Source organism: Lagopus muta, chromosome 4, assembly GCF_023343835.1.
Source record: "Lagopus muta isolate bLagMut1 chromosome 4, bLagMut1 primary, whole genome shotgun sequence".
Lineage (NCBI taxonomy): Eukaryota > Metazoa > Chordata > Aves > Galliformes > Phasianidae > Lagopus > Lagopus muta.
The window spans coordinates 68,214,576-68,341,337 of NC_064436.1; the positions used below are offsets into that span (position 1 = coordinate 68,214,576).

Sequence of the window (126,762 nt, forward strand, 5' to 3'; positions counted from 1 at the left end):
CACAAGAGGGTTGAGAGTTGCTCAGCCCCCCGTTACACTGCTTGTCCAATAGGATCCATAGGGATTAAGTCCGCATCTCTAAGATGCTGAACTTCTTAGATCCTCCCTCCCTCACTTATCAGTCTTTCCAGAAGTGGCTGGAAAAGATCTGACAAGAAGTGATAGTTTGATTGCTGAATAGTCCCTTCAAATGATCCCATTCCTTGGCAAATCCAGGAGGTGGTGTAGAGAAACCTATGGTAGAGCCAGCTTTCTTCTGACTTCTGATGAAGTGACCAAGTTCTTGCCTGCCTTTTCTCTTCTACAGGATTATTATATTGAACAGGGCCCTTTCTCAGACCAAACTGCATTTGTATTCTTGGAAATTTGACAAAAATATCTCCTGAGAACTGGCCCGCTTCCTCTCTTTCCAAGCTGACCTTTTAACGAGGCTTCATTTTGCTTCCATAAGCTGGGAACAAAGTGTACCAGACCAGCACAAGAGTTGTGTTGTCTTTCTAGGATTTCTCATCTGGTTCATTCTCCTGCATATTTCTGCTTTCCAGGGGCCAAATCCTAGAACAGTTGCCTTTATACTTCAATGAGAAATTACCTTTGAGCAACTAACAGGATAGGTCTTTTAAAATCTTTTAATCTGATTCATAACAAAGTAATATCACATTTTATATTTCTAGGGGGAAATACAAGACCTAATCTTGTATTACTCTAAGGATGCATCTGCTGATGTTAGGTGGAAAGATTAATCAAATTCTATGGGCATTTAGGGCCACAGTAGGAGTGGAGAAGAGAACTTATATTCTGAAATGAAGTCTTAGTGTTGGGCTCACAATCTGCTTTGTCCCAGTTATTATAGATAAAGCAAAAATAGGGTAGAAAAGTCCCTGGACCAAAAACTTGACGTCAGATTTGGAGGAGATTGATTACATGAGTGGAAAGTCAGCCACACTCTTAGGTGGAAGCATTTCTGAGACTCACACCTTTCTTTAATTATGGCAGGAGCTTAGGAAGAGTAGTAATGTCACACTTCGTTGCTAGAATTCTTAATATTTTAAACGCTTCCTTAAAATTGAGGCAGTCTAGATAAGCTGGAGATTGATGCAAGATTTACTGGGTTACACCACAACCTGCTTTACATAGGATGGCTATGGCCTTGAAAATGATAGCGTGGCCACAAAGATTTTGTTCAGTAAATAAAACCAGGCTGTAGAACCACATAGCAAACATTTAACATAGGGCCACAACTGATTGCTGCTCTTTACTGTGCTGCAGCTATAAATTCAAGCCTTATGTTTAATCAGAAAATTCAGAGCCAACATGTATGTATTTTCTATCAATTCCTTGCAGCTTAGCCCCAAAAGATAAGCAATAGAAAATAGCTGCTTGATGAGAGTCAAGAACTCGTGCTCCTGCTCTTCCCGATAAGCAACAGAGAGAAAAGTGTTCCTACATCTGCTAATCATGATAAAGCAGAGCTCGGAGATTTTAAGGTTCTGAAATATGAAAGAGATAATATTTCATAAATGTGCTCACACACCAATAATTCTTGTTACAGGACCACTGCTTAAATAGCATTTCGGTCTGCGGATCTCAGCAACAACCTCATCTGAACAAAGTACATTCACATACAGAAGAAAAGAAACAGCTGGGTATAGCATGCCTGTGGGCCTGGAATATTCCAGGCTGAGACAGAAGACAATTTAGGATGTCTTCCTATAACTTCCCACAATCTATTGGGAAAAAGACTTGGATTCAGCCTGGCAGGTCAAAAGAAATCGGAAAAACCAACAAATGCATTTGCCTAATGTGTACCTAGGTATGAAAGAGACTTTTTTCTATAGCTGTCACATTTGTAAAAGCAATCCAGCAAATGTTCAGTGACTGTCTTCAGAGAGAATGGGAAGGACAGTTGGAGGTGACGAGGCAGATGCTGACGGCAGGATTTGCAGGGCTGTTCAGACCAGAGACTGGATTGCTTGAGGCTTTCCAAATACAGCTGGCACATCTTGCTAGCTGGAAGAGAACACAGTCCCCAAGAGCTCAGTTCTGGGCAAATACAACTCCTGGGGCACTTTGAAAGCTGGATTCTAATGTAGTCTCATGTCAACAGCTAATTACTGCTCTGTATAACATCCCTGAGATGGTAAAATATGAGGGACTTGGAATATCCATTTTCTAGTTGTGAATCACAGGCTTCACAGAGTTGGGACAGAGTTGTTATATTTAGAGATGTAAAAGTTTACCCATGGAAGATCTTCCTTGTGCTTATATATATATGTATATATATATAAATACTTCCATTATGCATTTAAAAGAGAAATTTTTGATCAGTGCTTTTCTGTGGAAGGGGGAACCAAGTTGCATTTGGAATGACTTTCCTCCTCATTCAATGACCATATTACGTATTATTTGCTGCAAGAGAAACTCCTTAGATTTTGTATAGTGTGTTCCTATAGACTTTAGTTTTGCTATTTCCTTCTCTTCATTTGGATTAACACTCCTGGCAATTTACGTACATGAAAATATTACCTCTTCAGTCTCTCCTTCCTTTCCTCAGCTGAAGCTCATTGATTTTCTTTAGACAGCTCCACTGGGAATTGCAGAGCAATCAGTATTTTAAGAAAATGCAGTGCAGCTGCTAACATCACCAACTCTATTCAAAAGAAATAATTCAGTATTAGCTCAGACAATTTTTGCACATACTTGACAAACTGGATATTTAAAAAGAGATTTTAAAAGAACAATTAGTGTTTTCATATATAGGGTAAAAATAAGAGCTAAACACGCAGAAGTACACCATGTTAGCAAAGTGTGCTCCATTTAAAATGAATTAAAGCGATCAGATGACCTTTAAAGGTCCCTTCCATCACAAATGATTCTCTGATTCTCTGATTCAGTGGCTACTGGGCCAGACCTGTATCTGTGTGAAAGGGAAACACCATTAAATTAAATGCTCAGAAGTTCCATTCTGATTAATTCCTTTTTAATTAAGAGCATTTCTGAGGAAGTTTGTTTCTACAGCCATGGAAACCAACTTGCCTTTATTTTGGATGCTTTGTCAGCTTAGAATGCTGAATTCTCTGGGGTTCAACTGTAAAAAAAGAAATACTGCATTTTATCATTGTTGCAGTCAGGAGATGAAAGAGGGAGAAGCAAAAATCTGACACTTGCTGGATATCTCAATTTATTCTTCTGTCCGTTTGCTGAGGTTTCATAGTAGCATGAGGATGTTCCTACTGAACCAAGGACTCTTGCACATGACATTGACTTTAGAGAGTGTAATGGAAAGGACTGGAGAAACCAAAGAATGATAAATCCTGAGACATGATCCATCTCCTAAAGACCTGTTTTCCACTTCTGTTACATACTTAGAAATTGGTAATAAATATTTAGGACTTTAACCAGACACATTCAGATTTATATTAATCACTGTCAGATAGAAATAGATATACTGAGTGAATCGTCATCACAAGGTCTCTAATGATTCCATTTGTATCCCACATTGATGCTGAACTGCCTAACATTTAGACATGCTGCCTTAATGGTTTAAAAGGTTTTGCATTGATGGATATGAGTTTATGGCCTGTTTTCTGAAGCCACTCTCCCACTGTGAATTTACATTTGTAATTTTAGAATATATTTACTGTCAAGGCAGTTTGACAGAAAAATAGCTGGCACAAGCTGTCTGGTATGCTGATAATCACAGGGAATAGGAAATATTTTTGTAGCAAATTAGTAACAAAAGAAACTGCTGATTTTTGCATGTCTGACACTCAAGGCAGCAGATAGTAAATGCTATTTTATTGAGCCACTAGGACCACAATTCCCCCATCCCCAATACTGAGTCACTGATCTCTAACTGACAGCACTAAAGACATTAGGAGAAATTTCCTGTGAGTTGGTTAGCAAAAAACCCACAAAATTTCCAAACGTGATGAGTCAGAGATTTATGGAGGAGTTTCCTCCTTATTCAGTATGGGAGAGAAAAATTCACCACAGAGATGAAGGGGATCCTGAGAGTTTGTCAGACATCACTTTCCTGCCAGGGAATGGGGTCACTTCTACAAGCCCTTAAGCATACCTCAGCCAACTTATGCTTAATGACCTCTAATCATAAAGACTGTCCAAAGCCAAATAGACTTAACTTTGAAGATAAGGATTTGGCTTCTAGAACTCGTTTTCTGGTACACCATGTTTTCTACTGGTGTCTTATAATCTTTTCCTCCTTCTAACGTCAAGTATTGAATATGTTGACTTCAAAAAGTTATTTAAGCTGCTTAAACCTCTTTCATCTAATTAGTGACATTTCATTACACTGCAATATTTATCCAAGATCACAAATTTATAGTGGGGAGGGGATAAGAAATAGTTTAAAGCAGCAGAATATAAATACCAAGTAAGAAAAAGGTAACAATATCAATCATCTAAAAGATAATATCCAATCTGAAGAAGAATCATAGAATGGCTTGGATTGGAAGTTCCAAACCCCCTGCCACAGCTTCAGCATTTGGCTGACATTGATCTGCACCCCAAAAGAGCTCACAGCTATGGGTTTTTAATGTAAAAGGCTTTGCCAAAAGGGTATTTTCTGATAATTTTCATTTCAGTGAATGAATAAGTTTCCTTTTTTTCCTATTGACCTCTCTGACATACTGCTATTATCACAGAATCACGGAATGGCTAGGGTTGGAAGGGACCTCAAGGATCATGTAAGGAAGAAGTATCTGAAAGTCCTATGCTGACAAATGCTCAGGTGGATGTATGCCTGGCCATTAAAATCCTAGTTTATTTGTTTTCTGAATCGTGCAAAGGAACAATATCTAGTTTAGCCATTGAACTCTTGCACTGAAACATAAGGGTTTTCTCACTACTTCCCACCTTTATGCTGTGTCTGTTTCAACAAAATTAACATTTCCCAACAGTATACTGGGGCAAAAATCTCCTCTATAGGTGGTCTGCTCACATTACAGCTAAATTATTCAGTCATTTGCCCAGAAGAAGATACAAAAGAATAAATTATTAGCACCACCTATTGGCAAAAATAGCAAATTATACAGCATTCTTAGGTTAGCTTAAATATTTTGAATAAATATGGCTTCAAACATTCCTCCAATTAAGATTTATTTTAACTACACAGTCTAGTTAGGGCAGTCAAGATTTGCATTTCCTTGTGCCAAACACAACTTCATATTTATATCTCACTGGCAGCACCTGGGTGCTTTCCTCTAAGACACAAGCATGGCTGTATGCTTTGTTTTCCACTCCATCACCACAAGTCAAACACAACCACAGTCGATGACTCATGGTTTAGAATGACCTGAGCTGCCTTCAGATCTTGTGGACATGAGAGAAACCAGGCGATGGAGGACTTGTTGGAGTGGGCAAAAACCTGGGGGAGTTTCATGAGCATAATGGCCCAGTGTCTTCCCAAAAGAGGATGGTAAAGGTAACAACCAACAGTGTAGCTGGTGGCAGAGGTACCTACGTTTTTAATTTTTTCCTCATCTTGATCATGCGTTTCTGATTACTTGATCGAGTTGTAGTTAAATATCTGCAGATGTGTTGGTTGAGGTCCTTTGTTTGTTTGTTATGTTGTTTTGGGGGTTTGTTTGTTCTTTGTTGGGGTTTTTGTTTTTGGACTATGCAACACAGCTGATTCAAGCTGTTCGTGTTGACCCCCAGAGTTTACTTTCAACCATTTCCTGTAAAAATGTCCTGGCTTGAATTACCCATATTAAATTAGAAGAAAAAGAGAAAAAAAAAACTCTTGTCCATGAGACTTGTTGGTTCTTTGTGGTTATTGTCATCTGTACTTGCCTGAATGTTTTATATTTTCACTGTATATAAGTGAAGGGGAAAGAGAGAAGGACATTTTGCTTCAGGCTACATTTTCTCAAATCCCAAAGAGCTGTTTTATGATGGTACTAGCTCTAAGTTATCTAGTGACAGAAATCCTGTTTTTAACTCTTAGCATTCAGGCAACAGTGATGGATTTTGGCCCAGCACGGGCTAATTAAAATGTAGAAGGGTTTTGTGAGATGCATTAGTGCTACAGCAACTTATGCTTTAAAGATTCTTTGGATTTTGTTTCCTTTCATCTTAATAGAACTTCCTAGACCAGGAAAAACACTTATATGGGTAAACTCATAGAATCATGCAATGTCTTAGATTGGAATGCATCTTAAAGATCATCTACTTCCAGCTGCAGTGGGTAGGACTGCCAGCCACCAGTTCAGGCTGCCCAGAGCCACATCCAACCTGGCCTTGAACACCTTCAGAGATGGGACATCCATTCCTCTACTGTTTCCTTCTGTCTAAAATCTTCTGTCTGGAGGATATCTACCTCAGCATCCTGGTGTTGCACGTGAGTTGATCACCTCATATTAACAACAGCAAAAGATGTCCTTCCCTGTTATTCGCATGCTGGGCACGATGGGCTCCAGTTCTCTGAAACAGCAGGAAGAAGTGAGGACACTGGATGGATACAGAAAGATTTCTGGAACAGAAAGCACAGCTTGAATTATCTAAAGGTGCATCTAAGCACAACCATGACCTAACCTTTATGGTATCTGAGAGCTTATACTCTATGGAAAAGGACTGACTATGATGCATAGCAAAAAGCAATGCTCATATTTTTAAAGAGAGTACTGTTCTACTCATTCTGAGTTGAAATGAGATTGCAGTGAATTTTAGCAAAACTGTCCCATGCATGAGGCAGAACAATTTTCATTTGATCTTTGATTGTACTTACCTGACAGAAAGAACATTAGCAAAGATATCCTATCATATCTAATGTTCTGCCCTGAGTAAGTAACAGGGCAACTTCAGTTGCTGGAAGGTCAGTTGTCACTAGAATATATACATTTCTCTGTAATCTCTTGCTGCAAAACACAACCTTTTTATTCATAGTGAGTGTCTATTATCTTTAGATAAGTTGAAAATTAACCATAAAAGACTGGGGGACTAAATTTAGGAAGTGTCATTTTCTTCATTTCTATTCTTTATATTTAAAAACCAGCCAGTAAAATACAAATTACCATCACTCTGTGAATCTTGCTTCAATAATCTGAGAAGAAGAAACCAGGAATTTAGCATTTCCTAGATCCAGCAGGTAGTAGAATGCCACACATTTTCCTGCTATCTACTATGTTTAAGAGAACCTGAGGCATTCTACAGTTTGCATCCATGACATGCAGCAATGAGCTGAAACTCTATTGAACCATGAGTGAGCTGAGTAGTGCATCATGGGGTTAAAGTTATGTACAAAAAAAAAGAAAAAAAAAAGAAAAAAAAAAAAAGACAGAGAAATGAATGACTTTGTAGAGGTAAAAAGTCAACCAAATCTAACCAACAATACAGACATTTAGGAATATGATATCTGTATGGCCTGGTGTCCTTCAAGAGGACGGAATGGACCCATCATAAAGAAAGCAACAATTTTAAAGAGATGTGACTTAGCTGGTTGGGACTGCCAACATCCATCTTAATTTGATATTGGCTGTGGGCAGCCAGCTCCAAGTATTTATGGTCAGATGGTGGCAGATGAGCTGTATGGATGGCCTTTCTCAGGAGTCTGCAGCTGTTTAAATAGCCACTCTGCGGGAGCCACAGCTCCACTGCTATGTTTGACATTACTCAACCTCAGCAGGGACAGAGAGAGCCATGGGGACAAGGAGCCCTCCCTGCTTCCTGGCTTCCATAGATGACTTTAATTGGTAAAACTATGCTTCTGCCACTGGGGAGGGCATGCCATAAAACAAAACAGGAACAAAATCTCGAGCCTAAGAATTCATTTGCCCCGCGGCTCAGCAGAACATTTCTGGGTAAAGCCATGTCTACAATCAGAGCACCAGCAGTGAGAGGAATCCCTTGGAAAGGGGACAGGGCTGTCACACTTCCCATAGGGAGGCAAAGTAAACAATCTCCATGGCTTCCTGCCAGCCTTTTTTTTTTTTCCCCAGTGATTTTTGCCTTCCCCACCAGCGTAAGTACGTGCATCCTCAGTGTAGAGTGATTGTCTTTGTAGGGTGGGAGAAAAGGAAACGTTCCTCCGTGTGTGAGTACACAAAGACACATGAAAGTAAGGCATGTTGTTTGAGTAATGTGCCTTTTTGCTGCTTTCACATAACATGCAGTTATAAACAGCCTGAATACTGAAACTGGTACTTGGAAGCTCTCATACTTTCAAACAGATCTTTTTATTTTCAATGTTAATTGATAAAATTTTTACAGGAGTGATGAACATTAACTATGATTTGTGACTCATCCTGATATTAAACAGGTTCCTTTAATCTTAATCTACTTAAGCAAACCTGCTTTATTTGTGCTAGGGATGAACATGGTACATGTTAAGAACAGTGAATATTAGGATTTGGAGATAAACTCCACTCTATATGTAATATGCTGACAGTCCCCTCGGTACCATGTTTTGTATACTCAATATTAATTCCATAACAGATGTGAGATAAAAATAATCTTTAGATGCTTAAAAGATAAACTTATCGTAATTGTAATCCTTGTATTGCCTACAGTTGTCCTAGAAATATATTTTAATCTCACTCCTCAGCATCCTCAGTTATTCTGTATAAAATCAGTAAAGAAATTCAGATTTTTTTTGTCTCTAAAGTTGCTGCCAAGTGATAACCACTGTTCTCTTGAACCTACCAGCTTACCAGCTAGTTTAGCTTTCCAGTTGCTCCATGTGGAATTGGGATTCTTTCCCAGTCTTCCTCAGGTTTCTAAGCAGGCAGAAAAAAAGTAGAGTAGACCAGCCCTCTTCATTCAAACAATGCTGATTATGTGCTAAGGACATTGGACAAGACATTGCAAGCTGAAACAAGAAGGAGATCAGTAATTCATATGTTTTAAACATGTTTTTGAGTTTAGCAGGAAAGCATATATGATCATGTGTTGTAAATATTTTGTATCTGTTAAATGAAGATGTTTTCTTTCGTTCTTTTCTTATGAGCACTGTCCAAGAGATGAAGCAGTGCCATTTTTATTTCATTCCTGTTGTACGAGGCAATGCAACACATTCATGCACAAATTTTACCTCAACATTTTGTAAAAATTATAGTTATCTGCAAGGTGGGTTCTTTAATGAAAGAAAGGTTTGATCACTGGTTCCTTTTGTGTGTGTGTGTGTGTGTGTGTGTCTGACAAGCTTCGTTGATGGGTTTCTAACTTTCTCTCATTTGTATGATAAATGAAGAGTGAAACAGAATGGCCTTTAAAATAAAGAAAAAAAAGTATTTCTGACTGCCTCTAAACTGCACATCTGTATCACAAAGGCATGAGAGATGTCATCTCAACATCTCCATGTCTCCCATTCTATAAGAGTTGATTCTATAAGACGTTCCCATGACAGGAAACTCAAGTGTCATTCCATAAGAGTTTACTTTGGAAAGAAACTTGTTCCTGCAGCTTGTGGCCTTGTGATCTCTTCCAGCCTCTAAGTGCAACTTGGTTTTATTCCAGCAAATGTTGCTAGATTAAAAATCCAAGAGTGAGAGATTTCCTGCCCCTCTATCACACAATTATAGTCAAATGGAGACAGAAGATCTAGATCTTTAGACTGGCTCCAACTTCTGCCTCTCTGACATGAACAAGATGGTATCTGAATTACAGACCATTCAACCTATTTGTGGAACATGGGAAGGATACCACGTAATCATAATCAATCCTTGAAAAACTGCTAGACAAAAAGGCACAGATAGCCTTTGGAACAGGAACTGGAAACCAGCCTTCCCATTTCATGCAACAACACTAATACTTTGTCTACCAAATGACCTTCCCGCTACCTGTCTTTGATCCAGAGGAGATTTTATCCCAGATCTGTTGCATAAAGGCTTGGTTTCCGTACAGCAGGCAAAGAATGCTCTCCTCAATCCTTCCAACACGTAGACCGTCTGCTGACAAAGCCATTAGTGGAGCCTCATGGGAGAGGAGAGTATAAACCTCCACAGATGGTGGGGACCAGCAAATGCTTGAAAGCAGCAATCATCTTCTCTTTCTGAAGCATATGAAGAGTGAACAGAACCAGTTCAATAGTCAGAAAACTCTAATTTAGAAATTGTGACTCTTAGACATTCATTTAGCCTATTTTAGCTCCTTTTAAAGTAGACCCTCTGACAACATCTGATACTAACATTAGTGCAGAAGAATGCATTTTCAGAGTGTGACCAGTCATATCCTAAATTAGATAAAGAATCTGCTACAAACTAGTGGTTCCCCTCTCCCTTGTCTCCCCTCAGCCTGCCAAAGACACAGTATCTTCATGAAATTTCGCCTAATGATATAATCTTATCTGGATCAAACCTTTTAGCTTGTTTGACTGAGATTGTTATAAAAATGTAACAATTGAGCTCACCTGGATTTCTGTCTGTTTTGTCTATGTAGATTGCAATTTTCCCATAGTAGTTCTCTTTTAGTAAGCGTGTCTCCTGCTGGCATAGCAATACCTGAATCTTAGAGGTGCAACCAGCTGGAGGTGTGCATTTGTCACTTAAATATTTTGTTTTTAAGGGAGATTTTTCCTGAAATGTATACATTCACACTCTTTTGCAATAGGCACTTTGATATCACAAACGATATCACAAATGAATCACATTATCCATTGGATGATTATTATGGCTGTTCCCAAAACTCCTCTTTCTCCACTATAGTTCTTGAACCAGCTGAAAAAGAGTTCCTCTGCATGAATTTTAGATGGGTGTAACAGAAGGAAAATACTGTTTTCCATTCACTTTCTATGTTTAAAAAACAAACGCATTTTACAGCAGAGAAATTCACACAGGACACAGGAAATAGAGAAAAATGTTTCCTTCCCACTTCAGTACAGGAGTTACACAGAGTGTTCCAAGGCAGAGAACACGCAAACAATGTTCAGTCTTCAGGCAAGGGCAGCAAAGCAGATGTAACTTTAAGTTTACCGCTCATGTAGCGTGAGAACAATCCCCGGATAACGACAAGACCTTATGGGGAAACCATGGAGTTTGCTAAGCGCCTTGGCTGAAGGCACCCTGTGATTCAGGGTGCACCATTTCCACATTGCTCAATGCTCTTGGGGCCTCTGAAGCAGCAGTGACCAAAAAAAAAAAATATCATTTTGAGATAAATATCTCTAAAGATTGCAGGGGGAGGGGAGAAGGAAACAAAACTCTGTGGCTACTGTTGGAGTTCTCCACCTCCTGTTGAGCGTAGATTGCTTTGAGGGATGCCTTGCTCTCCAGGAGCTGGTTGCATTGCTAAAGGAATGTGCAGATGTTCTAGGGTAAGATTGGTTGTATTAGCTGCCTCCTTGATTTTTAGACACGCTCTTGCTTGGGTCTTCCTAGCAGAAAAACTAAATGTACACATGGCCTTTGTGTTTGCTGGAGAGATTGCAGGTTCAACATTTAGTTTACTGGGGTCTTGAGAAATATCTACAGATACTTCTATATTGTATTTCAATGAGGATAAGGAGATGAAAGCATGAATTAATGTCAGAGAGAAGAATCAGTGTGGTCTCCTGCAGACGTTTCAAAAACTTAAACCTTTCCAAATAAATATTCAGTTCACTGACAGCTAAAGATTGTCCATTTGTAGTTCATTCGTGTTTTATCATAGTAAAAACAATAAGGAGATGTTATTCCTTTTGAAGTATTTTGGGGAGAGAAGAGCAATAATATTGTCAACTGATGTGTCCAACAGAGTAGGTAAACCTTAGTAACTCTGATCAAGGTTAGGTGACTAAGGCTAGAAAACAAGTTTGAATTCCCTTCTGCGTCATATGGGTGCTCTGGATCTCACAAAAAGAGACATGAATGAAGCTCTGTTTTTCTGCTAATCTCCCTTTCTTTCATGTGGTCATGCATTGTAAAAGCAGCAAAACTCTAATGCCATATCAGGTAGTATTATTCTGTGTGTCCAAGCATACTTAATTAACTACAAAAACATTTACCAAATACAATTAAATTCTCCCTCGTGCAGCAGTTTCTGAACTGGTAGTCTGTGTTTTCCTAAAAAAAATATATTGTAATTGAATTGGATCACTGGCTATTACTTGTGATCTATATTTCACTGGCAATTAGCCTAACTGGTTGAGCAGTTTTTTACGCAGGTACTCAGGAAATTAATGGATTTGAAAGCATTTTCAAAGTTACACTCCCTCAGCGAAACTCATGGCTTTGCAAAACAGTATAGAAATTTAATTAGTGATGACCCTTGTCCAGGATATATGTCGTACTCCGAAAATAATTTTGCTGTAGTGCAAGTTCTGGAGCACAGATATCCACCTTATTAAAAGAAATAACCATGGAAAAAACTAAGGGAAAAAAACTTGCTGATAGCTCACCTGTTTTTATTGCACAATCTTCTGCTGTGCTTTCCAATCTTAGCTGGAAGCTGGATATCTCAAAATTGGATGCTGAAGCCAGTTGGCAAGAAAATGTGTAAAATTTGCCAGTTTGTGCATTGTAATCAACTGTTCTATTGAAAAACAGATAAATTAAGTTTTACAGGACTAAAAATGTTTCCAGTCATTTTCATTTCTTGCTCAACAAATTTAATCAGAGACTGATGTTAGTTGCTTTGTTCCAGGAGGTGTTAAAGTGTGAGAATTCCCAATGCATACTTTCCAGTGCTTTCAGTGACTCCTTCAGTGACTCTTCTTGAACATCTTTAAAAGTTTTGAAGTCAGAAGTCTGATCTGTGTGATTAACTCATGGTCTTTCAGATGATGTTATCAAAAAGCTTCACTGAAAAATAAAAATCTTTATTTTACCTTCATTCCACGCTAGAAAAGAGACAAACACACATCTGGAGTTGTTAGCTTTTGGCATTTATTTCACTTTCACGCAGCATTATGAAATTTCATCAGTAGGGAATGAGGTTCACTTCGACCTCAAGTACATCAGCTCCTTCAAAGTCAAACTCCTCATCTTCTATTCCAGAGAGATCATAACTTCGGATAAGGCATAATATTGGAATTGTGCTGTCTTGAAAGCAGTCAGATGAGTTCAGAATTAGCTTTCCCAGTATCCTTTCAGCCAAAAAAGAAGCTGTTTTTCTTGATGCTATGCTGCTATTTTGAAGGAGGAGGGACATGACATTTAGCAATCATTTGTATAGCACTAATATTAAAAAGTCTGATTGGATGACTATTTTCAGTGTGGATTGACAGATTGATCTTTGCCCTAAGCACAAACACAGCTATACCAGTTCTTCATGGCAACTCTCTCCTCCATGGCCTTAGGTCAGTTGCAGCTGAAGATGTTGCTGAAAACTGACTTCTTTGCAAAGCAGATGAGAACATTATACCACTAAATATGGTAGAGTATGTAAAGGTACGTATGGAGGATAACACAGAGGACGCGCTGTTGATCTCTGGGCACCCAGTAGGCAGAGTTTTAATGTTCTGTACATTAAAGGCAGAGAGGAGATCATATCTCAGTGCAGGGACTGAGAAATAAGGTTTATATGTTTTTCTTGAGTTTCCAGTTCTTTATCATAGCTCTACTGCATAGCAGACTTGATAGGATTCTATGCAGAAGGTCTCTTTGTGTCTAACTGCAAAGTATTTTAATGTCAGAATAGCAGATATGATCTCTATACCTACACTACTACTGACAGCACTGAAGATACAGTGACTTATCACTCTCTGATGTTTAGGATGCTGGGGGAAGGCAAGAAAGAACAGTTATGGAAAACTAGTGATGGTCATAGCCACAGTCAGTAAGGCTTTAGTGAGATGCAATAGCTGTTCTTATACATTTAAATGTTCAACTGATGTTCAGGTTCATGTATGTGAGGGAATATAGATGTTCATTTTAATGTTTCCAGCAGAAAGTTAGAAGTCTTCATGATGCCAGACCAAGTGAGTAAAATTTCTGACATTGAGTGCACATGTTTTCTTGCCTTCCAAAATAACTAAGCTCTGTCAGTTTACCACAGGACATACCAAAGTCACTTTTTCTCACATCTTTAAATCAAGTCTGGACAATTGTCTGAAACAATGTGATGCAGTTCAACAATTAAGTCCTCTTAAAACCCAATGGAATTCTTCCTTCTTTCATCTGCAGCAGGTCAGTGGATCCAGGTGATGCCTGGCACTGAACATAAAAGACTTTAAATGTCAAAGAGAATAAATGTGAATGAGACAGAAACTTGACATTCAAAACATATACATGGATTTGCTGAGAACATGTATTCAGTAGTCATTTGGATGACTGCTGCTTTGCACATCATTCCATTCCCAGATGAAGTGATCTTTCAACCTTGTTTATAAAGAAAGAAATGCAGTGCATGTAAAGTTTGTTTTGTTAGAAAAATCCAGCAAGACATGATCTTTAGGCAGTACTATAAAGCTTCTTGCCCTTTTCTCCTGAAAAGAATGTGTTCTTATGGTTCAGTGTCATGCTATTGTCCATCAGGATGACTTTATCACAATATTCTTCCCAGAAAAGAGGAAGCACCAAGTCTCGATTTTCAGATTATTAAAGAATACAAGAACAGATATAAAGAGTCTTGTGTTCTCATTGACATATGCTTTGTTTTCCACTGTGTGCCCTATCAAATCATCAAGTATTTATTTCAAATATACAGTGTTAACAGGCCCTGCAGAGAGGGAGACATTGGGAGTGGAGGCAATGGACTCACATTCAGTGTCTGCGTGTGGGCACCACATGGCCAAGATACTCAGTGTCACCAGGTAAAAGTACCTGGCAGAAACTGTGAATGAAGTACTGAAGGTCGTCACAGGAATGGACTTCACTTTGCCAAAAGGAAGACTTTCCTTTGGTTAGGGACTGGAAGTGCCTGGGGTGCTCAGGCAGTACAAATAAGTCTCAGGGAAGGGTTTTCTTCCGTGGACCCAGGTGGTGTGAGGCACAGAAGTAAATGCAGGAGTGCTGAGGCTCACAAGAAATACCATTCCTCATACATTCCTATCTAGGGAATGTTTCAGAGCAGGGGGTGTTGAGTGGTACAGATGAGATCTTCCTCTCCAGCTCTTATGGAGATGCAAAGAAAGAATAGCATATAGTAACAAGGTAAAGGAAAGCTGGAAAGACAAAGGCAGCATAGGCAAAAGTTCAGCAGAACCCACCCTAACTTCTACCCAAATCTTTTCTTTCCTGAATCTTCCACTCAACTCCTATCCCTTTCAGTACCTCGGTATCCACATCATTCCCAAACTATCCCTATACTTTGACACCTTTATCGTCCCTTGGCACCAATATTCTTGGAAAAAGTGAGGAAAATTTATGTCTGCAGTTCCACTGATGGCTCTTCATTTACAGTCAAAAGTTTTTCTTTACGGAGGTTTCTCTATTTGCACATGAATAGATTTGTATGCACACCCCCTTCCTTGCTTAAAATTCCCTTTGAGTCTGTAATTATATAGAATTTCAGGGGCTCTTCCTCCTGCTATGCTTCATAGTGAACACCTATTGGTTTTAATCTTTTTATTTCTTCAGCAGATTGGTGGTACATTTTTTGCTTTTTTTTTTCTTCATTTACACAGGAATAATGACATTCTGATACTATTTCTTTGGATGATGCTCTACCCCGAGAATTTTGCACCACAATGGATTTTTCACAATGGTAGTTAGAGTACGAGAGATGTTGTTGTACACAAACCCAATTCTGTCCTTGCACAGGTGTGGGCAGGACTCCCCAGATCATGGAAACCATGCTCTGAAAACAAAAAACAAAAATTAAAGAGCATATGGGGCTCAGGAAGACAGCACATCAGGGCTAGAGTCTAAACCCAAAATGATAGAGGTCTGACGTGGCCTAGTGATGTTTTTGAATAGTCATGGTTTAAATAAAGCAGTCCTGGAATTAGACCAGGGGACTCAGCTTGTGGCAGGTGTAATGCTAAGGGTGCCAGGCATGTAATTTTCTCTAATTAAAATAATTACATAATTGGTGATCAGTTACTGCACTTCTGAAAACTAACTGGAAATCCCTCATCCATGGGTATGACTGTTTCAGGCTTTCTGTCAAAGAGATATGATAATCACTGCTCTCTACGGAGTGTCACATCCACAAACTCTCTCGTGCCCAGCCGTCTTTTAGCAGGTTCTTTCTAGCTGTATTACCCTGAAAATATCCTCACAAAGGTGAATAAATTTCCTTCTCATAGGTTGCTCTGACTACTTCCAGAAAGCTGGTTAGTTCATCAGATTCCTAAGATGTAGCACTGAGGGACATGGTTAGTGGGCATGGATGGGTTGATGGTTGGACTTGATGGCCTTAGAAATGCTTTCCAGTCCTTATGAATCTATGTGGGAATGGTACAATGAGATAAAGCCTTCCCTCCCTATCTGTATGTTATTGAATGTTTGATCTTCAATCTTGATGTCAAGTACCAAAAAGTAATCTGATCTTTTTTTTGTATGCAAAGTTTTCATCAAACTTCATCTCTGTCACTGTTCAGTGGTGTCTGAAAATTTGCCTGATAAATCTTAAAAGGAAGAAATCGCATAAGGAACCTCATCCTGTCAGAAAGGTGGAGAAACTTGCATGGGTCAGGGAAGCAAAAACTGATTGTTCCTGTTCCAGGATCCAATGCACAGCCAAAGCAAAACTGCATGCAAGGGTAACCAGTGATGGTGCAAAAACCCAATCGCTGTTGTTAAGGGGAAGAAGAGATCTTTAGGAAACTGTAGAGCTGTTCACTGAGTAATTATCTTGATTGTAACCAGTGCTGCAAATGAGTCCACAGTTCATGGATCCCTAAAATGAGATCTGTTATAAAAATCATATAAAAATGGCTTCTCCAGCAGAATAACCTTTCTGAACATGAGACGATGAGACCTTCAGGAGGGAGCAATCTGGCAAAAAGAGAAGCAGCTCCTAAATGAAATGAAGTCCCTTCATCTCCAAATCCAACAAGCAACATTAGCAGGCAGAGAAGGAAAGGCAACCAAATAGACACCAGGATACTGCAGAAGAGGAGGAAAGTCAGTCAAGTGTTGCCAGAGTTAGGAACATTTAAAGCATGGCTTTTTATACAGCACATAAACCATTCCAGAGAAATGCAGAATCCCTGGAGATTTCTAGGGCTTTCTGGTGGAACAAGCATGATAGATATGTCAGTATGGAAGCATGGAACTTGGGTCATTGACCACAGACATTGAGCCCATGTGTGAATCTAGATTTTTATAGAGTATGGTTTCAAGAACAATAGAGCAAACAAGGTCAAATCTGGTCACTTCCTGGTTTACCTCCAGCTTGAGACCTGGTCTGAGACATCTGACTGCCATGTTTAACTCAGTCATGTATAGCTTAAAGTTGGGGCTAGCTGGTTTTCAAAAGCTTCCAGTAAGAAGGGAATCTCAAGGGTTAAATGCTTTGTTTATGACATCCTGCCAAGATTCTGCAGTGTTTCAAATATCCAGAGATATTTTTAGGCAGACTTACAAAAATAACCATTCAGCCTTCCTAAAAATATACTGCCACACTTCAATAGCTCCCATTGATGAAACATGAATAAAAAATGCATTTTAATTTCCTAAACAGAATAGATAACAAGGAAAATGTTTTTCCCTCTAAACAGAGAGAGAAAGAAGCACTGTCTTGCAGTGACAAGTCTCGTATTTCAGCCCTGCTCTTGAAGACTTGCTTAGTGAATTATCAATTTACTATCAAAGGAGAAACCACCTTGAAAATCTCTGTGCTGGAGATTTCAAATGGAAGACATATCTTACTTGAAAACAGCACCTCACAATCAGTAAAATGGGAGATAGCTGATTTCATAAAGTGTTTGCTACAGGTTTTTTGTGATCAAATCAGTGTGTTAGAGATGAAATCTTTTCCCTGTGAAAATCAGAATTTCCTTAGGATTTCTAGCCTTTCAGAATTTCTTCTATCATCTTTTCCTTTCTGTTCCTTCTCCAACCTTTATTTAAAGCATACTGTGTAATAACAAAGCCCTCAGGAAAAAAAAAAAAGAAAAAAAAAACAGTGCTTGAGACATCTTATTTAAGATGCTCAGCTGGGTTAATGGGGTTAAAAAATTAAACCTGGGTTAAAAATTAAACCTTCAATGCTGGTAGAACTACTATTATCCCTTTGTCTTCCTATGATATATTCAGAGCAGGATACCAACAGTGAGCACAGTCCAAGCTCAGGCACTGGGAATATTGCTGTGCATGCTGGAGTTGTAAAAAGCCATTTGGTTTTGAAAGACTGCTCAACTAATTCCAATTATGGAGCATCTTCAGATCACACTGCAAATCTCCATAAATACTTTAGGATACAGAGCCTTGAGGATACTAGGACTATCCTCAAGCATTTGTACCCAACAGCTAAATTCCCTGGTATTGGTTTCAAAATCCAGTCTTCCTATGTAAAAAAGTATTCCACCTAAGTTTTTTGGAAATCTAAAGGATTGAACTGGCTATGCAAATGTGTTGCAGAAAACAACTTATTTGTTCTTTTTAAAAATATCCATCATTTCAGCCAAATGCTCTCTGCGGTGGGGGATCAACCCCACATCTCCTAATTACGTTATATATTCAAAGCAGTTTTGCCTGAGGTTAAAATCTTTCTCAATAAATAACGTCTAGGTGACATTTGGTAGCTCACATGGGTTTCTGAGAAGTTCCAGCAAGAGCAGGTATAGAACTATTTTTACAATCTGGTAAAGCATGTTTAAAATGGAAGCATATTGACTTTTAAATCTTCATCCCAGGGATGTCTTCTGGGACTCTCACTTGTTTGTGCATGCACTATCCTACGCACTGGCTGATGAGTGAGTCATCACCCTGCTACTTTATCTGAACAATACCATGCAATCTGGAGAGCCTGGTCGCATTGGAAAGTGCTTTTACTACTCCTGGCTGCCTAGGCTAAAGGCTTAATCAGAAAATAAAGAGAGCTGTTCGATTTGTGTTGGTTGTAAAAGCCCAATAAAGTTTCTTTTTCTTTAAATTCCTCATTTGATTTGCAATTAGAAACTGCCAGGAAATAAACCTTCCTCATTGCTGTGGCACTTTTGCTTTTTCCTTCTAGAGCTGCATCTCTAATTTCTTTTGTTAATCAGTGTTTCCTCCCTCCAAAATGAAAGCTATATTTACATGTCTGAAAAACAAGGCATATGTGGCATTGCACTCTTTACTAAGCAAATAAAATCAATGCCTGGTCGCATACACACTCAAGAACGGTTACTGAGCAAAGTTCTTCTAAGTGTAGCATCAAACAAATCTAATAACATCATCCTGTGATCTTCTGGAGCAGCCAGTGCAACTTCTGACTGTGCAATCCTTTCCTTTAGAAAAGGAAAATGACTCTCCACTGATGTAGAGTCCATGACTCAAGCAGAATCATTTTGTTCCTTATCTCAGACTTCTTACCACCTCACATTCTCAGGCCTGACATTTCATAATGACCTCAAAGAAAGCTGACCTGAATTGCCATTCCAGATCACCCTCTGTGACGTATTTGTGACTTCTTTGTTTAACTAGAATATAGAATCACACAGCAGTTAAGGTTGGAAAAGACCACTAAGATCAAGTCCAACTGTTGAACCATCAACGTGCAGAATTTATGCACTTGCTTTGGAGTTTTGTTATAAACAAAGTCTTCATGAAAACCCAAATTAAACAGTGGAGGATTGTATTGTGTTGTTTGTTAGTGGGGTTTTTTTCTGCATTCAAGATAATACAACCTGTTCTTCTGTGAGCATGCTGAAGGACAGTATTCACCACGTATCCGACAGCTTCACCTGTTCATCTGCTTTTCCACCATAACCTCTTTGTCACCCTCAGTAAATGTTGTTGCCCTCTTTTGCACTTTAAAATCCCATAAGGATGCTACAAAAAGTGCAGCATAAAAGCACAGCCTCCATGTCATGATGTCTGTCACAAAGACTTGAGCAGAGGAGCAAACTTAGCAGACCATTCCCTTTTACTTTTGCTATTGCACTAATTCTTTGGGGGCCCCTTCATTTTGGGTTTCATCTCAAGACTGTACTAATCCAAGGAGTGGAATCCTAAATGACAAAAGCATGATGAACCATTTCCATTTTCTTTTCTTGACAACATAGTTCAGTCTGGAAATGCCTCTGGGTCAACCCACTGAAGTCAGAAGCATGGTACAGTTAAAACCTTTGTCTCGCTTCTCTATTACAGTGTCTGTCTAGACAGAATCTATTTATACTTGGCTGTAGAACCGAATTTAGACAAATTAAGCTCATTTTGGTAGAAATCAAGTCATAAATGGCACAGACGTTGCTTTTTCTGATATTTAAACCTGAGCCATTTTGCTATGCACCTATCAAGGCTGCTGCAAATGAGGAGTTTCCAAGCAAAGACAGATGGTGCACTAACAGAGGGAATTTACAGTCACACAGCATCCTCACTGCATGCAATATCACAAAGAAAATCTGCTCTCAGCATAATCGATCTATGGAGGCTCTTAGAACCCCCATTTTTTTCTTACACCCAGATTCCTACTGTTGTAATTAGATTCCAATCTCTGATCAGTGCTACTTGCCACAAAGGAAAATAAAGACCTGTAGTGAGTCACACCTACTTGCAATTTCCTGTATCATGGGATGAATTCATTTTCACACCCATACAATAGATTAGTAGAAGTCCAGGTTACATATGCCTTAGTAAACTGCTAATACTCTTCATCCCTATGAAAGGCCAGTTAGCTCGCCAAGGGAAGATGTTAAAGTTATTTCAATTTCCAATGCTCTAGGATAGCAGCACCTCTCACCCATTTGTGTCAGCACCTCCAAAATACTGACCAGTCCTAAAGGATCCAGGAAGAGAAAATGTTCAGCTATTTCACGGTGGCACAGGATACTTGTGGGAAATTTTGTGATGTATCTTTGCATAGTAATTAAGGAAGGACATATAAACACCTCTAAGATGGGCTTACTGATGTTTTCCACATTGCACTGTTGAGCTGGATCGCTCCACTTGGGCCAGAAGCTATTTCCCTTTAATTGCTCAGAACCTGATTGCAAAGGGTCTCTTCCCATCCCAAGTGTTCTTCAACACCATATACTTTGGCAGAGGTAATTTGGAGAGCTACTCCTCGTGCTACTGTAAGAAACTTCCCAAAAGAATATGGACTTGATGAGAAGTTAAAATTGTGCTGGGCCATAGGAGAAAGCTGCTGAAAGCAAGTTTGCTATCTCATAAGTAGGAATGAACAATACTATGAATATGAATGAATAATACTACTTTGCAGTCTTTGTTCATAAATCCTTTCTTAACAAGCTTTTATTTCCTTTGATTCTAAGGAAAACTGTCTTTTTCTTTCCTAATATTCTCCTATCACCAGAACCAGCTATTGAACTGGATCTATAAGAATGTGTAGTGTTCCATGAAGTGATGAAAATTTACATTAATTTTTTTGGCGCTGTATCTGCAAAAATGCTCAGGGTGTGCTGGTCAGCCAGATAGTGATCTTGTTCCTACAGCTTCTATCTCTCTCTTCTTTGGTTTCCTTAGTAGGCAATCTACTCTAATGGACAAAGAGTACTTTGGATAAAAGTATAATGGTCAGCTACATTCCAGCCAACCACTACCCTACCAAGCATCATTTACATCTCTTTTGGAGGTAGAGATTAAAATCTTCAGGTTAAGGAGAACATTCCCAGCAATTTCTGCATGGGAGCTCCAATACCCAAACCATTGCTCACGAAAGGTAGCCACTGCCTTTTCTCTTGGATATGGCCTGGAGGAAAGGACATGTGGCTACTGCTCTTTGTTCCAGTCAGTGGTCACAAATAGATCTCTATTTGTGGTCACGCCCACAGGGCTGCAGGGAAAACATGCCTGCTTGTGAACCTCAGGCTTTGTTCTTTGGAATGCCTTAACCACTTCTCCAGTTAGACTGAGAAGCAGAATTTGAATTGCATTCGTGCAGGGCCTTTTCACAGAATCACAGAATGATTTGAGTTGGAAGGGACCTTTAAAAAGCCATCTGGTCCAACTCCCCAGCAATGAATGGGGACACCCACAGCTCAGAGCCCCATCCAGCCTGACCTTGAATGTCTCCAGGGATGGGGCATCCACCACTTCATCATCTTTTCTGCACTGTGTGCTGGTATGGTTTCTTAGTGCTATCACAGCAAACATTATCAATAATCACGTGTTCCCCTGCAGCTTGTGCAGCATCATGCAATGGTTTGGAGTCCCTCCAAGAGGACTTCCTCTGGGAGTCAACTCAGCAGCCAAATAGATTTCACTGCTATGAAACATTTCCCTGTATGTTTGTCCTCTGGGAGAAAAACTCACCATTTCCTTTCCCTTTGGTAACTGTCCCTTCACATGCTTTGAACAAATCCCTAGGCACCTTCAGGCCTGGCCTCACCATTTAGTGACATGCTTATACTGTTTGCAGTTTTGAAAGGGTGGGGCTCAATTTCATATTTAGACCATTAAATGAAAAACCATTCACTTAGTGCTGGAGCTGTGATGAAGGTTCCTGATGATGAATGCAACCACTACTACTAAAATCTGCATTTCTGAGCTGTGTACTTCTCTCCTTACAGAGTCCCATTGCTGCATTATTCCTTCTGATAAATCCCAGAGAAGGGAGGATAAGTCAGCCTGTAGATTATCAAAAAGGTATTAGGGATTATCAGACAAAGTTCTGCATACCCTGGAAGCCTGGTCTAGTAGTTGGCGACCCTGAACATAGCAGGGGAGTTGAAATTAGATGATCCTTTTCAACCCAGGCCATTCTATGATTCTGTGATACATGACCTGCAATGCTGTGCATTTTGCAATGTTGCTGAAGAGCACAGTTTATTTTCAATAAAAAATAAGGGATGAAATATGAAAGCATGTTATCATGGAATTTATATTAGCATGATAAACCAATGTACCTGCAGTGACTGAGGATATTAAATCCCAAATTCTGGCAATAACAGTAAGCCTTTCATTTAGCATTGTCTTTTCCATATAATTAAGCAAAACACTGGGTTAAAGCCCACTTATGCTAAAGAAAAACCTTCCAGTGTCTGCAGAGAGATCCATCAGAACCTGAAGCAGAAGTGGAGCAGCCAGTTCTCCAAGTCCTCAAACTAGATCTACAGGTTCTTCCTCCTCTGTTGGATGAAACACCATTAATAGGAGCTGTCAGTGGTAACAGCCAAGGTCCCCTGATCCATCTGTGGGATTGCAGTGGAAATACCACACTCAATTACTTCAGAGTGAAAATCAGCTAAGTATTTCCCCTGCTTTTCATTGGCTGTAAATCAGTGTCAGATAAAACAAATCCCAGTTCATTGCACAGTGTATTACGTTGGCTCTGTACTTGGAGTTCAGTGAGCTATTCCCATGATGTGGCACCGTTTTTTCTAAGCGGTTTTCATTAATTATCTTAATTCCCTTAAAAAGAAGCCTCTCTCAGATAAGCTGGCTCTTGAAGAATATGATATTTCAAGAAATAACCAAACCAAAACAAAAAGTGTGAGAAAGACCTGTCGTCATGGTAACAGTGTGTATCAAACTGATGTCAAACATTCTGTGAAATAATCTCACCAAGTCGTAAGAAAAGATGAAGAAGCAGGCTACAAAAGGAGTCTGAAAGTGTTTTATTTACACTATTTTTATGTATCTATTTGCCTGTGTGGTATGCATATATCGCACCCACGCTACCACTCACAGCCCAGAGCTGTGTCTCTGAAGTGTCTTCATTCTACTCCAGAAATTCAAGGAACGACGAGGGAAGGACAATAGGAGTAAAGAAAGGAAAACAGAATTCAGATTTGATAAGAAAAAGTAGCATCCTTTCAGTAAAAGTGGGCATTAGTTAAAGGGGCAGATTTGGTTCTCACATAGGTTGTGTGATGGACAGGCTTCAGTAGCGCAATTCCAAACTTACACCAGTGAAATTAAGATCAGAACAAACCTAACACTGCATTCTAACATCTTATTATTTCACTCTGTCCTAGAATAGACATTCTCCCAAAACCTATGCCACCCTCCACCCCAGAAACTATTTCCTGGCTGCCAGAATACATCCTAGTTTACCCCAAATCACAACCTACAGCGAGGCCTCTGCAAAGGGCAGGCACCCAATTACACCAACGAAGAGACGTTAAGAAAAAAAGCAGATAAATAATTTGGTAAATGCATAAACTGAAGAGCAAAAGTTTATAGTTGATGTAAGTCCCAGTAGCTTCCATATTCCAGGTGACATGTTGGGTTGTTATGTCTGTAGGGGAAGCACTGTGCTCATTCTAAATGTGTAACACACCGTTTCTTTGAACCAACCACCAATTTCAGGGGATGAGATGAACAAGAGATGAAAGAAATCATACAGATTGGTTGTTTATTTTTCAGGTAGGATTTTTTTTTCTAAACAAAATGAAGTACCTTTTCTATTTATTTTTTTTTAAATCCTTTTTCTATATTTCACATAATGAAGATTTACCAAGGACAAAAGTAAGACAAAGATAAAAATAAGATTTGCTGGGATTTCTTTCATGAGAAATAGACAAATCTGCACAAATGAAACTATTTTTAGTATGTGCCTGACTTCAATGAATCTCTTGCTGTATTTTTTTTTTAACAGAAACTGTTTGGAAACAAGAGAAAAACTGTGTGATAGCAATCATTCTATCTTTACACTTCTACAAGAAAAAATTGATGTTTTCTCATGTGGAACAACCTTTCATGGTAAAAACGAATGTTACTTTACACTTGTATGTACTTTTAAAGGTTGAAACAAGGATAAGCATATCCATCTTTACTTCAGTTTTAAGCTGGCCTGTGATTTGCAAAGTGAGTTTAATGCTCTATCCTGTGTACATAGAGTTGCATTGGTAGACCCTTAGCAGATCCACTCAATACCCACCTTTTCTAGCAACCTTAATCTGAAATGAAAATGCAGCTCACAGTACAATGTGATATTTTCACCTTCCTTCCTAGATCTCAGGATTTACTTCAATTGTTTTTTGCATTTTATTCCCTGGAATTCCTAGCCCTGGCACAGGTGCATTTCTGCACTGTTTATACACTGCAGAATACTTCAGGGTCCTTTAGGGTCATTTCCACTTCCTCAGTTCCTCTGCCAGCTCTGTCTCCTGAAGTTCTCCATGTCATACTCACAGTATAAAATGGTCATGAAAAGGCAGTGCTAATCCAGTGGTGAACACGCAATTCTTTCCCATTTTGTTTGTTTGTTTATTTCTTTATTTATTTCTCCCCCTTTGGAATCATCATAGAATCACAGAAACATAGAATGGCCTGGGTTAAAAAGGACCACAATGCCCATCCAGTTTCAACCCCCTGCTATGTGCAGGGTCACCAACCAGCAGCCCAGGCTGCCCAGAGCCACATCCAGCCTGGCCTTGAATGCCTCCAGGGATGGGGCATCCACAGCCTCCTTGGGCAACCTGTTCCAGTGCCTCACCACCCTCTGAGTGAAAAACTGCCTCCTAATATCCAACCTAAACCTCCCTTGTCTCAGTTTAAAGCCATTCCCTCTTGTCCTATCAATCATGCTAAAGAGAGGAGTTACTATTTAGAGCTGGCCCTTTGCCAATCAGCAGGTTCAAAACTCAAAATAGATTGGAGGACCAGCTCAGGAGGGAGTAAATCTTGTTCTATCAAATGGACATTAATGCTGTTGCTTGGGAGTATTCAATCTGTGTTGCCCTACACTTGCAGTGGAGTAATAAAGATTGTGTTTACGTGACTACATTTCTTCCCTCCCCTCATGGCCATGGCTCACATCCCACTGTTTCAGATGCAGCTCAGTATCCACAAGCAAGATGAATCCTCATGATTCAGAGCTTTAAAAACTAATTTTGAGGTGGTTACTAAAGGAAAAAAAAACACTTTTAATACTCAGATAATGTTGTGGGCTATTTTTGGATGTTAAAGCCCTGGAGTGGTTCAGTGAAGCAGACCATGAATGACCATTAGATAGTCTAGATGGAATTTAAACCCTGTGAATACAGTCCTCTCATCTGTCCAGTATCCTTCTCCTTAAGATTAGCAACAGTAGTGGCAACAACATATGGGCAAATCTACTAAATAACAGAGGTGTTATTTGCCCTCATTCCTGGGCCTTGATGAAGGCATATCATGAGTGAAACTCTCTCTGTTTCTGACGTGTAGCACTTAATATGTCCAATCCAGTGAGTCTGAAAGCAGGTATGAGTTAAATAAATTGTGTGGATGTGGAAACATCAATTGGAACAAGAGGGAGTTGCAAGCTCTACCACAGCTATCATCGATGGTGGTGGTCATGTCGCATATTGTCTGCCCTTCATCTCCTTTTAAACATATACATGTAGACTCTCTGCAGAAGGTTGAGCATGAGGGACATGATGAAATATAATCTCCTCTCTCCCCTACATATCTTCACTTCCTCAAACCAGTAGGAGCCTGAAAAATAGGTTTTACTCTAAAGGGTTAATACCCTCTTCAGCACTGCAGGTCTGATTGCATTCAAATGGACTTGTATGACCAACCTGAGGGAGGCTGGCTGTGTGTAAGGAGAACTCTCATTATTCTGGACTACCCATGGTTCAGAGCACCTTTTTCTAGTTGAACAGACTTGTACAACCACCCTTAAGGGGGTTTGACCACAACCAATGGCTGCTCTTACATCTAGTCTTCTTTATTGGACCAACAGACTACAGATTCTGTTGAGGTGCTAGATATAAATACACTGTCAGCAGAGCTTGTGCAAGTACAAATAATATGAATAATACAGCTGACCACAAGCACAGTAAACTGTAGAATAACTCGAAATTGCTAAGTTTCCAAGGGAAAGCACTCTCTATAACAGTGTGTGAGCCTTACCCAACAGTTGTCCCTAAGAGGAGGGAGAGAGGCTCAGCCCATCAACTAGTCACAAAAAAGGTGTTGTCCTGACTTGTCTGTATTGGTATCTTCCCCAAAATTCCTTCTCTTTTAGGCCAGTTTGATGCTATTTCTTACTTTTATGTGGAACTTGAGTTACTCTAATCATACCTATCTTTGCTGTGATTGGTGCAACAGAAAATTGAAAAGCTGCTAACTCAGGTTAACTACTGCACAGGTTATCAGTCCCATAGTACCACCAAGTTCCCATCCCTCAGATTTTATCACAGGACCCAGCTGCAGAGTTTTACACCTTGCTCACCCTCTGTGCTGTTTCTTTTAGGGTCAGCACATCAAGCTCCCATATGCTCTTAGCATCTAAGGTTTGCAGGTCTTACGTTGCTCAGGGAACTACCACGGAACAGACTCCTTGCAAATTGGCTGCATTCCATTCTGGAAGTTTCTTCAATGTTTTCCTTCATTTAAGTTATTCCCAATAGTTACTCCACATGATTTTCCCACTGAAAAGCACCAAATGATACAATAAGCACTTCTGGAATCATAAGGCATCCTGAAAACGTAGCAATTTTTTATTGAGCAGATGTTGTGGCTCCTCCTGCTTCTCCTGTGCTACAGTGGCCGTTAACATGAAAAGCTTTAGTTCCAGAAGTGATAGACATGTGGCAATTTTTTATTAATTACATTAGTTATTTCATGTATTACCTTGTTGGCTCTGCCAGTGTAATAGAACCATGCCTAGACTCTCAGAGCAGTGTGTAAAATTGGCATTGCAAAGAAGTGACTTGCTGGATAGAGTGCATAACACCTAAGAAAACTTCCTTAAGGCCTTCACTTTGAGGAATTCTTTTAATAAACATTTAGGATAGGAGGACTAAAAATGCCCAGTGAACAAAGAGCCACAGAAAGGTGTGGGATTTTGTATCTCCCTTTGTTTGCTCCGTGGCGGATTGGAAGTCTTCCATTTGCTTGGGTTAATTTTAGTGCCAATGAAAGTACAGAACCACTGCTTTTTGGTAGTTTCCAGCTGCAGTCCATGGATGTCTCTGTTGGGTGTGGGAAAGATCCTTACCTATTGTCATTCTGCTGAAATTCATTACACAGATGCCTGCACCTTTACTAATATAATTTTACAGCTGTGCACGCTGGGGAAGATTGGAAATCACAAAGTCCAGACATTCAGCTGGTGCAAGCTGATAGTGATGCATCTCAACGTCAGCACACTTGGCTGTCTCTCCTGGGCTGTATCAGGAAAGATCATTTGCCTTTATGCAGGACTTTGTACTCGTGGCTATTGAACACAGCAAGTTTAATCAAGAAGACACATCTGCCAAGCAGACAAGACTGCTGCAGAGCTATGGTTCATCTAGGGTCAACGTTACCCCAGCAGTGGTCAACATCTCAGGCAATGAACTCTGCAGATCTGGTTTTCACAGAAGCAGTGACGTCCGTCTCTTAGTGTGCATTTCTTTATTATTTATTTATTTTGGACAAAAATTGTTTGTGAGAGTGAAGCTGGAGTGTGTTTGAGGATTTCTTCCCTCAGTTGCCCTGTAGCGCAGAATGAGCAAATGAAAAGCTCTGTTCTGAATCAGCCAGACTGCACACAGTGCCTGTGAGACACTGGAGAAGTACTTCTGCTATTAAGGTTTCTACAATGGAAAAATGTTTTCAGTGGATTAACTTTTTACAGAGTTTTGTTTTTCTCCAGAAAATTTATTTCAGGTGAAGGAACCCCCTTCAAAGGGATATTCTGTGGAACAAACTCAAGTGTTCACTGGGCTTTAAATTATTGCTAATCAAGACTCTATGAACCAAGTCTACCTTGCCAGATCCTTGTGTAAGAGGAGGGTTTGCATGCCCTGACATACCCCAGATGTTTTCTGCAGTGCATGAAAGGGAAAAAAAAACACTTCTCCATCTACTGGAAGCACACATTTTGAACACATCTGTAGAAAAGATTAATGAACCCTCTTAAGCTTGGTTTTCTGCAACTCAGATTTGTAAATTACAAACATTCCTTTTTTTTTCCCAAATATGTAATGAATAATTTAAAAAAACTGCTGTTGAGAAGTTGGATTGAACACCTTAAATAGAAAACCTTGCTGAAATTTAGATCTGATCTTAACAGAGGTATTCAAAACAGTGGAAAGTTTTATTCCTAGGCTCTCCAGGTTTATTTGTATTTTGATGTTTTCATCATTGCCACTTGTAAAATAGGATAGTAGAGCAGTCTTATAGAATCCTATTCAGCTGGGAAAATAGTGGGAAAAAATATATATATCAGTTAGCTTTCCTAATCACTCTGCTCAGCCAGGCAGGCAGGGTGTCAGTCACCCATATTTGGATTTCTGCTCTGCTCTCAGTTCAGCTCTTTGTCACTGAGTTCTTTCCAGCAAATAAAAAGTGTTTCTGCTGAACTTGCTGATGTCCCAAACCTGATTTAACCCCCATTGGTTAAAAGACTTATGCTTTTAAACTGTTCTCAAATTCTTCTTTACAAAGAATATTCTCTTCATAGATAGACTCAGGTTAGATGTAGATGGAGCAAGTGGGAAATATTAAGGAGGAGCAGATGTTGCTTAGATAAATTTTCAGGTGATTTGTTGTCTTAGGACCATCCAAGCATTGCCCATTTAGCTGTGTGGTCTCTATGTGTCTTCATACACTCTCTATTCTCTTAGAATCATAGAATATTCCAAGTTGGAAAGGACCCACAAGGATCATCAAGTCTGACTCCTCTGCTGAACTGCATCGACTCTAACTGTTGAGTTGTTCTAACTGGGAGGAAGGTAGAAGATGCCTACATCGATGGCTAGATTGTCTCTTCAGTGTCATATGATCCAGAGCAAAGGGACAAGGCAGGGAGCAAAGAGGCATAGCATATGGACACATGCCTTCCCCATGTAGGGATGCAGAGGGAAATAAAGTCCTCTGGTATGAAGTCCCAGTGAGTGGAGGATAAGGATGTGGTGAACATCAACTTCAAGGGGAAGGGAGATCACCAGCTGGAGGAAGGCTGTAAAATGTGAGGCTTTTTAGGAACTGGCTGTAGTTTTATGACCAAATCATACAAATCTGGTTTCATCAGATCATCATTTTGTCTATCTGGCTGGGTCTTCTGCAAGGAGTTCTTCATGCTCTGGGCTAATATCTTACAAGAAGGCACTTCTAAGGTCACAGGAATGACTTAGCCTTTCAGGGAACTCCAACATGGGCATGGATACACCTTATACTGGTTTGGGAAGAAGAGAAAGAACCTCCATGTCAGCATCTGTCAGGCAAACGCATCCCACCAATCAGAAAACAGAAAGCATTAAAAGGGAGACATGTTTCCCATTTTTCTTCTCATAATAAGTAGATCCATGCTTCTCTGGAGTGAGCCAAGTGAGGATTTTCTGTAAGCCAACAGTTACTCAATTTGGATTTAGGTACCCAGAGAATCTAATGTGAAAGACAATGTCAGATATCAAAATGAACCTAAGCACAGGAAAGCATTTTCATCTATGAGCAGAGTAACCCCAACATAGCCCCATAGCAGAGAATATTGCACTGACAGAGAACATAGCTGCTCAGCCATGTCATAGCAGGTGCTTTCTTTTGAAATAGATGCTGTTTGCAGCAGGTTGACATAACATTTGAAACCGCACAATTCCTTATTCTCCAGATTTGCATTCAATTTAGTTTCTGCTAACAAAATAAAAGACAGACATCAACTTCAATCAGCTGACAATAAATCCTACATGACCATCTCTGCATAAATCCCCGAGCACAAAGCTACGTGCTGAGGTTAATATGAATAGCAAAGAAAAATAAGGGTGAAGATTTGGGGACATGTAGGTCTGTTCTAGACTCAGCAGATGAGTCTAGGTGAGAATCATTGCATTAAAGAAGCTAGTCCCCCTCAGGTCTCTTTAGTGTCCATAAAAAACTATAGAGATGTGGTAAAAGGTGATGCATGGCCCCCTAAACTGAGCAAACAAAGATCTGACAGATGAATTTTCCCTTGGAGGCACTAGCTTCTTTTCTTTCACTCTAATTAATGGGAGGTCACAGTGAGCGGTGCAGAGCAGAACATCTCATTTTAGATTTCTAAAGAGTTAAGGGAGATGAATACCATTATGTAGCCTCACCTTGGCACAGGATTTATGAAATGAGAAAAGTGACCCTGTGCAATTCAGGGAAGCTTCAACAATGAATGGTTGAAGGCACTTAAAACACCTTATGGTAGACTGTGAAATTCTTGATGATGGTGTATGTCACTCCAACTTGCATAAAGCCAGATAAATCTTTTGTTCACAAGATTTGATATCATCAGTAGATGATACCAAGGACTGCAGTGAGCAGAATTTGTTGGCCAGGAAAGCAGGATTGCTGAGCAGCTGAGTGGTGAGACAAGTCCAGAGTCATCCAGAAAGGTCGCAAACTTACTGCCAGGACAGCAGGAGATGGTAGGGAGCTTGCAAAGCTCTTATCCAACCAGTCCCTACCTCAGCTCCTATGTGAAAACTATCTGGATGGGGTCTCCAAGTCCTCTTTTAGTTATGACTGTCAAATTTGTTTGCCTTCTGCCCATAGTAACCTGCAAGGTGGCTTCTCTAACATGTTCACTTGGAGGATACAGCTGCAAGTTTTCTCATTTTAGAACCATTTTTGTTTACATCATTGTCAATGCAGAGAGGCAGAGATGGTGCAGATGAAGCCCAAGGGAAACACTATGTTAATATCCTACCCTGAAATTATGGGAAGGTCAGAGCTAGTTTCCCTGCATCTGCCAGAGTCACCTCCCTTTCCCATCCCTCCCCCTGCCCTGGGGACAGAAAACCCACCCATGCCAGAGGCATGCTAAACCCAGGGTTCATCAAAATGTTTCCTTCAGAAACAGATTTTGTGCTGCAAGAAGTCAGATTGCACAAACAGGCAGATGTTCACAAGCAAATGTCCCATGGAAGATTAAAATCCCAAGACACATTTTTGTTTGTAGCTCACATCTCATCTGCTGTCAGGATGCTTGGGCTGCTCACTGCAGACAAAACACATTGGAATGACTGACAAAGAAAATACAAGATGCAAGCTTCCAAATGATGTCTTCTACTTTTGTATAGAGAAATAAGGTTTGTTCACAGGGGACAAGAGAAGACCCTTCAGTCCCAGTAGAGACTGGAGCCTTAATATCCATGATCTGCTCTTAGTCTGAGAGCAGGTAGAAAACAGAAGAAACATAAGTCTTTGGTGCACTCCTACATCTGATTTGTGTCAGACAGCATGGACAAGCCACATGGGTACAGTTACTTGTGTCCCTTTTTGATAATCCACTTTTCCATTTGCCATACATCCTTATCCAAGACTTCATCCCATTTTATTGCTCTAACAAATGCTTTAAAGCATTTGTTCTTTACCACCTCCACCTTGTATTATTCCACCCAAATCATTATTCCTTGATATATCTGTAAAACTCAGCAGGCTGTGAGATTTTTCAAGTCTCTCTTCAAGGTTTAGGTCCACACTGGGCTTTGCAGCATGTTCTGTCATCCAGGAAATGAAGGGTGGAATGAGTAGCTAAGCTCATAAAGACCTGTGAGATCCTTGTAAATTCTTAGCTCTCTTCTGCCATGACCCACAAAAGCAAGGTGACATATAGGCCCTACAGACAGATCAACAGGTAGGCAGATACAGGTTTACCGTACTCCTATATTCTCCTGGGACGTTGATAAGTTTTGTGCATGCAACTAAGGTATTTTCATCCCCACAGCATATAACTGTAAAGTGGCATTTTTGTTATTTACACGTACATATTAGTAGTGCATTTATGCAGCTTCCCCCAGTTCCTCATTCCCATGGGTCAAACTGAGTTCATTTTCTCATAACCTGCTCTGTGCAGTAGTATTATACAGATACAGCCCCATGTCTGCCAACAGAGAACCTTCTTTTACAGGACAAGTATGGAAATAGAACTTATCAGCCATAGAATAATAGAGTCATGAAATCATTAAGGTTGGAAGACACCACTAAGATCATCAGATTCAACCATCAACTAACTCATCACAGCAATGCTCACTAAACCATTTCCCTCAATGCCACATTTATCCTTTTCCACTTGGCCCTTCTCTTTATCAATTGCATCTGACCTTCTTCGGGGTTGGTTTTTAATTCAGAGCTCTCTGGGTCTCAGTAGTTCTACTTTAGAGAGCAGCTGTCTTGCTGATGGATGTTGGTAATGAGAGCTCCTGAACCTGGCACAGTAGTTTTTATTCTTCTGTTGATCTCAGTCTAGCTTCACAATAAAAGAAGTACAAGTGTTAAAGCTTGAAATGATACTCTCCATACCTACAAATCTAGAATCACAGAATCTTTTGAGTTGGAAGAGACTTTTAAAGGCCATCTAGTTCAGCTCCCATGCAATAAATGTGGACAGCTACAGCTTGATCCGGTTTCTAGCTATAGATATTAGCTGTAGATGTAGACGTTACAATAATATTTTTTTAGAAGTACTCCACTTGTTCTTTTCACAGGTTTTGGAATTCTTCAACAGCTGTGCACTTCTTTTTTTGCACCTAATGCTTCTATCCCTCCTGAACTTCAAAGCTTTCCTGGGAAAAACGGCCTCAGGGAAAAGAAGTCGCAAAAATATTTTATTTACTCTGAGAAGACTGGCAGAACTTGTCTCCAGCAAAGATGTCTTCATAAGCACAGTCACAGAACAGTTATGTTTGATAAGCTGACATTGGCGTAACTATTTCAGCACAAATGGGGCTGTCATCCTAGTTATGTAGTCATTACGCAAAGGACTGTGAGACCTCAGTGACTCACGCTCAGGGCTTTCAATCATCCCGTGAGCGAGTCTCTTGGTACCATTGCCTAAATAAAAGTAGTTTTCATTTCACCCCGTGCAATGCCACATTATGCTATTCATTAATGTCACTAGATCACACACTGGCTGAGGAAACGACTCTCTTGGATTTTGGAAGGGACTCTGGGCTGCAGTCCTTGACGTGTCCGTCTACCTGTTGTCTTTCCAAACAAGATCGGGTTAGGCAACCCAAACAAGCAACCAAGTGCCCAGTGACTGGGACTGAGACTGCCTGGAGCCTTACATGAAATATGCTTGGGAGGAGTCTGGAGCTTGAAGCCAAGACCGGCAAGGAAGAAATAAAGATCCTATTTTGGGTGCACTTGCTGAACATTCCACTTGAAGGAATTTCATCCCTTTAAGAAACAAAGTGAAATGGTCAGCCATTAAACTGACAATTTTACATTTTGCTTTTTGTGTGTGGTCTACTTAATCATCGTAAATCTGCATGATAGGCCATGTGGTAAGGAATGTCCTATGGAAAACTCTTAACAATATCAACACTGTATTTTCTTGCTTAGGAAATTAATTCCTGTCTCATAACCTTGATAGATCAGAATTGAGCTTTAGGTTCTCATTTTCTGTAGCAAATACAGGAACTTCCTTAGAGGTGTTCAGATACAATCTTCAAAGTGGAAAAGGTAAAAAATAAAAAGGATTTACCAGCCTCCAGGACAATAGGAGCTCCTGCTGCTGGAGGTCATTATCTTTCTGGGATTGTTGGTCTTTTCTGAAATGCTAAGCTATGTGCAGCTCACCTTTCAGCAAAATCACGCCAGAGTAGTTAAGTAAGCAGAAGACCTTTGCAAAGCCTTTGGTATTTCACCTTTTATAATAAGGAAAATAAGGCAATCTGAGAACCCATTGCCCAAATAACAGGTCAGATTTTTCCTGTGCCCCATTATTAAGTGGAAGAATATTAGCTGGCAGAGGATGAAGCTGTGTCAAGAAATACTGAAAATTAGACCGTTTGGTCAGCCATAGACTATGTTTGGGATTTGGTTAGTCTGTAAGTGGAGGCAAAGAAATAGGATGTATGAGAGTTTATGCTATTCTCAGTACAAACTAAAAAAAGACAGTTCTTTTTACATCAAGCTGACTTACTGAGACCAGTCTCAATTACTAACTCAGCCATCAACTAAACATACCTAGTTTTCTTAATTCTCTTCCTTTTCTATCCACACCAACCAACTGCAAGCAATGGTGCTTGTCTTCTTTCCTTTACCTTTTGATATTTAACACCTCAGTGCAGTGCATACATATTATGTAAGGTCATCATATAATCACAGAACTGTTTGGAAGGGACCTTTAAAGGCCATCTAGTCCAACTCCTCTGCAATGAACAGCTTAATCAGAGAGGTCAGAACCCCATCCAGCATGATATTGTCTTCAAGGGTGGGACAATGTATTAGTGCTAACTCTTTGTATGGGATGCAGGTCTGATTTTGATGGTCATATTTGGGGAACCTCACAAATCTGTCTGAGGACAAGGAACACAAAACAAAGAAACTAGGCTGCCATTCTCAGAAAGTTTTCTACCTAATGGCTTAGGTTCACAATGCAAAGGGTAAATAAATTAACAATACAATAAAACTGTGATAGGGACAATTCACATATTATGCTGGTATGGAGTGTTTATGGGTATAAGTGGGGGGAAAAGAATCAAAAATAGAAGTATTTCTAAGGATACCTGTATACAGAATTACCTGTAGGTAATTCATATACAAAGGCAGAAAATCCTTGCTTTTTTTCCCCAACATTTTGTATCAGAAGCAGACTGTGTTGTGAATAGGCTATAAAAACAGACAAGCAGGTGGAAAGTTCTGCATGAAAGTTTCTCATTCGTCACAGGGTATGCACTGCTGTTGGGCACAGATGGATTGTGGCAGCTTGTATTCTCACCCACCCCCATGTCTCGTATAGTTTGACCAGAAGATGTAGTGAATATTCAAGCACTAACACGCCTTCAACAGAATTCATATTGCTTTGCATCTTTGCCATAAACCTCCATGCTCTGGAGATAGCCAAAAAAGTGCTATCTGTGCTGGAGATACCATCCTCTGTACACTCCATTCCTGTGTGTTCAAGAGTGTAATAATCCTCATTGCTCTATCTGGAACCAAAAAGCAAAAATCCATCACCAGGTGACTTGTCACAGAATCATAGAATAGTTTGACTTGGAAGGGATGCTTAAATGTCATCTAGTCCAGTTCTTCTGCAATGAACAGGGTCACCCACAGCTCCACCAGGTGCTCAGAACCCAATCTAGCCTGACCTTGGGTGTCTCCAGGGATGGGGCATCAACCACCACTCTGGACAATCAGAGAAAATAGTTTAATGCTTCATGTCATCCCTTCAGCCTTACATAGCACTTCTTTCTCAAGGGAATGGAAATGCTCCCTCAGCACTGATCCACGAGGCATTGGACCTATTCCACCCAATGTCTTGTCGGGCATCACTCCATCTTTGTGGGCTGCATCCTTTCCATAGGAGCAGCTCTGCTAGCCAACTCCCTCTCCTCCAGTTGTTGGCCTGAATGTAGTGCTGAGGATCTGTATATGCCTGGGCCAGATGGGAGAGAAAGCATTCCTAGGAAGGGAATTGGCTCCATTGAAGGCTGATCTTCATGTCCCTCTCATTTTCATTGTTTCAACAGTCTGTGTGAATTTTCAGACTAGTGCTATAAGGGTGAAGGGGAAATCGGAACTATTCTTTATCCCCCATGGAATAACATTGCAGGTATTAAGGTTTGTCCAGCTTTTTCCTTTAATTCCAGATGACTTTAGGAGTTAATAGCTGATTTGTTTTTATGTGATTTTTCTTTTTTCATCTGAAAATGCACAAAATTTTTTATTTACACAATTGTGGGATATAATCAGCTGAATAAATGGAAGTGGTGAGCAGGAAAACATTTCAGGTGGAAATCAAAGCAAGCAATGCCAATGCTTTCTTAGCATGAAGAATGACAGTTGCCATTTCAGACTTCCACTCAGATGAGAAAAGTTCATTTCTCTGGTTTTAGGATAGAATAGCAGCAGAAACCAGCCTGTGAGTCTTCCCTTCTGGCTCAGGGAGCTAGAAGCAGCAGAAGAAAAATGTCTTTCAACAGGCAGAAGTGAATTTCTTCAGATTGCAAGCACTGTTAAGGAAATGCCAGGTTGTCTACAAGATTGACTTCAAACACAGGTTGAATCAATTTCTCATGATCATAAAAAAAGTGGCAAATTTTAGTAGGAAATTATTTTTATTTTATTTTTGAATCCTTGGCAAATGGGCTCAAAAGTTACATTATCTTCTCCAGGCAACAATAATAATTTGCTTTCCAAAATATCACCCTGCATCTTTACCTCCCTCTAACAAATAAAAAAAAGAAGATTTTATGGGTTTTGATTGTAGAGTGACTCATGGGAGATTTTGTCTGACTGTGAAAAACTCAGTGAACTCCAAGATGGCCCTTGGAAAGAGCCAGAGCAATTCTGTTGGACACAGGACAGTTTGGAAGCAAAAAAAAAAAAAAAACCAGAATTATTCACTACTATGTATACCAAACTGTTTTGATTGAGGATAGCTCAAAGGCTCCATTGTCTCATAAACAAGCATCCTCAGATGATATCCAGCTTCTGAGATAATTCTTCATTAGTATTTTGTGTAAGCAGAGAGAATACATCAATCAGAGAGCAACAAAAAAACCAACAAAGCAGGAAAAAGAATGGAGAGAGAAGGGAAGGGAAGGGAAGGGAAGGGAAGGGAAGGGAAGGGAAGGGAAGGGAAGGGAAGGGAAGGGAAGGGAAGGGAAGGGAAGGGAAGGGAAAGTTTTAGCACAAACCCTAAAACTTCAGTTTGAAAAATAAAATATTTTTTAAATGTAGTGCTCAGAGTTTAAAAGACACAAGCCAAATTCAGATTGCTGGAGTGATTCAGTTCTTTGCTGGAAATTGGAAACATCAGGCTGCTGATATCCTTGGGAAAGGATGTGTATTCCAGCAAACAGAAACAAGGGTTGGGGAAAGGTTGCCTGTTGTGATATTTCATCCCAGGTACAGCCAAAAAATGACCCCAGAAAACATAACCCTGGCTTTGTTCTGGGAATCACTACGTATTTCTTCTGAAATATACAAGAAAGTGTGTATTTCCCCCTCAACCTGTGGGAGGACACTGAGAATGGCGTAAACAGTTTTAAAACTGATTCATTTTGTGTCTGCCGGTGTCTGCTGCATGGTTTCACTGTTGTTTTTTTCTCATTTGTTTTTTTTTTCTCATTTGTTTTTTTTTTTTTTTTTTTTTGTGTGTTTTTTTTTTCTTCTTTTTTTGCTGTTGGTTACATCATTGAATTCTGGGACATTTCTCTGCAAACAGATATGAAATTATCGGTGCTTCATCAATGCTTCCCACTGTGTCATCTGCCTTGAAAATCAAGGATTTGTGCTCGTGGCTCACTGGTCTGAGGCTGGTTTTCCTTTTCTTTCAGAAATCTTACAAATATAAATTAATTCTAAAACAATAGAGGAACGTTTTGGTTCATAGAAAGAGTCCTTAGGACTCTGATGCTGTTGGAAAACAGGGCTGAGATTTATTCATTCTGAACCAAAAACTTCTCTCTCCACAGCTGTCACTCCCAATGCACATAGAGGTGGTAACTAGAGGAAAACGAAGAGGACTGAGGAATAAAGACACTACAAGATATTTCACTGAACATCCATTTCTGCACGTCTCCCGCGATACACCCACGTTGGCTTCTAGGAGATTCTTCAGGCAGCTCTGCTGCTTTTCAGAAGAGGTGGCTTAAAAGTTGGGAGGCAAAGAGGTGTTTTTTTCCAGAATTTTTTTTCATAGTCTAAATGGTAGATGAAATCTTCTGAAAGCCTTGCTGTGATAGTAGGTGATGATCAGGTGAGCGTTTGGCTGAAAGCTTCAGAAAATCAAGCCTGTGATGCTGAATAATAGAATATATAGCTGGCAAAGAGCTGATCTCCTCCCCCAGAAAAATTGCTACCAGCAACACATTTTCCAGCATCCATTTCCACGTTAGACAATGGCTCGCGCTTTCAATCTGTGCAATAGGAGAAAGATGAAAGGAGAAACTACATCCTGCTTTTTGGGCAAAAGGCTTCTTGATGGGCAGAGTCTGAAAAAGTGCTGCAAAGGTAGACAGTTGTTTTTCCTTCTCATATTCACCTGAAAAGTCCAGGCTGTGAGATTCTTCATGCCAGGCACTGCTTGGAGGTCTGCCATAGGATGGGAGCAATGGTACATCTGGCAAAGTAGTGACAGCAGTGCCAGCAACAGCCACGGGGTATGGAAAAGGCAAGGTGACTAAGTGTTGGCAACGGCTTTTATTAGGTCAGCTAAAAAAAAAGAAAAAATGTATTGACACAAACAAACAAACAAAAAAGCATTTCTCTGGCCCATAGTCCAGAACATTTCTTTCTCATTAAACCATCTGGTAATAGCTGAGGCTGAGGAGAGATGTTATCTCTTGCACAAACCACAGCCCAAGGAAATAAGGTTTTTTGTTTATGACTGGATAATCTGACCTCCCTTCAACCACAGCCCCCTGTACCTTTCTTTTATTAAATTCTGTTATGAAACTTAAATGGGGCAGAGTTCCCCCAATATATATATTGCTTTGCAGTGACAGAGATCAGAGAAGACCTTTCCAACAGAGGCTCCAACCATGAAATCCTATGAGCCAAACTCACCATGCTCAATTCCTTGATGTACCATCTGTAATCATGCATGCCTGTGCCAGAAAATTATAATAATGCTGGGCCAAAGGGCAGCAGAATGTTGGGTGTTTTTTGCAGTGGTGTAAATGTGATTGGGATGGGCTCCAGCTGCAAAGCACTGGAGAATCAGACCCAGGAAGCAGAATGAGGGACATCTGCAAACTCTCTTTCTCTGCGTGTGTGGCCAGCTTCTTTGACCCACTGACATTAGTGCTGATTTATGCCATAAGGTACAAAAAGTGCAGGAATAAAAGCAAGAGTTCCTTTTGTGATGGAGTAAATTACTCACTTTAGTGCAGAGTCTGAGTAATTCACCATCTGAATCTGAAAGTAATTCTTAGTCTAAATGAAGATCAAACTGAGAACATTCAACAGGTTCTTACATTAGCAGGAAAGATACTGACCCTACGCTTTAACCCTCTGAAGATAATTAGATTCTGGAGTTAAAATGAAAACTTTTAAATGAGAAGTACGGTTTGGTTTCTTTTTTTTTAAATTTTGTAACAGTGGGATTTAAGGGCAGGTTATGAAGCACTGTGGCAAACCTCTTTTCTCCTGAAACCTCACTCTCTAACTACTTGCTTAAGAAAACACAAATTACTGGAATTGGTTCAAAAGTCAATAAAGGAAGTCCTTTCTCTGCTGTCAGATAGAGGTTAAGGTAAACGTGATACTGGCTCTCCTGATTAAATACTGCAAAATCCTGTAATATACCACTTATCTATGTGCCTAGGGTAAACAATAGTATGATCGCTCTGCCATCAGTCCAGGGTGATTAAGGTTGGAACAAACCACTATGACCACCAAGCCCAACCCCAACCCATCCCCCCCATGCCCACTGACCATGTCCCTCAGTGCCACATCTCTGTTTCTTGAATGCCCGTTCTGTTTGGCCACAGTAATGACCAAAGATCCTCATGCTGCAATTCCCCATCCTCCATGGAGGCATACAAACAGCATCAGAGTCCTGATTGTATTCACAAATAGAATGAGGGGCAGTTTCCTCCCCCTAACCACATATGCAATATCATTAGGCTTATTAATAGGAACTCCTGCCTTCTAAGTAACAGCAGATACGTTAATAAACTTATCAGTTGCCTTCAGGCTGTTGTCTACAAATCCCAAAGGGAAGTGTGGATTGTGGACTGCTTCCAAGCCTGTGAAAAGTAATTAGGAAACCAAAGCTATTGTCAGCAAGCTTAAGTGTGCTATTCAGGGATCTGCCACTCAGCAGAAAACATGAAGATACCTGCAAATGAAAAATAGGGCGAGGCCTTCTGCAACAGGGAAACTCTGAAAGAATCTCTTTGTACAGCTGTAAATTCCAATACCTACTCTTACCCAGGGCATTTCAGGGGCTGATGTATTTCTTCCTCCTAGAGCACCACAATCCCTGGAGGGCTAGCTGCCCTCCTGCCACTCTTGCTGTTGTTGGACAAGCTCTGGTTTTCACCCACTGTGACATTTTGTGAAAAACACCAGGCACGCCGTTTTTTTCCTTGCTGTTTGTAAAACTGCCCAGCATAAAAAAGAAGAGCTGGAATTCAGGTCTCCTTTACTGATGTTTTGAGTGTTATTTACCACCTGTCCTTATTTTCAGAGGAGAACCTGTTGTCCAACCTGTGTTTCCTTCATGCTCTCTTGTTTTACCTTTCTGTCTTTAGCCTGTAACTAAAATGTCATCCCCGTTTATGTAGAAATGGTTTTTTCTCACTCACCTACGCATTAGATATTTTTCTGCTGGGACAGTTGTTTTCCTTCCACTGTCATATCCCCTTAATTCATTTCTGTTCGTGTAGACTTAGGGTTTATGCCCATTCCTGCATCTACCAAATGCAAGAAGACACAAGCATTGTGGCAACCAAGGTGTTACGTTCACATAGCAGATCATTTCCCTCATTTCCTTGGGTACCCAAAAGATCCAGGCAGCTTGAATTTACCCAGCATTTCAAGGTGAAAAGAGGAAGAGAAGGCTGCAGGAGAAATGAGGCAAGGTGCAGCGCTGAACCTTGTCTATAATGGTGTCAGCAGTGGCTGAGCTCTTTGGAAGCTGAGCCTCCATGGGCTCAGTATTTGCACAGGCATCAAGGCAGATTCTGACTATTGCATTGAGCTGACTGACATGCCACACACTCAAACCCACCTGAAGCACAGGGGAACTAAGAGGATGAAGGTGCTCTTGCTAATGATGCCAACAGCCAAAACCCAGGCTGCAACAATTGCTCATTTTCAGCAAGTAGAGGAGGAAGCTGTCAAATGGAGAGAGACCATTCATCAACACCTCAATTCCTACTTTACGTAAGGTTTTGAGGATGAATGGCCTTGCCACTGCTCACCTCCAAGTGCAGGAAACTTCCTTAGGTGAGGAAAAAACTGGGCTGCAGAGGCAGGTTGGAGAAGAGGAGACAAACTGACATACGAGGTGCATGTTCTACATTTCAGTCTATTCCTATTTCCTGCTCAGTATTTTTAATCTGAAAATAGTCAGACTACACCAAATAACATCCAGGAACACCTGAAGTTCTTCTGCAACAGAATGAAATCCACCAACTAAGAGACAACTTCCACAAGACCACGTCATCTAGCACTAAAAAAGAGATTGACAGTGTCTCAATCTGCTGAGGAAGGGGACTGACTGAGAATAAGTCACACACATAGGATCAGAGACAGAGAGGTCAGGTTGGATATTAGGAAACATTACTACTCTGAAAGAGTGGTCAGATATTGGAGTAGACTGCCCAGGGAAGTGGAGATGTTCAAGAACCATGGAGATTCGGCACTGAGGGACATGGTCAGTAGACATGGTGAGGATGGGTTGGGTTTGGACTTGGGGATCTTAGAGCTCTTTTCCAAACTTAATGATTCTATGATTCTGTGATAAGGATACATCTACCCTAACCAAGTCCTCTGTCATATAATCATATACCTGGATGGTAGTTTCTCCTGTGAATTTTATTTCCATAAATTCCTCTGTTCGCTTTCTGAAGCCTTGTAAATTTTGGACATCCAAAGGGTCTTGAGATGAGGAGTGCTATGGGTGACAGCATGAACTGTGAAAAGGATTCTTCCTTTCTCTGTCCCCTTTCAATTTATTTTCAAATCGTTGCTAAAAATATGCAAATAATCCAGTCTTGAGCTTTTGAAAAATATTTTCTGTTAGATATGAGAAGAAAATAATTATCTCTACTTTGAAATGGGTGAAATTTTACCTGCAACCCTATAACCAGTCTGACAGACTTCACCTTAAGAAAATCAGAAGTATATTGGAGGAAATCCAGGGTACAGCAAGCATGGCAGGTGTTAAAAAGTGACCTGAATGAATCACTGAATCACTGAGCTTTCTTAGACCAGAAATAAAAAGGCTGAAGAAAGGACATAATGGTCAGGCACTCTGAAGAACATACTGCATATAAAAAGACTGATTGTTGTTCTTTGTGTCTTGGAAATACTCTTTGGGTCAGGACACAAAGTCATTAGATTCCTTTATGGGAAAGGAGATTTTGTTTCCAGATGAAGACAGTCTTTCTGGCTAGCTCTCAGCAAATGGGCTGGGAAGGGTGGGAATCCCGAAATCCTGGTGAGATGCAGGAAGATGGCAGGCACTCCAGATGGACAGATGGATGAACCTTGGGTCTGCTCCCACCACACAGCCTGTATGGCCTCCTGCTGTTCCTGCATCCCTGACTGCATTGAGAGGATGAGCAGTCTTTGAAGAACTTTAGTTCTTCAGTCAGTCTTTCCCAAAACATCGTTTTCATTCTGAACAAATCTTTTTCAATCAAATGCAATTGTTTGTTTTCTCAAAATAAGGATGGGGAATGAAAACTTCAGAAAATAACAAAATGACTCCAAATTTCTTTTTTTTTTTTTTTTTTTAATTTTTATTTTTTGTCTTTTTTTGCTGGTGAAATTTGATACAAAATACTTAAGCATGCGTATGGCACCACTCCAGAGACTGGTTCCTTGCCTGCCCTACAGATGGGCCATCAATGTAAAGCACCTTTCATTGCTCTCTCTTCTAAAGACCAAATTCCTCCCCTCTCCATCTCTGCTTTTGGGTCTACAATTCAACTCTGAATATGAAGAAGGATTTCCCATCCCGACATACACAAAAGGAGTTTTAGAAGCACAGAGGCAGTTTGCTCTTCTTAGTGTTATACTTTCTGGACTACCTCTGTTGCAGTCTCCTGAGGGACAGATATTTACCCTTATATGGGACTCTGGTTTGAGAATCCACCTTCGGGGGTTTCAGTAGCTTCTTCTCCTTACAGTTCACCTCACTGAAATGCATTTTGTTAATGTACAATTGGTTTTCCAAGTTTTCAGTCCCTACTCCCAACACAAAAACCTACTCTGTGAGTGTTAGTAGCACCAATGCAGATGGGAGTTCATTAGCATTGGGCTGTATCTGTTTCACACCATTTATAGTACAACAGGGATTCAATACTAATGGTCTAGACAGTGATTGACTGTCCATATTTTGAGGCAATCAAAGCTTTCCACTGACAGAATGCAAGGGGCAAGGGACTTTCTATAGATGAAGTGGTAAGAAAGGCACGAGCCACATTGTAGCTACTGCAAAAAGCAAGCATATAGGACTTGTTGTAAGAGTGATCCATTTCCTTACTATGATGACTCCAAAGCCTTGAAAGAAGTCCTAACAACACTGAAGAGTAAATGAATGGCAAGTCTGAAGTGATTATTTTCTGTACTGTCTCTTAGCAGTTGATCTTTTCCCGTAGGGAAGCACATAATCATATATGTCAGTGGCCTTCAATATGACTCCTAGGGGAACCACTTACTTTTTCTTGCATCAGTAGAAAACTTTGTATAATAAAAGTAAGCTTACTAAAATCAAGCTCCTGGCTCATCTTCCCCATACCTCTTGTAGTACTTCATGGACTACCCAACTTCAAGACCAAAGCAAAAACTGCTTCTGATAATGCTTCAATAGATATTATTATGCAACATATGCCTACAACTTTTAAAAACATCTGCCAATTTATTTTCAATGATAATTTTGTGGCAGTGAGTTAAATAGGTGATCTATGTATTGTTAATAAGGCACCTTGGATAAAGTATATCCCAACCCCACTCCTCTGAGCTTCAAAGTTCATAACCTCTTCAACCACTTTCTAAAGAGGTTGATTAGAAGAGTCCATCAACCACGTACTCACTGCACAATTGCAGTTTTGTACCACTCCTCTACAACACTTCTTGCTGGTATGAACCACATAACGAAAATATTTATTTTTCAAACTTTCCTTGAGAGGTCCACCTTGCAGAAATATTGTTTTTGACAGTATCAAAAATATATATATATATAAAAGGGTTTTGTGAAAGGAGCTGCCTGGCACTGAACAAGACAATCCTGTTGAAGATATTTTCCAGAGCTGAGGAATTAACTGGAGTCTCAAGTAACGTGATAAAAGTTATTCAAGGCTCTGTGAAGTTCCCGGACCTGTGGAAGGACAGATATTCAAGAATACAACAAACATAAATTAGTATAACTCCAATGAGGATATCACCCATTTGTCAAAGGAACAAATAAAATGACATCCATTTTAGCAGTATTGATCTTCAGTAGCCAGGGAGTTTCTTGTTTTCCACCCTGGGAGACAATGGAAATCTTACAGCATCCTTGTAGAATAGGAAAACTGAAGAACAAAGTACTGAGAACAAGGTCTCTTACTTTTCAGCCTACTTTCATAGGCAAACAAGGCAGCACAGCCACACCGTCCATGTCATCATCTGCCTTCCTCTGCCAGCCCTAAAACAATTTTTGCCCTTTTTACAGTGTTTACCCAATTTGACAAGAAGGGTGAAGTCTGAAGGATATTATGTCATACTGAAGATAAAATTTTCATTAAAGTACTACAAGGGACTGATCCCCAGTGCCTCTGTGATGCGACTAATGGAGTCTGCAGCTTGTTTCATATCAAAAAGCTGCAAAATATGTGGGCTCCCTTTTTGTATCTCTTCCATCTGAGCAAGATGCTCTCTAGCCACATGATTACTATTGCTCTTTAAGAAAAGAGAGCTTTTATTTTCTGCTGATCCTTTTTAGCCCAGAATGGCAAACTGCTACATGCACAATAATGTGAGCTAAAGGCTAAGAAAAATTAAAGCATAAGCAGGAGAAGAGCACAGCTTTCATCTTTGCCCTGTTATTGTTCACATTGCAGTCTTTCTCAGCACTTCTCTCCCACTTGTCTGGCAAATTAAAAACATAGGGAGATAAAATAAAAGGTTCCATTTCCAAAAATTCTCTTTTCTTTCTTGAAAATTATTTTCAAACCCTTTCTGTTCCACTGTGTATGGGACTCCTACAGTCATGCTTTCTTTGAAGCATGAAAGGATATCAAACATTCAAGAGCTGTGCTAAACATTTGACATATGATGCGGAAAATCAATAATAGCATTTTGGAGCACCTCCAAAGCAGAACAATCTTGCTAATGGCCAGGTCAGCATGCACAGTCCTTGCAGCCTGGCATTGTCTCTGTTTCATTTCTGGCTAAACCGAGGTGCAGAATAAGGTTGTGGATTTATTGCAGAACAAGCCAATACTTTTTAAATAGGGAGTGTACCTGTGACTGCCCTAGTGGCTGGCCTAAGCTGTGCTGTAAGGCTTCCCTTCCTTATTATTATAAACCTCTGCTTGAAGAGGCAATGGGCTGAACTGGAAGGCATTAATCAGAGTCACACTGTCACAGTACTTAGATAAGAGACATTCAGACAGAAAAGAGACACAAAATCCCAGCCCCAAGACCATCAGCAGGTGCTGAGCACCCTGTTGTCCAAAGATGTTAATTGCTATCTTAGTAGTACAGAAGGAATAAACACAAATTTCACATCTTTGGTAATGTGATGATTCAAAGTCCTTTCACAGTACAGAGATGGACAGATAAGGATGAGCCATTTCTGAGGACTGGAACCCACACTGGCTGTCCATGGTGATGCATGGCAGTAACATCTTCCATTTGTGCTGATAACGGCTTCTTCAATGAGAAGGTTTTTTTAACTCTGCTTTCGGTGCTGAGAACTCTGCCATGAGAAAGTGGCCAATCCAAAATCACAGAAAGGCAGTTGGCAGTTAGTACTGATGACATGCTGGCAGAGAGCAAAAAAAAAGGAGTTTTATAGAATCATTGAAGTTGAAAAAGACCACTATGATCATCAAGTCCAACCGCCAACACATCACCATCACGCCCATTGAGCCATGTCCTGAATATATATAAATACTCATTTCTTCTTCTAGAGACCATTGAAGTAAGGGAGAAATAAAATGAAAAGCATATACGGTCTTTATTTTCTCATCAGGTACAGGAGAGGGGAAAAAAAAACACTAATCACCTGTAAAAGGAGTGATTTTCTCTTCTGGGAAAAGAATCTATTGAATCCATAAGAGGCTGTTGACAGCCACCAGAAAGCATTAAAAGCACTGAGCATCCGAGATGCCTCCCTTGTTTACAGCCATTGACAATGCCAGGGAGTTGGATGCAGATGAAAGGTGAGGCACAGAAATGACAAATGGATTTTCAAAACTAATGAAAGCATATCTAAAACTGGGATTAGTGGTTGTTGTGGTGGTTTAATCCATCAGGCAGCAAACCACACGCAGTCTTCTGCTTCTTCTCCCCAGGTGGGATGAGGGAGAGAACTGGAAGAAAAGCAGAAGCTGTAGATTGAGATAAAAATCATTATGATAAAAGAGGAAGATGGAAATGAAAACGCGATGATAATTACACATACACACATATATATACTATATCTGCAATGCAGTCACTCACCACTCACCAACTGATGCACAGCAACAGTACAACTGCCTGCCAATGGTTGTTCCCTGTGCTGTGCTTTAAGTGTCTCCAAGAGTTTCTGAAATGAAGCAATGGGACCTTGTGTGCCAAACCGTGGGTTGGTTTTCTTTCCTGTGACCTCCATGTCCTGCCAAGCTGGGCAAGCATTACCACAACATAAGATCAGCTTAAGAGATATCTTTCAGCATTAGATTAAAAATAAAACAAAATAATAAAACGAAATAAAATATACTGCGTGGCCAAGAAGAAGTTATCATCTGAATGCCAACTCTTTGCCCTGCATTGCAAAGGAACTCCTGGGAGGCATTTCCAATGGCCCCTCACAGTTGTTATGGTCCATGAAACACTCATTGTGACTACTTCAGGCAAGCAGACACCTCTCCCAGGGTCTATGCATGTGCACAAAGGTAATTTTCAGGTTGTCTTTCCCATATTCTGCTGCCATTTCCAGGGCTGCAGCTCCCATTAATGATTATTTGCTCGGGGCAGAACCTGGCAGGACATCGTGACATCACAGAGCACTGATGATAAAGATGTTTTGGATGTGACTGTGGGATTGCTGAACACTTAAGTGCCAGAAGGGCTTTTCCAGCATGGAAAATCACCATTTTTATGACAGCTCTATGTAGTTTGTTTTTTAAATGTGCTTTGGAGTTGTAAGGTAATTTTTGCTTTCTGAGACAGTTGCACACAGTGAGCAGTGCATTGCTCAAGAGGCTTGGTTGTATTTCCAGCACTGACAATGGTAGAAGATACATGACCAGGAGAAATTCATTTCATCAGCAAGAACCTCATCTTTCCTACTGTTAAATGAGGTAAATAATCTTGTCTCATTTTTTGATGAAGCAGAAAGCTTTGAGATTCCTGAAAAACAAACATGCAAACAAAAAAACAAACCAAAACACAACAATAGAAATGTAACAGCTGAGAAAATTAAGGTTGACTTTTTTTTCTTCTTATTTTTCCCTTTTAGAAATCTGTCCAGAAGATTCCCCATTAATCAACAGCAACAAGGAGTCTCTCACCTGTGAGGGAATATTTAACTCGAACTTGCATGTGAACACTGAAATCTGACTGTGTAGATCCCATCATATGGGTACATCGCAGCACTGACTTGCCTGAGCTCATTACCTGCTCTCTCTGGAGCAATGAAGCACAGCTTTAAAATTGGTTTCCTGCAGTTTTGGTCTGCTTTTTTTTTTTTTTTTTTTTTTTTTTTGCCATTTCAGAGTCTCACCCAAGTGGATAATAAAAGAATGTTGTGGCTTTGCATGAAAATAAAATTTAACATAATGACTTTCTGAGCTAAAGCTTAGTTCAGGTAATGCGCTAAGGGGCTTTCTGTTGCCAGGCCATTTCCCCACTCTGTTGTAAAAGATTAAGTTGTTGAAAAGAAAATCATGATTGCTAAACTGGGTGGCTGATGGAAGGAATAAAGAGTTTTGGATACGTGTCAATTGTTTTGGAAGACTGGCTGATCTAAACCACTTCAAGGGTGATCATTATCAGTACATCTGAGCAATTAGTCTCATTTTCCAGCAGATAACAGCTACTAACCACAGCTGAGTGCTCTGTGGAACATAGCCATTTCTCTAGCTGTTTAATGCAACCCGCCTCTGACTTTTCAGGGGTCTGCTCAGAGCTGTTCTGTAGCCCAGGCAATTGGATCAAATCTAACTGCTCTGAACCAAGACCAAGAAATTCCTCTGTAAGTGATACATTTCTAGTGTGAATGCCATAACTTGGTGCTCAGCTGCTCCATGATATTGAATGTAGAAACTGTTTAAAATAGCAAAGTGAACTTTTGAAGTGCTCTTTCGCTGTCACAAAAGCATTTTCAGGTTGGATATTCAGAGAAATTTATTCTCTGAAAGAGTAGTCAGGCGTAGATCAGGCTGCCCAGGGAGGCAGGGAAGTTACCATCCCTGGAGATGTTCAAGGAGCATGAAGACCACACAATGGCTTGGGTTGGGTTGGAAGGGGCCTCAAAGATAATCTAGTTCCAACCATCAGTGTTACACGGCACTGAGGGACGTGGTTAGTGGTATGGTGGTGATCTTGATGATCTCAGTGACATTTTCCAACTTTAATGGTTGTACAGTTTTGATCAACAGGACTGAAGAATGAGACCCTTAATATATCCTCCAAATGCACAGAACGTAGAGAAGCTTTTCTCCCCACACTTGGCCTGGGAACAATTTCACCATTCAGCTTTGTGTTCTCAGACATGCCAAGGAGATGATTGGTCTGAATAGTTCGTAACTGGCAGAATATCTTTGCCTCTGCTAGGCCAAGATGGGCTTTACCCATGTTCCTGAAGTGCTTAGGAATTGCAGAGCACGTAAGAAGTCTCAGATTCCACACTGCTTCCAGTACAAGATCACCTGCATTCAGATAACTAGGAAGATGATACATGGTATGAGTCACCATGATCTGTGAGTTTATTCCCTAATGAAACAAAAAGTTGTGTAATTTCAGAGACGTGAATACTCACAAGTTGAAACAAGATCAGTAAATCCATCTTTTAACTAATACATCCATCCACCCAACACATTTTTTACCTGAACAAAGTCAGGTTTCAATATTGACTCTAAGCACCGGAACTCTAAAAGCTCAAAGTCTTAGGAAAAAAAAAAACAACTATTATAATGCTATTACTATTAAACTGGCTGGCAGCTTGTTGCAGCTCTGCATTGCTCATGTGCCCTTTTTCTTAAAGGTTTCCAATCTCAAATTAATTAATACATGATGCTGTTTTAAAGGCACTTTACCCTTGACAGTGACCCTTGAAAGTGGTCTTATCACTTGTCTTAACTATCTTCAGCTTCTCTTTCTTTGTGCCGAGATTGTCATTATTTAATATGAGGTGGTTTCTTCTGAAAATTGCTCTCATGTTTATGGGTATTTAATAGTTACTGGTTGTACCCTGAAGTGCTCTTGTAAGTTCTCTGCTGTTATCTCACTGGCCCGTGACAAGCTCCAGCTTATCAGCCACTGTGAAATGACACTATTTCATGTTACATTAATTGCCATAAAAGCATGGTTTGATATGAAAAGCATTCCAAATTTCAAAGTGCCAGGCTCAATCTATCAGATTATTACTAAAAAGTAAAGGCAGCTTTGGAGTGGATTAGGCAAAGTGCTCTCCTTCAAGAGCAGAATTGTGAGGGTTATCTCAAATCTGCTCAGACATAGATGCTCAGATGCAGTCCCTGTTGGACTGCACTAAATATGCTGCCACAAGATTCCTAAGATACTTAAGATTATACTCTTATCTTAATTTTCCTTGGGAGGACTTTACATGTCTCAAACTCAGCAAATATGCCATTTACTTAGCTTATTTACTCATTATGACATCTCTGTTTTCAGTATCACCAGAGCCATGTGCTTGATGTCCTCATGAATTACGAGGACAGCAATTTCAGACAAGTTGAGCAGAATTGAAAAACATTGCAAGGCTGTGGTTCACCACTACTTTGCTTAAATAAACTCCTCTAAGTAGACATTGGCTATGATTTCATTCCCTCCCTCCCCAGTATCCTCAGTTACTCTGTCACCTTTTGTTAAATGGATATAAATGATAAATGTCAACAAATCCATGTGCCAGACACACAGGTCAAGAAAAGAAGTAAACATGAAATTAGCACAAGGTAATCTCATACTGTTTACAGAATATTTAAAGTCTTGAAATGTAACTTCTTGTGGTTTAAAGTAATGACCATTTGTAAGTCACATGTGATTATTTTCTGCATTACGAGTTTCAGCCCTAATTTTAATGATAATTATCTTTCTAGTCTACCAATGTTCTTTGGATTTAAAGTCAGTAGATTAATATGCACATGAAAAATAGATAAAGCACCTCTAATATTTTCCTGGTGGTAAGGTTTTACTTTGCATGACTGACTCATTATGTGCAATTAACATTGGCATGATTGCAGTTTGGTAAATTAAACTACAAGCCCACGATGAAAAGGCAGAACCACAGAATAACTTCAGTGCAGGTGAGGCAGCCACGTAAAATCACAACAATTTGCAACAACCTGCTAAAAAAGAAGGAGCCAAATAAATCTAATGCTTAATTTGCTGTTGGCTGTGGTAACAAAGTTCACTGCCCGTAAGAAATTGGCAGAGATTTGAATCTGAACAAGAACCTTTGCAATAACTTCAGCTTAGTCTGTGATGCTGCTGACCTCAATTTTTGAACAGAAAGGAATTAGCAAACGTAATCTCATGCACTGCTCAAACGAAATTGTGCTCTGTGCAGTGCTGTAGTTCTGGTGGTCACCTCCATCAAACACATCTCCAGTGCTGCAGACCAGCTACATGCTGACCATCACAGATCCCACTCCAGAAAGGAGTAAGGGATGATTCAAATGATGCATTCCCCTTACCTTCTGTCTAGGCTTTCTATTACTGTCTACAAAGGTGATGATTTCAGTTACTAGAGGACCAGCCACATAAGGCAGATTATGCTCAAGGAAGAAGAACACTTTCACTTTTTATTCTCCATCCTTTCACTTGATGTAGAATAAAACATCATTTTTGAACTTTTCAGACTCTGAACTTCCCACAATTTGCCAAAGTCCATCTAGTAAAACCACAACACACTACAACTGCTTTTACATGTACTTTTCTCACAGAGCACATTCTAAATTGTGTAAATATAGGAAGTCATGTACAGGAGACGACTGCCCTCCCTTTTTCTCCATCAGCAAAGCACCTGGCCTCATCTCCTCCCTCTTCCCATCTCCCTAGCTATTGCAGTGCAACCACGAAATTAAGACTTCCTGCTTTTTTAATTCATTCCCTATGCCTTTCCCTGCCACTCTCTACCCGAACTCTGGTTAAGATGTTCCATTTTTTGATGCTTCCAGGGTGCTTTTTTAAATTCCTCTTACAACCAGCATAGAAACCTTTTACTTATCTTTGGCTGCAGCCTTCCCACGACCAGTTTTCAACAGGCTGCTCAGTTTATCTACGTTTTCTGCAACCATCACTAAACAAGGCCAGCTATGGGTAAAACATAAACCTCAAGGGAAACTGTGCTTCACTTTCTTGTTTGCTCTGGCTTTAATGCTGCAAAGTGTTTCTGTGTGACCTCTTTCTGGAAGGCATTTCACCAAACAGAAGTGTTTTGCTGCAGTAACTCAATCGGTTCTTCCTGGAGCCATTGGAAGTTCTGTCATTGTCAAAGCAGCGTGGCTTGCATTGGGTGATCATGCAAATAAAATCCAGCATTACAAACCTGCAGTCACAGTGCAAACACTATTAGCAGCTGATTCACTGATCACTGCCTTATTATCACTTGTCATTAATATGAGCTGTGAGAAATAACTCAGGGTACCAATGGATAACAATCTACATGTGAATGGTCATTATTTTTGGCAGTGCAATTTAAAACTACCCAGTTCAAACAATTACTTCATTAATAAATGCTGATAGCAGGATGTCACCTGTAGCATTATCCATGTCAGAGATAGAGTGCAAAACAAATGGTCTGAGATATCTGATTTTATCACTGTAATTGGAAGTTTTTCTCCTTTATTAGATGTATCTCCTGCAACTGTCCTTCCACATGTCCCAGCAATGAGCTGATTTTGCTTTGGGAATCTTTAGTGTTTCCAAAAACCCATATGGATGCCAGAGCTCTTGACCTCAATGAAGTCCAATTGCTCTTCTGGACATTTTTTCCCAGTTTCCACAAGAAAATCAAAATTATTTTAGCATGGAAAGGCATTTCATTAAGCAGAAGTGTTTTCTTGAAGTAACTCAATCAGACGGATATTAGTTTAGGGACATGCATAAATCTTCTGTACATGTTTTCCAGGGATTTTCAAGGTACTGTTGGAGAGATAGAATGGTTCTTAATGTATTCAGGCTCTACCATGTTACTGAGGTATTTTCTGGATTCCCGGATTAGAAGTGGGTGTATGGACACCATTCTTGACAGTCTCACCTGGACAGCTCTCATAAACTCCAGGCTTTGATAACCGTGGAAAAACATGTACAAAAACAAGGGCAAAAAATGCAGTTCAAGCATTTTTAGATTGTTTGTGGATCAAATGATTCCAGGCAACTCGGGATATTAACTCTGAAACTATGATTTTTTACTCATTTACAATTAAAATTCCATTTTTTTTTCCTTCTAAACAGCTGATGTATGTGATTTGTGTATCTGGGGTAGGCTGGATTATCTGAGAATGTCAGAGGGAATCAAAGAGGAAAATGTATTCTGACGCCTAATTTTACAAGTACATTTGTTCTGCCAAATAATTAATTCTTTACATTCTTCCAAATGGGAAATTATGCTTTCTGGCATGGAGGAGGGTTTGTTATTCCTAACTGTCTGAAAAATAACAACCTTTTTTGCAGATATCAGCCCATGTGGCACTTATAATTTATAGTATTTGTAAATACAAATGGAGATAATGCCAGGTAAGCTTTCCAAAGGGCCTCAAAATCGAATGTGCTTTCAAAAGACTGTTGACCAAAGACTTCAGACCAATCTGTTTAAGGGACATGACTGGCACACGGTCTTGAAAATATTTCCCCACTGGAGTAGCGGTGTTGAACTCAGCAGTTTAACATGTCTGAGAAAGTGCTGGCAGGATTCAGCACTCCTTAAATTTCTAAATTTTTACAGTGCTGTCTGGACATGTAGGAACAAGCTCTAACTATATCTGACTTATTTATGTTGTTTGTGCCAATCAAAATAGTAAAGAACTTGGGAAGTTAGCACCCCGTTATCTGTTTGTCTCTACACTTTGCAACCCATAGAAAAAAATGAATTAACTCTTTCCCCCTTTGCTTCCATCCTTGTTCACTCGTTACTTCAGTTTCTTGATGTTTGTAATTCATTCTTTCCACACCATCTTCTAACGTGATTTTTGGCATTCAGGCTAATTATAGAATTGAAACTACTTTCAGTTTTACCCCTTCAGTCCCTTTAAGAAACAAAACTTTACCATGAAAAAAAAAAAAAAAAAGAAATATTCTGCACTTGGAGGTGTTCAAGAGTCAACTGAGCATGGCCTGAGCAACCTGATCTAGTAAAACCTGTTCTGAGCATGGTGTTGGACTTCCTGATGAATATATGATGTTACAATTCTATGAAATTTCAACAGAACTCTATTTCCCATAATGGGTGATATCAGTAAACTAGACAGGTATCTTCATTCCAAGTAAAGGGATGGAGATCTAAGGAACATAGTCATATGAGTGTGGCACGGTGCCTAACTTTTTAGTTCTTTACTCTTTGCTTTGACCAAAAGGTATGAAACACATTATTTTCCTCTTCTCCCTTGATTTTTACATGTTGGAAGACAGCAGCCTCTTCACCAATATGAAAACGGCTTCATTCTACTTTCCTGATATGTCAAGTTTCCTCCAATGTTTTGCACAGTTCTCCACGTTCTCCAACAAACTCCTTCACCCAGTTCATCTCTTTCAAACTATAGTACCAAAAATTACACCTACCACTTACATCCCAAAGCAGTTTGTGATAAGAACTACTTCAGTGGCTTACAGTACCATGCAGACGATGCCCTGCTGCATTCCCATCTCTATAGGTCAGTTTCCTTATTCACAACAATATGAATTCTTGACATCGTGTATCTGCAATTGCCCCAGTTCTCCTCTACTAGTTGCTGCCACTCATCTGCTCTTGTGTGTTGCAGAGATGGTTATTCCTGCCTAGAGATAGAATTCTACATTTAGCATTACTGAATTGACTTTGTTTCTCCAGACAATTTTTCCAATTTTTCAGGACAATTTTAGATTTCAATATTTTTCTCTCATATGTTGGCATCTTCCTCCTGCCTGTTGATGTAGATTGTAAATGCCATCAGTCTGTAGCATCACAAAATAATAAATAAAACTGTTGACTGGTACTTCTCCTACAGTGGACTTCCACTACTTTTTCTTAATACTTTCCACAGAATAGTTATTAATGCTTCACTACTTTCCACTCAAATACCAAACTGACACTCCCAGGCCCCTTTCCTCCACACAGTCTTCCAGCCACTCTGCCCCAAGCCTGCAGCATTGCCTGGGGTTGTTGTAGCCAAAGTGCAGGACCCAGCACTTGGTCTAGTTGAACCTCATCCCATTGGCCTCAGCCCATCTATCCACACTGTCCAAATCTCTCTCTCTAGGGCCTTCCTACCCTGAGGCAGATTGACACTTCCTCCCAGCTTGGTGTCATCTGCAAACTTACTGAAGATGCACTCAATGCTCTCATCCAGGTCATCAGCAAAGATATTAAACAGGACAGGCCCCCATGCCAACTCATGGGGAACACCAATCATGACTATTTCAATATTATTCTGGAAATTGAGGTACTGCTAACTCACTGTAGTATCTGATCCATCTTTCCAAAAACTGGCCCTGTACTGTATTTACCCGTTCCCATTCCTCTACCTCTGTTTTCTCTGTGATCATTACCATACATCTGCTTTTATTCAGCTGTCTTGCAGAATACATAAATGTGAATGTTATCAAGCCCAGATCACCTAAATGCTACATCATTTTTCTTCCATTACAGCCTGACTTCTTACCGCGTCAGTCATGGTAGCTGTACCAAATACATAACTACATCTGAAGGAAAAAAAAGAACAAAAAACACCCATTGAATAGCTCTATTTTTTATGGCTGACACCTTTCTCATCCTTGAGATGAGAAACAACTCTATCTTGCATATTCTACTAACTCTCCATTTATTTATATTTATATATTTATATTCAGATATTCATTTTCTTATCTTAGACAGTCTCGTTTTTGTCCCTATATGTTTGTTCTTGTCTGTTAATTATGCTCCTAAGTGCTTTGATGAAATTTCTAGAGCTTGTATGCATTCTTATCTCTGAAATCCCTAAGAGTGTCCATAGTCAAGTAGATCTGTGCAATTTTCTTAGGCCATTCTTCATGTTGGGATGAATCTGTTTGTCTCCCTTTAACAGAATTTTCTTAAGGCTTTGCCAGATCTCCAGAATAGTTCTTACCTGGGTCTTACCTACTTCCATTTGATGAAATGTATTTTCCAAAGACTATAATCAATATTGATCCTTATTTTCCCAATATCCCTTAGCTTTATTTCAGTCTTATCCAAACAGTCTTCTATTTTTTCAGTGAGTTCCTGCCTATTAAATTAATGCTCATGACATTTCCTTTTCTATTTGATTGTTTTATGTAGTTGCCTCCTGCATTATTACATTTAATAATGACTAGAACATTCTAGCTGCTTTATATACCTCCTGCTCTCTTTTCTTTCCAGAAATATCTGGATCAAGGAATTCCTTACTCCCATACTTAGTTGCCACCATTATGTATAATTTCGACTAATTCTGTTAATTTCCCAGAAATTGATTCAGAAATGAAACATGAATCTTTCACACTGAGAGCTGGAAGGAGGCTGTGGCACATGATCAAAACATAATCACTGCTTAGCAAAGGAGTGAATTGTTGCTACGCAAGGGACCTTTCTCCAAGCGTATCGGTTCTGGCATCTCTCATAAACACTAAAACCAAATCAAACATCAAACAAAGCCAAACAGCACGAAAGGCTGTTTTCCACAGCTCTGGGAAATTGCTGGAGTGTTTGTTGGGGTGATTCTCATCCTAGCTTTGTAGAAAACCCAAAGACCATTCCAGCTCCCTTGGATACACAGTTTTACAGCGAGTATGGACAAATTCCATGGAGAAGAGCTTTTCCCCAGTTTAGTGGCCAGATTGTCTATATTCCTTATAGTTTATCTGCTTAATTGGTGCTTGAATCTCTTTGCTTTCTATTTCCTCCAGCAGTGATTCTAGGGAATTTCAATATTCTCTAGGAAATTTCCTGTAATGCTTCAGTTAGAAACCTTCTCACATTTGTCTTCTTTTCTTTTAGGTTTCCATGTTTAGATGACAGAGACACAACAAAAAGAAAAATTAGTTGGATCTTGCTATTTGGATAAGCTTAAAAGATAAACATTACTGATTGCATAGGTTATCTCTTCCGTTTCTTTTTACATTCTGCATGTTTGTCTACATTATGCTTATAGCCATTGTGTCTGAGCAGCTCCTGGTAATGCACTAAACTATGTGACATGCAAACATCATTTACATGGTCAACTCTGTTCTTGTCTTTACCCCTCCACACTGTGCAAGGAGTCTTGTGTGATCTTTTTGTTGTTTGTTTGCTTATTTAATAAACACACTGTACTTGTCATATTATTATACACCCATGTTTAAAAAGTCAGGACCAAGGAAGAGAAAAAAATCATAGAATCATAGAATCATAGAATCACCAAGGTTGGAAAAGACCTTCAAGATCATCCAGTCCAACCGTTCACCTAAAAGCAGCAGTACTTAGCTCAGCCTCACCAACAGCATCTTGCTATGACCAAGATTAGCTTTATTCAGTTCAAGGGAATTCCACTGCAACAGAAGAGTGAGAGCATTAACCAGGATTTTCATCTGAAGGCTATGGTAGATCTTTTCTATATCTTAGTCCTACCTTCCTCAGTATCCAACCATTAATTACCCTCTTGTACTACATAATTGATTATAAATATAAATCTCTTTTTGAAACCAGGGAAAGGTTTTCTGCCTGGAAATTTTGTCAAAATCTTGCAGTGTTAATGGATTTACTAGGTGAGCAACATCTGTGACAACATATTGACATCAACCTGTGGTTGACTCTTCCCTCTGATTTGAAAGCACCTGGCTAAAAATTGAAATCTGAGATCTGAGTGACTCATTTATGATGACTTGTGGGTCTGATTGCCAAGAGTTAGTGGCAAGCATGCAATACAAATGTACAAAGTAAATCAGCAAGTACTGGGCTGTTCACATTGTTCAACGTCATTTGGATAAATGTCCCAGAAACCTGAATATGTATCACACCCTGCTCAGGCCTTGCCTGGTATGCCCTCCTTTGGCTACGAATCCCAATTAAACGACCATCACTGTGATTTGCTATTGTGGATCTGACCTGATTTCTAGAGAAGATCCAATTAAGCAAATTTCTCAGCTGTGTAGTTTTTTTTAAATAGGAACACGTTGCTTTGAGTACATTGTTTTGAAGGATGTAGTGTTGCTTTGGGACAATCAGCACTGAAAAGAATTCACTCAAACTGTCCAGCAGATACTTAGGAATTAAGTATATCATATGAGAAGGAAACAATACATTTTCTGACCTTTGCCAACCACATGGAGATTCGTCTCTCTTACATTTTGTGTCCTGAGATGACCAAGATAGGAATTGACTTAAATCCCGTAGACCTTGTTTTTGCTTGCAAATTGACTTAAGCTCATATCCTAATCAGGTACTTGAAACGTTTACATCTCTTGGCTGAATTCCAACTCAGGTTCATCTCTGATGAAATTGTTTCAGTTCATTAACCAATCTGGTGATGCTGAAACAGCTCTTCTGGGAAAATACAATACTCACAGTCAGAACAGGGAAGGTTACCATTGCAGAGTTCAGAGTGCCTTGGGGAGTTCAGAGTAAAGCTGTAGACCCTACGTTTTGTGCCAGATCCTGAAGGCAGAGCATCCTAAATCTTCCCCAGTTCCTTCAGAGTGAACATAGACCTGAGTATCCTCAGAATCCACAGTTGGGAAACAAGTGGCATTAGCACAGTGGTGGACCCACCTCCCTTCCTAACTGTGTCAACACTCACAGCCTTGGAGCTCAGAGACAAACACTAGCACTAGATTTTGGGGTAGGTCAGGGGATGGATGGGGAACACAGGTTAAAAAGGTACATCTGTGCTAACAAGGCACAGCAGAGGGTGACAACATGGTTCTTCAAGATGATAGAGAGGAATTAGAAGCGTGCCTTTGCTTGAGAAGGACCCTATGATGGTAATGTTCCCAGATCTAGCTTTAAAGTTATCAAAGTAGTGCATGTTTCTCTGTCACTCTAGAGGGAGAGCCAGAATATGGCACAAAAACAGAACGTTTCCCTTGAGCTGATGATAATTACTTTCAGCTCAGAGGATTTCCTGAATCTCATGCAATTTGCTCATTTATTAAGTCCCAGGAGATCTTTCTTCACATACTTGTGTAGAATCTCCTTGGAGCCATTTTCTGTGCCACAGCATCCTCTGACAAGAAAGCCCATTGCTTAAACGGCCACATCCTCCATGTACATCTGATGTGTGAGTTTCATTCAACAAACAGTTCTTCCTCTGGAAGAGATAAAGAACAGTTTGTCCTTCTCCACTCCAGCTGATTTTTCATCCTCACCTTTAACCATCCATTTCCCAGCTTAGGGACTCCTAATCTACTCAGTCAAACTTCATAGCAAAACTGATCTCCTGAGGTCCCTTCCAACCCCTACAATTCCGTGATTCTCATCATTAGATGTTGTAGTTAATGTCCCTTAAACTAGCTCCCGTGTGGAGAAGGGGCCAAGCCTGTATTAAAGCTGACCTGTAACATGATATTCAGTAATAACTTCTTACTTTCATTTGTCAGTGACCATCTTGATCTCTGTTTCAGCAGCAGATTTTCTGTCTTGAAGGAGTCTGAAGTCAACAGGAGTGGACGCTGAGAGCTCTCCCAGACAAATAATTTTCCTAGCATTCAGCAAGCATTCATGCTAATTTTGCTTACATTCATCCTGACCCTGCTGTGCTAAGGTGCTCCCATTACAGGGAATTATTTAGATTTGGGAGGCACCCTGGATAGCGAGAACCTGATTTCTGATCGTTGTCGCCTGTAGCAATAGGCAGTTATATTCTGAATAAACAAATATAACCCAAGGCAAACATTTGCTTCTTACACTTTCTCCAGCAAACATGGTTTTAAATGTGGGAGAAAAAAACAAACTCTAAAACCGCCTCTCAGCTTTTCAAATTTTGCATTCATTTTTCATGATTTATTTTTCCTCATCCTGGCAGAAAGAGGAGCAGTAGAAAACACTAATCTTTAACCACAGTCATTTCCTGAATACCAGAGAACTGTTGTCAAAACTGAGGATTCACTCACTGCTGAAACATCTGTATTAGATTACTGCACTTTCCTTTTTGCTCCTGCATCACGGCATGCAATCAGCACTGCTCCAAACCAGAAGCTGGAAGCAGCTGTATCCTTCAGAGTCATTCCAGTCTTCCCCCATCTAACAATGTTGCAATGTAATTTTTACAGCAAGGAACTCTTTTTTGATTTTCTGGACACAGCTTTACCCAAACACTGAAGAGCAAATACTAAATCCCATTTCCTTCCTGGAACAGAGCTGAAAAAATCTCTTTTGTGTACCTACCAGTTTTATAAGCTGCTTTTAATGCACACTTCTCTGGAAGTGTATTTCTCCACCTTTCCTCTCTGTATATTTATATTCCAGTCCCTACTAAAAATAATGATGATCATTTTAATAATGACTGATCTCCCCCAGCCTGATTTAGCTCTTTAGCTGACGCAAGATTATTTATTGTCTTCTGCCCAGTAATTTCCATGAGTCTTTGGGAGTCATGTCTTCTGTCTGATTGACTCATTAGATTTCAAGCCTAACAGCCAGGATCAGAAAGATTGATTCAGATACTGCCTTTGGGGAGATTGTTCCTGACTAGCATGTAAAACCTGGATTTCTCTTGAGAGGCAGTAATGCAAGCAGACCCCATGGAATCATCACCAGAAGAAAGCATGACTCTACCAAGTGCCCTGCCAGTATCATCATTACAAGGACTATCTGATGTCCAAGAAAGGAAAAAATTATGAAACATATCAAGATATGCCAAAATATCCCCCATCTCCCCCACACTTTGTACCCTGCAGCCTTGTGAGGGCAGGTGACCAACATGGGTCATGTGGAACTGCAGTGATCCAGGAAATCTAATGGCGGAGACAGAAGACTTGGATAATTTCCCAGAAGGATCTTGATTAATACCCTTGTTTCTTTGTCTTTAATGGGAGGATAATATGCAAAATGCTTTTGAAATTACCTCACAACTGGGAGGTATAATTTGAAGAAGATTCTCAGTAAATGAGGATAGTAATTTGCCAGTGGGGAAAAATAAAAAATAAAAAATTAGACCACAGGATCACAGAATCATATAATCTATTGAGATGGCCTTAGAGGTCATCTAGTCCAATTCCCCTACAATGAACAGGGACATCTACAGCTCGATTCAATTACTCAGAGCCTGGTCCAGCCTGAACATATCTACAGGGTTTGGATTTGACACCCAGCACTCCAGAAGCTTAGAGAAAAAGGAATATGATACAATTACCAAGTGGTTTCCTGGAAAGTGTCAACATTAGAAACACCAGAGTAGAAGGTCCATCCAACAGCGTGGCTGAATCACTGAGATGTAGCACAAAGGAAGAGGAGGTGATCACCTTAAGTCCTGGAGAGCAACCAGGTGTCACAAACAGGAGTAAGGTTGCACCATGTAGGTCTGCCATGGTTTAGTGAGTATGGCAGTGATGGGTTGACTGTTGGATTTGATGATTTTAGAGGTCCATTCCAACTTTAATGATTCCATGATTCTATGACCATGTGGTTTCCAAACCCCACATAAATTCAAAGAAAAATTCATATCCATAGCAAAGCAACTATATACATCTGCATATAGTCACTGGCTCCAGAAGCAGTACCTATTTCTCTGAAGTACCTGGAGAAAAGAAGGCTGCGGGGTTACCTCATGGCAGCCTTTCAATACCTAAAGGGAGCCTACAAACAGGAGGGGCATCAACTCTTTGAAAAGGGTAGATAACAGCAGGACAAGGGGAAATGGTTTTAAGTTGAGGGAAGGAAGATTTAGGTTGGATGTCGGGGCAGTTCTTTACAGAGAGAGTGGTGAGGTGCTGGAACAGCTGCCCAGAGAGGCTGTGGATGCCCCGTCCATCTCTGGAGGTGTTCAAGGCCAGGTTGGATGGGGTCCTGGGCAGCCTGGGCTGGTATGAAATGTGGAGGTTGAAGCCCTGCGTGTGGCAGGGAGTTGGAGCTTTGTGACCCTTGAGGTCCCTTCCAACCCTGGCCATTCTGTGATTCTGTGATTCAGGCAAGGCACTTTTATATTTAGCACTACCCATTCTCCTCCCTAGCTCTGCCTGATAACAGAAAGCCATGTGCTGGGAAGCCAAGTGCACTGACTGCAGTGATGAGGATCACAGAACTACTTGGGATCAACTGATAAGAAATTGATGCTGCCATCCCTGTAGCCTCAACAGCTCAGTGAAGTCACTGCTTTAGCAAAACTTTTGTTAATGAGGCTACACTGACCTGATTCACCTCCAAACTAGAGGGTGATCAGCAGTGTTTTCTCACTTTTGCTAGCCAAGACAAAGGCAATGTTCTCTTCTGGCCTCTAATACAGGATGCAGTCATGCAGCAACTTTAGAGCCAGGGGGCAGAGAACAAGCCTCTACCACACGTGTCATGTGAAAAGCAAACATCTGGCTAATGATTCTACATCCACATTGCTGTGCCCGTTGTTAAATTCATTGTCACTTTTAACTCTGTAGGTTGCATCACATTACAATTTTTTTGGAGTAGCATTTGGAGATGTTATTTTGCTCTTCTTGTAACAACTTTGAGTGTTTGTACAAATGCAATCTCCTTATTGAAGGTAGTATTCCCAGGCTGGATAACTATTGGGTTGTCATCACTCAATGAGGACACCATTAATTCCTTTAGTTTGGGCATTGGCAAAAGCCAAGCAAAACCACATAAGCTTTTGAGCAAAAAGACCCAGAAATGCATGTCATAATTTCCACAGTGTGGACAGGGAAGATTGAGTTGGTCATCAAGATGTGGTCATGGGGTTAAGCAGATGTCCTCCTCCCATTCTTGGTGTTGCTGGAGGCTTCCACTGCACAATGGGCCACATTTTAACAGAATGAAAAACAGAAGCATGGGAGAGAGATCCTAATTTACACATGCTACAGACCCAAAAAGTCTTTGAGATTGTGAAGCACAGAAGTAGATGAGCTCACTTTAACCTCCCAGGCATTATATGTTAGCAGAACTGGCAAGACCAGCCTTTGCAGAGAGGGATTGTATTTGTGCTGCATGAAGAAGTAAGCCAGCTGGACAGCACATTCACATGTTGGGCCAAGTCTCTCAGAAGATGTAAGACAGGATAGTACCTTTATTTCAGTGGGAGAAACAATGTCTGAATTCGTTCCCAGAGCGAAGGTGAATACCTTTAATTGAGTTGAAAGGGGCCACAGGAGGAAGCCTTCATTGCCACTTGTTGTGGGCATTGGAAAAGAAATGATACATTGCATTTTTTTTTTCCTACATTCCCTTTGCTTTGCAATTATTTGATGGAGACAAGATATTCATGTTCCTTTATCAAAGTACAAGCTCAATTTGCACTCTTTAAAGTTTGGCTTCTGTAATAGCTATGCGGTTAAACTGTAAAGAAAACCAAACTACAAAGCAGCACACCAAATGGGAACTAACTTGCAAGGGGCAAACAAAACTAGTGGCTGAAGATAGCAATGCAAGAGAGTTTGTTTTCCAGCAGAGGCTGTACAGTGAACCACCCCCAAGTCACTGCCATCAGAAGGAAGATCACAGCATGCATGTGGATGGTTGGGTCCAACCTCTTGGTGGTAACTGTGCCATGTCCTTAATCAAACAGTCTTTTAGTGACACTTGCCTCAAGGAGGGCATGGGGAAAGAAGGCCTGTCAGGCTGTGAACTTGATTAATGCCACGCAAATAAATGACCCCAGCATTTATTCCCCATTCTCTACTACTTTGGGTGACATTCAAAAAGAATAATAAATGCATACTTACTGACCCCAGATCTTTTTTCCTATTGCAAAGTAGCTGCCAAAGTAACTCTGATTGTTCCTTCCTGAAGGCAAAGCTGAGAAACAGAACCCAGTTTGTGGTGTTTAATTTTAGCCTGAGCCTCTGCCAGACATTTCCATGCCATGGATTTATATTTGTTTGTGTTTATTTGTGCTAAATTAAAGGGTAGAAGGCTGGGAGATCTCTGTGTTCACTTATGAGCTACTGCAAGAAAGTAATGTAAGTTGAATTTATAGATACTATATTTATATGAATTTATATATTTATTTATATTTATATGTATTCATCATGCAAATTAGATTGCCAGAAGGATTTAGGTATTGGGCTTAAGCGGAATGAAGATTTGGATGATTGGACTTGATGACTTTTGACTTGATGGTCTTTTCCAACCTTAATAATTCAGTGACTCGGTGATTCAGTGATCACAATCTTCCATGCACAACATTCTCCTGGCCTGGATGAACACCACAGGTCAGCTCAGCCTTCTGCCCCAGCCCTGCTAGCAGAACAACCCCATGAGCATCCGGTGTCACCCTCTGCCCTAGGTGCTTCCTTCTTCTTCCTTTGTCCATATCCTTTCTGCACCTTCACGCCCAGGATGTCTCAAAGCTCAGAGGTGCCTTCATATGTGGTCACCATGTCCAGAGAGATTTGACACCACACGTGTTCCCTGCTCCTGATGGCCACAAAGAAGTCATAGAACGATAGAACTGTAGAATGATAGAATGACTTAGATTGGAAGGGACCTCAGTGATCCAATTCCCAGTTGCAGGCAGTGTCATCAACTGCTAGATTTGGCATCAGAAGGGTTTCCCAGGGCTTCGTCCAACCTAACCTTGAAGTCCTCAAACCAAACACCTGGGACTCTTTGCTAACCTTCCCCTCCTGTCCTCCTAGTGCTCCTGAAAACCAGTTCTCCAGACATCTCCTTTATTTGTTATTTGGGGCAAGGTCTTTCTCAAGCCTTGATGTTGCCTAATGGTTGCTGGGATGGAACGGCATCATGAAAGCTTCTATTTGCAAGCCAAGTCTTAGCCTGGCATCGTTTTTACAAAGCTTTCTTGGGGCTTTTCTTTATAATCAAAAGAAGTCATCCATGGGAGGCAAACTTTAAAACATCAGAGGGGGTTTTGTTCAGGGCTGTTACCATACCTGCCATTTGGGGCAGCTGATGGTCTGAGTTCCTCTTTGGCTGGAAAAATACTAATGGCAAATAAATACCAACGTTTGGAGAACAGGAAATTTCTCAAAGAGAAATAAACTGTCAGCACAAATATTCTTCTGTGGTAACAGAGAACACTTTCATTGCAATTTTGACCTTCTGTAGCATTTTGATTTATATATTTAGCTCTGCTTTGATGTATCTTTTGTGCTACTATTTATTTTTACTCTGTACATCAGTGACTGTTCTTTTTAAACTGATCATTAGCAAGTGTTCTGCTAATTGTTAATTCTGCCTGCCATTTCTGAAGTAATTGATTTTACATTTTGCTCATTTCTCCCCTCCTCCCTCCTTCCCCCCCTCCCTCCATACCCCAAAACCATTTTGAAATACAAAACTGAAAATGTTCTTCTTGGTATTAAAGAGCTTTATTCTATGGCTCTTGAAAGACCGAAAGACAAAGCAGAACATCCCCATGGAATGCTTCATTTCAAACACATCAACATTGCCACTGAAAAAGCAAACACTTCCAATCAGCTCTGCAAACCAGGCTTACTTCCTTATTTTATTTCCCCATCCTACCTCCTTTAGCATGGTGTTCAGAGCCTTTCTCCTACAATAAACAGCCCAGTCTTTTTCCTTGTCTCCTGCTCACTGTATTAAGCTGTGTCTAAGATTTTAGGTAGAAGATTGCTCTTGCATTCAGGAATCCAAAGGAGTTTCTGCTCCTGAGAGCCTTTTCTGTTGACCACAGCCAAGTTCAGAACATGAGTCTTAATTGCACTATGAGAATGATCAGAGGGAAATTAATGTGCTTTGTTACCCTTCTCCTTTCCTTTTATTTTGTTCTTTTTCCCTTTGTCTTTTTCTATACAGGCATTCAAAAATTAAACTAAAACTCAAAAGAAGTTCATAAATTAGCCTTCACATCAGCTGGCAACAAGGCATGAAATAGCAACAAAAAGAAAGTGTATGTTGTATCAGGAGAGACATTCTATTGGAGAGGATAGAGAGGCATCGGGGTCTGCTGCAGGAGGAAAAGCCCAGAGCAAGAGATGGATTTGGAAGAAGTAAACCTGTCCTTATTAAGTGGGCTTGGGCCACCATTGCCTTCTCATGTGTGGTCTGGAGACCACTGGTGGCAACCAGGACTGCAGAAAGACAGCAAAAAGGAAAAATGAAATGAAATGAAAAATAAATAAACAAAACAGACAAAGGAACAAACAAAAAGACGCATTCACAGATGCAGCAGAAAACTAACAAATGCACTAAAAGATATTAATGGTGTTGATGTGACAGTGGCCAGCATAGTTCAGGGAGCAATGCTGTGAAAAAAGAGCTGAGAACTTTAGTACTTTTTTTTTTCTTTTTCCTTTCAAACAAGACAGCAGCACAGGTTTGAATCATTGCTCACAATCACTTCCATCCCGTGTTTTATTATGTTTGAAGCCCTGGGGTCAGAGGATCAGAGAAGCCAGCAGAGCTCACTAGCCTCCAGCTGGACATGGCAACGAAGATCAGACCCATTTCCCAGGAGATCATTGAATTGCTGGCCCGTGGCAAGCCATGCACATCTCTACAATCACTTAAATACTATAATTCCAGCATGATGAGAACAGGATCCACCTCTCCAGTTGCTGGACCCAGGGGATGCTGCACACAGCTGCACTGTAGCTCATTCTCCTTTGCAGAGGAAAGGTGCACTGAAGGCATGGCACTGCGAGTGCAAATATGGAATACATGCAAATGTGGACCAAAGTGCTTTAAGCTGTGGTCTTCTGCACTGAGAAATTGCCTGACTTTTACAAGGCAAAGGCACAAGATGTAATTACCATGGTGTAAAACGTAACATGTTCATGGGATTCATGTGACTTCTATTTAAAAAGCCCCATGCACAGTGCCACACAGAGCCCCTGTGCCTGAAATTCAAGTCCTAGGATAAACTCAGCCCCAGACAGAAGGCAAAACATAGCGGGGAAAGAGCTGCCAAAGTCCCCATGCTGATGATGGATTGATGGTTGGACTACAGCATGTCAAAGTGGGCATGGTTGTGATGGGTTCATGGTTGGACCTGATGATCCTAGATGTCTTTTCCAACCTTTATGGCTCCATGATTGTATGAAAGGGGAGAAAACGTTGCAGTCCTTCCAAAACTCAAGAGATTGCCCATGTCCCAGGGTCTCACAGAGCTGTGTTCCTTTCAGGCACTTCTGTTCCTCCATGTAGACCTACAGGAGCACTTGGATTTGGGTTTAAGTGAGTTAGCATAAACCTGTCCCTTCTCAGTTTAAATCAACTGTCATAGAACCAGTTTAGAATGAAACAAGTAGACAGATGGAAGACAACAAGGGAGCTGGATTTCAATGAGTTGATGCTTATTAGCTGAGCTTCAGTGATGGTGTTGGATGTGCTCCCCCTTGCTTGGAGGAGAAAGGCACCAACACAACCCTGAAAGGTTCATGGGTCATGTCCCAACAACACGGGCAAGAGAGGTGGGTCAAGAAGAGGAGCAGAGCTCCCCCAAGAAGGACAAGACTCAGGGTAAATGGAATCTTCACCCTATTGGCATCTGTTAGCATGTCTTTTGGGAGAAACCTTTCTTTTCCAACCATTGTGCTTTACACAAGAAGCTCAGTCCAGACTTAACTTTGTAGAAATGCACATTCTCTTTTTCTCTTCATGTCACATAGAATAGTTGAGATATGTTTGTGCAGACAGCAATCTTTGTAGCTACAGAGATACAGCTACAAAATTCCATGCGTTGCAATCATCCCATGCTGAGTTGAGCATCCTAACAAGAAACAATAATTCATTTTGCCGGTTGACATGTTTTCATCAAAGCCTAAGGAAAACGAATAATTTGACCTCAAGTGTTGGGTGTTTGGGCTTCTCTTTTTAATTCACATTTTTTAATTCTCTTTTTTTCTTCTTCTTTTTTTTTTAATTAATTTTTAAGCAGAGCAAAACCATCCCGCTGAATATTTTCCTTGTACAGTATTTGTTCTTGATTACTTCTGCGTTCCAGTTGCTCTACTGTGCTCATTCCCAGCAGGGTCAAAAACCCAGCTCTAAGAAGATGGGTTAAATCTTAAGGGTCAGAAAAGTGCACAAAAGAAATGAGGAAGATCAATAATGTGTCATTTCCTGCAGTGAATGTCAAGGAAAATATATGGGAATTTATGTACTATCATTTTTTGTTCACTCTCATATCCACTGAATCAACAGACGTGCCCTGCTCTGTTAGTTAAATCACCTCTCTATCTACTTGAACTGCCCTTTAAAGCCTTTTTTTAATGCAATTTGTTAAGAAAGAAAAGTTGAAAACTCGTGGATAAACACACTGCAAGGAAATATTTCCTGTGTACAGTCAAAAGCAGCTGAGGGAGAACCCCTGTCCAACAGTGGAGTCAGTCCCCATCACAATGTATGGAAGCAGAAGAGTAGGGTCACTGGGAGGAAACCAGCATAAACAGGATTTGGTTTTATCAGTGGGAGAAAACAAAACAAAACAAAACAAAACAAAACAAAACACTGCTTAAATTATCCATAACTACGTGCCTATACATGTTTTAATCATATGTTGCTGTTTCAAAGTCCTGCAGCAGGTTAAGTTGCAGACACAGAGCTGCCAATCACTCAGAGTTGCTATCGCTGAGTGCAACATCCATCGTCCCTGCTACTGTTACAAGGGGTGAACAAGGGGCACCATGCTCACAAAGCAGGCAGGATGCCTGGGCTGGAGCATCTGGGGGGAAGCAACCAGTGCTGGCAAGGATGCTTGCTGGAAGTCCTGTGTGTTAGGCATGAAAGACCTAACAGACCCGTAGGGCACCATTTTGGTGGGATGTTGAAGAATGGAAGATGGGTGGGATGCCCTTGCTGGGCATCACTGTGGTGGGGTGCTGACGATGGGGAGTGATGGAAGGGGGTTTCCAGCTTTTTGGGCATCATTCTGCTGTGATGCTAGAGCAGGAGGGTAATAATCAACATTGTAGGGCTTCACATCCTGCTCTGGGTGGTGAAGCACTGGAACTGGTTGCCCGAGGAGGTTGTGGATGCCCCATCCCTGGAGGCATTCAATGCCAGGCTGGATGTGGCTCTGGGCAGCCTGGTCTGCTGTTTGGTGACCCTGCACGTAGCAGGGGGTTGGAACTAAATGAACATTGTGGTCCTTTTCAACTCAGGTGATTCTATGATTCTATGATTCTATGATTGTAGTGGGATGCTGAAGATGAGGAGTGAGGGGTAAGGGTTTCTTGCCTCGCAGGACATCATTCTATTGAGATGCTAAGGATGGAGGGTTTGCTGCCTACCCTGCAAGGCACATTCCCAATGGGACGCTGAAGATGTGGGTGACCCAGCATCCCTTCCAAACAGCCTCTCTGTGCGGTATAGAGGTCGAGTCTGTGGTACAGTGGGTACCACATCCTCTCCTCTGCCCCATCCCACTGCAACGACCCCCGGAGGGGGTAAGGGGGAGGGGGAGGGGAGGGTGGGGGGTTGATGTCCGACCGTGCCGCGGGGCAATCCCTGCGCTCTGCTGCTCCCTGGCGGCTGCGGGCGGCGGGACGGCGATCTCCGGCTGCTGCCCCGTTCCGGGGCGTTTGCATCCCAGCGCTGCCTGAATCCCCGAGCGGTGCCTGATGATGCCCACGAATGTGCGCCCTCTCCCCTCGCCGCTGCCCGCCCCTGCCGTGATGCTTCCCCACTCTCCCACGCGTGTCCATCCCTGGGGGTTCCTTTCCCCCCCACCCCGGTGAGTCCTATCGCCCCGTGTGGGTGCCTCCACCCGACTGGGTCCTGTCCCCGCGACTGGATGCCTGTCCCCCACATCTTTTTGCCTCCCCGCGGGTTGTGCTACCGGCTTTGCCCTGCCCCGGGGCTCGCCTCGCCCCGTAGAGCCGCACCGCCTCCTCCTTCTCCTTCTCCTCCTCCTCCTCCTCCTCCTCCTCCACCTGACACCCCCCGGACCGGCCCACCCCTCCTTCCCTCCCTTCGCCCCTCCCGGAGCTCTCTCGACCGAGCGGGGAAAGCGAACAGAGCCACCGAACGCTGCTCAGCCGCTGCCCCAGCGCAGCCCCGGAGCATGCGAGGGCAGCGGGGGGGGCCCGTCCTCGCTGCCCCCCTCGGTGGGACGGCGGCGGGGCCGTCGCGGGGAGGGGGGCACCGCAATCCGGCGTGAAAAGGGCTTGGAAATCCCTCCATCCCGACTCGGGGGAGGCAGACCTTGCCCCAGTTTTTGGGGGTGAGGTGCTGAGCGAGTGGTGGAGGGGGCTGCGAGGATCATGCCGGGGGGGCTGCGCCTCGGCATCGCTTTCTCCTCGCCCTCCATGGAGCCTGGACTTTTTTTACGATGACTTTCCCTGAGCTGAGCAATGGCAGCTTGAGTGGGAACAGGACGGGACAGGGCAGCCAGAGCGGTGCCAACCGATCCTGGGGGCTGCAAGGTGAGGAGTCCCCCGAAGGCAACGGCACCACGCTGACATTCGCCTTGGACGTGCAGGCGGTGGGTGTGGGGGTCTTCTTGGCTATCTTCATCCTCTCGGCCATCGTGGGCAACATCCTCGTCATCCTGTCTGTGGCTTGCAACCGGCACCTGCAGACAGTCACCAACTACTTCATCGTCAACCTGGCCATCGCCGACCTGCTGCTCAGCACCACCGTGCTGCCCTTCTCGGCCACTTTGGAGGTGTTGGGTTTTTGGGTGTTTGGCCGCATCTTCTGCAACATCTGGGCAGCGGTGGACGTGTTGTGCTGCTCCGCCTCCATCATGAGCTTGTGCATCATCTCCGTGGACAGGTATATCGGCGTCAAGTATTCCCTCAAGTATCCCACCATCATGACAGAGAGGAAGGCTGGGGTCATCCTGGTGGTGGTCTGGCTCTCCTCCATGGTCATCTCCATTGGGCCGCTGCTGGGGTGGAAGGAGCCGCCGCCGCCAGATGAGAGCATCTGTAGCATCACCGAGGAGCCAGGCTATGCCCTGTTCTCTTCCCTTTTCTCCTTCTACCTGCCCCTCATGGTCATCTTGGTGATGTACTTCAGGATCTACGTGGTGGCCAGGAGGACAACCCGGAGCTTGGAGGCGGGGGTCAAGAAGGAAAGGAATAAATCCATGGAGGTGGTGCTGCGCATCCACTGCCGCAGCGTGCTGGAGGAGCCTCTCTCCAGCACCAGGAGCAAGGGACACAACTTCAGGAGCTCCCTCTCTGTGCGGCTCCTCAAGTTCTCCCGTGAGAAAAAAGCAGCCAAGACTCTTGCCATCGTTGTGGGCGTTTTCATCCTCTGTTGGTTCCCCTTCTTCTTCGTCCTGCCTTTTGGTAAGTGACCCTGTTCCTTGTCCCAGCCTGAGCCCTGTGGCCTTACTCCTTGGTATAAACTTTCAGGACACAATTCGTGTGTGGAGATGAGGGAAAGGTGACAGATAGAACAAGAACCCAGCCGTGAATTAATCCAATTAATTAGCACTTGTTCAATATTTATTAATCGGAGGCACATAATCCATCAAAATATACAGCAACGGGATAAAATAGCAACAAAAAAAAAATTGGCTTAGTTAATTTATTCTGCATTCAGTACTTTAATTAATGAAGTTCAGGCTGGGGAGGCAGCTCTGTTTTGAACAGGCTGTAATTACAGCACAAGTGTTCCCAACAGCTTTACAGTTCTGTCCCCATTTTCTCTTCACCCCAGTTTTGGGGAGGGCACCTTAACTGCCTCCATGTGCTCAGGGCTTCCACCCCAGCTGGGAACTGGTGGTGATGCTGAAGATGAGGGAAGTTTAACCCTGCACGGGGCATGTTTAGTGGGCATGGTGGGGACGGGTGGATCGTTGGTGATCTAAGAAGTCTTTTCCAACCTTAAGGATTCTATGAATCTCTGTCAGAGGCTGAAACATGAGTCCTGATGACTTCTCAGGAAGCTGAAGTTGCATTGGGACCTGGAGCAGGTCCAGGTCTTACCTTGAATGGTGATGGCCTTGGGTGGTCTTCCTCCCACGAGAGTCATGCCCTCAGTTCCTGGCTTTGGGTGTTCAGTTGGGTTTGTCTGCCAGGTTGTGCTCTAAAGTTTTGACAAGACCCCTTCCAGCACAAACACAACCCCTGGCCCACAAAATGCAGGGAACCCAGAGCTTTTCACCTCAACTCATAGAGCAGCAATCATCAGCTCAAGGGAACACATTAATCATCTGGAGTGATGTAGCTAAATAAGGGGAGAAAGCAAAAGTGTTAAAATAACTTCCGAATGTACACCATGGGCTTTGCACAGAGCTCAGCAAAGCAGGGAGGTCTGTCACCCACTGTGGGAACTTTGTGTCCACAATCCATCACACTTCTCGTGTCAGAGTAGGGAAACACTCTCAGCTCTGCTAAGTGATCACCCAGTGTGAGTAGGGATGTTGGTGCTTTAGCTCAGGCTGTGGTAAGCTTCTCTAGCTATGAAAGCCAAAATCTGAGAATACCTCAGTTTCCCTTTCAATATTGGGGGATTTTTTTTAGTGTTTTCCACTGACAAAAATATTTTTTTTAAATCTTATCTGTCCTGCCTTGAAACCCTTGAAGCAGCTCCTGCAGTGATGTAAGTCACAACTGTTGCACTGAAGTAAAAGGAAAATGCTGATTTATGCCAGCTAAAAATCCAGGCTTTATTCCTTAAGTGCCTCCTCTGAACCCGTTTTCTTCCTCCAAGCTTGCAAGTTCTTTATAAACACAGTTTTGATCTCCACTTCCTGCCGTATTATGTGCATAATATAAACACAGCAAAAGTTCATTTATTTTGTGACTACAAAGTATGCTGCCTTTGATTTCACCTCCCTTTCATTAATTGCTTTTTCTGATTCAAGTCAGCTAATCATTCAATGCTATCTAGGAGGAAGACAGAAACTTTTGCAAAGTCCAATCTGTGATTCTACAGCTCAGGAGATGACATTCAGAGAAATCAGTGAAGTTCACTGCAAATCCATGCATTGAGAAGCTCTTTTTTGGAATGGTTGTAAATGGTTAAGTGGAAAGGCCTTTGTACTTGCTGGACAAACATGAGAACGTATTTGGAGCCAATTGGAAATGTTATAAATGTATATATTTTTAACGAAAGTGAAACACTGATTGGGAACAAGTAACATTTTCATTTGAAGTTAAACATATTGTTCCAATTTAAGGAAAGGATGAAAAGAAGTTTATTAAAGAACGAGCACTCAGGTGCATTTCAGCATGAGATGCTGCATTAAAATGTAATGAATGTGCTCCCTTTTCTTCTGAAAATATGAAAACATTTTGACTTTCTTATTCTATTGGTCATGAGTTTGCAAGAAGTAGCCATTGACTGTTGACCAACTGTTGCCTGAATGGGGATAAGTGATGAGTAAAGCCTTCCAGCTCTGCATAGCATGGGCTGAGTAATCAGAACATCTGCAAATGGCTCTGCCAGCAGCGTCTGTGTTAGGCTGTGCACGTCTTTGCATCTTTGTGCAGCACAGCTTCCACTTTAATTAAACAAAATGAATATTTATCACATCAGCGCTGAGAAGCTACTACAGATTTTAAGTAATGGGACCCATGTATGCACTGAGTGCTCTCAGTTGTTTCTCCGTGCTTGAGTAATCTGCAAACGTGCTTCTTTAAATCAGCTCTCATTTCTAAATACCTCCACAGACTACTTATCAGCTGAGTAATTTAGCTCTTGGGCTTGTGATACATGTCCCCAAGCATAAGATGCCATCTCCAGGAGTTTTAACACAATTACTGGTTTGCACGGCTAATGAGAGTTTTTAAGCTGCAGGTTGTTCAACAAGAGATGAAATCCTAATTACAAGATAGTCCTAATGGGCTGTGTCTTTTGCTGGGTGTATAGTAGACCTCTACTAACCTGCCTTATCTGGTTATCCCATGTAATGGTTGTGATTTATGCCAGGATGCCTCTTCGCTTTCCAAAGACCTGGCAAGGGAACATAACTGGAGGCTTCTCAGAGATGCTGGGCAGGTATTAAAGGGTAATCTGTATGATACAGTTGATGTTCCTTTGGTTCTCATCAGTACCTCCTCCATCTCAGCTGTAGAGACATGAGATATAACCTAGTCTAGATATTTTGAAGTTTAATGGAAGCAAAATTCTCACGTGAGGAAAAGCTCAATGCTGTATCAGCTCAACCTTTTATTAGACACAGAAGAATCTACACATCAGCTGTCTCCTTAGGAACACAACCATAGAGAACTCATTGGCTCTTCTGCTAATGGAAAACCAAGGTTAGGTGCTGAATTAGTCCTTTCAGTAGACATTTATGCAGTAGTTGAAGGAACCAAAATCCTCCATACAACACCTGTAGATACTTAGCTCGGGTCTCCAGTGTGATGCAAGAGGAAATAAATAAGAAAATGATAATACAGCTCTGCTTCCCATCCACTCTTCAGTGTCTAGGGAGCATGAAAAGATCCCAACTGGGACCCAATTTGGGACCACAGGAGAGTGAAGGCAAAGCTTTTCTTCATCACCACCCCAGGAGCATGCAGGAGGAATAACCATGCCTTGGGATGAAGTATGTACCTCGGATGGTACCTCCAAAACTCTTGGTTTTTAACAAGGGTAGTCCAGTCTGGGTGGTGGGCTCCTATGTTTGTTGTTCTTTGGATTAGATTTTGAGGGATGTGGTTAGTGGGCATGGCTGCGATGGGTTGATGTTTGGACTTCATGATGCCAGAGGTCTTTTTGATCCTTAATGATTGCATGAAGTCACTGCCAATGTGAGAAGGGCACAACACCCATGGCTAGTGCCACTCAAGGCCAAAGTTGACAACCTAAGGATCCATTCACCCTGTCTCCCCACAAACAGCATCTTACTCAGACAAGAAATCCCTCAGTACAAGAAAAATCCTTGTCTTACACTTGCCTAGAGAAACAGTATCCTGGCTTTTTTTTCTTCTCATCCTGAAGGCAGCTACATAAACTGGGTTAAGAAAGGTTTTCTTCAAGCCAAAATGAAATTACTTTTGTAGGTACTATTTTGCAGAGGGCAGAAGATGTCCTTTCACAAAATATTTTGCACAAGATGGGCTCACAGAGGCATAGCATTGCTCATATTTTGTAAACTAACTTGTAAAATAAATGATGGAGAGGACAGTGTGGGTAGAAGCACATTTCAGATGAGACAGGGTCTCTTCTGGTAGGAGAATCTAATTCTATTCTAGTAGAAGAGCATTTAGCACATTTTCCTAAGGAAAAGCAGGGCTTATATCATCACTCTATGCCTATGTGCATGTCAACCTTTTCCCACCCTTTGCTGAAGCCTTTCATCAATCTCAGTTGCATTTAAGAAAGTGCTGAACATCTCCAATCTATTAAATTCCCACAAGCTTCATTAATGTGGGCAGATAGGCAAATGAGTGGAAACTTAGATACCCTTTCCCATGGAGGGAAAATTGACAGATCGATGGGTGGGTGGTTGGATTTGGTGATCATAGAGAGGTCTTTTCCAACCTTAGTGATTTTTTATTTGATTCTGTGATTGCAGAGTGAATTTTGCTCCTTTCTAGACACTAAAGAATTATTCACTAAAAATGCACATTTCCACAGAAAATCAGACTTCTTTAATTTTGTTGCGCTCAGGAGGACCTGCTCTAATTTGAGAGAAGGAGGATAAAAGAGAAACCATTCAGATACTTTGATCATAAGGACAATGCCTTATATCTCCTGAAATGTTCTGAGTCATGGTGGAAGTGGCAGAATTGGCATGGAAAAAGAAATGGGCAGCTGCTTTGACCTGGAGAAGGATTTTTGACTGGATAGTGGGATGAACTGGAATCAAAGCATCAAGTAAAACAGAAAGCAGAGCAACAGCAAGGGACTATTCCATCCGCCAAATGTTCCCCACTGATCCTGAGCCACAGGAACCATAATTCCTTAAAAATGCCAGCAAAGATATAAGCCCAGAGGCTCAAAATCTGTTCAGTGCCAGGCTCCAATTTGATTTATTGGACACCACCCAGGCAAAAGAGAAAATTCTTCTCATCTGCTTTCCACCATAGGATTTTTTCCATCAAATGGATTTGTACCACATTAGAACAAATTAGCTAAATCATGGGGGATGGATGGATCTTCCAGCCTATCTACTTATCTCAAGGAAAGATTACTTGGCCCTGAACCATTCCTGACCTTTTTCTTCAAATCTATTTTTAAAGTACTGCAGTATGGGCAAATCCATTAATTTCCCAGGAATATTAAGCTGCTGCTTAATCAGTTTTCAAATGTACTTTCTGCAAATTTTCTTTCCTGGTTCAGGGTATCTACAATAACTTCAGAGCTTTGTTGCAGCCTACCAGAATTTCGTTTTGTATGGCATGATGTCTAGGATGTGCATGGAAGGCAAGGCAGGGGGACACATGGGAGAGTCTGGGTATGTACAGCCCATGGCTATGAGTGATCCACATTGATTGCATCTACCTGAAGATAATCTGGAACAGGCAAACTGTCTATGTCTGTTGCACTGAGTGACACGGTTCAGTGTTGTGGTGGGGATGGAGTGATGACTGGATTTTATTTTAATGGTCTTTTCCAGCCTTAATGATTCTATGACTCTATGAAATAGATAGCAAAAAAGAATGTTTAGAGCCCAAGTGTGTGCACAGTTCTCTTTCTACCCACCACTCTATGTAGAAGGCAACAGATGGATGCTTGTAATACAGTTTCTCTGCCTTGTTACAAGAGATGCAGCAATCTGGACCTCAAACCACAACCTAGACACCCAACTTTAAACATATGCTCTTTCCTACTTGGCCAAAGCAGTGTAGTGACTCAATGAAGTGACTGAGAATAGGACCCAGATCTCCCATGGCCTATATATGGGATTACTGTGCTTCCATTCCACCCACTGCTCCACCAAATAAAACTATTTAAAGCCAAATGTCTGGTTTTTTTTATCTCTGTGCCTTGACGCATCAGGAGGCAGTTGCTATAATGGATGCACCCCAAACATTGAAAACATTGAAAAATGTGAAGCTACTGTGGTTCAGTGGGCAGAAAGTTATAAATTCTCTCAACAGGAATTTTCAAACCAATAGGAAAATATGCAGTGTAACGTTAAATGCATTTATATTAAGCTGAGAGCTTGAAAGGTTTATTATCCTTACACACACAAAACTTTGTCCAAGATATTACGAGAGGCAGTTTTTAATTCCCTTGATCTATCTGCATTAATTCATATCTGGATAAATATTTACTCACTAATTCTCCTGAACTGGTTAATGGATGTAGCAACAATTGTTCTTTGTCGTGATCATGCAAGGCAGCTGATTAATCTTCCTGAACCAGCTTGTTTTTAATTGGTTTTGTCACAACAAACAGCATTAACTAGGTCTTAGCAACCGTGTCATGATAGGAAGTTGTGTTGTAAAATGTTCTTACTACCTGCAGGCTTTAATTAGAGATGCATTCACTTTAATGAATATATACATCAGTTTTGCTCGAGGTTTTTTCAGAAACTGAATGTATTTTCTCTCGGAAAGCAACGCAAATCAATTGTTCAGGATTTTTACCTGATAGGATTCCTGTGCTTTATTCCAGGTAGGGTAGACAGGGTTGATAGTACCTACTAAGATTATTGGACCCCTCTCAAATAAAGTCCCACTTTCTAGTGTCAAATAATCTTAGGGAAAGTTTTCCATTCCTACTGTAAAGACAGTCCCTGGCTTTGGATGCCAACAGTGCTGTCTTCAGTCCATTCCTCTTCAGTTTTCTACGTAGGCAGTAATGAAGAAGATGTATTTTTAGTCTGCGGTTCATCTCATCCTAATGTTCCTAACTAAACCAGAAACATGAAAACTTTTGACCCCAAAAGCACCAAGGGCTAAATAAAGACATTTTGGAACTGCATGGTAGGTAGGATGGTAAAACGGTTCTAAGGCAGCTTTGTCTCCTCAAAGATAGATATATATGTTCATAAATATATATGTGTTTGTCACTGAGATAAGTACCTTCATAAATCCATGAGGAAACAAATAATTCTGTCATCAGAGCAGGGCTGAGCAGAGTGATTTATAAATCTTGAAGCCACGTACTTACCAGTGAGGAGACACTGAATAGCTTTGTTGAGCTATTACTCAACTAAGTATCCACTTCTCCTTGAAGCTGCCGTGGCAGGGGCACTGCAGTAAGAGAAGAATTCTGAAATTAAAATTAAACTCTTTAAATGCAAGAAATTGAAGTTTTGTAAATGTGCTTCCACTTTGACTTTGTCTATCTTTTGAGTCTTCAACTTTGCAAGTCCACTACTTTTCATTTTGAAGTTTTGTTACATAAGTTGTAGTACAAAGTGTTTGGAAATCAGTCTACACTTAGCATAGGTGAGTTAAATGAGACAGTTTTTATCACAGGAATTAATTGTGAAGCAAGGAACATAAGAATCTAATAAAATATTTGAGAAAATATATATTTACAGCAGTGGAAGACCAGAACTGGTAGTTGCAAGGGCTGTAGTCCATATGTATCCAGCCCATGAGTGTTATGCTTTTTTTTTACCCTCTTTTTATTATGTTTTAGTAAAAAATAGCTTTTAAAAGAAGTTTTGTTATTTATACACATTAACTATATTTTAATTTTATTCCAAAGACATTTCCTCTTCACTCAATGCAGTCCGGGCAAACCAAAAGTTTGGACACCCATCTGGTGTGGTCTGTGCACTGTATTTTCATCAGTTGTCTTTCCATGTGCACTAATCGGATTCCTACAGGCATCTTTCATGTTTTTAAGATAAACCCACAAATCCAAGCAATGCTGATGAGGACAGATGTTGTCTGAAAAAGCAAGGTTTATAACCTTTGTGTTCATAAACTTATGGCCATGAGGTCGGGGACAGCCATTCCCTTGTCACTGTGGTGGAGCCCCTCATTCACAGTAGCTCATTTCTTCACACGGGATTTGAGATTTGAATCTAGGAAATGGAGTTGGAGAAGTGGAAGGTGGTGAGGAGATGAGATGGAAGAGCAGTAGGCATGGGATGCAGTGAGACCAGCGAGGTGCAGGGATGCTCGAACTGGGATCACTTCTTGTCTCCATCAGCCCTGAGATCGTAGGGTTTCAATGTAACACAAAACCAGTGGGTTTGCTGAGCCCCAAAACAGAGCTGTCTCCTTTCTCTCCCAGTGCTCAAACCCCACAGGAGTGTTTCCAAGTGCCAAATGTCATTTATGGTCGTGTTTTTGTTTACGCACCTGCTATTACTTTGGTTCTGGTTGGGAGGGTTTGGGGATTTGCAAGTAAGTGAGTTCATGAGGAATTGCTTCAGAATTAAAGTTCAGCAGCTGGATGCTTCCATGGGAGAAATACTTTCTCATTTGGCAGTTAATCATCATTGGTATTCGCTGTAAATATTTCCTTTGAAGTGCCATTAGGGACAGTGAGTGATGAGCACTTCCTTCTTTGCCTTTGCAAGCTCTTTCTATCTGGAGAGTTCTGAACCCTTCACACCTGGAACTGAACACACAGCCCCAAACACCCTCTTTTCTCCCACTTCCTAAAGAGCATCTTGTAGCCACAGCAGTGCAAAAATGATGTGGTGGGTATTCACTGGTGGCATTGACCATCTGCACTCCAGGCTGGCGAGGAAATCTGACAGAGGTAAAATTCACACCCTCCCACACATTGTAAACTGAGGACAAACTTGTCCCAGTGGTGACAGCTCTACAGTTCAAAGGACCACATAGGAACAAGGAGAACATGCACAGGTGGCCTTAGGAGGGAAGGAGACAACACAGTTCATCATCATTTGGTGCTAGAGATACTGAGGCACTGCTAACAGACATACAGTCATTTGGTAGCTCTCCAGCATTGCTGACACACCAGTCAGCCACTTCTGCCTGTCCTACTTTCTCTGTTATAACTCTGCGTAAAAATCATCATGCTGAAACAGAAGACCGTACTTCTCCTTGCACCATAATTTATGGGCATGATTAGCCCAAGGATGGATTTACTGGAGTGGCTGGAACAGGATATGGCTGTTTAGCTGCTCCTAATGAATAGCCTTTCTCTAAGAGTTCTCCTTAGCTGTTGCATCTGGAGCAGAGCCAGAGAACCACCAGGTCTGGTGGCAGAGACTCAACTGTCAGCTCACTAAAGAGAGGGCATTTCCTCCACCCGGGAAGTTTCCAACCCGAAGCAATTCACAACTCTGTCATTAAGGCCTCTGAGATGCAAATTTTAGTTTTCCCCACGTCCAGTAGCTAGGAAAAAAAAAGTAAATAAATAAAAATTGCAAGAGATCTCTGCGGTGAGAAATCCATGCCCTGGATAAGTCCAAGCTGTGTGTCCATTTGTTCACAGTGGGTTCATTTATGACTGTCAGTGAAAGAGGATCAGCAGGAGAGAACAAGGACTGGGCTTTGCCCTGTCAGGCCATCCAAAACAAACCTGCCTTAAAAGGCTTCTCAAGCCATGTGGGCAGGAGCAGCTTGGTGTATCTGGGTTCAGAGCCTGCAGTCAGAGCTGCCCCTCTTCTGCTCAGCAGTTTGTATTCATTATAGTTAATAGGGTTTGTGTTTTACTCTATGAGATAAAGGGTAGAGTAGATCATGTGGTTGTCCTGTGTGCATCCAGGAGTTGGATTTGATGATTTTTGTAGGTGCTTTTCAACTTGGGGTATTCTGTGATTCCAGATTCTATGATCTTCCGGATAAAAGAGGTCCAAAAAATATTCTGGCTGCAATTCCTTGCAAAACTGTAGCAACATAGGGTCTCAAGAGCTGAGAAGGCACTGACAAAGAGACGTGGCAAATCCTCCAAATGACATCCATAATGGGGAAAAAATATGTGAGGAGGCTCTGCAGGAGTTCTCCCATGTAAGGATTGATTATGCAAAGACTGCTTGAGCCATGGGCAGCCCCTGCTATGACAGAAGGCAGCTCCAGCCTTTGATAAGGATGCTGTCCTGAAATTGATTCCAACGTGGATTCTACAAACTTTGTGAAATCATTTATATGGAGGAAAGCTCGTGGAGAAATTTTAGAAGGAAATTAAAGTCTGAAGGAAAAAAAGAAAGGAAAAAAAAAAAAGGATGATAAAGCAGCATAGAAGCAGTGAGGTGCAGGATGTTTTCACAATATGGACTTTCCCCATGGCAATGAACCAAGAGGGGCAATTCAAGAGCAGTGTGAACACGACAGGGATGGGCACTCTCCATGCAGCAGAAAGATCATCCATAATCACGGCACGGCCATCCCTCTGTGCTAGGATGGGCCAAGGTTAGGGAACCTGAAGTCCAGGGTCTCAGAACCAGTTTCAAGCCCCTTAGTTAACTGGTAGAGCTATCAGTGGTGGGTTTTTTTTGCTCCCATCTGAGGTGGAGGATCTGATGTGCATTCCTATCCCACACATAATTTCAGAAATGCAATTTGGGAGGGCGTGGGTCACACAGACATGACACAACACAAGGATGGAAACACCATCAGCTGCTCACCAACCTCTTTTAAATGCAGACAGAGAATGGCCTGGATTCAGAAAAGGTGCCAGCTCTTGAACCTCTGCCATTAAAGCCTATTTATCCAGGAGACACTTGTCAAACAGCACCAGAAATGTTTTATAGCCATGGGCTATTTCTGTTCCCAGAATGCTTTCTACAGGAATTATCAGGAAAGCTGTGAGGATGTGTTATGAAGGCAAGCAGGCAGTCTGCCATGTGCCCGTCTGCCTCCCTCCATATTGCAGGGAGGGACTTGGAGAATCAAAACTGAGCCCCTGCACATCACAAAACTCTCACAGTGTAGTCCTCACAAAGAGCTGAGCATGCATAGGCATGGAAGGCTGAATCAACACAGGAAAACTGTTATTTTGGCAGCATTCAGACAAAGAGGTAGAAAATAGCCGTGCAGATGTTGGTAGATAGCTTTGGCTATCCTAGGAAGGAAATCAGGGGAAAGAGCCCTATTCACCTTGCATCTGATCATTTCCCAGCCTACCCCGCTCTTTCCTTGAGTCTCCTTCCCTGAATACCTGCTTACCACTGCTTCTGCTCTCATCTATTTGATAATCAAGGCGTGTAATTATTGCTAGTTTTCAGAGGTATGTGGGACCAGACTCACAGGTGAAGACTTCTCCATATAGTTGTCTATGGGTGGGTGGTTGCATATGGTCTGAATGTCTCATCGCAGCAGGCAGATTGGAACTATATGATCTTTGAGGTCTCTTCCAACCCAAGCCACTTTATGATTCTGTGGTTCTATGATCTCCCATTATTGTCCATGGGAGTCTAGAGAGAAAGAGTGCTAACCAGATGCGGAGTGCAATTTTGTTCCTTAAGATGGATGTCCAATGTTGTCCAAGATGGTAGATGAGGCAAATATACAGAGAAGTTGGGTGAAAGACAAGGTCTAAAAAAAGCCCTACTAATTCTGAGGCTTACAAGAACAAAAACAAATGGGTCACTGCTGCTTTCCTCTAAGGTGGTGTAGCCATGAAGAGTAAAGTTGCCTTCCTTTGCATTGCTGTCAAGCACTAAATTCCACACCTAATGGCTCAGTGCTGAAAAAGTAGAAAAATGTATAGAAGTATTTGAAAGAAGGGCTGAGACAGGGAGAAGAGCATCCAAGTGATGTTGTGAATGTGATCTGTCTGTTTCTGCTATAGGCTCCATCACTTGTGCATCAGTCTGGGCAAGTAGGACCCGGTTGGCCAACTAAGATGGGGAATGTGGAGACACTTGTCAGTGGTGGGATTAGTTTCTCCATTGAGAGATATGCTCATAGTAAGGCCGTGTTATTCTCCATTGAGGAGGTATGCTCATAGTAAGGCTGTGTTATTCTCCATTGAGGAGGTATGCTCATAGTAAGGCTGTGTTATTCTCCATTGAGGAGGTATGCTCATAGTAAGGCTGTGTCATTCTCTAGTGTGCACAAAGCTTGTCCCATCCCAGCTTTTAGTCTTTGCCTACTTTTTTGTACTGAGACATGAGAACCAGCTCACAAAACAGCACTTGGGATGTGCAGGCTCCTCCTGGGTTTCATTAGCATCCCTTGATGGCCCCAGCAGGCAGTGTGGCCACTGCTTTCCTACAGGATGGATCCCCCTAAAGGTCAGGGGAACTGGAACGTGGGCGTTTCATTTCCCTGCTACAATGTCAGAGCAAGGGAAAGCATTTGCACTGAAAACAGAACTTTCCCTGTATCTGAGGCTCTTTGAGTTAAAGGAAGTGAGAGTAGTGAGCTGAGTGGAGATTGTTTATATTGAGTGTGACCTTCAGCATGTCTCGATTTATTCCACACATCCAGCTGGAAAAAGTCTGTTCCTTCACTCTCTGCACTTCTGCTGCATACCCATCAGCATACACATAAAGAAACCACAGGTGATTAAATTAGCAGGCTAATGGACAGAACAAAAATCATTTGCTCCAAAAAGAGACATTTACCACCCCAAGCAGAACAGGCTGACTCACAGCAGAATTCAGACATGTCTTTGAAGGACGTGTAGTCAGATTAGGTCCACAATCCCACCAAGTGCATTGGCAGTTCCTCGGGTACCTTCTTCCTTTGTAGCTTATCATCCTTTCACTTGTTCTCCTCCTGTCCATACCCTGTTCTGGTGTCCACAGACTGCAGGTAGCTGTTTCCATCTTGAGATAAGAGTGATTACTCCTGCAGATCACTGTATTGCACAATCCCATTCAAAATCAAATATGGAACTTCATGTGTGCCCCAGTCCATAGCCTTTGTTGCCAATGCTTTGGGGACACCATTCCGGATCTTACAGCTCCTAAGTGCAAGAAAATTTACTGTTTTCACAGGAATATATACATGCCTCTTTTGTAATCATTTAGATTCTTTCCACCATATCACCTTTTCCTTATGTGGTTCTGTTCTCTCTTTGGATTTCACCCTTCAGGCAGATAGAGGGTCAGATGCCTTCTTCCCTTACAGCCTCTGTTTTGCTATATTGAACAAGCCAAAACTCATCTCTTTTAATAGGCTTCCTTTTGCTTTTATCACTCATATTCTTATACTGGTCCAATTGTATTTCCAGTTCTTTAGAAGATCACAGGTGATCTGGATGCATTAGGAGACCAACTCTGTGCTCATGATCAGCTTCACATTCAATCCTTTGAAAGAGCATAGGTCAAAGGTGTTTCTGGGCAAGCAGTGCTTTGTGGTAATGTAGCAATGACATTTGGTTTCAAGCTAAAAGAGGGGGGATTTAGGATGGACATAAGGAATAAGTTCTTTACAGTAAGGGTGGTGAGGCATTGGAGCAGGTTACCCAGAGAGATGGATGACCCATCCCTGAAGACACTCAGGCTCAGGCTGGATGGGTCTCTGAGAGCCTGATGTAGTTGTAGGTGTCCCTGTTTATTGCAGGGAGTTGGACCAGATGGCCTTTAAATGTCCCTTCTAACTCAAACCACTCTGATTCTGTGAGATCACGCCTCCCACCTGGAGGAGAGATGCAGAAGACAACAACCTTCAGCCTATTGGTGGCTGTCCTCTGCAAATGCCACCATGCAGTCATGGTGATCTTTTAAGTCAACACTGAGATTTAATCATGGCACAGAGATCTCTAAGGAAGCGTGCCTGAACAAACAAATAGATGTCACCTTCTGCCTCCAAGTGCGTGCTCAGGGTTGTACCAGATGGTTCATTTCATGAACTGATCCTGTTCGCTGCCATTTCATTTCATAAGGGGCTCTCCAAAGGACTCACTTGCCAAAATCATCTGAAAATAGCTCCCCGGGCCACTGCTGGAGGCACACCTCAAAGCTGTGAGACATTTTCAGGCAGCGCTGAGATGTGGATTAAGAATGCTGCTTCACTGTCAGATGTGAGTCATTGTGGTCACCATAGTGACTGGGTCAAGCACCTCAGAAAAATGATCTGGGAGTCAATTTTTCTTTCCCCATATCCATTCCTTGTCACTTCCAGCCCAGAAGTGATCTATGCAGCAGCTTGCCAGGCTTCAAGGGGGTTTCACAGAGCCATTGAGTGATTAAGTTTGGGAAACACCACTAAGAACATCAAATCCAACCGTCAACACATCACCACCATTGCCCACTAAGCTGTGACCAGGCTGCCCAGGGAGGTGGTGGAGTCTCCTTCTCTGGAGATGTTCAAGACCTGCCTGGATGCCTACCTGTGCGACCTGCTGTAGGGAACCTGCTTTGGCAGGGGGGTTGGACTCGATGATCTCTGGAGGTCCCTTCCAACCCCTACAATTCTGTGATTCTGTGATTCTGTGTGACCTGTGTCCCCCAATGTGGCATCTACGTTTTTCCTGAAAGGACAGTGACTCTACCATCTCTTTGGGCAATCCATTCCAGTTATTTTGTTCTAAACCATTTGCATTTGAGCTGCGGCAGTCCAGGAGAAATCTCTTCTAAAGAGACAGAAAGATTGAGTCAGCCAAACAGTGTCAGGACCTGATTTCTCTCCTTTTTTTCCCATCAAATACTCCATCAGTAAAGTTTCAAAGTAGTCTGGCTTTGGGAGCTGGTCTGGACCATACTAAAGCTAACTCTGCAATACTGGTGCTCATGTACTTTCAGCAGCACACGGAACCCAATCAAAAGGGAAAGCCTTTGCTCCAGTCAGAAAAGGAAGCAAAGAATCTCAGGATCAAAAGCCCTCCTCAGATTTAGGAACTTCTTGCTACCCCTGTTAATTCTGTATTTATACCTGGTGTGCCATCCTCTCATTTCTACATTCCTCCAATAGTGCTGTTTCCATCCAACTTTGAACAACTCCTTCATCTGACTGATGTTGGGTGGCCACTCAGGAAAGTTTTCCTTTGATTTCATTCTCTCCTTGGTTGTCTTAATTTTTTGTTGTTTGCTCTCATTCCCTACATGAAAAAGAAATACTCTTGCAGGTTTGGATAGGTAAACTGGAGTTTGAGTCCTGCAGACTTGGGCAGAGAACACCAAGGTTGACACCAGAGCTAAGCAGTAGCACTGCCTCCATCACCCCAGGTACTGGTAAGGAGCAAAAAGCATCCCACCAGGAAAATGTTTACATTAAATTTGGGAATGCTTGCAAAACCACACAGAACAGCCTACAAATGAGAAGCAAACTGAGCTGTTTGTTGCTATTAACAAAGAAAACAGACAAACAAACAAAATAGCGAATGCAAGAATGTGATCATTTGGGAACATTTCGTTTGTTATTCCTACTAACAAAAGCCTATTTTGCTGCTGCAGCATCCCTGAGCATCCAAGAGCTGGAACTTCCATAGCCAAATGGTAGCGTCTCACTCCAGAGACTTTATTGCCTTGATTTTGAGAGCTTAAGTGTGCAAATGTTCACCATTAGGACATCACAACTGACCCACAGCAGATGCACAGAAGAGTGCCACACACACACACACAAAAGTGCTTGTTTTCAGCAAAAAGTTTGATAACGATGCAACTAAATTACCCAAGGGAGATCCTGAAGGTTGGTAATGCAGGTTTGGGATCCAGTGGAAGAAGATAGGAAGGTCACCAAAAGAAAATTAAACTCTGTATTTCAAATTGGCCCACAGTGTTGCATTTCATTTGTTGTTCTGATTAGGCTTGATTTTGTTTCTAAAAACAAATATAAATTCCAATACAACATGCTTTGGCATTCCTGTCCCTGGACCTCAAAAGAAAAGTTTTGTTTAGGAATGTTTCAGGAATGAAACTCTGTGTTTGACTTTAAAAATTATTTCTATCTCAACTGCTCTGGCCAATACACTTTTACAAGTATGCTCTACATGAATATTTGCATTTGTCTCCCCTAATCTGCATGCTTCTCAATGAATGAAATAGCCAACCCATATATTTTTTCCCTTGCTCTCATCAGATGTATTTTTTTTTTCTGGCAGGCTGCATGAGAGTTGTGTCAGGAGAGATACCGTGGTACTGCTTGGAAAGCACTTGGGAATCTCTGTGTGTAAAGGGATTAAGACTGTTGGAGAATGAAGTAGACGTGTGGCATTGCTATGAACATCCTTGACATTTCCCAATCATGCCCCATTTTCAGTTTCGCTCTGGAGAACAAGTGGCAGGCTGAAATGCACCTTTGTTGATTTGTATATTTCAGAATTACTTTAAGTGGTCTCTTTCAAAGGACTCTTAATGGCAGAGAGTGAGAAAGGATGTCCATAAAAGAATAATCACCCTTGAGCTCTCCCACATCCCAGGCAGGAGGGGTCAGTCTGACATTCTTGGCTTGCAAGTTGAACATGCCCTTGGCTGCAGAAGCAACATTAGGGGCCAAGGAAAGCAGAATTCTCCGAGCTCTGTGACAGGGACAGCTTGGTATGGTGCTGTCTTGGCTGTAGGGAACTGTGAGCACATCATTTTCAGAATGGATATTCTGGGGAGAGGAGGGGGAGAAGTGGGACCAGACCACTGTGGAATGTGCCACAGGCAAGCTACAGGGGGGAAGCAGTTGTTTCCCATTGAGAAATAGCTGAAGACCCCAATGGAGGAATAGTTCAGGGCACAGATTCTCTGCAGGAAAAAGCATGTCCCCTTCCGTGGCTTGGGACTTTGCCCAGTGACACACCACAAGAAACTTGTTCAGACCTCAAGTTCCATCTACAAAGCACTCTATGTATAGAAATGACCTAGTTCCACTGCTGCCGTGGACAGGAAAACTTAAGGAGGGCTGGAGGTACACTCAAAAGAAATCCCACACAAGCAGGGAGCAGATTGTCAGCCTCCAGACTCATCTGTCCTCACTTGCAGCATGACCTGGTTGTTGGTGAATGGCACCGAGTCACGTTCAGCCATGTAGTCAAATTCTTCTGTGTTATCTAAAAGTCTTTCTCTGAGGCTCTGAATTTCATGGCACCCTCGCACCTCCTAATGTGGGCCACATCTGGGACATCTCTGCCATGAGAGATGAGGAACAAGGGCATGTTCTTGATCCAGAGGTTCTCAATCCCCTCTGGGAGCCCTGACTTGATCTGCAGAGTCCATCCACAGATTGCACCATTTCCTCACTCTGAGTGAGCATCCGGGGATTTCTCTGTGCCAAGGCATCAAAGAGAATTGATGACCAGCTAATTGATGCCAGGCCTCCTTGTTCCTCAGGGAGGTCTCTGAGGGAGACAAGCCAGGAGAGGTCAAAAGGAATGGACAGAAGACAGAGATGATACGGATGTACCAGGCAGTGAGGGGGGCAGAGAGCACCTTTACCCTGGGAGAGAAATATCCCAGTTGGTCCAATGGTCACCCCCTCCTTTGAGGATGAATTCTGTACTGATTTGTCACCTGGTGCCCAAGGGAATATCTCAGGTCAGCCAAGTTCTTCCTCTTCTGGTTCAAATAGCCCAATGTGAGGGCCAGAGAGAATGACCCCCCCATGACCAGGAGTTCTCTGAAGAATTTGGCTTAGAGGGAAGCCATGCTCCCTTCCCCATCCCCTCTACAGGGTCACTGTAGGATGTTCTGCAATTCAGCAGCACTGGTGCTTTAATTTTTCAGGGAAGCAGAAGCTACCTTAATAGAAGTCTCAGGATAGGAATCAAGCCCTGAGATAATCTGAAAAATGATGTCTATTTGTTAAGGCATGTTCTGATCTTCTCCAACTACTGGAAGGACTCTTTTCAAACGAAAAGCAAAATTACCTTGGCAAAAGTATTTTGCCCTCCCTTCTCATCAGCAATCAAAAAAGAGTCCTTAGTTTGCTATTACTTACGTCATTTCTCTTCTCCCAGATCAACAGCTTAATTCTTTATCTAGCCCAGCATGGCTGGGGGTGGAAGTACTGCCTTTTACAGCAGTCAGAGCTGCAGGGCTCAGAGGTCTGATGACATCCATGCTGCTGCAAAGAACAAGCATGTTGGGCAGACCTGTATGTATTTCCATTTGCTAAATTGAAAATGGCTATTCTGGGTACAAAATTGGCAGCTTAACTGTCTGCGGGTGATTGATTGGCATCTTTTTGTATTATATTATTATGTATGGTACATAAGTGAGGAAAGAGGAGTTAGGAATAAGAAAAGAAAACCAGTAGGCAGAAGTTAAAACTGGAGAAAAGATACACTTGTGCAACCTCTACACTCCTCCTTCCTTTATGCAGCCATGGCAGAAGTCTGCACTCTCCAATGCCAATACAGAGTCAGCAGCATAAGCAAACCATTCCTCTTTGACTTTCTCATAATATTTGGGGTGTGGATTCAGCCTCCTGCACACCTGTGAAGCACATATCATTCTCCTGTGTGCAATGGTCTGAATTGTAGAAGCTTAGAATCATAGAATCAGTCATAAAATGGCCTGGATTAGAAAGGACCATACAGACCATCCAGTGGCAATTCCCATTTTGTAGACAGGGTTGCCCCCCACCAGGTCAGTTTGCCCAACTCCCCATCCAGCCTGGCCTTGAACACCTCCAAGGATGGGACATCCACAGCTTCTCTTCCTCATCACTCTCTGAGTAGAGAATTTCTTACTAATATCCAATCTAAATTTCCCTTCTTCTAGCTTAAAGCCATTGCCCCTTTTCCTTTCATTACCAGACCATGCAAAAAGTCAATCCCCCTCCTGCTCATAAGCTCCCTTCAGGAGAAGCATTTAAGCAGATACAGAACACAGGAGATTCCCAAGTAGTGCATTTCTGGCCAACAAAGGAGGATTTCATTGGGAAATGCCAGTTGGAAAACCAAGTGGAAATGTTCCAGGTTTAACAACCTCTACTTCAATTGCTACTCATAGCTCCAGGGCAGTGCTTTCATGCCAGTTTCCCATGGCTTTCTTACCATGCAACCAGCAGGCTGAAAATCTTGGCAGTTCTGTGCTAACCCGGTGAACGCTCCTGGATTCAACACAAGTAACCTGGAAGCCTTGAGTACACTGGCTCCAGAAGGGGCTTTCTAGAGCTTTGAGTTTTCCTGGTACAATCGTGTTAATATTGGAGATTTTAGGGCACTCTAGATTGAAAAATTCTAAAGACTACATGACTTCCATTCTCTAATCTCCTCTTATGATCAAACCATGGAAAGCCTGGGGAACATATATGGGCAAGAACTTTACATCTTCTGAACCCTGCAATTGTGAAGGCTTGAAAAGAGGGAGTCAGCCCAGTGGTGCACATCAGGTTGTGACTGGCTGTTGGCATGGCTGTCTCTGTAGATTAACAAGCATTTCCTCCTCAGCTGGTAGTTCTCAGGGTTGCAGAGGTCCATCATTTTTAAACAACAGTGTGCATTGGAGGTTCTTGGAATTTGTTTATTTGTTTTTAATTTATAGTTCATTGGAAATTTTCATTACTTTTTTATTGCATTCTGTTTCGGGAAGAAAGCAAACATCAAACTGAAATTTCCCACAAGCTAGACATCCGGATTTCCAGAGAACATTGCTCCCAAGCATGCACTGACACACTCTGCAAAAGGTTCTTAAAATTCCACCTTTTCACATTAAAATCATGGGGATCTGTGACACAAAATATAGATGACCAGGGCTGGAAATTATCTTAAGAGATGACCTAGTTGCTCCCTTTCCTTCAGGTCAGAGAAGCTGGATTTGGCCTAGAACAGGTTGCCCAGTGAGGCTGTGAATGCCCCCTCGCTGGAAGCATTCAGGGCCAGGCTGGATGGGGCTGTGAACAACCTGGTTTAGTGGGAGGTGTCCTTGCCTATAATAGAGGGGTTGGAATTAGATGATCTTAAAGGTCCAAAACAAACCATTCTGTGATTCTATGAATATTTCCCTTACTTGGGAATTTCTGGTTGCCCAGAAATTGGTTCCCAGAAATGTGCATCTGCTTTTGTTACTTCATATATATTGGGCAGTGCCTGTGTCACTAAAGATCTGTTATATACAGGTTATCATTGAGGAAAAAGCTCTTAAGTTCACCAGCAGTGCAAGTTGTACTCTATATTGAAAACTGACTCTAAATTCAACTCCTGCTGAATAATTTCAGCCTTTGCAAAGCTTGTCTCCTTTTTCCCCATCTTTGTAAATGGCTCTTTTTTCTCCTAGGATGTCCCTACATGTAACAGACACGAGCATCCTTTCCCTGAGGCTGATTGTCTCATGGCATGAGTTAGTTCAGAAGATGGCCATTAGCAAAGAAGAACTCTCAGCTGACATTCCCATTTCTTTACTGAAGCAGGGTCAAACATCTGTCTATGTTATTCCCTAAGCATGAAGTAAGGTCACATCTGCTGAACAGCTTACTGCTTTACTTTCCAGAGGTGAGTCAAATACAGCACCTCCCCATACATTCCTAACTGGGGAATCACATAGATTTCATGGGGATGTTTTGTCCTTTCTGATCAGACATGGACTTAGTGGTACTGGTAATGGGAGTGAATTGATGTTCTGTAGTTGCTTTTAGGAGATGTCAAAGAGGTTATCAGAAGAGGGCAAGTGCAGCTGTGCTATTCTTACTTTCCAAACTTGGAGGACATTAAAAAAAAAACAACTCTTGACAAGGTTCAACCTTGTGAGTTAGCCCTTAGGTAGCCACATGGTTATGTGCAGTTTTTGGAACAGAGTTAGCCCAACTTCCATGGAAAATTCATGTGTGCATGGAGAGATTTGAGCATTCCAAGAGTAACGGGGGAGTCCAAAAACCCCCTAGGGTACTATGGAAGTCTTCATCTCCAGATACATGAGGTTGAAGTGCCAGGCCTTTATTTTAGGACTCACGTACAAGCACAGCAGCCCAAACCATTTTCTCCATCCTCTCCATTGCACACACACCAAGACATTTGATTCAGTTAGAAAAGCATATTATTTTTTTTAATCAACCAAGGAGCTTCTGGCTGCAAATAGTGATTACTACCCTCATTCCTTGCTATCTTGGGTCCTGCACTTTGGAAGTCAAATGCATATGCATTTGAAGAACAGAAGTCTGGTCTATCTGTGTGATGCTACACGGCCTGGTATGTAATTGGGAGATAGCAGCCATCAGCATAGGCACGATTGTAAGAGCTGGAATCAGGGGATTTATCTGCTTTCCTCTTGAGACAAATGCGAGGAGGTCACTTTGTGTGTCTTCATCATGCTTAGCCTGACAGAGACCCTAAAGGAGAGCATGAGGTCAGGTGCCAGACTGCGCAGCACAAAGACACACCAGGCTGCTCTCACCAGTTGCTTTGAGTCTCCAGATCTGCCCAGGAGTATTGGTGTGTGATGCATTGATTTCTTCAGCAGCACAAGAAACGCAGCTATAATGCTGCTGGGACCTGAATGGCTGTTTGAAGCTGGCTCTGGTCTCTGCTGATGGCACTCAAAGGGCCATGCAAACATTGCCATCAGTGCCAGCAAGTGACAGCCGTTCTTTTGAGAGGAAGAGCCCAGAGTGCACTCTGTGGTTCTTGTTTCTTCTCAGCTTTGTTTGCTGTGGGCAATTACTGACATACCAAAAGATATTAGCTCTGGGTGCGAGAGTGCAGAGAGTCCGACTGTTTTCAAATACCAACATTGCAGCTCATTGTAATTAATTTAATGTTGACATGATCTCCAAGAAGCAAAACCTTCATTATACTCAATTAAACCTCTTGACACAGAGGCTTGACTCATTGTCAGTCGCTCTAATTAAGAGCAAACGCACAGAGATGTAGACATCACAGCATATGTGCATGTCAAACATGGGGAAGGATGTTGCAGAGGGGAATAAAGTCCACTTCTATTCCCACTTCAAGCAGTTTTTGGAGCAGATGTACTGTTCTCAGACAGCTATTGCACTTAGTGTATCTGGAGACCCTTTATAACATGGTGGCTTTTACACTTGTCTTATATTCAGGTCCCACCTCATTTTGGAACAGGGTTTGCTAATGTTAGTCACAGTTTGCAAGGCTAGAAGTTTCTGTCTGCAGTGATTTATTGACGACACAAGCACCTTGTTCAATAACTTCTTTCACCCCATTACTCAAAAACGTGTTTATTCTTAGAAAGACACTCAGGACTGCAAATAATGGAGAACCCATGTCTCTAGTCATGATTTTTTCCAGTTCCTTTGTATCACTGCTATTAAAAATGACTGCTTACTTTCCAACGTAAATTTATCTAGCTATAAATTCAAGCCATTAAGCTTTTCTACTGCCTTTGGCTGGATTAAAAACTCATTTGCTATCAGAAATGTCTTCCCCTGTATGTCACTGCAGTGCATGAGCAACCTGCTTCAATTTCTCTTGGATAATGCCAGTAGATCACACTCCATTAATTTCATGCTCCAAGTCAAGATTTCCAGACCTTTGCATCATCTCGTTGAGCTCCTCAGAGCATTTTCCATCTCCTCAGCATCTCTCCTGCATTGCGGGCACCGAAATGGAACATGGTTTTCCATAAGAGCTCCCTCTATTTTTCACTCTTCTTTGGTCCAGTTCATCTGTTCCTTTTCTTGGCTTGTTTATGATCCGAGTTTTTGTTATTATTACTAACACTCCATGAATCACTGCTCCGAGGTGGATCACACATGTCCTTCTGCCAACAGCCTTGACAGCCTTTCTGTGAAGGAGGTAGCTGCAAGATCAAGTCATCAACTGTTACTGGAAAGAAATGTATTTCCCTAAAGAACCATTTCACCAAAATGCTCCCATGTGCTGCTCTTCGGGGGGGCAAGGGCACTCCTCCAGAACTGACAATATTGCTACTGTATGTGATAGTGGGATTGAAACAGAGGAAAAGTTCCCCCCTGTTCAGAAGGATATTTTTTTCAAGCAAGATGGCCATGAATTTAATGAGAGTTCAGAGCATAAATATTCTTAAAATCTGTACCATAACATTCATGCTAGGGACCATGAGGTGACTCAGCTTCACCCTCTGTTACAAGCTATTTGGGTACAAACAAGTTGATAGTCCTGAAGAACCACTGAGGCAGATGGTTTCAGCTGCCAGCAAAATTGCTCTTTTCAGTGTTTTGAATATCTGAAGGTGATCTATAGGAGCAGAGTAAGAATCTGGAGCTACAGAAAGCTTCTATCTATGTCTTTGCTCAGGGTTTGATGAGCAAAGGTCTTGAGGGCTTATGTCCTACAAGAAAGCCTAAAGGTTTGAGGATTTGAGGCAGTGCTGTTTTTGTAAAAATTTAACATAGAAAAACAGAATGGTTTGAGTTGGAAGGGACCCTTAAAGGCCATCTGGTCCAACTCCCTGCGATGAACCCACAGCTCCATCAGGTGCTCAATGCCCCATCCTACCTGACCTCCAGGTATGGAGCATCCACCATATGTTGGATGCAGGAACAAGAAGGATCTGTGTTGCAGGGAAGCTGGGTCTTGTCTCAGAGCAAATGCAGCGTCTCTATTTGGGGGCAGATCTGTTGCACAAGGTACACAAGTGACTTCTGCTCAAAGATAAACAAGCCTTCGGGACCCACTGGGGGTTCCCCAGCAGACACCAGATTCTTTGCCTTTAGGAAACACTGCTGGTGGAAGTCTTCAAGTAAAGCAAAACATACATGGCATGGTTCTTTATTCATCAAATAAACATCTCATCAGAGGGAGGTGGCATGTGTGAAAAAATTTTGTGATGATGGGAGGAGAGGATATAATAATTATCTGGCATGATACCAGACAGATTTTGACAGGGATTGTCCATGAAAGCAGCACTTTTCTAAGAAGGGGTGGAAAGTCCACTTAAGGTTAGCTCCCTGGAACAAGAAGTCAGTATGCAAAATTAGCACATCTAAGAGTTAATTAAGAGTCAAGGACACATTAAGGCAGGCGTACTAGGTCCCACAGCTATTACTTTTGAGCAGTGAATGATGAGCAGGGGCGGCAAAAAGGTTTATTTATCTGGTGAAAAGGCAAGAGAGAGGCAAGTGGGTATCTCAGGGGATGTACACAAATTGCCATGGAAATTGAATGCAAATTCCCATCTTTTCCCCTCAGAATCAGAGATTAAAAAAGAAGTAGAGATAGGGCAGAGATAGAGTGGGAACATGTCAGTGGAGAGTGAGCCTCATCACTGTAATGAGGCTCTTTGAGACACTCATCTCCTCTCAGCAAAGATCCCATTGCCCTGTGCAGGCATTTAAACCAGGCAGTGTGACAAGGTCCTTGCATTCTCCCCCCTCCCCCAAAAAAGTCTTCTTAAGACTCCCTGTGGCTATAAACCTTGAACAAAACAACCATGATGGCGGTTAGACTGCTGTTATAACCCTTCCCAGCATCTCAGTGCTCATCCCAGGCTTGGCTCTGCTGTTAGGTCAACAGAATAACCATTTTTTGGTGTGTTTTATGTCATTTTGCCTTCTATTCATCCATGACATCCAGATGTGTGTTTCAAGTAAGAAAAGAAAATGATCATCTGGGATTTCTGGGCTTGTCACTCCTTCCCACTGACAGGTTGTGACATTATTGTGACATAAGTGTTGGAAGGGACCTGAAGGGACCATCGAGTCCAAACTCAACGCAACAATGCTGGCAAATAAAGGGGATAAGGGGTCTCTGCATTCCCCACGTGCTTGGCACTGCCACAGAGAAACTCTCCCAAACCAGGATCAGCATGCCCATCCATCCCTTGGCTCTGCTGCCCATTGCACCAAGTTCAGGCCAAACTCTTTCCATGGTCCCTGCTAACAGCCTGAGTGCCCCTCAGTCAAAATCTGATCCCTTGCTCTGTGCCTGCTGACTTGACCCAAAAATATGGCTTCAGCCAACACTGCTAAATAACCAGATAAAAGATGCACAACCGGACATATCAGACATGATCCTCACCATGCAGATGGGGGCAAGGACTGAGGGGTTTCCCTCGTGACACTACACATGAGGTCTTATCCCTCCAAGCTAAGGCTTCAGGAACTGTTGGGAGCTATGTGGATGTTGTTATCAGCATTCCTGTTGTATTTTTGGAGCCCTGTTACAGTGACCCATTGTTTTCTAGGGGGAGAAAAAAATCTGCTTGGGGAGTGTAATGTTTTTAGAGCTTGATATCAGCTGAAAGCTGGTTTTTAGGGTTGGGAGATACAGAGCAGCTTTTATCTGTCTCCTTGGAATACTTTCAGGCTGGCAAGAAAAAGAAAATACAAACTTTTAGAAAAGTTTTCCTTCTCGTCAGAAGAAGTCAGAAAGAACAGCAAGCAATGAATAATTGCAGATTTTACCATGCAATATAACTGTAGAAGGGCTGTGCCTTGGAGCTTGGTGCGGAAACCGGGCATGCGTTGGAGGATTTTCCACACCAAGTTTGACAAGAAACAAGAAGTTGGCTGGCTAGTCTTGAATAACCCCTCCTAAGCCCACACAACAGGTCCTGGTTTTTCACGAAAGCTGAAAATACCAGCCTCCCCCAGTCTTTCTTCCCCACCCTTTCCTCCATGACATCACAGCTCGCAGCTCTCTGGAGGATGCCGTTCAGCATCTTTCACAGCCAGCGACTCCAGGAAGGGACACGGGCTGCAAGTGGTGCTGTGCCAGGCTCTGTGGCTGGTGACGTGCTGTCTGCTGGATTCTGATATAAACAGAATGTCCTTGGGACTGGTACGGTGGAAACACGCTAAGGAAGCTCCCACACCTCCTCCAATAGCGCATTTTCCAAAAGCTGGCGTCCCGCCACTACCAAGTTCTCCATGCTTTAGGGCCATAAGCATCACAAATAATCAGCTGAAAACAGTTTTTCACCTTTTAGGTCAATCATCCTTTCTCTATTCGTGCCCTGGTGATGCCTACCCACTCAAGGTGATTGCTGCTTGCTTCGCACTGTAAGTTAAAGCCAGGACTGACGAATTTTGCTCTGGGGGAGAATTTTCTTTGGGTAGGGCCCAGTGAAAAATTGAGTTTTTCCTTCGAGCTTCTCAGATCTGGCCTTAGTGTACATAAAATGCCATGTGTTCCCAGCAAGATTCAGCCCTTCCAAAGCCTACCCTGCAGCCAAATCTGATCTACATATTTACGAGCTTGTAAACAGGACGGGGCGGGTGAGTTCACATTCTTAGAAAACCAAGTGCAGAGAAAAGAACTTCTGAGTTGGAAAAACAAAGAGAAGTCTTGGGACCGACCCAGCAAACACAGCGATTTTTCCAAGACTCAGATGACTTGCTTGGGAATTATTCTCCTCTTTCTCTTCTCCAGGATTTCCCAAGCTTTCTACTTTGTGGTAAAAGAAAATACACGTTCTCAATGTTTCTGACAACAGTGGAGGAGACAGTTTGACAGAAAAGGGATATCTTGTCTTGGAGATGGGTAGAAGCCAGGCTTCTGTTTGTGGAACTCACAGAGGAATAATAATTATTTGCATAGGAAGCTTTATGAGAACACTCAACACTGCTGAAAGGATTTGCATAGAGAAAGCCAGCTGCAGTGCTCCACACAAAGTCATTGTGTTTGCTAATAAAAGCAAGAACCAGTAGTCTAGAACAGTGATTCCTAAGTTGTGGCCTCCAGACCGTGCTGGTCTATGAAATCTTGATAAATGGTTAATGGAAAAACAGATTTAAAGGGAGCCAGGCAGTCTGCAAAAAGCGGTGAGGATTAACAGCTTCTGGTTCAGAAAAGCTGGAGAACAACCAGTTTAAAGCCCTGTACTACACTGATTCATCATTTATAGATACAGAAGAACAAAGTTTTGTGGCAAGGGCTGAAGAAACATTTTTGCAATCTACTTGCAAAAAATCTTTGATGGCATTCCATGAAATATATGCATCAAACAAGATATCAGAGGGATAAGTATAGCGATGTGCCTACTGACTTACCCACCTTGTGGAGAAGATTGCCATCACTTCATTCATTGTAATACCTCAGGTTTCCTCAAGTAGATTACTGTGATGAATCTTCAATAGATCCCTCCAGAATAATTTTTGCCATCTCTCTTCCTTAGTTGTTGTGCATTTATATCAGCATGCATTTATTGAGTTGGCAGCCACTGCTATGCTATCTTTTCATCTATCTAAATAATGATGCTGATAGTCATAAAATTCTTGTTGATTTTTTAGAATAGTCCATCAAATTAGTCATACAGTATTTCCTAATATTGACCAGGTGCTGCATTAGTGTGAAGTCTATTGGAAACCTCTGCTGACAAAGACTGAAAAACACATCCAATGGATTGCCAATGGAAGCCAGTTGGGAATGCAACGAAGTAGAAATTCCCCTGAAAGCCACACACCTCCTTTTACAGAGGGATTGAATGGATACTGTATATTCCTAGCCAACCCCATGTTGAACTTAGCCCCATACTGACTTCCCATAGCATGTTTTTTCTTGGGAAATAGCAAGGTTGCAGCAGTTTATTGCCAGTTGTATGGCTAAGACAAGAAAGATACAATAGGATGATAAAAATTCCTCAAATCTCCTATATTTAACCAAGTCACACCCATGAGAAAGCAATGCAAACATCAGGAAGCTAAGGACATAACTGGAAGGCTGTTAGCTACACGCTGCTTGGAGTTATGGACCACCAAAACAGCACTTTATGCAAACCAGCAGTTCAGGAAAATATTATCCATGACTGGGAATTTTCACAGGTTGGCTTCATACACATTGTGTGTGTATGGTTAGCTGACAGGGAACTTGAATAACTAGCATCTGTGGATTATCTTTGCCTATAGTTGAAGTTTTGTCCGCAGAATAACAGAATTATAGAATTGCTTCAGTTGGAAGGGACCTTTAAGATTCATCTAGTCCAACAAACAAAATGTGCAACGTTCCACTTTCAAGGCCACGTCTACTCCTACTTTACAAACTTGCCTGTAAATCCTTCCCTCCCCCACGGGACAGTCATACTGGCTGCATTACCCAAAAGTGTTTCCGAGACGTTATCATGCACGGAAGAGATTGCCAGGCTCAGATGCAGCAACACCATCGTGCTCAGGACGCTGCTCCAGCATTTGCACGACAGAGAGCCACGGGAGTGCTCCTCTCTGAATGACACACTGATTTTTGTATTGCCCTGGAGGGAACCTAGCAACATCGCATGGCCATTGTGTTCATTCAGATCCCGAGCCAGATGGAAATTTTCTTTTCAGAGGCTGCTCCAAGCTTGTTTCATCTGTTTAACCATGCAGGCAAGAATTTCACTGCGGTCTCTGTTGTGCTTGCTCTAACATCAGCAAGTGAATTCCAATCCTCATCCTGCTCAAACAGAAAGATGAGCTCTTGACATGCAACTCGGTTACCCTGACTTCTTCCTTCTCTCTGGAGACTTATTATTGTTATTTTTCCTTATTTGCATTAGGCAAATAAAAACCTTCCTTGTATTTCCCTTTGGATTTGCCAAATTGGTGAGTCTTTCAGATTGCTTTTGTTTTGTTTTGCTTTCCTAATTTTATTTACGTCCTTTTGCTGAGTCTCATAATTTTAAGGTTTGTTTTAAAGTTCCCTTTGGGGCTGGAGTCAGGCTGCTATCTGTGAATCATTAAGGAATAGGCAGTTGGATATACATCTATCTTTCCCAAGCATAATAGATGCTGCAAAAATATTACTTTTAAGGGAGTCTGTACTAGGAGCCAAAGAAAAAAAATGAAAGGAAAAAAAAAATCCAACATCTTTGTCTTTTTATTAATCCTGTGACTCATTTTTAAAACCCATCATCCTACGTACCTCTGATGGCAAGTTCATCAGGTGACCCGGGATTTATGGTCAACAGCAATCCGGGTCCTGACTTCACTGCAAGCATGAGACAGCAAATGGGTCAACATTGCTTTCTACAAAATGTGAAGCAGACATTCAGTCTTGCTCGTCATTCCTTTGCAAAAATGTTTTCTTAACCATTTTTCAAAGCTTTAAAAATGGAGAAATGAGCTTGGTTTGCAACGTTCAACCCCAGATGTGGTTTCAGAATATCTCTGCCTTTGCTCTGCCAGGTCCTGTCCAATTCATGTGCACATAGCTCCTGTTAGATATCAGGAAGCAGGGGAAAAGCTCTCATACTGCTGACAGAAATATTTGAAATGGATGGTTTTATAATCATGCCACAGGGCTACAGAGCTGGAAATCAAGGGAATCCACTCTTGCCTCTTCTACAGATCCAAGACTCTGTACATCTTTAGAGCAAACTCTATGCAGCAGCAGGCCATAGTCCCCAAGGGTAAATTAATTTTCCTTTCTTATCTTCTGCAAGACATTTGTCTTTATAAATCCCTAATTAAAGATGGGAAGCATTAGATTCAAGGTAATGAATCTTTGCATGATGCTAGCATGAGGTATCCTGTTCCTTGGAAGAAGAATGCTAAGGATGTATGCTCCTCCTGGAGATTGCCTTCTGCTGTTTTCAGTTGTGTGGCCCCAAACAAAACATCAGTGCCTTCCCAGCCTATACACTGGGTCCAGACCTGACTTCATTGTACTTTGGAAACTTGATCTCTGCTCTCTGGTGACAGTGACAGAACTAAAGGGAATGGCATTGAGCAGCATCAGGGGATGGTCACATGGGGGTTAAGGAAAGGTTCTGCCCCAGAGTGCAGTGGACATGGAATAGCATAGCCAGGGCAGTGAGCACAGCCCTGAGCTGCTAGAGCTCAGGGAGCTTTTGGACAGTGCTCCCAGACATAGAGCTTGGAATTGGGGTGGTCCTGTATGGAAAGAGGAGTTTAAGTTGATCCTTATGGGTGCCCTCCGATTCAGGATATTCTATGATTCTGTACTTCACAGCCTCTGGCCCAAAGCCTCTCTTGGGCCCCATGCACTTTCCCAGTGGTCCTAGAGAATAATTAATCTCTTGCAGGAGTGATGGATCGCTGGAAGAACAGCCCACCAAAGTGGATCTTTAGTCTTAAATAGACGCTTTGCATTTTATGCCCTGTGATGTGGCATAAAAGCATATGGAAATGATTAAGGGTACAGAGCCTGCTGCAACATTGCTAGGGGACTTCACAGTCATGTCCTGTTGGCCTTTTGAGAGCTGTCTCCAGAGTGAATTGTTCCCTGGATGAGATGTATCTGGAGGGATTGAGTTGGAGCATTCTAAGCAAATGAGCACTTTGGACAAGTTAGGTTTCTGTTGGTAGATCCTATTGTTGCTGTTAGTTTAGATCATAGAATTATAGAATCATGAGGATCATTGAGGTTGGAAAAGACCTCAGAGTTCATCCAGTTCAATTGCTAATCCAACCCCACCATGCCCACTAACCATGTCCATAAGAGCCACACCTACCCGTGTCTTGAAAGCCTCCAGAGACAATAACTCTACTATTTCCCTGGGCAAATGTATGTGTGTGAATTCCACTGAGCCACCCTTTGTCACTAGGGAGGTTCACTGACAAAATGTTCCCAGTGATGGGAGTCACAAGGGAAACTGTTGCTTTGAAAGACTGCAAGATTCTTCCCAAGACAGGAGAGCATGAGGTGCCACTGACACTAAGAATGAAATTCGTCCCAAGTCACCCTGATCTGCGTTTATATAGCATGGTATCTGCCCATGAGCTAAGAGTCCAGTTGGGAGAAACTGGGTGCGATTCACCTGGCCAGTATGGGCTAGAGCTTCACAATGAAATGGATTACTACATCCATTCCACTGACATTGTCAGTTATGCCACTGAGTGGAAGAGGAGCCCTGGGACCTTTTTAGATGCCTAAACTTAGATGGGTGAGTTGGTTAGCAGGTAGATTTTCTTGGAAAGATTCACACGGCAATGGATTGCCTTGGTGGTTCACATTCACAGGATTGCTTTGAGAAAAGCCCCAGTGAGAGCTCTGGGAGCTTTCATCCAAACTTCTACTGATGCGGTGTAACTTAGGGGAAAGCTAAGGAGACATCATAGAATCATGGAGACTTTAGAGCTGGAAAGGTTCTTCAAAGGCCATCTATTTCAGCTCCCCTGCAATGAACAGGGACACCCACAGCTCAAGTTGTTTATGGCCAGATCCAGCCTGGCCTTAAAAGTCTCCAGAAACACGGCATCAACCATATCTCTGGGCAAACCACAGCATGTTAGGAGAGCAGTGAATTACATCAGTAAATTAGGAGAATAAGGTTCTGTCAAATTATTATTTGCTTGCTTATGGGAAAACCATGCTCAGTTCTCAGATTTGATATGCTATTGAAAGTGCAAAGGTTCTCCGAAGTTCTTCCAGAAACCCTCATGGATGGCATCTTCCATCTTTGCAACTTCTGCCCTCAGCCCTAACACAAGGCTTCACTGAGCCCCACCACATTGCAGATTGTCTTCTCTGCCACAGGGACCTTGCATTCCATGGGCTCATGGGCTTTGTCATTGCTGGAGCTCTCCAGAAAGAGCCTATCCAACCACCACTGTGGGACAAAACAATGCTGCCAAGAATATCAGTAATAAATAGGGAAGGGGTGGTTTCTCCATGCTCTTCTTCCCAGCAGGATCAGTGTGCAGAAGTTCAGAGAAACAGGCATGCCTACATGCAGTGATGCACACAGGCAGCTTACCAGGGTTTTCATTGGCGTGACAGAAGATGTTGCTTATCTGCAGCTTGTTTATGGGGCTGGGCCACAGCTGGAAGGCTCACAGGCCTGAGGAATTCCACTCAATATCCTAATGCCATCGTCCTCTGGGGAAAATGCTGGAGTCACTGTGAACGCACTGTCCTCCTCCCTTCGCCAAGCAGCTCTTGGATCCATCCTAGGAAGGCATCACCCCAAGATATGCCACCAGTTGCAGGGAGATGTTAACCCTCTGTGAACCCTGATATGCCTGCAGATGGCCAGAGGAACTTATTGACAGTAGATGGAGGAGAAGGTTGTAAAAGACTAGCTAGAACTTCAGACTCCCAGCCCCACACATAGGCAGAAGTCTTTGCTGATGTCCAGTCCATTGTTCTATGGCTTGGCAGACATGTCAGTTATACTGTCCTTCATAGAAGTCCAGCAAGGAAGGGTACAAGCTATGTAATAAGTGGAAACTGACAAAATATGATTGCTTTGGGCCAAATTTAATTAATTTACTTCGTGTGAGCCTGGAAGAAAAGAAAGAAAACACTTTGACTGTGGCCAGAAAAGCCCATAATGAACTTCATGCTCGTAAGTACTTTATGAACTAGAACTCAAAAAAGACTTTCAATTATCCCCCCAAGAGCATTATTATATGGATATATATATATATATATAATAGGAGAAAATGAAGACCTCAGTAGCATCTGCACAAGGCAGCACAGAACTTTTTTGACCAGCCAATGGATGAAGCTCTGCATCCCACCCTGCCTGGGAACATCCTCCACCAAGATACAACTGAGAGTTCAAAAATAGTGCTGTCACACAGGTCCTAAAACATTTGGACTCCATCTACCACCTTTGATATTGCCCTGTTAAGTTTCTGATGTTTTGAGATCATCCAAATATGATCCTGCACTGAGTTTTCAAGCTCATATGCTAATGTATCATTTCTCCTTGCTATACCTGACATTTTATTCCGGTTTTCTATTTCTAGACCTTGGAAGTATCGGACTTTTTCCTGAGCATTTTAGGTGCCCATTAACTTAGTGCTTTCTTCCAACACCATTTCTGCCCAGGGAAGAGGTGGGGGGGTCAAGAACCACGGAGAAGTGGCACTGAGGAACGTGATCAGTGGGCATGGTGGGGATGGGTTGGGTTTGAACTTGGGGATCTTAGAACTCATTTCCCATCTTAATGATTCTGTGATTCTATGATCCATTATCCTACAGCTCAATTCGTAAACCTTCCATCTATCAAAATGTAATTCAATGTTCGTGTGCACAAAGAACAAGCTAATTCTCTCCGTACTTTATTATTTTCTTAAATCCTTCTTAAAGGCCCCAAAATCTCTTTTTTAGAAGTAACTTCCCAGTGCTTACCAAGATAGCCAAATGCTCCAGCATGCACAAGATTACAAGCCAGAGAACTATTCTGGGGACTCCCTGCCCTGTTCTGTTCATCCCAGTATGATCAAAAGAGGAAACCATGGATGCACACAGTACACGTTTCTTCTGAGGGGCATGCTTATTTGCATGGTAATGATGATGGTAATGAGCCCCTTGTCTTCAGATGTACACAAGGTTCTAGGAGGTGAACACCAGCCAAAGTAGAAATACAGGGAATTTGTAGCTTGTGCTATTCAGTTTGTATTCACAATCTGGATGCTAGAACAAAGAACATAGCACAGAAACTGCACAGTGCAATGAAGTTTTATTTTCCTCTTTCTCAATTAAAAAAAAAAGTATTTTGCATAAAGCTATGGTTCCTCTAAGAACCAAATGCACAGTGCAAATAGGGTTCACAATAATACTGTGAAAGAGATGATGGCAATCGTCCTTTTTCTCCAGTGGGTAAACTGAGGCACAGAACCTCTCCCTTGACAAGAATGTGAGTGAGATTTCATGCCTCAAGGATTTATTTGCCTGCCTCAGCCCCTACTGCTCACAGCAAGCTATGGTAGAGTCAAGATTGGACAATGTAAGGTCTTACTGCAGAGCTGAAAGCCAGGGAACCCATGGTCCTGGAGATTGGACCAGGGTGGAACATGGAAAATCACAGGATCATAGAATGGCTTGGGTTGGAAGGGACCTCAAGGATCATCAAGCTCCAACCCCCCTGTCGCAGGTAGGACTGCCAACCTCCATATCTAACACTAGACAAGGCTGCCCAGGGCCCCATCCAACCTGGCCTTTAACACCTTCAGGATGGGGCATTCACAACCTCTCTGGGCAGCTTTTTCCAGCACTTCACCACTCTCTTGGTAAAGAGCTTCCCCACCCAAAATGTTCCCACCCATTCTGGCCAAGATCTGAAATTAAGGATAGGAATTGGCATTGATCTTAGAAACTACCACTGGTCCATGTTACATCAGGATGGAATGTTGCATCAGGATCCTTGGGGTGGGCTGGGGGCACGGATGGTGCTTCTGTGGTTAGATTTTGATGTTGTGAGTCAATGAGCCAATACAACTCTAAAATCAGCACTAACCCAGAAGGAATAAACTCTTTGACTCAAACACAACCACAGCAGGGGCACGGCTTCTGCAGACCTCTATCCGAGCTCTGTTTGAGACCATGGACTGCACCACCAGAAGCTGCTCATTACTCTGCAAATGCCATCCATCTCCATGACAGCCCCAGGTCTTTTCAGCACAGAGACATCAGGCCTGTTTGCTATCTTTATTGCGTGCCACCCACAGCACATATTGACAGCCAGCATGAGCTCCAGCCCTATGGCTTGAGTTGGCCTGTGGCAGATATTTGATTTATACTTCTGTGTGTGTGCTTTCCCTGCCCTAATCATCAGAAAATGTGGAGATCTCTCTGTGATGGGGTAGCCCACATATCCCACTGTGTATGAGCCAACATACCCCACTGAGCCCCCATTACTGACTAAGTCTGTCTGCAAACTCTGCACTGTGGAGGGGTGGATGAATGTAAGAAGGCTTTGCCTAAATCACAGCTCTGAGTTTCCTGGATGATGGCTTTTTTTTTTTTTCTGGTGGCTTTTTTTTCCTATCAAAAAAGTAGAAAACCACCATTGTAGGGATTTTTAATGCAGTCTGTGGAAGTTCAGAGCTTTAGTCCTGAATATCTGGCACCTGTTTGACTGTTTTGACACCAGGCTTTTGAGCGTGGGGAAAATAATAATGATATCCAGAGCTAATGTTATTTACTAAAATACGAATTAACGCTCAGTCACATGGTGACATGATTTGTCATCCAGAGCTAAAATTAAAAGAAATTAAGGCTGAGTCAGAAAGTTATTTCGGACGTGAGTGGGTAATGCTAAGGAATGGGGCCATGTGGGAGCAACACTGACATCTTCTGGCTGCAAAGAAAACCTCAACTGTTGTAGGAAAACCAGCAGGGACTTCCAGCTCAGAAGTGGTGTTCAAGACCAGGTTGGATGGGACTTTGGGCAACCTGACCTTGTGCCTGAATCAGTGGTGGGCATCCCTGCCTGCAGTGGGGTTTAGAACTGGGAACTGGATGGCCTTTGAGGTCTGCCTCCCCAGACTATCGAATCTTATCCGCAAAATAATACCCTCAGACATTGCTATAAGGTCTCAAAAAGCCACTCAGTCCTGAGATATGGAAGATGCCTCATGGATTTGGCTCTCCTGCATCAGTTTAGAGCAGGACAGCGACTACAAGCCTTGTTACAGTGGAGGCTGGGAGGTTCCTGCTAAGAAGATGGTATTATCCATCTTTACGTTCTATACCTTCCAGTACTAAAGTGCTCAGATTTTCCTTTGATATCAGTAATATTGCAAGCCAAGGACCTAATGTCAGAAACACAACTTCAGCTTTCTTTCTGGGCTCACCTTCCAGGAAATGGCTGTCCATCAGCCTTGCTACACTGTGCTGCCATGTCCTTTCACTTTTTCTAACCTTATTTCTTTCCATCTCTTCCAAGGTTCTTTCTTCCCATCTCTGAAGCCTTCAGAAATGGTCTTCAAGGTCATCTTCTGGCTGGGATACTTCAACAGCTGCGTGAATCCCATCATCTACCCCTGCTCCAGCAAGGAGTTCAAGAGAGCGTTCATCAGGCTGCTCAAGTGCCAATGCCACCGCAGAAGACGGCCCATCTGGCGTGTCTACGACCACCACTGGCGAGGGGCCTCGGTGAACAGCTGTGTGCAGGACTCCGAGACGGACCTGAGGCCCAGGATTAGCACCCTGAATAGCTCCTTCATATTTAACTCCTCCTTGCAGGAGAGAGCGAGCAAGAGGCGAACACTCAGCTTCAAGGGCTGGAAAATGCTCACCCCTTTCCAGAAACCAGCATCCACCCAGCTGAAAGAGAAGATGAACAGCCTTTCTAACAAAATCCGGGGAGGGTCCGGCAAAGGAGGGGTGACGGCCACCTACAAGACAGAGGTGGAGTCTGTCTCTATTGGGATCCCTCATGACTTTATGGAAACCATTGACTATCAAACCTATGATTTAACAGACTGCTGTGGGTTGAGAGAAACGGATATTTGAAGCTGCTGGGACAGGTGTCGATGGTTTCTTTAGTGGTATCTTGCAGAAAAACAAAGGGGTACCATCTATGGGTCTGTCAGGCAGACTGGAAGCAGCAATCAGGTATAAAATGCAGTTGCCCAAAGGTTTTAGAAGTATCCTCCATGGAGACATCAATTCCTTCTATGGGATTATGTGTTCCTCAAATAAGAGCCAGTGGAATATCCCATTGTAATGAGCTGTGGCAAGAGGGGGAAGTGTGGGGTGAATATGGCCTTCAGAAAAGTCTGTTTCCTCCAATGTGATGCTTATCTTGTACTTTGGAAGAAGCTGTCCAATTAAGGGAATACAAGATGTCTTCTTTGCCTTAAAAACACCACTACTGGAAGGACTGAACCCCAGAAGGTGCCAACTCTGCCTTAGTATACATGATAACGTTTCCATCCAGAGGTGGCATCCAGAATGGATGCTGTGAGCAGGAGCTGGCAGCTGATCCTTTAGACAACGTGTTGGGAGCTTGCAGGACTGTGGGGCTCAATAGGATCTTTGGCCCAGGCCTTTGCCTGGGTGAGCAAACAGCAGTATTCCCAAGCAGGGCTGGGGAAACTTGTCCCTCAGCCATCATGTCTGTGGTGCCCAGAGCTTTGCCACCACCACATCATTTGGTTTTAGGACAGAGGAACAGTCCAGATTTATACACTGATCCAATGGGTGTGCAGGTCTTTTTTCTCTAATTCCTACCTGTGACACGTTTCTTATTCCAGTTTCCAGTGAAAAAATGTGCAGCCCACTTTGTTCCAGCAAGCATCCTGCTGTGACACAGAGAAAGCAACTCCTTTTGATATTGGCCATCCCCAGCCTTTTTCTTTCCCTTTCTTATTCTCACTTGCTGTTTCTGTCAAACAGCACTGAGTAAAGATGCATCCTAGGTGCTTTGCTCATGTTCACACTCAACCAGAGCTGTGACTCAGCAGGAGTGTGGTGGGCAGACATAGAGCCATTTAAGTTCTGGCTCTATTACTCATTACTTAAATGGAGCTGACATGAAGTGGGAGCTCTCTCACATGGATGCATCTTCTCTCCAGTCAGGATCATACTGGAACATGAGGAAGCAGTCACATTGCACCAGGAAGATATATATTGGATATCAGGAAGGATTTCTTCATGGAGAGGATGGTCAAACACTGGAATGGGCTCTCCAGAGAAGCGGGGGAGTCCCCATCCCTGGAGGTATTTAAGAGGTGGATAGATGTGGCACTAAGGGACGTAGCTCAGTGGTGGAACCAGTCAGGTTGATGGTGGGACTTGGTGAACTTGAATGTCTTTTCCAACCCAGATGATTCAATGACTTTATATTCATGACTCCTTTCCCAGGCAGCTTCCCTTGTTCCTGACACATCAAAGCCTTAGCAGCACTTAACCTTGGTTAGTGTGGACAAAAGCTGTGTTTGTAAGAGTGTGGTGTTTTATTTTGCCCTCCTTTCAGTCTCACAGTCCCCTTCCCTCAGGAAGGCACCATGGCCTCCTCCCAGGACCTCAGGGAGGATGCAGTTGGGACAGGATAGCCCAGCCGCAAGCTCACAGATCCTGAGCTGAACATTTAAGAAACTTTTCTTGGCCATGTATTGTAGGCATTGTTTTTATCAAGTTTCAGACTGTCAGTGAGCCTAAGAGTTTCCACAAATAATGACTATAAGATTTAGCCATGGGCAGAGGCATGAGACACATAGGTGGTGGAGGCAGTCTGAATCTGAAGGTGAATTAAGAATGGGAACATAAAGATCAAGGGTGGAGACAATGCTGAGTATATTCTGTATGGAAACTAGTCCACATCAGCACTGTCCCCCACACCTTTCAGGAATCATTCATGAGCATGCTTACTGCACATCCACCTAATCATTTTAAGGATGGCTGTCAAAGGAGACAAAGAACTCCCAGGCATGGCATGGAGAATGCAACTTCCTACCTGTTGTTCATCTGCTTTAAAGGAAATCTAAACCCATGCTGAGAGATGGCACTCAGAGTAGACCCTATCTCAGCACCCATAGCACCTTTCTGCCCCTTACTCAATGCAATGGACTCTGAACTGGATGAATTACTGCAGATTTTGACCAAATATTTTCCTCCCAGCCGTTAACCTCATCAAGACAAATGGGCAGCACTGCATTTACACTGAACTCAAATGCATTACTACCTGCCTGTGAAAGTCTAGCCAAGGGGAAGATGGGCGCTTTCCATTGGATTCTTTCTGATGCTCAGGAGCAGATCTGCCTCAGTGCTGCTGCACAGCCTCAGTGGGAATCCAGCCAGACACCCATAGCACTGAGTAAAGTGCTCATCCATGACCATACTGACACACACGCTCTCTTTATTGCTTTTACATATGTAATAGATAGAGAAGGGAAAGAAGGAATATTCTGAGTTTTTTTCTGTCTCTCAATCCCAATCTTTTAAAGACTCACAGGATAGAAAAGGAGGATTAAATCTGTGTAAGCACACCTGTGCATACACATACAACAGTGCCCACACTCTGGCCCATTTACTTTCCCCCATTGCAGCTGTGGGTGTTTAATCAGCCCCGAGAAGATACTCTACAAGGTGCTGTAGGAAAAAATCTCAAACTCCACACTAAGAGAAAATACTCATTTCTCACCTAAGGCCCTCCTTTCTTTTAGGATATTGCATCAGAAGAATCCATACTGGGACTGGATTCTGTACATCCTCATTTAGGGGAGACTGGGTCTGCCTGTGCTCCAGGGGAAGAAGGACAATGTTGTATGAAATGTGACCTAAGTATTTAAGCTTGCGCTTTTCCCTCTGATTCCATTAAACTCCAAGCTTGGAAAAACGAGCTCAGACTTCAGAAGGTAAATTTTATCTGATCCCATTGATTTTTGTGGACCAACAAGGGATGTGACCAGCTGAGGATAAGACCCCATTTCTCCAAATTTTCCAAGCGAGCCATTCCCAAAGCACTCATCCCTTGGTTATCCAGTAGCAATCACCTCATCACACTGGCTTTGTGCCACCCTTGCATCATCAGAGCTTGCTGCTTCAATGAGTCGAGTGTTGAGTAGTGAAGAGCTGTAGACTCTCATGAGTCCCATCTGAGGAAGAAGGAACGTCCCTGTCAGCCTGAGCTGGACAGCAGTTGGGTTGCATTACTATTGTTTACAGTGTGTATATAAGTGTACATTTTCTTTAGCAGACATTGGAATTTTTTATGTATAGATTTTTATTTTTCATTCCCAGACGTATTTATTAGCCGGAGTATTTCTGTTTTGTGATTCAAGTAATGTTGGATTGATGTAAGCTCTATGAAACAAAATGCACATATTTTTGTTTATTTGTACCAAATACATGCACAAACCTGTCTAAAACATGGTTGTGAACTGCTGCTGTGTCTGATTTTTATAACAGAGGTTGTAGGGGATGAGAGAGGGAGGAAGTAAAATCTGTATACTACCAGCCACTGTGTTTTTTACAAAGGCTTTTTTTTTTTAATTCCACAAGGATTATCATTCCCTCAGGCAAGAATTTGTGATGACAAGTCAGAAGAGAATGTTGTCTACCTCATGCCACATAGGGATAAAGGGGTTGGACCAAGCCATGCCTTCTCCCAGGTACTACATGTAGCAGAAGGGGTGTGGATGCAGCCATGACTTGTGGGAATGAAGGAGAGCAAGAGGAGGGAAAGCTATTGCACAGTCTGTGGGATTTGCATGGTTTATGGGATTTGAGTTTTTTATGTCATTGTTTGGTCTGGCTGGGATTATTCAGTCAGAAGAAGAAGAGACTCTTCTTCTTCTGGGGAGATATTATTTCTCTCTACAACATCCTGAAAGGAGATTGTAGTGAAGTAGAAGTTGGCCTCTTCTCACAGGTAACAAGAGGTTATGGCGTTAAGTTGCTCCAGTGGAGGTTCATATTAGGGATTAGGAAATATTTTTCTTCAAAAGAGCGTTCAGGAAATGTGGTGGAGTCATCATCCCTGGAGATGTTCAAGGAAAGAGTAGGTTTGGCACTGAGGGATATGATTTAGTGGCCATGGTGGGGATGGGTTGGTGTGGGGACTTGATGATCTCAGTGGTCTTTTACAATCTTAATGATCCTATGGTTATGCTCAGATCTGGTGAACGAACTTCCATCAGGGTAAGTTTTTTAATGAAAACTGAAATCTCAGTTTATTGAAGATTTCACTAGGGAGAAAAGAAATAGTTTTTTCTTCTGAAGTTCAAATTCCATCTTCATTCACACACACACACACACACACACACACACAAACAAACAAAAAAACAAACAAACAAAAAACACCAAAAAACCTACCCATGATGAAATAAAACAGCATTTCACATGCTCCAGCTTCACTTTAGATAGTCCACTTCCCAAAATGCATCCTGATGATACCAGGCAGCAGTTTCCTCATGGCTGTGTATCATGGGAAGGGCTCTAAGCTGGAAATCCCAAAGGGGAGAACAGGTTAAGAACAGAAGATAACTGCCCCACAGAACTCTAGGGCAGCATCATATAACAGAGACTGAAATGTGGTGAAGGAAGAAACAGAGCTCTGAAAACATCCGACAGAGGTATCCCAGAAATAGTTCTTTACAAAGCAAATGATGGAACAGAGCCCAAGGCTGTGTGTCCTACAGAAACAGCTCTCTGACTGCAGCTCAACAGCTCCAGGATGAGGTTGTCATGACTGACCTATGCATTTTGGTTGTGCTTGTGTGTGGTTGAGTCAGGCTGATACTGAAGGAGGCAGATGCTGTGTCTTCTGGCAAGCCTGCAGCAAAGGATGCTCTTGGCTGATGCCACTCTCAGTTTTCTGAAGGGACTTCCTTCCTTTCTGCATGACTGACAAGCTAGGCTGATGCCCTGCTTGAATTCAATGAGGAAATTGTTAGTTGACTTTCTTTAGGGCATGATGAGCAAGACCCATGCCATAGTCACAAGGGCTGAGTGAGTCTTCAGAGCCAGAACCACAGTGCTGGGCTGAGCATCTCTCCTCATCCCAAGTTTAATCCATGGAGAGCATTGTATGACTTGTGTAACTGGTGTAACATTGTATGACCTGTGTAACTAAGGCACAGTCAGGGATTAGGGTTGTGTAGTAAAGTGTGGTGGTGGTCCAACATCTCTCCCAGTTTGACTCAGCCATTTTGTTTCATTGCAACCCTTAAAAGATCATGTATATCTTCATGCAGCCTTCCAGCACTTGTCTGCATTTGAGACAGCATTTGATGAACTGCTGGGTTTGGTTTCCGATGAGATGAAGCGAAAGCTGAGGAGAGCCTGGAACCTGCTTTGGATGTAGGAATACAACTGTCAGTTTGGGTACAGACTTTTCCAAGGCCAGATAAGGCAATCAGGCTGTGACATCTGTGAGCTGGACCACATAAGCTCCTCAAAAAGCTAAGCATACTCTCCTCCAGCTCCCAAGCTTTTGTCCCAAGTTTCCTGTCTTTCTGCACATGTCAGTGGTCAAACCCGGGTGGTTCTGCCCCTACACCATTCTCTAGGTCACTATGCACACAGACCTACCATCATCATCAACCAAAGTAGGTACATCATTAAACAAAATCTGACAGACACAGCAGAGCTCTTGCAAGAGCTTGGTGAAAATGCTGCTGAGGCTTTGTGAAGGTTGAGATACATCGTGAACCAAAACACTGGAAGAGGAAAGGCAAAAGGGAAAACCAAGAGGGGATGTAAGATGAAAACATTGAGCCAATATCTGATGGCAGGAGAAGAGTAAATAGTAAATCTTCTGGGAAAGAGTTCAAGAACAACCTGAAAAACAGCCTTTCACCTCTGTGATGTATCTCTAATTGGATTATTGTCTATTCTTCAGATTAGACTAGTTTAGAAAGGGTTCAAAAAAAGGCTGACAAACATGCCCAAAGACATGGCATATCTATCTGAAGAACAATTAAAATAAAGTGCATTTTCCTGCAAAACAGAGATGACTGAGGAATAACATGACAGAGGATGGTAAAATCAAGAGTGTCAGGGAGAAGATGAATATGGATGATTGTTCACTATTTCTCATAACACAGGAGCTAAATGACATCAAATCCAATTACCAAAATGAACTAAGTGAGGTAATTCTTCACATGGCACAAACTTAAATTGCAGCACTTATTGCAAGATATTGCATCTGCCAAAAGATTATAGGGGTTAGAACAGTAATGAGGTGCTTTCGTGGTAAAGAAGTCTATCAAGGGCATTTGGAAGCATTTATATAATCTTTGATCCAAAAAATCCCTGAGACAGAGACTGTTATCTGCTAGGAGAATATTTCAAGTAATATCATGGTAGGCTTTTTCTTCACCTATATTCTTAACATAGTTCCTACTGTCACAGAACAGTTACTCAGCAAAAAAAGACCTACTCTGATACAGGTATTTGTATGCCCTCTTTGTTTGGACATTAGTTAGCCCATCCATGCCATAGTTAAATTGTTTCTCTGTCCATAGGCCAAAGTGACCACGTAGAGAGAGAAAACTCAGTGTTAGTCCTCAATGTACATTAGGTCAACAAGGTCATTTTGCCATCTCTGTGTTCACATCCTCACAGTAAAACTTCTACTGCTGAATGCCATTCAGAAATTAAAAATCAGCCCTTGAGTAGACCTGCTTTGAAGACCTCTCCACAGAGGACAGGACTGTTGCTGGAGTTGGGAGCTGCCCAGAGATATCCAAGGTAACTTCAGCCATTGAGTGCAATGGAATCCATTTGTTTCCCATCTTCAGACATCTAAATACCCCTCCATGGAGGTGCAGATCATGTGTAGTGACATTGAAACTGTTCACAGCTATGTTTGCTCTCTTTGGTTAGCTTGATGGGAATCAGCTCATGGATGAAGACAACTCCATTACAGTAAGATGTCTAAGTATGAGCCAGATGTCTAAACTCTGTTACAGAGATCTAGAGCAAAAAATCTGTTTAGCTGAAGGTAGGTGTTTCATGTTTAATTTGGAACATCCTAGGCTATCCATTGATATACATGTACAAAATGGTTGCAGGAGCATGTTAAAAGGCATAAGCTGGGAGCAGAAGTAAATACTGGGAAAAAAAAAAAAAAAACAGACAGAAAGCAAAGTTCTGCCTCCCCTTCTCCCCTGGGGAACACAAGATATTTACTGTGGTTCTGTGCATCATCAAAATTCAGACTAACATTTGTCCTGGAGGACAAATCACACACCACCCAATCCCTATGGTGTGCTGCGAGGCAGAGTCCCCAGTGGGAAGAAGTAGAGATGGTAACCCATCTAGAAGTCCCACGACACAAGAAAATAAAAGGTCTAAGAGCAAAATGTTCAGTTTTGTTCACTTCAATAAGCCAAAATTATCTAACTTCAAAGATCTCTTCTGTACAATCCTGCTGGATAACAGGTATCTTGGGGTTTGAAGGCTGGGGAGTAGGCATAAATTTTTGTGTGCGTGCATTTTCTGGAAACACTGTTTTCCTTTTATTATGCCCAGCTCTCCCATTTCCTGTTCACAATGCTGTCCCAAGCAGAACATTTCACACAGGTTGAAAATTGCTGAACTTTCTTCACTTGTCTCCCTTATGTAAAGAAAACTCAAGCAAGGCATGGGCTCTGCCCAAGATGAAGTCAGCTGGCAAATGCAACCATCTCAGTAAGACCTTAAATCAAGAATCCAGGTATTTCACCAAAAAATAATTTGAGTCCAGCACCTGTGTTCTATATTATCTCTCCCTTCCTCCACAGATATTTCATGGATGGAGAGGAAAACTCCAAGGCCCAACATTCAACTCTGAATTCTTACTGAAATCTAACCATAATTAAGTAACAGCACCACTGCTCAGAGATAACGAAGCTGCCTGTTTCATCCCCATTGCTGTTTCCTTGCAGACCTGCCGTTGCTATGAAGGCTAATAAAATAACACATGGATCAGAAATTTGAGTTGTTTTGTGGAGGGATGATGTTTTTCTCAGAAAGAGAATGTCCCAAATCCAGCGTTGTCCACAGCTAGAATGCTTCACAAGGCGACGTGGTTGTAAGCAGAATAACATCATAATTTCTCCTTGTGAAACTGAGTCTTCAGTTGCAGAGTTTCAAAGACACCTGAGGTGAATGCAAAAAAACTAAAACCAAAACGAAAGAAAAGACCCACAAAAACCCAAAGCCCAGCTTTACACTCATTTGAACATCACACTGGCACAGTGAAACTACAGTTACATTGAGTTATCCCAAAAGCTCTTTGTCATTTACAAGTTGCCTCGGCGCAGATTGGAATTTCACAACAAACTACTGGAGAAAGTAAATGTCCTTGGGTTACCCTGTTTTTATTACAGCAAAGTAATTTTAATGGGTTTAAAAGTCTTGCTACCTTGACAGCAGCAATGTTAATCTGTGTGTAAATTGCCACTGTTTTATGCATGTTTATTACTACAGTTTTCAGTTGATGATTCATAGTACAGATCCAATTTTACTTTGCCTGCTGTGGCATTTTCATTTCTAACCTATTTTAGGCATACAAAAGTATATGTTGCTTCACAAAACGTTAGCCTGTGGGGGCATGACAGCATATAGATATGTTTTCTTATGGAATTATATTTATGCATATGTATTATTAGATAAGTTTACAGAGATACACGTAGAAACACATAAATGAGTATATATATTGTACTTCAAATACTCATTTATGCTCTCTTGGCAAAAGCATTCCTCTGCCTAGGATAAACTTCAAACCCAGGCTGCATCTCATATCTTCCTAAGCCAAAAGATGCCACCCAAAAGATGGTATGTAAAGCGAAGCTGTTGAATCAACATTTCATTACCCATTAGTTAGGGAAGTATGGTTAAGGTCGTGGTTGGACTCCATGATTTTTAAGGTCTTTTCCAACCTGAGTGATTCTATGATTCTATGATTGTCTATGACACACACACAAAAAAAAAAAATCAGTAAAGAGTTTTCTAATCATCCATTCCTGAAATTAGTTAACCAGCATGGATGTGGAGTCTCCATCACTGGAGTTCAGACAAATGTTTGTCTTGGGTGCTGTTTTAGATCAGAAGAATCTTGGTGGTGGGGCAAACTAAGCCCTCTTGGTTCCCTTTGAGCCTTACCATTCTACATTCTGAGCTTTTTCTTATGTTCTCTTCTCTACTCTACATACAGGGCATTAGAAGAACATTTTTTCTAGTCTTGTGAGTTGGTCATCCATTGTGAACTGCACTATGGGTGTTAACCCCATCTCCAGCTTTTAAAAGCTCTATAGGTGTAGGGAATTAATTAAGGTAACCCCCACCATCATACACAAATGCACCATCAACAACTAAAGTTCAATTCCCAGAAAGAAAAAAAAACAAAAACAGAGCAACAAAAAAATAAATCCTGTACCAGTATATACATGGAAACAACCAGCACAGTTGTTGAGAACAAATTGCATCTAATCAGTATTTCTAGAAGGAGAAAACATGCCCCGTATATACAGCAGGTGATCAGTCAACTACACTGACTTTAACAGCTCTGTGTTTCACATGACAGTCTCACAGAAGAAGAAAATGTAATTTGGTTAGAACTATTGCCAGCTGAATGCAGAACCAATGGGAAATCCATACCTCAGATAGGTCTGGCTTTAAAATATTTGGATATAATCAGGATTGACTCTGATTTCTAAGGAGACTTCACGTGGTCCATCAAGACCACAGCCTCAGGTCCTACTCTGGGCTCTATTTTTAATCTGGATCCAGATGATATATTAGAGATTGTGTTTATGAAAACTAAAGAAATTATGGAAGAAGGAACTATGAAGATTATGGAGGACAGGATTAGATTCTAATTCAGGATCCAAATGGTCGTGGCAACATTAAGGAGCAGTGTATGGGAACTACTGAGTCATGGCCTGAACCTCTGATTGATCACCTGAGGAGCCAGAGGAGCACAGGTGAAGGCAATTCACCAATTCACCTAGACCTATTTAAGAGCTGGCTACCAGTAGGGAAGGATCTCATCTGGAGATCCCTCCTTCTGGTGTTTTGTGGTGAGCCCAACTAATGGTAAGCCTTCCATTTATTCTCCTTTGTTATCATAATCTACTTTGCCTAACTCTCTTGTTTATTTTGTGATTGTAACATCTTGATATCCATTGATTATACAAACAGTTTCAAACAAATTGATGCCCTTGACCTGATTTGGCAAATGTAAGATTCAATGCTTCAGTGGGAAGAATTGGCTTTCTTCCTTTAGTTTTCCTTTCTTTGAAACTGCAGTTAAAGCTGAAGACCTCAGGTATTCAGTGAAGACACTTCTGATAAAGGTTGCTAGATTCAGTGGACTTTGGAGTTCAGCATAATAATCCACATCAGAAAAAGAAAAATAAAGGTTCCCCATCAACAACTCAGTGTGTGAGGTATTAACATGTAAAACTTTGGAGAGAGTAAAAAAAAAGAAAGTTTTTGAATATGTGTTCTAGCTCAGGGAGAAGTAATGGGCTTGATGTAGAAATTTGTACTCCTGCTCTTCCTATAGAGAAAGTCAGGTTAATTTCTCATAAAGTGCTGCTTGGTTTATATTTTTATGCCTGATCTGGCAAGTCCTGCTGAGCTTAAAATATTGCCCAGACATTGCACCTGCTTTGGTGAAAGGAGAAAACAGTTTGTTAGTGCTGAACCTCCTGCTGCTGACCCAAACGGACCTCAGTACAAAGATTTCCTCTTCTTCCCTTTTATGATTTATACAAATGTGAAGGCTAAATCTTTTTATCTTTTTCCCTTTTCCTTTAAAACAATCACTAATAGTGCTTTCACTGCTCTGTTTGATCTAAGACTCAAAGCAAGAGGCTCACCCAGCCTCTCTCACATAGAGCTGCAGTGCAGGAAGCCTTTTTCTCCTTTGTTCAGCACTCAGCTGAGAGATTCCTAATTCATTTGAAGACATTTCCAAATCCTTCCTCATTTATTTTGGTTCCCAATCCCTCCATTAGTTACTGCCTTTTGAAGAGATGCAGGGGCTGTAATGTTTTTAAGATACATTAGGTACTTGTTGCCTAGTGCAGTATGGATTTTGTTTTTTTCATATTTACCCAAATCATAATTGGGAATAAGCTTATTTATGCCAAGCCTGAGATTTATCTGTTTTTTGTCTGTTTGTTTCACTTTGCAAATTCCTCTGAAGTGATGTCATCCACTGAGCTGTGATGGGGTAAAGTAAAAGATCTTCTACTTTAATAATTCATTGAATAAATGGAGAAAAAAAAAAGTAGATTAAACAGGCACCTTTCACAGTGGAGAAGGGTTGTTAGAAATTCCCTTAAGGTGGTGCTGGAGCCCACACTGGTCACAATATTCCAAAAAGATCCTGGGAAAGATGTAAACAGGTTGGTAGTTATCTGTCATTATTCAGGGCAGTCAACAGTTAATCTAAATGCTTGTAGAAGAGATCTCAACATATTACATTGCCAGGTGATGAATGTAGTGCTAATGAGGGCAAAATAATATAGATGAGGAAAAAACTATGCATATGTGGTCATGCACTCAAAAGCAGTCATTAGCATTCAGCGAAGAGATGCTGAATCTTTGTGAATAGCTGAAATGAGAACCTCAGCTCTGTACCCAGCAATGGTCAAAAAAGGCCAGAACATTGTTAGGGATTATTAGGAAAAGAACTGAGAATAAAGGAAAAACATCATCGTGCCGTGCGCATAATGATAGTATGCACTTAGTGATATCCCTGGTGGAATGAGAATTGAAATTGTCATGTTAACTCTGGCCATACACTGTGGGGAAAGGTGTAATAGACTAAGAAAAGTTTAAGCAGAGAGGATTAATGACCAGAGTTCTGGAAAAAACTTCAGACAGGCTGAGCAGGATGGGAATCTTTGGCTGTAGAAGAGGTGGTGAGGATGAATGTGATGATCTTCATGCTGTATGTAGGTGAATTACACCCAATTTCCAGTTAGGGAGAGAAAACATGGAGTTGGATGGGCATATTTCTTAATGATACTTCACCAAAAAATACTGGTGAATAAAACCAGATCATGGAGACTCATAGAATCGTGGAATCATTAGGGTTGGAAAAGACCTTCAAGATTCCCAAGTCCAACCTCAACCCATTCCACCATGCCCACTGATCACATCCCTCAGTGCCACATCTCCACAGCTCCTGACCACTCCAGGAATGGTGACTCTACCACTCCCTGGGCAGCCTGTGCCACTGCATCACTTTTGGAGAAGAATTTTCTCCTAACATTCAGCCTGAAAGTTAACAAAAAAAAAAATACCAGTCTTTTTCTGGATTTCTCTGAACTCTTTCCAAAACAAAAAAACATGTAAGTATCATCAGCTAGAAAAAAAATTGTGTGCTAACATTGCTGATGAGTGAAAGTAGCTTGTCATTATAAGCAGAAAACAAATGGAGTGTAATCAGAGGAATCTAGACATAGGGAGATTGAGTCACTTTTATGCTAATTCATCTTCATCAGACCTCCCCAGTGGATACATAAAATGGTCTATTTATTGCAACTGAAGTTTATGATAAAATTACATTTTCTAGCTCTTGTAAAGGTATGTACATGGGTATATATGAAAACTTGTTTTTCTCTCTTTTTTTTTTTTTTTCCCTCCATAAATTCTCCCCATTTCTTTCTCTTTGGAAATCATTGCTTTCAAGATAGGTAAACATAAATAATTTGCTCAGCTGTGCAAGGGTCAGCTCACATGGGCACCACATCTCTGCCTCCTTAGTCCCAAACTGACCCAGCTCTGAAAAATGCTTTCTTTAGTATCACCAACTTGTTAACCACGTGTTGCTCTTCTGCAGTGCTCTGAGCTGGTTCTAGACACATGGGCCATTCTTGAATCACAAGCATTGCTCCTTTCATCAGTTACCCAATTCTGAGGGCTCTGTTGTCACAGTATCTTGGTTTTGTAGCTCCAAGACCCTCAGTTCCCTTCTTGTCTTGGATCCAAATGGCAGTGTTCCATTTTCCATTATTTCCCTATCCCACAGTGTCAATCTAACATAACAGGTGTGACAGCAATTGCTTCACGCTGCTGAGGTACACGACTTCATCTACCATGTTCTTCCTCTTCTCTTAATCCTCCTCCTTAATGACTCCAAGCAAAGAGGAAGCAAAAGCAAAGAGGAAGAAAACTGCTGCAGTTACCAAAAGGCTCTGGTCTGAAATAGCTGAACTTCAATAAACACCCAAAATGCAGCTTTTAACCACAAAATGCCCTGTCTAAGATGGTAAAATGCACTCTAGAGGGAATAAATGTAAATCTTACAGTTATTCTGACTGTTCAGAAGGATTGTTAATAAGCATTCCCTTATTAAAGTCTACTGATCCTGTAGCTGATCTCCCCTTGCGCTTTGCCTCTCTTGGTTCTGGCCACCCCTGATCTCTTTCAGAACAGGAAGTGCTATGAAACTCATCATTATCTCTATTTATCCCCTTGGAAAATCTTGACTGTGGTCAGATTGGAAGTGTTCAAGGACAGGCTGGATGGGGCCCTGGGCAGCTTGATCTGGTGGAAGGCAACCAAGAGGTGTGATGAGATCAGAAGTCGTGGTGCTGGGGTCTTGGGTCCCACTGGGCAGCCATGGCACTGAAGGATCTGCTGATGACAGCAAAAATAAGCCCAAGTCACCTAATCAGGTTGAATTCCTCAGGTATATTAGGGCAATTTCAACATTTTCATTGTACCCGTGAGCCCAAATTCATGAATGAAGTAATGGTAGGAAGGGACAAAGCTGAGATGAGAACAGATTAACCTGTGTGTGCCTACATCATAAAAAAGAGAGCCAGCAGAGTGCAAATTTGTCCCTCTGCAAATGGCACAAAGTATACAGAGAAGCAGTCACGTTTTTCCTATGCTATCAGGGTTTTGACTTTCTGGAAAAGGGCTGAGAAGCCTAAAAGTCCAGAGCCCCAGATCTCAGCTAAGACTGTCTGCATGGCTTTGACATTATTTTTTTAAGACTAAGCATTGATTTTTATCTGAAGGCCCTATCAGCATTAGTCAGCATCCCACTATTTATAAAACCTGGTGTTTTGTTGGCTTTCTTGTCTGCAATTACAGAGTGAAAAGAGGTTTGTATTGACCTGTCTGTGCTGATGCAGAAGTGTCACTCTCGAGCAGACACAGGTTATCTGAGAATCCTGTCCTGTCTGATTTGCTTGATTTCCCCTCTCTCCTGAGTTAGCTTACATTTTACCAGGGCTTAACCTCCTCTGCCATGCTATTAATTCCCTTGTTTATGCATCTCTGAAGCTCCTCCTTGCTTTTCGCTACCTAAATTAGCTCTGTGCCATCAGCAGATCCATCTGTTTCTCTTTCCAAGCCAGGTATCAGCACGTTAACCAGCACAGCTGGGACTGAGCACCCTACCTGCCTGTTTAATCCTCTTCTTTACTTTCTCCTAGGACAGCTGCAGAGCCACGAGAACAGTTTCCCACTCATCCTGCAACCCCTGAGTTCCCTCAGGAAGGCCTTTAGGGCCTCTGACCTGGTTAGAAACCTTCCAGATCTCCAAATGCACGGAGTGGAGCAGGATTCCTTCAGCCACCGTTTTCCTGGCATGGTCATTGAGTCACAATCCCTCAGTGGGAGCCAGTGGGCCCATGCTCTCCAATCATCAGCATCTCTCTGTGAATTTCATTATCCTGATTTAAATATCATTTCAGACTAATTTCCCCAGGACAATTGTAAAGAAGGATGAGCTGCAATTCCCCCAGTCGCACCTTAAGGCTTTTCAAATGTGTGTGTATCCTTCCCTATATCCCAGTCCTTGCATGTGGTTGGACTTGATGATCTTAGTGGTGTTTTCCAACCTTAATTTTTCTATGATCTTTTCGTTACTAAGTCAACCATGTCCTATATAAACTGCTTTACAGTGTCTTGCCAGGTGCTCTGGACCACCCAGGAAAGTCTTCCTGAGATAAATTGAGGGTCATTTACAGTTCATGGCTGGGTTTCTTTCCAACAAGCAACAAGGGCAGAGAGATCTCTTGTCTGCCCCATTCATATTTTATCCCGAAACTGCAAGTTCTATCAAGTAGGGAGACCCCAGTGTGAGCCAGATGACATCTGGAATCCACATTGAAATACTTGTGTAGGGCAGTGTTTCAGCTAATATAGACTTCAGGATGATTAGAAAGAGAGCTCAAGCACCATTTTGAAAGTTGTTTTCCATCTCAGCCACCTTCATCCTTTATGTTGAAGCCCATGGAGGAACCAAAGGAAGCCCTCAGTCCAGCACTCCATGATCCTTGTGGATCCTTTCTAACTCAGGATATTCGATGATTCTATGATTTTTATATGGTCCATGTGTTCCACTTACCATACTGAAACAGAGTGGTGTGCTTTACTGTAAGCTTCTGCAATGAAACAATTTCTGTGGGACATGGGACTTCAGAAACTCCCTATAAATAATTCACATTCTACCTCCTTGCGGGAAATGGAGTCATTGCCCAGCAAATATAAAGGGCTGTGTAGGTTAGAAAGAATTCTGTTGAGTTGGTGTTGGTTTTTATTTTCTTAACACTCTCAAAACTGCTCTCAGAACCCATTTTCACCCATTTCCAGACACTTTGAGGTACAGCAGAGAGTCAGTGAAAGCATCCCTATGGTGTGTCTGTAATGCTCCAACTTTCTCTCCAGGAGCAAGTTGGAGTAAGTCACAGAGTCACAGAATGGCCAGGGTTGGAAGGGACCCCAAGGATCATGAAGCTCCAACCCCCTGCCACATGCAGGGCCACCAACCTCCACATTTCATACCAGCCCAGGCTGCCCAGGGCCCCAAACAACCTGGCCTTGAACACCTCCAGGGATGGACGGGGCATCCACAGCCTCTCTGGGCAGCTGTTCCAGCACCTCACCACTCTCTCTGTCAAGAACTTAAAGTCTTTGGGGTTACGTATAATTTGGTGGATCCACAATAATTTACACAAATCTGAGAAACTCTGTCTGGTCAGAGTTTTTTAATACTTTTGCCTAAGATCAACAAGTCCAGCTGTTGCACCATGCCCACTATGCCATGTCCCCAGTCAAGGTGAGTTGCTGTAGTCTCATGTCTCAAGGTATGCATCAGTGAGCCTCGGTGGGCTCAGCAAAGCTCCTTCTCTTCCATCCTTGCATTTCCCAGTGGGAATTCTTGCTCTGGTGCAACCCATGTGGCTGCAGTGACACTACAGCATGGCAAGGATGTGCCATGCATGGGCTGAATGGAATAGGGAGGAGGGTGGGGAGTGCACAGCCAGAGTGAGGTTTGGAAAGATGTCCTGGAAGAAGATGAGTTTGGAGCTGGCTTGATTTGTTCAGGATCAAGCAGCTGCTTTAGGGGGTCTGTATTGGAGCAGGTTGCCCAGAGAGGTGGTGGAATGTCCTTCTATGGAGATATTCAAGACTTGTTTGGTTGCTGACCTGTGCAACCTATTGTGGGGAACTGCTTCATCAGGGGGGTTGGACTCGATGATCTCTCCAGGTCCTTTCAACCCCTGCATTTCTGTGATTCTGTACTGGTAGTCCCTGCTTGGGAGAGTATATTGTGGATGTAGATTGCAATTCATAGTTGCAATTCATAATTGTCACCACATAATTGCCGTTGAAATCTTGTATTTATGAAATATGTATCTATAAAGAGTGCATACACCAGGAGAATGTGTGTATATAGATATAGATATAAATATACCAAGAGTTTTCACTTTGAGCAAATAAGGCTGTGACTCAGCTGCAGTGATACCTGTGTGCAGATCCCAATAATTAAAGGGTCACTTTATCCAAATCCACCTTTTCCATCCACCTCTGACGCACTGTTATTTATTCTGGCTGTCCATCTGCTCCTCTCACTGCTTTTCATTTCCATGCAGATTATCAGAGAGTACAAGTTATTCGAAGGTGGAAACACCTCAGAACTTCTTTTCACGAATTGGGGATTTGTGTTATTTCAAATGCAGCATTTCCATCTGGAAATGAAGTCCTGCAAGACTCAGGACAGAAGATGGAGTTATGGGAAGAGCCCTCCCTGGCTGGGAAGGCCATACAATAAGTTGTGTTGTGATTCAGGCAGAGGAGACACTCAGTCTAAAATTAATCCTGGGATAAAAATGCATTAAGGGAAAAAGCCTCCGTACTTCCAACCTGATTGTGCTGAAGGCCTGCCCCATTTGGAGCCAACTGTGGCAGCTTGATATCCCCTGTCTTGGGGATGGCAAAGTTTTGGTGCTTAAAAGTAATTGCAGGAAGGTTTCCTTTGGCTCAGCCAGTGGAAATCACCCAGCCCTCCTCAGCAGAGGTTGCTATATGGAGATTCAGCTGAGGTTTTAATTGAAAGACTGGCAGAAATTAGAAGGATGGATTGAATCTCCCATGGCAAAGGAGAGATTAAGTATGTCAGACATAATGAGACATGGAATCATAGAACCACTGAAGTTGAAAAAGAGGTCTAAGATCCCCAAGTCCAACCCAATCCACCCCCCCCATGCCCATAACCACGTCCCTCAGTGCCACAGCTCCATAGTTCTTCACCACCTCCAAAGATGCTGACTCTACCATTCCCTGGGCAGCCCGTGCCCATGCTGACCACTCTTTCTGAGAAGGAATGTTTCCTAATACTCAACCTGAACACAACTGGCACAACTCGAGGCCATCACCTCTCATCCTATTGCTGTTACCTGGGAACAGAGGCCAACACCCACCTCGCTCCAACCTCCTTCCAGGCAGCTGTACACAGCCACGAGGTCTCCAGGCATAAGCATGACCTGGCATTATCAGATATTATCCTCAGGGATGAAGAACCATTTTGGACATGGAAGTTGGCTTGTCAGTAAGCAGGTAACCTCATAGCTTCCAGCTTTATTTCAGGTGCTGTGCACCAGGACAGAGAGGGAGAATTTTGCTTCCCCAAACCGAGGTTTTCCTGGAGATTTATGGCCCTCAGCTGGTGGCTTTCGGCACAGCACTGCAGAAAACATTGGCACGTTCCCATGCTGACAGTTCTGTGCTTGCTCTCCCAGCTCTGCCACCCACCCACAACACTCACAAAAGCCCCAAATCTCCCTCATCCTCACCCCGGGCACCTGCAAAGCCCTCTCTGGACACACACCAGCTCAGCCCTCACTGCTGCCCAGCCAAACAACACACACTTTGCTTTGCCAATTTATTTATTTTGTCATCTCTACCCCCATAAACCAATTCTTCCAGCCTCTGAAGCACTCCCTGTGCTGTTGCTTTACCATTTGGCAATGCTCATTTCCAAATGCTTTGCACATTGCCCTCTGGAAGTCACCCATTCTACCCATGAGAAAACCATAGAATCATAGGATATCCAGAGAGGCAATGGACACATAGGGATCACCCAACTCTCACATGTCCCATAAACTCAGGGAAATCCAACAAATTCAGCATGTCACCATTGGGCCCTCCTTTGCTATGGGTCTATTGCTATTATCTCTATAAGGGCTCATGCCAGCAATGCAGTGATGCCAACCTTGGGATTTGTGGGTCAAGCAGGCAAGGATTTACTGTTGCCCAGGACACTAAGAAACTGGCACTAGGTCTCCAAAGAGCCAAAAATCTCACAGATATGGGCTCTGAGAGACTGGAAATCATCCATTTTCTATTCACTTTCCAGCTCTGCCCCCAGATACCCCAGGGTAGAAATAGGCTGCCCAGGGAGTGGTGGGGTCACCATTCCTGGAGATGTTCCATAGCCATGGAGATGCGGCCCTGAGGGATGTGATTATGGGCATGGTGGGACAGGTTGGGCTTGGACTTAGAAACTCTTTTCCAACCTTAATGGTTCTATGATTCTATCATCTGTTTATGGATCGTCTGTTTTTGGGTCCTTCATCCTCACTGACAAGAAACAGAACCCACTGATGAACGACACATCAATGTTTATGTATATAAAGGCTTTTATAGGCCTTGAGAAGTCTTTTTTTAGCCACGAGATGGCAGCACAAATTCATCTTTCCTCGGTTTGTGACACCGTGCGGCTGAAAGTCATTGCAACACCAAGGAGAAACCGGTGGTGTCAACCCAAGGACAGACAGAGGAAGGGAAAAACATCCAACCTGCAAACTGCAGGTCCGAGGACACTTCTTGTATCTTTCCATCACTTTCCATCACTTCACTGCTTGCAGTTGCAGCATCCACTCACTGCATGCACTTCTGGTGTGCTGCATTTGCCTGTTTTTTTCAGGTCCTTCATGTAGTAACACCAGGGTGCCTTCTAAACCCGCTGTGGACACCCAGATTCCCTCCACTCAACTCCCCTCATCATTTGCCATGTTTTATAAGTAACATCCCTTGCACATCCTGGATGATACCCACTATGCAAGCAGACACAGTGGGGAAAAGAGTTCAACAGTGCAAACACGCACAGCTCCGTGCCAAAAAATTGTGCTGCAAGCATTACATGAACTAGAGAAGCTGCAACCCAGATGGTGCCTTCATTGCATGACGGCACAGTCGTGTGCAACTTTGTGCCCCTGTGGCACCAAACGCGTTCTCCACTCACCACAGATGCATGAGGGCTTGTAGAAGAAGGCATGTTGAGCCCCAAGCCAGGAGTTGGCCCACAATACCACCACCCTTCCGGTGCAATAGAAGCATTGGAAACTCATTTCAGCTTTTCCAGCTACCCCCTATCCAAAACTTACTGCCATGGCAGCATTTCTTGCTGCCATGTTTGAGGTTCAGCCAAGAAATTTGCAGCTGGGGACAGATGTCCATGTTCCCCATAACATCACCAAGTTTTCCTAGGAAATTGGGCAGCCCATACCATCATCGTTGCTCCCATCTCTGCTTTCTACCCAGCCTTCATCCCACTGTTGAGTTGCCTGTGGCAGAGGGGGGATCAGAACTACATGATCGTTGAGGTCTCTTCCAACCCAAGCCATTCTTTGATTCAGTGACAATGATGAGGAGGCCACTGGGTTTAGAGAAGGCAGAGCAGAGTGAGAGGTCATGGCCCTCACTGATGGGTCCCCTCTCTTCCTCATGTATTCA

At 42.1% G+C, this 126,762-nt stretch overlaps 1 protein-coding gene across 4 annotated transcripts; it reads left to right on the forward strand.

Moving 5' to 3' along the window:
- The first annotated feature begins 70,065 nt into the window (after window positions 1-70,065).
- Window positions 70,066-110,165, forward strand: ADRA1D (adrenoceptor alpha 1D). 4 transcript variants are annotated; one of them, XR_007376809.1, is made up of 3 exons: window positions 70,066-71,411; window positions 106,226-108,003; window positions 109,449-110,165. XR_007376809.1 is itself a non-coding variant. In XM_048943655.1 (3 exons), the coding sequence occupies exons 1-3, from the start codon at window positions 70,445-70,447 to the stop codon at window positions 106,482-106,484; spliced, it is 1,299 nt and encodes a 432-aa protein (XP_048799612.1). In that variant the 5' UTR covers window positions 70,066-70,444; the 3' UTR covers window positions 106,485-106,593. The 4 variants fall into 4 exon arrangements, 2 of the variants coding, with proteins under 2 accessions (XP_048799612.1, XP_048799611.1); XR_007376810.1 differs by having other exon boundaries at window positions 106,226-106,896; XM_048943655.1 differs by lacking the exon at window positions 109,449-110,165 and adding an exon at window positions 96,599-96,671 and having other exon boundaries at window positions 106,226-106,593.
- The last annotated feature ends 16,597 nt before the right edge of the window (window positions 110,166-126,762 follow it).

Excerpts from the sequence above, each read along its gene's own strand:
- ADRA1D (XM_048943654.1), top strand. The coding sequence starts at position 70,445 with ATGACTTTCCCTGAGCTGAGCAATGGCAGCTTGAGTGGGAACAGGACG. Across the intron at positions 71,412-106,225 it reads CTTCTTCGTCCTGCCTTTTG|GTTCTTTCTTCCCATCTCTG; the intron begins GTAAGTGACCCT and ends ATCTCTTCCAAG.